General features: G+C 41.0%; 5 protein-coding genes across 9 annotated transcripts; 3 read left to right on the forward strand and 2 right to left on the reverse strand.

Annotated features, from left to right (window-relative positions):
* Positions 1-1622: 1622 nt before the first annotated feature.
* On the forward strand, positions 1623-6429 carry tmprss5 (transmembrane serine protease 5). Its single transcript, XM_030067196.1, is given in 12 exon segments — positions 1623-1794; positions 2265-2345; positions 2977-3090; positions 3471-3606; positions 3847-3960; positions 4068-4111; positions 4294-4456; positions 4611-4795; positions 5453-5551; positions 5700-5842; positions 5991-6143; positions 6302-6429. Coding segments are annotated over 12 exon segments (1413 nt in total). The 3' UTR covers positions 6311-6429.
* A 379-nt stretch (positions 6430-6808) lies between these two features.
* Positions 6809-8473, forward strand: pih1d2 (PIH1 domain containing 2). Its single transcript, XM_030067568.1, has 5 exons — positions 6809-6994; positions 7238-7364; positions 7520-7759; positions 7909-8186; positions 8339-8473. Exons 1-5 carry the CDS (start codon positions 6809-6811, stop codon positions 8471-8473), a joined length of 966 nt encoding a protein of 321 aa, XP_029923428.1.
* A 540-nt stretch (positions 8474-9013) lies between these two features.
* dixdc1a (DIX domain containing 1a) lies at positions 9014-16530 on the reverse strand. Its single transcript, XM_030066207.1, has 15 exons — positions 15912-16530; positions 13603-13760; positions 13230-13375; positions 12522-12611; positions 12213-12266; positions 12062-12112; positions 11687-11791; positions 11507-11560; positions 11310-11402; positions 11126-11203; positions 10827-10988; positions 10600-10666; positions 10283-10391; positions 9874-9982; positions 9014-9621 (listed from the first exon to the last, which is right to left on the reverse strand). Exons 1-15 carry the CDS (start codon positions 15932-15934, stop codon positions 9538-9540), a joined length of 1383 nt encoding a protein of 460 aa, XP_029922067.1. The 5' UTR covers positions 15935-16530; the 3' UTR covers positions 9014-9537.
* A 5911-nt stretch (positions 16531-22441) lies between these two features.
* On the forward strand, positions 22442-27686 carry nkapd1 (NKAP domain containing 1). The gene is made up of 6 exons (XM_030066866.1): positions 22442-22569; positions 23002-23075; positions 25221-25309; positions 25450-25590; positions 25696-25749; positions 26459-27686. The coding sequence occupies exons 2-6, from the start codon at positions 23010-23012 to the stop codon at positions 26898-26900; spliced, it is 792 nt and encodes a 263-aa protein (XP_029922726.1). The 5' UTR covers positions 22442-22569; positions 23002-23009; the 3' UTR covers positions 26901-27686.
* A 2739-nt stretch (positions 27687-30425) lies between these two features.
* Positions 30426-61290, reverse strand: lrfn1 (leucine rich repeat and fibronectin type III domain containing 1). 5 transcript variants are annotated; one of them, XM_030066865.1, is made up of 5 exons: positions 60828-61290; positions 52678-52794; positions 33985-35380; positions 32257-32410; positions 30426-32136 (listed from the first exon to the last, which is right to left on the reverse strand). In XM_030066865.1, the coding sequence occupies exons 3-5, from the start codon at positions 35358-35360 to the stop codon at positions 31510-31512; spliced, it is 2157 nt and encodes a 718-aa protein (XP_029922725.1). In that variant the 5' UTR covers positions 35361-35380; positions 52678-52794; positions 60828-61290; the 3' UTR covers positions 30426-31509. The 5 variants fall into 5 exon arrangements, with proteins under 5 accessions (XP_029922725.1, XP_029922722.1, XP_029922721.1 ...); XM_030066862.1 differs by having other exon boundaries at positions 30426-32410; positions 60895-61290; XM_030066861.1 differs by having other exon boundaries at positions 30426-32410.
* Between the last annotated feature and the right edge of the window lie 82889 nt (positions 61291-144179).

Raw genomic sequence — 144179 nt, forward strand, 5'->3', positions numbered from 1 at the left:
CACCTGTTATCTTACTATTTCTGGGAAAGAAATATTTAAAAAGTATGTTTTCCTTCTAGAAATGACCCAATTAGACTTATCTCTCCTCTGGAAAAAAAAAAACAAAAAAAGCAGAAAGACAGCGAGAAAAGAAGAGGCTATTTGAACTGAAGAAAATCGCTGACAAAAAATACCGTGAAAGTGTGTTACTTAAAAGAAGGAAAGAGGATAAAAGAGAAAGTCTCATCTGTCAGCGGGCAGACAGAACAGAGTTCATTTTGTTCTTGAGTGCCACGTTGAGAGATGATACCTTTGGATTCCAGATGACTGGGATTGACATGATATGAGACTTTTCAACAATCTGCAATTATGACCTTTGCTCAGAAGCTACAAAGTGTCAGGTAATAAAGTTCTTGGGCGAAATGGACAATCTTTTGGCACAGGTGAAGGTGTTACCTAGCAACCCTCTGTCCTATCAGTGGTCAGCTTGGAGGTATCTCTGGAGATGCTCCCCCCCCTACAAAGACCTGGTTCAGCTTGCCTCCATAGGCCCCATGACCCCCCTTGGACAAACAACAGCCTCATTCTCTGCACCACTGCTGACCTCATTGTCTCTTTGTGAAGGGAAAATCCAGAGTTGCATTCTGTTAAATGGCAAATGGTCCACCAACCGCGAGCGGACCAGACCTCTACCTCTAGCACAGGCCTACAGATGAACACCAAACAACCGCCTTTTCCTCAGGCCTACACACAAGGAAAACATGGTAAGAGACCAGGCGCAGGCTACCTGAATGCAATTACTCGCTACAACTTTCTCCATCTGTCTGATTTATGCAATAACGACAACAATACTGCTCTCTCATTGTGAAAGTCAGTGGCATCCTCTGAATCTATGGTAACAGATGTTGTTTACACATAGCATATATGGTAAGCTCCGAAGTTATATGTCATGCTTTTTTGTTAGTTTTTTTTCCCCCAACAGCAATAACTTATAATTAGATGGTTTTATTCATTTCATGTACATTTTATGACCTGCTGCTGTACAGTTGAGCCGAATGTGTAGCCATAAATGTTTACATATTCTCCAGAGATCAAAATTACATGCTTAGGTACCCTTAAGTGCCACAGTATTAAGACATGCGGCCAGATGGTATTTAGAAGGAATTTGTAATTGTGTAATACCATGTCTGTATGCACATGCATAAATAGCTTTATTATAATTACTGTAGTGCACGCTGTGCTGCTTATGGAAACAGCCGCTCCAAGGGGAGTTAATCCTGCAAACAACTAGGCTGAGTGACAAAACATTATCTGAAAATTAGTTAACGTTATATCTAAATAATATATTGGACTTTACTGTTGCCCTTATATGAGAATTAATTACCGCAAATAGTGCAACATTGAACTTTAGCTCACTCATTATGTTTCAGGAATAAATGACACATGCCTGTAAATACCCCAGGTTTTGTCTCCACTGTCCGTCATGTAGCTAATATCCAGGTTTTCAAGCCACCTAATTAAATCTGAAAGAGCTTGACATGTGCTGTGGTTGAGGAGCAGGTGCTGAGAAGACTGTTTTACTGTCCACAGTATGCAAACCTGCCAGAGGATAATCAATAGGAATGCAGGGAAAATGGCATGTGATGTACGGATTATAATCATTACAGAGTCTTGATGGAGACACATTATCGGTGATTGAGAACCCTGCAGCTGTCAGTCATCCCTTTCACTCGGAGAAAGCAGCAGGAGTGGCAGAGGCCAAGGGAGTCCAGGGCTGCCATGCTTGGCTGAAAGGGATTCATTCTACAACCCACGGTAAGCCCCAGGGGTGAACCGCCTGATAGGTTTCAAACCACAGAAAATAACAGGAATCTAACCTTATTAGTGTGTTCGCCAGGTTGAGCCACACTGTCTTGCTAGTTAAGGCACACATCAGTGCATGGCAAAACAAACAACACAATCCAAGGTTCAATATGACTTTGTAGTTAGTTGAACCATTACCTCCGTGTTGCGTTGATCAAAAGGCTTGACGGTGCCGTCTTACAAACATGCCATTGTGCACAGTTGCTTTTGAACTGGCTTGCAAACTGTATTGCATCCATCTCTGTCACTTGTCTTGTTAGTGAGCTCACGTCCTTTGCTCGGTGCATAAATGAAGTGTGGCTTATCAACTATTGCTCTGTGTCAGTGTACTGACACAGAGCAATAGGACTGACATTTAACATTCTTTTCGGCTCATATCTGGGATTAGATAGCATTAAATCCTGACTTTACTATTGCCTTAGCTCACAGGCTGGTGAGAGCGCTGGCAGCAGTGTGTGCAGTTGGACTCCTGGGAGGCTTAGCTGTGGGTGTCTGGTTTCTAGGTGAGTTATTGTGCTCATGAAAGAATCACTAAATGGGCTTAACAGTAAAGTAACCAGAGACTGGAAACTAAATTGCAGGATAACAAGAAACCGCTACTTTGGCTACTGTATAACTTTAGGCCAATGCTGCCGTTCACAGCATTTTTTAAACTTTTACTTCAGTATTTTTAGCATAAACTTGCACTCATTGTAATCTTTTATTAATTAAACATTCATCATTCCTACTTTTGCTCAAGTGCGATTTGTGAGAGCTGTTAGGTCTCACATTAACCTCCCATATACCTCTGTAACTGATAGTATAGCTTTGTTGATATGAGTCAAAAAACAGCTGCATCCCCAAAATTTGGGTTGGTTTTTGCACATCAAAATTTTTTGGAGACTATGCCAACATCATACAGTAATTCTTTAATTTGTGGAGGGAAGAATTTGGAGTGTGCAAAATCTCTAACCTCTGCTTGATAACACTTCACCACCACACAAGGTGAATCTGTTCTTTACACAAATCCTGTCGGAGATACTCGGGTATTTTCTAGCATCAGATATGCCCAGTTTTCTGGGGTGGAGAGAGAACGTGTTAACCTGTCTAACTGGCTTACTGACAGCCTAATTAATTCATCTCTCCCACCTGTAGTTAGACTTCTGCTGAGGCCTTCCTCCTCCCAGACTCCAGCAGGGCTCGGGGACACCAAGGAGACATCCTTCTGCAATGTCACCGAGGACATTTCCATCTCTGACCCCAGGAAAGGTCTGTGCTTCCTCGCCTCTTTGGTATTCACTGGAAGCATGCACTTGTGTCTCTGTCATATGGGTAAACAGGCAGGTCACAACTCTGGCTGCATATGCTATGCACTTTATTACACTGAGTTATAGTTCACATCTGAAGAGATTTTAAATTGAGCAGGGGCAAAATTGTTATTCATCGGCCGCTTCTCCTCGCCCTTTGGTGACTCTTGAGATATGCCGATTGACTGACATCAAAACATCAGACATAATGATCTGTTTGCATTGACTACATTAGCATAGATACCAGTGTTTTTTCTCTTCATTTCCCACTCAAACAAGAGGCTAGTTCATTACTGATGGCTAAGCTTGTCTCTGGAGGGATTTTCAATCAATCAGGTTCAGTGTTTTATAGAATCAGCCCAGAGAACTCCCTCCTGGAGATCCAGCTGGAGAAGCTCCCCACCTGGCTGCCCGTGTGCTACGAGAGGTGGAACTCGTCCCTGGGAACGCTGGTGTGCCGCCAGCTGGGCTATCTGAGGTTGGTCTTCTCTGCTGACGGGATCACACACCATCATCCTATAGCCCTCAGCCCCTGACACTGACTGAGAACCGAGCACCCACTCTCAGACTTATAGTTTAATCTTTAGCATGGCCAAGACTGATGGCTTGGCTTATTTATGGAGTGTTAATACCTCATTTAAACGCTTGCTTCATGCCCCATGGGGCTGAATTATCTTAATATTGACGCCCACCCATTTCGTATACTTTCTCTTGCCAGACTGACCAAGCATAAAGGAGTGAATCTAACTGATATTGGGCCAAACTACACTGATGGCTTTATACAAATTACCTCAGAACACAAGAGCAATCTGGAAAATATGTGGCAATTCAGGTAAGGCAATTTGTGTAAGGACATAGCACTCATAATGATGCAGAGAAAATTATGGCTTCCAACACATTAATCATGCATCATTAGTTAACTCATTTATTTTCATTTAGGGGGAGCTGTATCACGGGGAAAGTTATAGCTTTGAAATGTTTTGGTAAGTTCAACACAACTTTTTGTTTGACCTTGTGCCTTAGCTACTGTAATGCCAGGCTGCAGCCTTGTAAATAAATCTCAGGAAAGTTCTTCTTGTGGCAGAGTGGATGATCACAAAGGCTTGTGCCACTACCTCACGCGTCTCATCCTCAATTCCTCTTTGATGCATGCGTCTTTGTGTAGAGTGTGGGACGCGAGCGAAGTTGCCCAGGATAATTGGGGGAGTGGAGGCCACGTTGGGGCGGTGGCCCTGGCAGGTTAGCCTCTACTACAGCAACCGCCACACCTGTGGAGGATCCATCATCACCAGCCAATGGGTGGTCACAGCTGCCCATTGTGTGCACAAGTAAGACTCCACTGACCTTACCAGGACTGAAGGTGAAAGGTTACAGTCTCCATGACAGGGAGAAATCAGTTATCTGAGCATCTGAGCCACAAAAAGGGAATGTTTTTTCTCTCATTGGCAATTGCTATCTCTTCCCCTGCTCCTCAAATGTCAGCTACAGGCTACCTCAGGTATCCAGCTGGGTGGTCTATGCCGGTATTGTGACGCGCAGCTCGGCTAAAATGGCTCAGCACACTGGATACGCTGTGGAGAAGATCATCTACAACAAGAACTACAACCACAGGAGCCATGACAGCGACATAGCCCTCATGAAGCTGCGTACCCCGCTGAATTTCTCAGGTCGGTCTCGAGGACTCGGTGCATATGAAGCCTCGCACACGCTCTCGAATCTGAGTGACACAATCAGCCGCATGATTACAGTGATTACAGTGCCACAGTGATGTCTCCGCCTGTCATACCAATACAGCTCTGGGCAAGTTACACCCACAAGGTTTAAGGTGAGGGTTACAGTTCGGTGGAGGGTTTCCTGGCCGTCCTCTCAGGAGCGTTTCAGTGAACACAACAGGCAATAGATGCAATGAGTTTCTGAGCAATAACAGTGCTTGTGGGTGTATCTTCCTCACCAAATATGTCTTTTTGGCCTTGGTCTGTCCTTTTATTTTCTGGGTTGTTTTCCTTTTAATACCTACCCTTTTTATTTTCTGGTTTTGCCCACGTCTATACATGGCATTTAATTACTTACTTTATTACTACTTTTATTTTGCTAATTTGAGTTTTATTTATTTCTTATTGTCTTAATCCTTCCTCTGTTGTTTCCTCAGTGCATATTCATGAGATTTATGATAGCAGTTCTTCAGTTCTTGTTTTTTTTTTTTTTTTTTTTTTTTTTGGTGGGGGGTTATATTGTAGTTTTATTGAGGGAAGGACTTTGTATTTGTTTTAAAAGTGCTACATAAATTCAGTCTGACTGATTAAATGATTTTTTCATTGTTCTAGATACCATTAGGCCTGTGTGCTTACCTCAGTACGACAATGATCTTCCAGGAGGGACACAGTGCTGGATCTCTGGATGGGGCTACACACAGCCGGATGATGGTACAATTCTCTTGCACTGCTATAAAAAAAAAAAAAAAAAAAAAAAACTCAGTGTACATCAAAGCCACACCTGCTAAATCCACACATTGCAACCTGACAGTATGCCGTGTGTGGTGACACTGCAGCATTATGTGTATTTCTTCCCCAGTTCACATACCAGACACTCTGAAAGAGGCTCCGGTTCCGCTAATAAGCACAAAGAAGTGCAACAGCTCCTGCATGTACAATGGAGAGATCACTCCACGGATGCTTTGTGCCGGATACACTGAGGGAAAAGTGGATGCATGTCAGGTCAGCCGAACGCACGATCAGCTCCTTGCAGATGAATTTTAAAGCCTTATCTTCCTCCTCATGATTTGTCTCTGCTGGAACCTTGACACAATGAAGGCCTGTCAGTCTGTAATGTCTGTGTGTGCATGTGTGTGTTCTCTCTCTCCAGGGGGACAGCGGGGGTCCTCTGGTCTGCCAGGAGGACAATGTATGGAGGTTGGTGGGTGTGGTCAGCTGGGGGACAGGGTGTGCTGAGCCCAACCATCCTGGGGTTTACACCAAAGTGGCTGAATTCCTGGGCTGGATCTATGACATGATTGAGGTGAGCAGGCATGATCCAGTGATACAGATATGCATACTTCAATGGAAAACAAATTAATCACATGCAAAACTATCATTCTGTAGTTATCACCTCAGTTTTGAAATGCCAAATAACTGAAGGCTGTTGCATGAATAACAGTGATTCATATCTATTTGCAGAATTACTGAGGAGGGCTCATGAAGATCAAGAACAAACAAGCAGAGGATGCTCCTGATATTTTGACATGTTTGAAAATCATAGTCTCTATAAATGTCTGTCATATAATGTATTGATACTCAACAGGTGGAAAGATTTTTTTTAAAAAGCATTTTAATGTTATATTTGTAATGTACTGAAAATAAATTATGCCTCTTCAACAGACCGTGTCAGTTGTTATTCCCCCGTTCGCCGCCAGGTGGCGGTTGTGCACCGTCACCGCTCACCTAGTTTCCATAGCAACAAGGAAAAACGACAACAGAAGTTGATTTTGTCAGTTGCTGCTAACGAGGGAGCCACTTCTGTGATGTTATGTGATTATCGTGCCACTATCTTTGATGTAGAGTTTGTTTTAATAGTTATTAGCGTTCGGTGTGCTCACAAGATAGTGCTCTGAAACTTCAGCGTTGGTTTGTTGTTGGCTAACGTTACCCAGGTTAACATCAGCTGATCAGGCCGAGTATCTTACAATGGGCTCCAGCGGCTGTCCGGAGGATGTTTTGCAGCACGTCAGTCAGTTTTGGTCCATGCTGGATGATCTGTCAGAGAGTGACCCCGCAGCCTACCAGGAGCTCATTGGGAAACAGATGGAGAGAGGAGCGGACATGCTTAGTGCGCCGCCTGAACCCGTCTGCTGTTTGCAAACAGAAATACTGGTAGGTCACAGCAGCTTTACCTGGACTCCCTCATTAGAAAAGCTCTCTGCACGTCTGCATCTGGCTGAGTGTCTCTGTCTCTGTCTCTCTGTCTGACACACTTCACAGCTGCACACACACAACAATTAACTGTGATGTCAGTCATACATATCCTGATAAAGCTGTCCCACCTGCGCGAGATTTAACAAGCGATGACTGAGGGTTTACAGCTTGACAGACAAAATGAATCTGTGCGTGCAATAGGAGCCGAATCAAGGATTGCTGTACATCAACATATGTGGCTGGAAGCGAGTGCCTGCACCCCAGGATCCCAGCAAACCAATACCTCTATGTGGTGGGAGACTGGAAACACACACAGATCAAGATGGAGGTAAATAAACAAAAGCAGTGCTCCAACACAAACTCATTTATAGCCCCCCTGTGTGAGGATAAGGCTTAAATTGCCTCGCCCTTGTTGCCTATGTGTTGCATAACGTAAACAATGAAAGTGATGTGTTGTTCTTATGTTTCTTTCCCCATGCATAGAGTTGTATAATGTGCTGGATGTGGCTTTAAGCCCTGTAGTGCTACAGGAATCTAAGAAGGACGAGAGAAAGAAGAACCATGTCTACACGGTGGCCCTGAGCTTTGCCCAGCAGCAGCACAGACTGAGTTTATCTCACCAGTACGCTGTTATTAGCTGTAGCCTGAAGGGTAGCCTGCACGACTTGCACCGACGCCTCGGGTTTCGCCAGCAGCCCTGCAGTGCCGAGCAGCCTAACACAGGTAGAGCCTGCAGACCTGATAAGCTACTGTAAGGTTTCGGTGCTTTAGCTATTTTAGCCTGATAGATACTTTAACACCTTTCTCGTAGTACTGCAGCTAGTTTGTAAAAATCTGTAGCTGAAATAAATGCCTATATTTTCTTTCTACAGTCACTCAGACCCCAGCTTCCCTGCTACAGCAGCTCTCCTCTCTTCATACGAAAGAAAGAGACGAAGATCTGGCAGCCCAGCTCATCTCTAGGCCTGCAGAGAATAATAAAAAGACTTTGATCCAGGTCATCTCCAGCACAGTCACAGCACAGCCACTGAAGCCAGAGTACCAACTCCAGGTGAATACTGATGCTGCAGGCAGCCCTTGCAGCCTGGAGCTGACAGTGGAGCTGCCAAGGGTTTCCTCCATATCAGAGTGTCAGCTTAGCATCTCCAAGGTCAGTGGTCAACGCCCTCACACCCCCAACAGTGTTAAATGAACCACTGACATACCCCATGTGTGTGTCAGCATGTGCATGCTCTTCATAACAAGGTTACAAATGTGTTTTAAAGGTGAGTCTTACAATGGACTCAATGTATTTCTCTGCAGGATGACATCTTATTACAAGTGGAAGATGTCTACTATCTCCTCTTGGAGCTCCCACAAAATGTAAATGAAGAAAGTGCTGCCGCCACCTTCAACAAGAAGAAACGGAGGCTCACTTTGAAAGTGCCTGTTCTGTGACACATCAAATGATTGGTGAAAAATCTGTCAATCTGAAACTGTTTGCCCTATTGCAGAAACACACCCCGACACCCAGGAGGTGATTAGTCTCCCTGCTGGGGATAGACAGATGAAACTGTGAGGCTTGGAGAGAATTCTGTTACCTCAAAGTAAATGGACCGAGAAAACCCGAATTCCTGCCATACACAATCTGAAATGCCTTTTAAAAGCGTTTTGTCATGGAGAGACACAAGCTGTGCCTGTGAACTGTAGCTAACAAACAACAAACACTGTCCCTGTAAAACAATGCTTTTCCAAAATCAAAATGATGTTTTACTAAAGTTTGCTAAAAACAAATATGCCAAATGTCATGCTGCGTATCTGTGTGGGCTGATAAGCCGGAGCAAATTTAATTCTTCACCCAAAACATTAACTGACTGCAGTGAAAAAACTGTGGGATTTCTTTATGAATATGTGGGTGTCTGAGTGGAGGTGTAATGGCGAGGAGCTGGTGTACAGTCTCATTACTGTATGCTTGGGGAATAATTGACAAAAAAATTATTCATGCAACAATACATGTTTATTAAAACATCAAAATTGGTGCAGAACAGCAAAATCACTATTTGGCAATTTAGAACTTCTGCAAAAATGCCAGTAACACTGTATTTTAAGATTTGCATACTATGCACTAATTACAGCTTATAATTGCACAACCCATCAGGTATTATTAAGTATTGTAAATCAAGCAGCTGGTTTTATTCATTATATTTCTCTTTTCACATTACTGACCATTAATTGCTGGTTCTCCCACAATGAGTTCATCATTTACCATTTAAGCACATGTATAAGCTGCAAAATAGTGTCTAATATGTGTTCTCTCAAATAAAGTGCTACCAAAATGTCAAATTGTTGATATGAAACATTCACTTTGAAAACATGGTGTTGTATTGAAATGGTGTCAGATCGGTTGGTCCCAGTTCATTGGATGTAACTACTCTCTACTAGGGAATCACATGAATTTTCAATGGAGTCTTTTTTCCAGTGGTCAGCTGAGGTTTGAAGTGGTGCTCTCCGCTTTGCCAGCTCTACCTCCTCTCTCCATGATCCTCCTCGACCCACGCCACAATCTTCCCCTCCCAGCCCGGCACAACCGCTCCATCCTGGAAGACCTAAAGAGCGAGACCAGACGGGACCCTTCAGCCTCTACATATCCCAAAGCAGACACTGAAAATTAATCTACACCGTCTTCGCTTGTTCTGCGTAATGAAAATCAGGCAGCTCCCCCGCGGTGTTGTAAAGTAAAGAGAGGGAACAGTTGAAATTATTATTAGCACTCCATAGTTTGTAATTGGCATTTGGTCTTTTCTTGGTGAAGTTGGGCTGAAAAGAAGCAGGGGCTATAATTTTACTCCCACGCCTACCTCCTCCTTCACTGTGCCAAACTCCGGGTCAAGGGCTTTAAAGTGGTATCTGAAACTGCCTTGTCGGTCCACAGCAGCCTTGAAGTCTCGCAGCGTCACTTCGCCCAACCTATAAGTACACACTGTCAGTCACATGGCAAATGATCTGCACAGACGCTCACAGTGCCACCACCATACTAATTTATCCTCTCCACCCCGGGCAGGCATACAGCTTTATATGGAAAGCATATTCAGCTGGTATAGCATCTAGCTATCCATAAAGCTCTGATTACATATGCAGTCATGAGTGCAACTAAAGAAAAACATGCAGATCCAAACAACAATTTGCAATTTAAACTCATGCATGCTACACTGAGGGGAAAAATACTAACACTATCATGTAAATTCAACACAATATTGTCGTTGGCACCTTTTTGGGATGTTAATCAGGAACGGTGTGAGAGAGCGATCAGTGAAGTAGAGCACTTTAGTGGAGACGGCTGTGTCCAACCCTGGGCTGCTGTGCGAGTGGGCCATTTCTGGAAACAAACAAAACAGAGAACAAGATTTTTCACAACCAGAGTCTAAAATGGCTCTAGCTTTAAAGCCATTAATGCCCCTCGTATATACCGGGGTAATTGAATTCCACAATTAGATTTAACAGCCAGAGTTGAGAATTAGAAATGTTATAGCCTAGAGGATAGAGAATGCCAAATTGTAAACAAAAGAGGATTTTGTTTGTCTCACTTGAGCTTGGTGGCCAGGAATCTCGGTCTGTTGGATTGGCTCGGCGCCCTGGTGATTTGAATTCCTCCTAGGAGAAGGCGAAGCGATTATTCATCATAATAATCAGCCAAATGTCTTTAATTGTTGAGTCATCAATCATCAGGTGCCTGATTAGCTGATACAGTGTGTAGATGTAGAGAGAAGGTGTGTGTGTGTGTGTGTGTGTGTGTGTGTGTAAGGATGCGTACCCCTCTGTCCTGCCTGCGCTGGGTGTCCAACGTGTGCAGGCGGTCCATGAGACTGGCCACGCCCTGCTCCAGAGTGTCCAGCGTGTGATGCTGGGGGTCGTGGCCGGAGAAGCTGTCTCTCAAACTGCGCAGGGCCTCCCTCACCAGCTGCAGCTCCTCCCCCTGATGACACAAACACACAAACATGCAAACTGCGATATGCTGCTGCCAATCATCATACAATTGCTGTCAATGTCATTTCTTTATCATATTATGGAATAAGCGATCAACATTTCGGTGTCTCTGTGTGTTGGACGCACCGGTGCATTGTGCTGGAACGCTGGAGGAGAGGTTGAAGCCACAGAGTTACTGTAACCACCGTTTTCACTTCTAAATGGCTGCCAAATGGAAAACAATACACACATTCTTTTTGTGCTGTGCTAAAACGGGGCTTTTTGAAATGCATACTTGAAAGTGTTCAGCACTTCATTTCTTGATCCATACCCTTCCAAGACCGGCTTCATGTGTTTTATGCTGAGCTTCATCGAGCTTTTGCTGCTGTTGCTGCAGGAGTCTGTCCTTCTTCCCAAGCTGCTGCTGTTGTGACACAGAGGATGAATTAATGCATTGATTAACTCATTGTGGACACTTGTGAGTATCCATGTAATGCATTGACATCTTAAAAAAATGTATGAGATTACCTCATATTCACTGAGTAATTTGTTCCGTTCACTCAACTTGCGTTTGAGCTCTGCCTGAAAACACAGATTAGACAGTCCACATGACATATGAGTGCTGCGTCGCTTCGACAAAAAATGGGAGCCATAGGTCAAGCAGGTCAAATATTTATTGTGTCAAACGGAAGGCATCGCATGTCTCACATTTTCCCCTTCCAGCTGATCTCTGGCCATGTTGCACCTCAACAGTTCCTGCTTTAGCTGCAGCACAGCGTCCTCCTGCACTGCCATGCGCTGCTGCAGTGCATCCTAATGAGAAAGAGGGGAAGATCAAAGAAACTTCCAGAGAAGACATGCATACAGATGCATTGTGCCCACCTGCGTTATTGATGGAGTACATTCACCGGGTAATTTTCTTATAATATGCAATAGAACCCCCCAAAAGCATTGTGTATTATAGAAACAGCAGGATCATCAGTCTGGGATGGTACAAGAATGGAATAGCAGGGAAAATGTGCTTTAATGTAGATAAAAGACCAAGTCAGAATAAGAGGGCTAGGATGGCAGGGCAGGGTTTACCTTGATGGCCTGAATGTGGCGCGCCTCCTGCTTGTGTCTGAGGAGTTCCCTCTGAGCACCAGACAAATGAGGACAGACATTAGAGAGGGGGAACCCTTTGCTCATATGGCAGCTCATCTATATTAAACCTAATTATGTTTACTTACTGTACCTTGAGATCAAGGGCCTCCTCCATGCTTTGGTCCAGACGACTGCGGATTACAACCTTCAAAGGGAGAGGGGATGAGCAGCATAATTAGAGAATGGAGAAATGTCAGAGCTTACTGTATGAAGAGGCAGTGGGCCTGCATGACAGCAGGCAATAAGCAGATCAGAAAGATTCATCCATGCTTTACTGTAGCCACTCTCGAGCGGAGTGATGGTGGAAAAACCATCACAGCAGAGGGGTTGACTCAGACTCTTCATACAGAGTGGCAAGTGAGAGTTGTTTTCTCAAGTTAGCAGAGAGAGGGCACTGTACCAGCTGCTGCTCAGCATTAGCCCGGTTATCGCCGTAGCTCACAGACCCATCCTGGTCCTCCTCCGGGAGCGAGCCATGGAGCAGCAAAGCCTAAGTAGAAACACACACACACACACCCAAGGCCTATAAAAAGACACTCATAATTGAACACACAAAGCAGAAAAGCCTGTAGGCGTACACAGACTCCTCCATCGCCCGTCACCTTTTCTCACCCGTGTATGCATGCTTGTACAACCACACATGCACACATAGAGTCAGAGTCACAACACAAACACTAAGAATTGATACTAGCCCGGAGCACTGCGCTTACTTCAGACGTGTGGTGCACAAGTCGAATGATTGGAGGGCAGCAAAGTGTATTTGGATGGAAGCAGCATCTATTAATTGTCTTTTCAGGTCTTTAGGCTTCACGCAGTTTGGATGTTGTTTTAATGAGCTGCACCATCATTTCTTCCACTGACTTGATCACCACTATCACAGAGCGGCCTTCAGATAAAACATATGTTAAAATTGCTGCAGTTGTATATTGATTTTTTTTGTTTTTCTTTTCTTTTTTATCTCTAAAACATTTGGAGAATTCAGGGACTTCTCACTGTATGCTATGAGTCATCTGTCCCTGCTGCATCTGTGGCATGTATGCCTTCTTTGAATGCAATAATGCCACGTGAGGAGTTCCTTTCGGAGTGTGTTTTTGTCAGCAGGCGATACCTGTAGGCGGAACACCATCCTCCTGGCCTCCTGCATCTCTTTCTCCAGCTGCTCCTGGTGGGCGTCCAGTTGTTCTTCCCATGATTTCTCCTCCTCTGGCCCGTCATGCCCCAGGGTAGGACACAGTCCACATAGAGATACCTCCTCTGGGGGGGAACAACAGAAAGAGATGGTGAGACAGACAGAGATACAAGAGCGAGAGAGAGAGAGAGAGAGAGAGAGAGAGAGAGAGAGAGAGAGAGAGAGAGAGAGAGAGAGAGAGAGAGAGAGAGAGAGGGGGGAGACAAGGCATGGCAACATTTTCTTTGTATCTGCACAAAGCAGGGATACATGGGATAGTATCTTGCTACAGAGCAGTTGATGTGCAGCCAACCTGTGACAGATTTCTTCTCTGTCAGGTCTGATTTGTCATCCTTTGGTTCCCCCTGGTCCTCAGACGGATCGTTGACTATTGCCTCTTTAGGGGTGTCAGTGGACTGGGCGATAACATATTCTTCTTTGGGGGAGTGAGCAGGGCTGGCTGAGCTGAGGCTGGAACAGATGGTGGGCAAAGACAGGATTGAATGTTTACATCTCCTGTGCCAAATTATTTGCAATAAATAGAGCTAGTTACATAAAAGAAAGCAAGACTTGATTTATTTCCCAAATAACATCCAGCATATATCAGCTCTTCCTGGATTCAGTATTTAAGATGAATACACAAGGCATAAAAGCCTGGTAGACTCAGCGTATACAAACAGTATTGCCACAGGAACACTGCAACGTTGACTGACTACATGCCAGCACATTATTTAACCGATAATAAAACATCACAAGAAGACAACAGTAGAAAACAATGGAAATTTGAGAAACCACTCAGTCAGGGCAGGAATTCGAGCAACTCTGTCATTTTTCCGTCTGCAAATTCTTGACATAGTTTGCTTCCCCTTGGGCCATAATTTCAAAACATAACGTTTTCATAGTTTCTGAATGGCTGGTTCTCTTCCAGCTCATGCTGAGTACATGTTTTGTGACCTTTGTTTGCGCTGAGTGCATATCCAGCACCCTGAGGTTCAGGCCTGTTGTCATGTTCACTCTGGTGTGTTTTTAGAAATGGGATACAGCTATTTGTGCCCTCTGACCTGTGGCATTATACATGCTTCTCAAGCAGGGGATTCCTCCTCTTCCCTTTGTGTATGTGCAAAACAATCCCGCGTCTGTGGAGTCAGAGCTTAGCTCTGTGCCAGACAAGGGATAGAGAAGCATCACTATTCATCATTCTGCTCCTCAGGCAACCAAACTCAGAGGAGAGAAACAAAAACAACAACAACTGTGGATTCTATGAAAAAAAAAATGTCTTGAGGAACCAAAGAAAGTCTTGAAGGACAGCATTTGCATGGGTAATATTTTCTCAGCATACATATGAATTTAGATTGTAGCTGATGTGATTTTCTGCTAATCTACTGGCATTTTTCATCACTAAATCACAACAGTAAGACTCAGTAAACAGTAACACTGGGCTTATCTGTCATGACTGAGCTCACAGTGCCACAATATAGAATAGCTGTTTTCTGTTGTTCATGTAACATCATGCTGCAGTTTCTTATAGTCATGTGAACCTGGTTAGTGATGCTCTGAATACACGGTACATTGGCAACGTTCACCACACTGAACAACTTCAGTCAGATAGTTCCTCCCAGCTTCTGACAGACAGTAATTGCACTGGGTCACATAAAAAACATGGAAGGACCATCTTATCAGATTCTGCTGTGATTATCCCTAAGTGTTTCTCCAAAGGGAGCAAAGCAGCTGGTTCCAACTAATCTTGTCATTGCAGATGATGACATTATCAAGATACCCTCTATCATTGTCTCAGGGTCTAGTTCAATAAACTCTGACAAATTTCTTTCAGATGGTTGCTCTTGATCTGTTGCACCAACAGAGGCAGCATACAAACAGATATTGACTAATATGAGATAAGCCAAAGATTAAGCACTAGGATTTGCAAGAGATGAGCTCTTGCTAATTGCTACAGACTGTCTTTTTTAATATTTGGGAATTTTACATGTCACCTTATATAATTCAGTATAATAGGGAATGTGTGCCTTTCCTGGTTATCATCAAAAGCATGGAAAAAGGTGGTGTTTTAAAATGTATTCACAGCAAGCTGTACTCACATCTAAGACATTCAATATTATATAACAAATTAACATCTTGTACGTGATATTCTTATATAATGTAGAGTCTATGCTCTTCATCACGACCAGCAAATAGCTGATCAGCTTATTTAAGTTGGATGGATGTTGCTAGGCAATAGCAGGCTCTCGGCTCGCACAGACAAACACAGTCAGAGCCGAATAGTGTAGGGACACACCCACACCTACTGTATACACTGGAACAAAAGACTGCAGAAATAGCGCATGAAATGCACATATTTTGTTCTGTAAGTAGCAATATCTTTGTAACAGTGAGACTTTTTGTGAAGATGAAAGATGCTACAGTGTAGTATAGCTGGCTGCCTGGCTGACTGACTGCAGGCCTACTGTTATGTCTGCCACTAATTCACAGATACCATTTTTACTGCCAGGGCACATGCATTGAAGGCAAAAAGAACAGTCTTGTAGCTCAATCAGAATAACACAGTGTTCAAATAATAACAAATAAATAACAATAAAAAAATACATATGTCAAAAACCAACTTACCATTTCATCTGTTTGGCTCCCATTCTGGTGGGTTCACTCTTAACCTCCCATACAGTCTGTGCCCTGCATCTGGGTGATGCCCTGCTTCTCAGTCAGGACCATAGCCCAAGCAGAGCCAGAGGCAGCAGGGAAGGGAGCAGCCCTGAAAACAGCAGAGCTGAGGAGTCTCCACGTTGCACACTGTGTTCTGTGTGGGGAAAAAAACCCTGCACATTCAAATCCTCTCCAGCAGCATATTTTCTAAAACATAAAGCTCCAAATCCTAATCAACAGCCCTGAATCCTCTGCTAAATCACTCCCAGGCTCAATCCAAACCTGCAGTGGCAGAGATAGGATTGGTAATCAGCAACAGCAGCGACTGAATTCTGCCTGGTTTCTCACTGCGCTCGCCTTGTGGTTTGAGCTCACCAGCTCCCATTCACGAACACAATGTTTTTTCTTCCTTGTGGACAATAACTGATGCAGCTCTCCTGCATCTTTTCGCCTCTTTTTTTCCTCCTGCCTCTCTTTTGCATCTACAATATCTAGCCTCCCTCTATTTCTTCTGCTCTGTCGCTCTGTTTTTGTGTCAATCCTTCCCTCTTTTAGTGAGCGAGGATGTCAGACATGGCTCTGTCTGGGTGTGTTTACCCTCCCCCTCCCTCATCCCTCCTCCCTCCTTTCCCTAGTGGTCTCCCCTTTCACAAGGAGGAGGAGGAGGAGGTGGTGGGGGTGTCCTTCTCATTCTCTCTTTCCCTCTGTTTTTTTTTTTTTCTTACTATACCAGAAAACATGCACAAGCCTGCACATATGGACAAAAAAGGCACAGGGAAACAGTTTCAGTCATTCAAGCTCTGTGCGGTGGAGTAATTTTGTTTTTTAATAACATCACAGACTTGCTGGAAGATGAGGCACCAAACAAGCTGAAACATGTGGGAGACGTTAATGATATATTCACACGATGAGGGTAGTGTGGAATGACTCGAAGAACCAGAGAAGGCTATTTATGAAATGCACAGGTCAACATGCAGTCACAGTTCTTTCAAATTTATTCACTGTCGGGTAGACAATGAACAACCATTTTCTGTAAACCATAAAAACACATGAATGCTTCTCATTTCCTATAGAAATAGCAGTTTGCTGGTGTGCAAAGCAGGAAGCAGAAGCAAAAGGAAGAGTTGTCTTAGCTATGCAGATAATCATAATTTTTGCTCTTAAAAATGTTACTGGCGTTATAAACAAGATTGTGTACCCTATCAGTAAACAATAACTACCTCATTCTCTATATGGCAGCTTGCAGTTGTGCTATAACAAGATGACAGTCTTTTAAATAGTGTATGAGCACCTTCAGCTCGAGCTTGAATAGGCTATACTGTAGAGCAACAACACAGAGCCGCGCAAATATATGGTCCCACCAGGTTAATGCAACATTTAAATGCAAAGGCTTAATTATGATCCACTATAGCCCCATCTGGAGACAACAAGGCTCCTCAACTATAACTCTGAAACGGCAAATGTTTGCTATCTTCATAAACGGTTATCTATGTGTTTCAATAGTCTAGGTCAATACTCATAGATGACATCACTGTTAGATTAGGATTTTTTTTTTTTTTTTTCAAATCTGATGAAAATAATTTCTAAAACTTGACACTTTTCTTCAAAATATGATCAATCTACAGAGCATATAGATTGGATTATGAGACATATGCAGAGATGGGTTACCTATCAGTCCGACCGGGTCATCATTAAATGTATTTAATTTATAATCATTATGTTATATTAAAAACAACGTTTTTTGTGGAACATCTGATTCCACTATGTCTCCCAGAATATGATTTAAAGTATGATAAGTGTGACAATTAGAAGTCAATGTTTTTCCTAACATTAACTTTGATCAGTGTTCATGTACAATCATTGTCAAAGAAACTAATACACCTTGTCACATGAGGGTCAGTGGTGCCAAACTAGTTGGAGTAATTGATTTTGTCTCTATTCTGTGGACAAATGACATCACAGGTGTCATATTAATTAGGCATTTAAAAGGTGTCATCTGAAACGCCTGACACCAAGTAGCCTTTTCTGAATAATGATTTTGCTTTAAATGCTGAAGGCTTATCAAGAGCTATCCTGTTTGTTCCTCAGCACAAATCAGCGGTGCTTGTCAACAAGCCCTGACCTGTGCCATAGCACGGTCTGCTGGAGGAAAATTTCACAGGTCGGCAGCATGTAAAAAAAACCACTGATTCTAAATCTGCAATCATTCTTAGATAAATAGATAGATAGATAGATAGATAGATAGATAGATAGATAGATAGATATACTTTATTGATCCCAACCAGGGAAATTCTCATTCTTGTTTGCAGTGTGATGTGAAGAGACGATCATGACAGTTTAAGCAAAGACTATGGTCTAGACATCGCAACATCAATTCCATCAAAAAAAAAACTAAAAATTAAAAACTAAAAACCAACAAACAGGCTAAATTGGGCTGAATAACAGGACCAGTTAAATGATGCTTACTGCAAACTGTACATGTTAAAGGGCGAGTGTGGAGAATTACATCCATCTGTAAAAGCTGTGTACCCATGTGTGACTAAAGCACACATAAGATGGCTGCTGAGTGTTCGTGCTTTAGCTAACTCCATATGCAAGGATAATCTGGAAAAAAACAGAAGCACAGCACACGTCTGTTTATTGATTCAACACTGAGGAATGTTGTTGAGGGCGCTGAGAGACACAGTGTCGTGGTCACGAGGAGCTCAGTCAGCTCCCTGTGTAATTTCTGGAGACAGCTCAGGGCCCCGAGCTGCATCCCCCGGACTAAAACTCCAGACTCGGCCTGAAAGCGTATACTTACTTACAAATGTTTTTTTTTTTTTTTTTTTTTTTTTTGACACTTTGATGTCAAACTGCTCAGATTTTGAAACCGGACTGAAACTTTGGCTGAAATCTGTGAAACTGCAAACACATCGAACTTTCTCAAAAATATGATAAAGTGACTCTGTAAAATTTTCCCTCCCAGGCAGATTCTGAATGGGGACTACTGGTGGCATGCATACATAACCATATATTTAATTTCAGTGTTAGGTTGGTTTTTACAAACCCTTTTTTCATCCTACCTCTGCATTCATTATGTTATTGTACATTTCTTTGTTTATTTTCATCATATGTCTAATAAAGAACTAAAGAACCTGGATTAAACAGCCAATTAGCACAATCAGAGTAGTGGCCAAAACTCAGAGGCTCAATCAATCAATCAGAAAATCAGTGTGTGGAGGTGAGTCTGAGCTGCAGATGTGTAGACACAGATGTGGGAATTGGAGGAAAGCATAGAGGGAGCCAGACTCACCTCCTTTGCATAGGGCCCATAATTCCCAGCGAACCTTTGAACCCACATTCATTCGTCTTCCACTTTGTGGGCTGTAGCATCACACCTCACTTCTGTGAGCTGAGAATGAGACAGCAGGGTTTAATGACACTGAGTAAATCAGGCCGATACATCCATCCACCTCTTTCACTGGTGCTGGTGCAAAGATTGATGCCCAGATAATGGGCAAGTTGGCACCTGGCATGGAAGGCTCCGCCATCAGTGTACGAATGTGTCTGAATGGGTGAATATCAGGCACACTATGTAAAAGGGCTTCCAGTAGTCAGTCGATTTGTAAAGTGCTATATAAAGCACATTTACCATTTATCAAAGAATAAATTGCAAAATTCAAAGTCAATAGGCCATTCTTGCTCACAGTTTTAAGCACAATTTGCCCAAGTATATATATATATATATATATAAAATAGAGCAAGAATAGTGAGTAGAGCTACGACAATCGGTAGAGCTATTAGACTGGTTTAGCAAATTTAGCAGCTACTTTAAAAACAACCTCAATGGAAAGCAATCTAACTTGTTCTTTTGAGCCTAATTGCTCCTGTGCTTTGCTTTTTATGTTTTTGCACCACTGAGAAAAAAAGACAAGGGCAAACTCAGGTTGAGTGAAAGTGGAGAACCGGCAGAGCGGGGCATGATTATTGAGAGGCGACAGGAAGGTGGGGAGACTTGAGAAGTATGGCATTTCTTTAAGAGTGGGGTTTCAATTGATGATCAATCAGGGTGACAGGGAGTGACTCTGCAGCTCAAAGTGTGTGTGTGCGTGTGTGTGTGTGTGTGTGTGTGTGTGTGTGTGTGTGTGTGTGCGGGGGGTGGGGCTTTCCTCCAGCAGGGAGCCAAGAGCTGGACAAAGTCGTGGCTGAGTGGAACAATGGCCTGGTTACCACAGCAACAGCAACATTTTTGTAAATCAAATGAGGTGCTCGATACCACATCATCAACAACAACAACAACAATTTGTTTGCTTGTTTGTCATCTCTATTTGCATGAGACTTTGGATACTGGCTGTAACCTATCATTGGGCATGCTATAAAACATGGGTTTCCAATCAAAGTGCCTCAAATAAATATGCAGGAAACATCACTCACTGCCATTTGAGCAGATTTTCTCCCGGGGAGAAAGTCTCATCATATTTGCTGTCTGATATGATTTAAAAAAACAAGCACATAACCGTTTTTTTTTTTTTTTTACCAAAGGCTGGGAGAGAAACCTGTAATCAAAACTCATTCGTAGTCATTTTCAGCCAGTAATTATCATGTTGCAACAAGTGATAGTGAATTAAATGATGGAAACTGTGAAATAAGAGAAGTTGCACTTTGCTGAGAATGGCATGGGAGCCCTCTGGGATAGGGGGCTTTGCACAGCGCTCTGGGAGCCAGTGGCACCGGATGCAAATCTGCAAATCTGACACATGCACATTTTATAGGCAGAGACACACTGCGAGTGTTTTACATGTTTTCAAATATTTCCATTTGTTTTCAGTGCTCTGGTGCTAACTCAGAACAGCAGGTTGTGTAACAAACCACTCTGACTCATTTGTTCGGTTCAGCTGAGACCAAAAAGAAATGAGATGAGATGTTTTGGCGAGGAGCGACCACAACTAAAGATGCATTTTGAGGAAAGGGAGGTATCTTTAATTATGATTATTGCCATCATCATAATGGCTCCATATTAACTTGCATGTTTCAATGAGGAGGTCATCTACAGGCCACGGTGAATAAGACAATATTTGCTCAAATGGCCTCTCATATTCAAAAATAATTTTGACAATCAATCAAAGCTCATTCATTCTTTCATTCCCTTAACCTATAACTTCAATCATTTGGCACTATTTAGTGCTATTCACTATTTATGTGAGGTATATGATTTTATGTTTCATAAGTAATAAAAAAGATGAAAAAAGCCCGCACACTCACATTTTGCTCCAAAAAATGTTTTAATTTACCCTATAAAGCCATTTGTATCATATAAGATACACATTATCAAATAACACATTCCGTTTCAGTTTAATCAATACTTGACCAAAATACTGTTGTATACCTTTGGACACTTCCCCTGTTCACCCGGGACCATACCATTGGCACTTCAAATACTGAGATATATGATACAACATATTTTTTAAAAAAGTCTTTTTTTTTTTTTTTTTTTTTTTACATTTTGTTGTAGGACTAAATAAAGGGTTCAATTTCAAAAAATTGGAATTTTCTGCCAATTCTTTCATAGTTCAGGCTTTATAGGGTTAAACAACGTTTCGAGCGTGTCTGCTCTTCATCAGGTCAAATGATAATGACCTAATGAAGAGCAGACACGCTCGAAGGGTGTTTAATTAAAACATTTTTTGGAGCAAAATGTGAGTGTGTGGGCTTTTTTCATCTTTTTTGATACGTTCCACTGAGCCCAGCACCTTAAGTATGTGATGTGCGTATATATCTACAACCCTGTTTCATAAGTAAGCCTGGAAAAATCCTGCAACTAAGCAATAGGTCCTGGTGAGTTTAGGTGGTCGCAGCCTGGTGCATGTCAATATGAAACCAAGGTGTTGGTGAATGGCAGGCGCTTGACGTGTGTTTGCTCCACTGTGTGTACACTGGCACAGCTTCTCACTCCAGCTTCAGATGCAGCCGGTTAAACGAGGCTCGATGGAGATGAAACTTTAATGATCCCCACAGCGTAATTGGGCAATCGGGCCATGGTAATAGACAGAGGCAAAATCAACTTCCCTGGAACTGCTGTTATGAAGCGGCTTCGTATGAACTGGAGTAGGCTGTCGCGCCATTAATAAGCAAGCAGCACCTTATCGCACTGTGCTTTTTAACACGCCGGCTAATTACCAAACAAATCGTAAAATGAGAGAGAAATATCTTCACTCCAGAAATAAATAACCGGGCAGCGGGGTAATTACACAGAATCAATTTGGAGTTGGCTCGCACAAAGTAGAGCTCCACCTTTCGACTTGTGTAGGAACACAAATTAATTGTTTTACACCGCAATCTCCCCGCTGTGTTTGATTGCTGCGGGGAATTACGTGTGTTAATTTATTGTTACTGGCCGTTCACCACACTTACCCCGCAGCACCGTACACACGGACACTAGGACCCACCGCGGCCCTGTCTCTGTTTGTTTGTTTTGTTTTGTTTTTTTTTTAACTTACGTATCCACCTTCGGACCAATGGTGAAGAGTTCCACGGCTACGTAACGTGCGTAAAACGGAAGTAAAGGTGGAAGCCGTTAGCCATACTTTGTTCTTCTTGAATGCCACTCTCTTTTTTTAGATAAATTCAGACTTCCGACGAGGCGGTAAGGACGTATTATAACTGTGTCTTTTACGTTTTTCTTTTTTTTCGCAAGTTGCTAGTAATTGAATGAAAACGTTGCTTGCGTTTTCGTTTTCTATCTAAACGACCGGCTGGCAGTTCAGCTTAACGTTAGCCAGAGAGCTAGCCAGCTAACCAGAGTCGTGTTGGCCAAGGAGGTGGTAGTAACTTTGCTAGCAGCTGGGCAAGTCACTGATCCAAACTCAGATCATAAAAATTGAAATTATAATGTAGTCTTTGTTCCGGCGCTAGACCCGTCAACGCTGCTAAAGTCAGTCAGTTTGAATGAGTAGCGTTTATGTATGCACCTCTGTTTTGACTACGCTCTCTGTGTGTGTTTCCTTCAGACCAAGTGTCTACCTTTATTTAAAATATATATATATATATATATAATAAAATACATCTTACCTTACAGGTGCCACCATGTCCAAGGTAACAGGCAAGGTCTTGTTGAGGAATGTTATGCGCCAGACTGATGCCCACAACAAGGTCTGTTTGTGTGTGTGTGTGTGTGTGTGTGTGTGTGTGAGTGAGAGAGAGAGAGAGAGAGACAGAGATAACTAGTTATATTTATGGAGAGAAAGTCAGAGACTAACTGCCTTACTGACTGATACAAACACAGTCATGTGAGGTGGGATCTTGAGCTCTTTGGCAAAAAATACTCATTTTAATGGTTTAGGTTAACAAAGAACCTGTTGGCGCTCAATGGGGCAGAAACGATATGTGTTTGATACTATCACGATACTTGCCTGTCGATTTGATATGTATTGCGATTCAGTATCACGGTTTATTGTGTTTTTTGAATTATCTTCTAGTTTGTGGATGTAAAGTTTCATGAGGCTGTGATTATCCTAGAGGTCACTATAGGATTATTCAGTGATGTCAAGTTTCAAAAAATGGTCTGACTACAGTGAAATGGCTGCTATGGGGGCTAACATCATCACACATGAATCAAATGCGGCTCCTTGAATCCACAAGAGTCTGAGCTTTCCAGTCAAACCCAGTTGATGCAACTACAAGACTGTTTAGGCCCCAGTCTGCACAAATACACCATTTTACAACAGGCCAGAAGAACACATTTAAACTGCATGGGATTAGCACAAGGTGGGCCTGTCTGCAAAGGGGACACCCTATGAGTACCTATAGACCCCATTTTCATCCAAATATCTGGAGGTCAGAGGTCAAGAGACCCCTTTGAAAATGGCCATGCCAGTTTTTCCCTTGCCAAAATTTATCCTGATGTTGGAGTGATATTTAGCCACCCTGCCAACAACCTAACATGACATACTGGGTAAGAACGGGTTCATTAGGCCGTCTAGTTTCATATGATTCCAAATATCTTCACTTTTAACTGATTCAGTAAAAAAAAAAAATACTTAAAATTGTTTAAAAAAAGATTTTTTCCCATCCTTAATATACAGTAACCCAAATTAATATAAGTGTTAGCCTTGTTAAAGTTTGTCTGACACCCCTTGGGAAAAACTCTCCGGTTGTCAGCAGAATCAGACAGATTTACAATTCCAATTTAATTGCTAGTGTAAATAATGTTATACAGTACAACCAAATTTTAATGAATGCTGTCAGTGATTTGGTGATGTGCAGCTTAACTTTTTTTTTTAATTTCTTATTTTTGCTGTCAGAACAAAGCCACAATCACGATTATTTTCAGTATTTTTCTGTAGGTTAATTTTACCCAGTCAGCCCACTGTCCTGTGGTTATTTATTTAAATAAGCTTTTGTTTGCGGTGGTGTGTTTATGGACTGCTTTTGTAGTTACATTATACACACAATGTGCCAATCTGACATATGCATGAATTAATGACGCGTGAATCTGTGCAGAGCTTTTCAGTCTCAGCACTCCAAGCACGCACAGTGTCTTGGTTTCTTAGTGTTCCTTTGCTATTCTATTGTATCCTGCTATTTTGCCAGAAAAGCTCACAACATGTTGGCTGTATGGTGGAGAGAACAACAGAATGTTACACAAATGCAGAACAGTGTCTGAGATTATGATTTGTTTTTAATTAGCACGATGTAGATGCTGGTTACATGTGCAGCATTGTGGCAAGCTGCCCACAGTTTTAGCCACGTGAAGCAGCATGTTATCACACCACATTCAAAAAGACTGTACATACACATACAAGGAGCATTAGCAGAACAACTTTAATGAGGGTGGCATTATTTTGGGGTACTGTGAGGGGCAATTAACCAAGGCAGAGGCAGCCTGACAGTGGAGGTCTTTAGCCAGCCATGTGCCAAATCAGCCACATCTCCGTGCCACGGTACTCGGTGTTGATCTTCCAAAATTGGATATTTGCTCCTGAAAGACAAGATTATTAGGATGCAGTGGATTGCACAAATATAGGGAAGGTTATGCTCTCACCCCAGTGATTTTTGTACCATCCAGCCATCCAAAAACTGAAGAAAAGAAATTAAGCTCCTTGTTAGAAATCGATATCAAACTTTCCCAGAGTTAAAATCATTGCTCTGGATCTTTAAATTTCACACCAATAAAGCAACTTCAATTGAACCGAGAGACTGCGTTAGAGGGTTAGATGCTGTGTGTGTGTGTGTGTGTGTGTGTGTGTTTTGCTGGAGCAGTCGTTTATGTACTTACTTTTGTTTGGCTCCTTGCAGATCCAGGAGGAGTCGGAGATGTGGAAATTGAGACAGTGGGAGAAACAAATGTCCCAAGACAAACATTTGCCAGCCACAGAATGTATGAGGTCTGGACGATGAATATCCTCAGCTCTATTTGTGCCACCTGGACAGTGTCACCAAAGCTTATTTAGGATTATGTGTCTAGGCTTAGAGGTGTTATGGTGGCTTGTTGATTTACTGATAGCTCTTTTTTTTTCTTTCTCAGGGGTCGGATGCACTGCGATCGAGCGACAGATTATTCCAGGGACCAAGTTCGAAGCAAGGAGCGAGCCTCGGGCCATGATGACAGAGACGCGCGATACTGGACCCGTAAACTGTACGAATTTGAGGCCAATGATCCTGACAGGTACACGGCTAAATCGTTTATAAATTCATCTCTTCAGTTTTCTTGCACTTGTCGAGGAAATGCAGTACTTACTGCTGAGGTTAATTTGATATGCTCACCCCACAGATGGGGACATAGTGGTTTCAAGGAGCTTTATCCCGAGGAATTTGCAAGTGACAGGTAAGCAAAATGTGTTCAGTACGAGGTTGTTGTAACAATAATTTGGGCCCATGAACATAGTATCTCATTTGACTGCAGAACCACACCCATACTAAGAGATCACAACTAAAGCACACATTTGCATCAGATTTTAAAGGAATACACAAGTGTTTTGGTTAAAATACCCCCTTTCTGACTTACTCTGAGACAAGATGTTAGATACCATTTTCACCTCTGTATGTCCAGAGGTTCAGTTCCTTTGGGTAACGTTTAGTGTTAGCTTAGCATAAAGACTTGAAGTCTATGGGAGTCATTAGCCTGGCTCTGTCAAAGTGAAAAAATAAACCTTACAGAAACTCTGAAGCTGTCTTATTTACACAATGTGTCATGGATTTGAGGGGTGAAGAAACAAGTTGTTTCAGGAGAAGTTAGATGGTGGAGCTGTGACTGCTGAACTCATTTATCCTTTCATCTATCACAGTGATCCACACATCACTTGAGCCAATAGATCCACCGCAAATGAATTTCTCCTAAAATTATTTTTTTGAGGGGCGGTGGAGGGGGGATGTTGCAAGTCATGTATTTCAAATCCACGATACACTGTAAATAAGACAGTTTCTGTGTTGCTGTTTGTTTTATTTTACTTTGATGGAGCCAGGCTACTGACTAAGACATGGCTTTCGACCCTATTTTTTGACTTGTTTACCATGCATTCATATTGTTGTTTTAGTGAGGAGGCCAGCAGCACCAAGAATGGCCATCACAAAAAGAAAAAGTCCAGCACCGATGCGGCCAAACCCAAACGCTCAAAAAAATCATCTCGGAAGAAGAAGAAGAAGAAGAAGAAAAAGAACGAGGAGGAAAAGCGAAAAAGAGTGGAGAGTTCGAGCAGCAGCGACGAGAGCAGTGCCATCAGATGCAAGGAGGGGAGAAAAAGGACTAAAAGCAAGCACAAAAACAAGAAGAGGGAGAGAAACCGAGAGCGAGAAAAGGACAGCAGCTCAGAGGAAAGTGATGATGAGGGAGAGCGGGAGAGACGGACACGCTCTCGCAAAAAACGAAAGCAGGACTCCCACAAAGGCTCAGACTCAGGGGTGGACTCGCAAAAGAGGAGGCGTAAAAATTGGAAAGCAGCAAACGAGGAGAATACAGATGATAGTTCTGGAGACTGAAACGGGCACACACACAGACACACACGCACACCCACAGAGCTCAGGTAATGACTAGGAAAACTACAGAAGGCTCCTTTGTTTTTGTTGTCTGCACAGAAGCTTTTTCTCCGCTGTTGCTGTTCTGTGTTGTTCTCCGTTTGACACCGACAAACCCGTGTTGTCAGTCCTCTCCATGGGCGTTCTTCAGAGCAAAATCGCATCGCCTCTGCAGAGGCCTGAAGCACACCGGAGTGAGAGGGAGCTGCATTGTGCAGGAGGGATTGTGGGGGATCCTCCTCCTGCCTCATAAAGGATGCTGTTGGCTGCGGGCTCACTGATCGATTATTGACTCCCGCCTCAGACTGTCTGTCTCGTATGGCGTCTTTATGTCCTGAAATGACCACAGCACTATGTGATGTTTAAAACAAAAAAAAAAAAAATGAAAAAAGCTAAATCAAAGGCAGATTATGCAACTTTCCTCAACAGTTATGACAGATTTTACATTACATTTTAATCAGTATTGTTTTTTTTTTTTTGTAAATTATCTTATCGTGTGCAACACACTGATAATGGAAAAAATAAACCTATTTTGATGGTTTTTGTAAATGTTTTTTTGTAACTGAACAATCAGGAAGCCATTTTGTTACATGGGTCATACACACTTTGATGATGATGATGTAAGTGATCCTTGAAAAGTGGTCTTGCCTCAAGGGTCAAATATGTTTTAATGTTTTTTTTTTTTTTTTTAATGTATTGTCATACATCAGATATTTTCATTTGGTATCTAAATACAGAAAAATGTAAGCTCTTCTCATTTCACCCATTTGTTGCGATAACCAAATATATCACTTAAGAGCCAAAAAGAAAGTAATAAAATGTGACGAGCTGGCAGTATAATTCCAGATAAGAGTTAATAATTCATATTTTTAATACTTGGAGATAATCTCAGGCATAAGCAAAAATTACATTTCATATTTGAAGCCATGTGATTTGTTTGTCAAGCGGTTTGTGAGGAAAGAGATGCCGACGGCTTCTTCTCCGCAGGCCATCATGGATCAAAGGGCTCGCTGCAGTCCTGTCCCAGTTTGAACGTGCCGTCTTTCTGTGTGGCAAAACATAATAAGCTGCTATTCATGATGAAAGCCAAAGAATCAAATGACTGATTTGCAGAAGCCCTCATCTGTTTGACACCACTATAATTGAGTGTCAGATTGTGATCCCTGGTATGGCCTTCCTGTGTAGATAATGAAGTGCTTGGGGTGGATGATATGCTAACAGCGCTAAACATAGCAGCTGTGCAGCAAACTGTAGCCTAAATATAAATAGCACCGCTCAACCCAAACAGGTCCAACTGGGGAGGCTTATCGAGCATCCCATCCTCTGCTGCTGATCATTTTTTTTGCCATCACACTCATCAGATTATGCTGTATTTAGTTGCTATTATCAAGATGGCAGTCTCTAAACAAACCTGTGCAGAAAGTAGGCTGACTGGGCATTTTAATGTACTGATGTTGGATGTTTTAGTAAACCTTTACTAAAACAGCCAGAAGCAGAATGCTGCATTGTCTTGTCCATCCTTTGTTGTTGAGATCAAGCTGTATTGAGCTTGGCCGCAACTGCATGGGCCTACACATGTACATTTTACCAATTACAAGTACAGTTTAAGATACTTGGACACACCACTTTGTCAAAAGACAGAAAGCACTATTCAAAGTGAAACGTGTTTTTCTTCTGTGCTAAAAATGGGACTAATTTTCCCCCCTAACGTTGTTAATGTCTATGTCTGGTGATGAGGTTAAAATGACATTAATTCACTGTAACGGTTTCCACAAATCTAATCGACTCATCTACCATTAGAGGACATTGCTAGACCCAGGTTGAAGAGGACCCGTAAAAAACTGAAGCGTGAAAAACAAACAGTTCAATCCACAACAGAGTGCAGCATTACAAACAAATCCACTGCACGAGAGCCACCTAACCACTCAGCTGATGAATTAATGAATATACTCAGCGGTTTGTTTGTTTTAAACAGTCTATGTAGACTTTTGTCTTTACAAGAATATTTGTTGATTTCATATTGTTATCCCAAATCTCTGAATGAAAAGTTCTTTTTGCAAATAAGATAAAAATACAGAAAATGTTAGAATTTTTTTTTTCTCCCTGATGTACCAAACAAACCAAGCTGAAACCTAAATTGTGACCTTAACACTGCAATACAAACCGAACCGTGGGTTTATTGGATCGATCGATTATAGATCAATAGATCGGTAGATAGATAAGCAATTTCAGGACAGATTTGTGTCAGCATTTGGGCGTCAGTGTAGTCTGAATCCAGGTTGGTTGATGGCTGATGTTTTCCACACACTTCATGCCAGAGTATGTGGAATGGTTGTCAGGGATATAACTCACTACTACTACTAGTTTTTGGATACAGATTGTGCTTTTCAAGGACAGTTATCCATGAAATATGTGCTGGAATCTTCCTTGGATTACTCACCTTTCCCTGGCCAAGGCACAATTTTACAGTCCCTCAGAGCTGCTGATGAGACACCACACACATTGTTTCACCCCAGTGTTGGCTACTTTGGCTGTCCTGGCCAATTTTCATGACTGGTCGCAGTCTGAGTGTCCTACCTAAGCAGATTCTGTGTTGGTCAGAGTGGATAATGGTTGCAGATACAAGCTCACAGATATGATGGCTCTCCTGTCAGAGGAAATGGTCAGCAGCTGCAGTATTTTTCAAGAATGAGGACTTAATGAGGGGTTTAGCAGTGGGAAAAAAACTGCACAACAAATTGACAACTTCACTGCGGACAGACTGAGATGCTGCACACTGGGAAAAAAAGCTGGAAAAAAAAAAACAGTGCTATAATGGCAGATACATATTCTGGTCCAGTTGTCAAAACTATAGTCTGCCAAAAGGGGAAATAAGTTGGGAAAAATGTCATGAGAAAATAAAAGGCTGAGAAAACATGTGGTTGACCCTGTTGTTGGACAGACTCAGTCTACTTTGTCATTAAGAAAATCACCTTGATTTGTCTCTCTGGTAAGCAAAGTCGGTAGGGAGGCGTCTTTCTGTAGCACAAATCAACATCCCTCACTCATCCCAATCTCATCTCCTTGCATTTTTGTGGCTTTTTAAATATTTAAGCTATTTAGTGTGCCAGTGACAACAAACACAAAAGCTATACAGGATCAAAGCTATTTATCATTATTAAAACATCCTTACTGCAGCCTGCAGCTAATTAGGGACTTTGTCTCCACCTAGTGGGACACAACCCATTGTACACCCTTGTTAATCACTAATGGCTAGCTTCTTTTGAATTCAGCATATCATTCAGTTATCATCTCCCTCATCATCCCACACCTCGCTCCACCCCTGGTAGTTGTCCCGCTCCACCGAAGTGCAAGCCTTATAAATAGTCTTCACGAATAAAATATTAATGAGTTCAATTCGCACATGCCCAGCCAGAGCAGGGGCGCGCTGTGATGGTAATACACTGCTCCTGAAGCACAGGAAGAAAATGGCACCGGTAACACACATGATACAGTTAACCCACACAAAAAATTTAATACCCTCTGTAGGGGATAAATGGTCCAAACTTTGACATACTAAATAGGGAGAGGTGTGATGACACAGGTTTTTAATGTAAAAACTTGCAGCCAACACCCAAATGCTTCGTAAAAAGTCATTTGACATATGACTTACTTACTTACATAGTTAGTACACATACACCAATGCTTTAATATACTTATATATGTCTTTTTTGTTGTTGTCTTTTTATCTAGACCAGCCAGATACAGTACCGATTAATATACAGTCACATCTGGAACAATACCTATTAATATCATACAGTCCAACCATCAAAGAGGAATCCACGGTTTGCAGGTCCATCCTCTCTATGCTAACATTAGAAATCGGCATGTGTATAATTCTAGTATTTTTTTTTATTATTGTATAGACTGGTGGTGATACTTGTCCTTGTATCTCGTGTCTTCTGTGCAAAAGTTTTTTTTTTGTTTTGTTTTTTTGTTTTTTTTGAAAGAACCCAAAATATGATTGACATACAGGATACCTGGCTGTTCACTTTACAGTGTGATGTAATTGGGTTTTCTTGTTTTGTTTTTCAACAATTAAAAGATACAGTAAACAGTCACATCCAAACGCCACACCCCTTGGCATGTCACAGAAAAGGGAAATCAAAAATCAAAAGTAACGCTCCCCATTACAAGGGGGAGGAGGGGAGGCAATGATCGAGAGGAAGTTTGATGACTACAGTGAGCAGCATCCTCCATTCGTACAACTTTCAGAATAAGGCACTGCTGCATAAAGAAATGACATGGCCAACAAACCTCTGTGGGAGAACGATGGGGAGGCAGGATGAGAGGAGACTGTGTTCTTCTCCAGCAACTCACAGAGAGTTTGCACGTGTAAATATGCTCATGTAGAGTATGCTGTGTACAGTAAAATGTGTGCTTGCGTATTACAGTGTAACACGTGTGAAATTCACATTGTGTGTGTCTGTCTATGTGTAGGGGTGTGTGTGTGTGTGTGTGTGTGTGTTTGTACGTGTGTCTGTGTGTGTGTGTGTGGCTGAGCGACAGAGCCATACAGGCTGTACAGCTTCCCTCAGACTGTGCTCTCAAGCATCCACTCAGTGCTGCTGAATGTAACTCTCCTGTTGGCGAGTGGCGAGGACTCCACGTTGAGCTGGTTAGTGGACTTGTGCCACCTCGTCCTCGCTCTGCGTGGGTAACTATGACTCTGAAATATGGAGTAATCTCCTCCGTCAAAAGAGAACCTGTGCCTAGTTCGTGCCAGCTCGTTAGGGAGCAACCCCATGTTGGCCAGGGCACTTTTCTTGTCCTTGAGCCTTGGAGCCTCCTTGGTGCCAGCATTAGGGCCAATGAGACACAGGGACATGGTTGAGCCCGTCAGGCTACTGTCTGTCTGCGTGTCCTCAGATGGAGGGCCAGAGCGCTGGGCATCCAAACTGGTTCTTCTTTTCATCTTGTCCATATTTACAGGAGGCAGCTCCACCTCCAGGATGGCAGTAGTGGCTGCTGGATCCTCCTTCTTCTCATTGTCCACCCTCAGCACCAGTGCCATGCACTCTTTTGGCGCCTGGGTGTCGCGGTGGCCCTCCTCTGAGGGCTGCTTGGAGGAGGAGTGCTGGAGCCTTTGTTGGCTGCCGTTGGTCTGAGAGTGCATGCTGGAGCTGACCTTCGCTTTGCTGTCCTCTGGGCTGCTGTAGGCCTTGTACCGGATCATAAGGATAATGATGAACACCAGCACTGAAGCAACAATTATACCACCGATAATGATGATCATGGTGCCCCCTAGGAACTGGCTGTGCATGAAGCGACACTGGCTAACCTCGCTCGCCGTGTGGAACTGCACACAGCCGACCACACGTGTGGCCGTTAATGATGTGATGCCATCATCGTAAACCGCCAGCACACAAAGGTCATACTCCCGCCCCGCGGCCAGATCATTGATTAAGAAGGTCTTGCTGGTAGATGGGATCATTCTGTAGAGAAAAGAAACAGAGGAGTGGTGAAGATGAGGCGGATTAATCACCTAAATTGCAACACCTCCACACACTGCTTTGCATAAGGTGTGTTAAATCACACAAGGGTGTCAATACGACACAGCAAATAAAGATAACAGGGCTGTTTCAGTTCTTCACTGCTCAAGCATTAAATATCACACGTACTGGTGACAAGCATAAGAAGCACAACGCTTCATTTCAGCTCACTTATGAGACACTATGTGACGGTTTAAGGCAGCAATGAGAAATGGCTCTACAGAGTTTTTCTATAGAAAAATAGGAAGGTAAACAGTAAGGTGATAAGCAAAACAGAGGAAACTCTGGCAGAAAGGGCTCATGGTGTGAGGACAATTTTGACATTGTGTGAATACTGAAGGTAAAATGGCTGGGGCATTTGTAAGATTGCATGGCTTGACTAGAAAAGACAAAGGCATTTTTCACAGATGGTTATTTTGATGGTTATCACTTGTAGGTACCAACTAAAGACAAAACAACATGCTGGAGAGAAACTCATAACTGGTTAGATAAAACCAGTAAAACAAACCACTAATATCAACTCACTCTTTGCATTTAGAAGTCCTAAAATACCTGCTAGTGTACTAGATTCCATTCATGAGTGCCACATATTGAATAAGCAATACATCAAAATTCCTCTCATTCAAAAGGGTATTTTAATGATGTCTGCAAATGGTGCTGTTAGAGCATCATTTAAAAAAAAAAAAAAAGAGAGAGAGAGGGGGAGAATTAATCATTCAACTCAATTTTGAGCTCATTTTGGATTGGATTACCACATAAAATAAAATCTTCAGTTACACAATGTATAATTGTAACCAAGACTGATTATTAAGTTTGCCATTCTCCCTATACCTGTGTGTGTGTATATATTTCCCCCTGCGGACTGTCTACTTTGCCTTTTGCCCGCTTCAACCTTGTTATCATCTAGTTCACGCAATGAAACCTGTCATTGGCTTTCGATATCTAATGGTGTGTGTTTAAGCCAATTAATGCAGCCACTTACTCATAATAAAAACAGGAGCAACTCTCAAAGTGGAATCAGTTCTATGTTGTAAAATAGATGACTCTCCTACTGTTGATGTTTTAATGATGCAGAAAAAGGCCCTCTAGTACCACAGGGTGTTGGAATTCATATATTCAGTGGGTACTCGGGTTTTATTAGGACACAAGGGTGAGGATAGGGGAAGGGAGGTTGCTGGCTGCAACAAAGAACTAGAACAGAGAGATTCATAACTTTTAAAATGACACTGGAATTCAAAATGTAGTTATCTTAAACTTGTGTTTTATTACTATTAGAATGCAGTTGAACTTATGGAAAAAATCTTTATTGCTCAGCTCATCCCCAAATCCCTGCTAGATAGATCCTGCTTATTTTTGGACATACTTAATCATCCTGCATCTGCGGGACCTGTCAATCCACTATAATGGATCCTCATGCCATTCAGCAGATGGTCATTCCAGATGTCTCACCTTTCCTCTAGTCCCTCTTCTACCACGTTCCCCTCCCTTCTTTCATCCACCGCTCCACCACGGCTTACCTGTACACCAGTGTGTCATCCGCAGTGCTGTTGTACTGAATCTGGTACATCCTGATACCGGGGATATGCCGTTCAGATGGCCAGCGAATTACAGCGGAGGATGAGGTCAGCTCAGTGACCATAACCCGCTTGTCCTGCTTGTCATAGCCCTTGGTGTCATTACCAGATTTGGAGGAGGTGGTAATGTCTGAAAGGCCTGGGTCCTCGCGCATGTGGCCTGTGTTGTTGACAAACAGGGGTAGAGGGATCATGTTGATCTCAACAGCAGCTGTAGCGATGCCTGCGGCGTTAGATGCCACACAATTAAATGCCCCGCTGTCCTTCAGAGTGGTGATGAGAATATCAAGGGTGCCATTATCATACAAGATGGTGCGAGAGTTGTTATGCACCAGCTTGCCATCTGGTGAACGCCAGTGAATGTCCGGGTCTGGGTCTCCCATGGCTTTGCATTTGAGAGTCACGCCCTGACCTTCCATTACATAGGGCTTGGTGGCATGATGCTTGGTGATCAGAGGAGGCTCACAGATAAATTCTTCCTCTTGGATGGACCAGAAGTATTTGTCCATGAGATGCTCGGGAGAGGCGCAAGTCTCCAGGTCGTCCTCTCTTGTCAGCCTGCGGAGCCACAGCAACTCGCAGTTACAGTGGAGAGGATTCCCCCCGAAGCTCACTGCCAGAGTGGAGGGATTGGAGCCCTTGGCGTCTGAGAGCACCTGGGCATGCTGGAACAGGCTGTCCGGTGGCAGCTTCTGCAGTCTGTTGGAGGTCATGTCCAGACGGACCAGCTTGGTGAGGAGAGTAAACGTTCCAGCTCCAATGTGGTCAATCAGGTTGTGGTCCAGCGTGAGCGTGTTAATGTTAGTCATTCTGGCTATGGCGTCCCAGGGCAGGCTTCGCAGGTTGTTATTGGATAGATCCAAGTCCTCTATGGTGGAAACAAATTCATCAAAGGAGGTGGGAGCCACGTGGTGGATCTGGTTGTTTCCAAGAATGAGGTGGCGCAGATTGACTAGGCCTCTGAAGTGGTCAGTTTTTATTACGCTGAGGCGGTTGCCGTCCATATGGAGGGCCCGCAGGGCTCGCAGGCCAACAAAGGCATGGGGCATAATCTGGCTGATGGTGTTGCGGGACAAGGTGAGGTGGACTAGACTTGTCATGTTGAAAAAGTCTTTCCTGCGGATGATGGTGATGAAGTTGTCGGTGAGGCGCAGCTCAACGGTTTTGCGATCAATTGTGGGGGGTACGAACAACAGGCCAGTCTTAGCGCAGAGCAGGGTCAGAGTAGGCGAGAGGTGTTGGCAGATGCAGCGGCCGGGGCAGCTGTATCCCTTCACCAAAGCTGCACACAGCAGGACACACAGAACCAGCCGGTCCATTGTCGATCAGTGTCCAGATCCTACATGTGAGACAGACAAAGGGAAATAAGAAAGATTTAGTCAAAAAAATTGAAATATTTGATTTAATAAACAGCATCATAGCTTTTATGAGCACATGCTGCAAAAATGAAGCATCTGACCAGCATTATTGAGACTGCCAGCAAGGTATCAATCACACAATGAAATGGAGCTTTTCTGAAATAATGGCACATGGGATGATGAAAGGCAGTGCCAACACTGTCAGAAGCCCCGGTTTCTGTACCCTTCTGATGGAAATGGAAAATGTTTTTGCAGCATGGGTAATATGCCACCAGGCTGCATCATCGCTGAACCATGTAATTTATTGAATGATCACAACATAGTTTTTCTATATTAAGCATCTGTGCCATGTACATTTCCATCACATAATAAGACTTGTGTGTTTTTCTTGCTCTGAACTCCACATCAGGGTGGAGAATTAAAGGTAGAAAAGGGCGCTTGTCAGCACTGCTCAAGGATTTTTATGACCTTTTCATGCTTTCTGCTCCCCTTATGCTTCTGAAATGTACTGCAAAATTAGACAGGAACCTGTCATGTAAATCACAGTAACAAAAAGTGAAGGTGAGAAAGGGAAAAGAAGCCTTGGTTTTAAATCCATCCGATAGAGGCATTACTGGATGAATTTCAGGTGTTGAGGATGTTCTGATTCTCTGATCCCCATTTAGAAGTATTGATTTCAGTCTCAGAGAGCACACGCCTGTGGTGACAGCAGTAAAAAGAGATCCTTGCGTGTAATAACCATAAGAACCCCAACAGAATACAATCGTGGATGTGCCGCTGCCATTTTGCTGGCGGTTTTGCCCTCACTGGCATCAATCTTAATTGCTAATGCCTTAAGCCTCACTATTTATTAGAGAGCCTATTAAGCTGATAAAGACAGTCGATGACAACTGACTTCCTGCGTAAGAGTCCGATATTTTCAAGGTTTAGAGAAATGACAAAAGACCAGCTAAGTGGTTAGAGTCCACCGAGTGAGTGCAGCGAGACCACTTTGATCCAAACTACATCCAATATGTCCATCATGTGTCCTCTTTAAGATCTAGTGCAGTGGCTTCAGTTCAACGAGGACTGTCTAGTCCTTCATTTTGGATGGTTCATCTAATTTTTTAATTAACTTATCAAGTTTTTCTTTTTCTACATGCTTAGCAAGCAAAAGAAAATCTCAGTAGGTTGACTTTGTGTTGCCTTGTTTATGCTTCACACAACTAATTTTTGTTGTCCATTATGTCCAAAACAACAGCATCTGATGTTCACAGTACCATCACCCCTAAAGTAAGTAATAACAACAACAAGAAACTTCTACGAACTTCATTGAAAATTTTAAATGCCATATGTCACACTGCATGGCAAATACAAAATACGTGCTGAGGGTTATCAACATGGAGGTCTCTCTCTTTTCCTCCTCTCCATCGCTGCCTTTCTGACACACCCTTCCAAACAGACTGAGTACCTCTGTTTTTGCCCATCTTGACCATTTAACTTCAGTTTTCTGATGACAGATAATATGCATGTTCAAGATAAGGAGAGAAGAGAGAAATTGCAAATGCATTACTGTCATTTTACACCAGCCTACGTTGCCCTTGCCAGCCACCAAGGCAATTCCTTAGTTGTTTTCCCCTCCCTCTCTTTCACACTATCCCTGATGCACAACACATAATCACACTGCAAGCTGGCTACTGTCAGACAGACTATGGGGCATCTTGTTAACTAGGAATACTTTTGACCAGGGGTGTAACGATACACAAAAAACGATACACGTACCTCAGTTTTGAGGTCTCGGTTCGGTGCATTTTCGGTACAGTATGGGAACAAAATGCAAAATATAAAATTGGTTTAAACAAGCAATTTTACATTTGTTAGGAACTTTATTGTAACATTGTACAAAATATAGAAAAAAATAGAATACTGCTGCCAAGTGCTGGTAATAAGTTTTCCAATAAATATTCTCATTACAAACAAAATACATATAAAATAAGTTTTCCAACAGGTAAAACTGTCTCCAATAAACAAAAATATATATAAGTTTTCCAATAAATAAAATATTCTCAAATAAACAAAATATATATTTATAAAAACTCCAATAGCAGTTGTTATAGCTTTGGCCCGATCTGAACTGCTAGGGAGAGGCTGCTTGAATGCCGTCATCAGCTGTGTTTGCACTAGGGGCGTTTTTGTTTTTGTTTTTTTTCCTTGTACCAGAGATATTCACACTTGGATGACGCCGTTTCAAATGAAATAGCATGTCTGTCGTGTTGCCATGAACGTAATCAATCTCAGCTGAGCAATGTCGGCACACTGCCTTCGTTTTATCCACGTGTTTTTGTCTGTTGCAATATTTGACCAGGCAGCCAAAGTCTTCCCAAACAGGAGATTTTAATGACAATGGACGGTCTTCAGGCTCGTTTCTCACTGGTGCCAGTTTCAGTAGCATTAGCCGTAGCCATGACATCAGTGCTCAGGCTTCAGGTCATGCATCAGGTGTAGCTTATTATGCTTCTTCTTCGAGAGACTAGACGCGTCCATGGTGTACTGCTGCCCTCTACTGTTTCGCACGTGTAGCTGCAGGTGGATATGGATAAATGAAAACGAAACTTATGTTCCACCACCTATTATGAGTAAGCCCTGACTGCAGTCTGCAGATCGAGAAGTGGCTCAACGTGGGTGGAGCTAAACGTTTGACTCCGCCCACTTGCTCAATAGCAAGCAACCGGAAGAGGTTAAACCTTAACCCTTCACCTAACCCTAACCTTAACCCTAACCAGATGGCGCCCGGGCGGAGTCATTTCAAACATTTAGCTCCGCCCACATTGAGCCCAACTCCGACCTGCTAACTGTAGTCACCACACAGAGTCAAACGTTTAGCTCCGCCCACATTTAGCCCAACCCCGATCTGCCGACTGCAGTCAGGTGCAATTGCCTATTATACTCATGTGGTGACTCACCCGTGCTGCACACCTCTGTACCGAACCCAACCCTGTACCGAAAATTTTCAATACAAATACATGTATTTTCAATACAAATACATGTACCGTTACACCCCTACTTTTGACCAGAGTATTCATTAAAATCTGTGTTTATGTGATATAACTTCTCTGGAAAGCAGCACAATTTGCAGTGTGCAACCAGACAGGTAATTTCTCAAAAGGCTTTATCAGTTTACACAACACTAAAAGTTAAGATGGCTGTAAAATGTTGGTTAACATAAACATGCCCTTTGTTAAACAATACAACAAGAATGGGAAATGCAAATGTCATTGCATTGAATCTTTAAACGGTGTTTAATAAAACACTGAGCCCAAACCAGCTTTTTGGTTTGTGTTTGTGTTTCCATCCTTCCCTGTTTTCAATTTGTGATCTATAACCTCCATCTTCACAGTATAATCATCATATGTATTTCAAACATTTCTACTGGGTAATTTATTCACTGTAATTCACAACAGTTGCGGAGAGAGCGATATGAATATAGTTTATTTTCAGCGTTCAGTCAAATTTATATTGAGGTTAAGCCATTCCTTTGTACAAAAAATTTCACACCAGGAGGTATGCTGTGTGAGGAAATTTCAGAACCCCAGAGAAAATTTATTTATTTAGTAAAGCTCCTTTATTGTTGGCAGCTCAGTATGCCTGGCTTGTCTAAATTAATTCTCCTAATTTTCCTTTTTATGAAGCTGGGAAGAGTTACAACAATAAAGTAGGCTACAGCAGTGCTGATCATATGTCCTATAAAACACAGGGACAACAAAATGGGTGCTTAAGGGCTGTGGGGAAGGATTTTTAGTCAATACTAATAGCTTTGATGCACCATTGACATGATATTGTTATCCAGGTTTGTTAAATTTCAATTCAGCATTGACCTCCCTTAATTGTGTTAGCATTCAAATGGTAACTAGGCCACAAAGCTCATGGTTTCTCAGAGGACCATCTGTGCCAGAGCATTTCCTGCCACACCGTCGAGGATACTCTATTGATCTCTCCGCATCTCAGGGAGGGGGAAAACTTAGTTGCCAAGGCAACTCTGGTGTAGAATGTAGGTCTTTGAATTGCATTAGGATGATGTTGAGCTGCCCAAAAAGCAAGGCTTCAGACTTAATGCATATAAAGACAGTGAGGAGGGATGTGCATGGATGTTTAAATGACTGACTCTATTCCAAGAAAAGGGCAGCTCTGCCTCACATTTCTATTTCTGTTTTACTGCTTGATGCTGATGATGGCCAGTGAACAATCAAGCAGACACCAGGGGAGTGAAACGTGAGTGTGTGTGTGTGTGTGTGTGTGTGTGTGTGTGTGTGTACGCGCAAGTGTGTGTGTGTTTGCACTCAGTAAAACATTGTAACAAAAAGCCCGAATTTTAAGATGTCAGAAGATGAGCGAGATCTGGCTGGTTCACATGAAGATGCACGTGGTTCACAAACTCACATTTAAATTAGGATAAAAAAAATAAAAAAATAAAAATAATTACCACTATGATGAAACTCTGCTTGAAGAGGACACCAAGGCAGGTGCTTGTGTAAGAGGTTGAACAATCAGCAAGCCACTTAAAAATGAGTGCGTGGGACCATAAGTAAGTGCTCGAATAGCATCAAAAACAATCTAGTAGAGATAAAATGAAACCTGGGCGCAAAAGACACCAGAATTTGTTTGATAGAAGATCCAGTCTTTTACACACACAATCTATAGTCTCACATGCTTACACACTATGGTGCTAGCGTGTGTGAAAGGACGAGAATACACTCCTCTGTTAGTTGGAGATTTCTTTAAGAAAAAAAAAAGTTTGGCTCTTTACCTGCTCAATTACACCCGTACATCAAACGCTGGATGAAAATTTAACTAGGGCATCAATTAATTCTCCAGGACATTCTCAAATTAAATAACCACTGAAATGGAGGGGTGGTATGTAATTAAAAATTAAAAACAACTCAGAATACCTTATCTGTCCAATCTGAATCACTAGATTGTCGCATCAGGTAAAGAAACCACCACTTTCATCCAAATTTAATCAACCAAGCAAACCGAGGCCGTCAATTAATTCTCCTCTGTGAGAATTACTTACGAGAGTGTTTACTTTGATTACTAATGCGGTATGTGCTATTATTTAAAAAGAAACTCACATTCATCCAAAGTAAAATGTTCCTCATGACTGATGAGATCACCACCTCTACAGAGCGACTACAGCCTCCTGTTGCTAGGCAGGTAAAACCATCATGCACATACTGTATATGTGACAGAAATGATTTGTGTCCAATTACAGATTTTTCTCCTCTGTTGGTCTTTGTGGCTTCTGGTTACAAGAAGTCATTTCCCTTTTCAGTCTTTTGTTATTTGAGATTGTTTTGGAGGCTGTGCTGTCAGTTTACGGAGGCCAAGGTTTTCTGATGCCTTCACATGTCATCGGCGAGGCTCACTTTTGAATGTGACATTGTCAGCGGTCAGTCATCATCTACAAGCAGCACTACAGTCTGGCCTTATTTCAGAAAAGGCTGCTTCTGCATACAGTACACACCCCGGGTTAGACCAATGTACGGGTGTTTTCATAACATGACTCTGTCAGGAGGTAGTAAATGCCAATTAGACGGTGGAGGCAGTGAACTGCTGGCTGCTCCGGTGCGACTCTTGTCAGGAAACAGGCATAATTATTGACAGCCCGAGTTCACTGGAGTCAGCTCTGATTCCACCAGTGGATTCCTAAACCTTAAGCTCCGCAGCCCCAGGGACATCTGGGCACATCTCATCAAGGGGACGGCGAGTGGGTGTCTTGGTAAATAGAGGATCATTTGCATATTATAATTATGTCGGCATGGGAAGAGTGTTTTCTCAATTACAGCCTGTCGTTTAAAGCTTTCAATGGAGAGGAGCTGAGAAGTGAAAAACTGCTGCGGCTCCGTAAACTTTAATTGTAAATTGTAAATTTCTGAAGCAGAGTCCCTAAACGAAACAGAGAAAATGAGGTTGGCCTTTACGTTAGATAAGTTATTTGGCCTCATCTGTTTTGTTTTCAGTGTATGCTTTGTGTTGTTGGTAGTTGTTGCTGATGTTAATTGTTGTTGTTTACTGGGATGTTATTTGTCCATGTCTGTGCTTTATATGAAACCCTGGCAGAAGAGATGTTGTATCTCAATGCGACTTTCCTGGTTAAATAAAGGCCAAATAAAATAAGTATAGTCAGATATGTCATTAGTTGACTTAACTTAATTGACTGATTTTACTCATTAATACAGTACAGTCATACTTAGGGTATGATATTTACATGAAAAGTGGCTTATATACCTGTAATATAGTGTATTTCTTTTTTTTCTAGACATAACTACCTTTCTCAATAGCTGTTATCGCCACTGTACAATTAAAATTAGTGTTAAAATAATTGACATTTAACCTAATTAAACACATTTGATTATCCTTATTTTTGATAATTTTATAAAGGTGGACCCCTGAGTATTACCTGGGAAATGATAATTAACAATTACTTAACCAAAGTCCTACACAATTGATTAGAGGAAATACTTCACTCTTGTTTTGGCTTTCTTTTAGTCAGCCTGGAACATCTACAGCAGCGACTGGCCCACAATCTTAGGCAATTAAAGCTTGCGTCTGGCCAGACTTAAACAGAGCGCAGACACAACCATACTTCGCAACCAATCATTTACAGTGGAAGTTATATTTCCTGTGATCATCGGCACAATTGATTTTTGTTCAACATACCTCAAGCAAAATCATGCATTATGTAATTCCCCCCCGAGTACGTCAGAGCTCTCTGATCACCTCTCTATTCAGTCTTGCTTTACATTAAAAGAGCTTTTCCATGTGAAGTAAATTGCTATTCCCTACAAAAAAACCTTTTTTTCTACACATAGCCCTACTTAAATCGATGAAATTGTATCACCAATCACAAGGGCCGTATGATGCATAGCGTATCTATTCAATATGGTGGGGTTACAGCCAATTCGCTCGATGCACAAATTGTTTGAACAACTGAGCCGAAAAGAAAAAAAAAAAAACCCTTGGACTAACATTCCATCTGCTAGCTGCCATGATTAATAGAATAAACAGGAAAATGCACTATCCTCTTATTTAGTATGGCCACTTGCTTATTTCCGACATGTTGTGAGAGGTTTTGTGGAGGAAAGAAGTTGCCCTTTTTCAATTTCACACTTTGCGGCTCAGCGAGGAAATTGCAGCCGTTATGATAAACATGAACCATATTGTTTCACCTTTATTGTTAAGTACAGCCATGGGTAAACTGCCCATATGAGAGAAAATATATCCCAATAAAGTGGAAAATGTACCTATACACTTTTTTTTTTTTGCACTATATAGAATGCATCTCTATCTTTTGAAATATGAGAATCAATGTTCCCCGTGGTGGTAAAGATTTAGTTTAAATTCATTCTTTTTGGGGAGCTTTTCGGAGGTGAAACAAATGCCTCAGTGCATAGTCTCGCTGATTTTCTTTTCTCTCGGTAGTACTTTCACAGATGCTTTTTAAAAGATTATTGCAGTGGAAAAATATGCAAAAAAAAAAAAAAAAAAAAAAAAAAAAAAAAAGAGCAGCTGGCTGACAGTATAGGGAAGACGGTGATTCTGAATGACATCGCCCGTTTCCCAGCTTAGTTGTTTTGAACTCCAAAAAGTGTCAGTGCTGAGATTTATTTAGGGCTGTTTACATGTTAGTGCATAGCCTGTTCTCTATGTGGCTCCCACTGTACAAACTGTACGCATAATGCTCTTTTTTTGGTGATAGTAATGCCAGATCGTTCTGCGTTTGGTTCTGATGGCCTAATACGCAGCCTTTTTTTTGCATATTTTGTATAGTGAATTGGTGTTTTATGTGTGATTTGTCTTGCCTGTTAGCAGCGTGGCATCATGTGCACACGCTGAAGGCGACTAGACTCTTGAATTTAGTCAGATTTGATGCCTTATGCTGCCCCTTTCTTGAACCACTGTGTTTTTGTGATGCAGTTTCTTTGACATTTAGTTCCAAATCCTCCTCCCAAGCGTCCCGCTGCATTGACTCTGCTCAGTATGTTCCCCTGCACGGTATTACTTATGCCTGTTACGTTCCCACTCCTGTCGCAGAGCCTGGCAAAGAGTTATACTGTCAAAAGAAAATATATATGAAATAGCTAAACTTGAGACGTGGGTTTGCACAACAGCAGAATCACAACCACACAGCATCAGTCATCATTAATAGCCTATAAGCTGCAGATTTTCTCAAACAGCAGCGTTTACTGCATTGTGTAACGTGAAAGGAGCAATCTCCAAAACAAACACTGCATCTGCACATTTCAGTAATTCAAGTATAATTGCATTCATTTTAAGCAAATTTAACAATCACAACAACACAAACTGCACAGTAGTGTACTTTTTTCCAAACAAAAGTCCACATGCAAGTACACATGCACAATGCAAAGAATAGCAGTGTTCAGTGTCATTAATGATAAAGCTACTGAAAAACTGAAATGTACCTTGAAATTGTAAATTAAAGAATTGTGTGTTCCTAGCCAGACGCTACTAGATATTGATGAGCCTATTTATAATTTCGATCAATACAAAGTGAATATTCCATGAGTTCCTTCATATGCATTTCTATGTTATTATTTGATTGCAAAATCAATTTAGATTAACTGGATTCAAATAAATCTACTGTAAAAAAAAATGGATGCAAGAATGAAAAATTCACACTGTTCTAAGTCTTGTGGAAGACTCTGGCCCTGATTCATTCATGGCTGTAAAAATTATGTTTGTGTGGAACAATGTTAACAAGAGACAAAAAACAAAGACTACATACACTATGGATTTATCTACCTACACAGCTGGCACTGTACCACAAAAGTGAAGCGAATGTTGCAGGATTAAGCTGGTAAATGTATCAGAAAAGGTTGAACCGATTACTCACTGCGAACTACATTAAATTAGGCCTATAATAGGAATTCAAAATTAAATAGAGAGGGGGTGAGGGATGTTTCATAATCACAAGATCAAACACTTTTTTGCATTTTAGTGGTTGGATTGAATGTAATTTAATTTATGGACTTGAATGATCTTTAGATATCAGTATCTGTAAACATCACTATGTACCAGCAAATCACTTACTGTCTCAAGGCTACAATATGATGCACTATCACCACTCTTGATACTGCGCTGCACTGAAAGAAGCAGGTTAAAGATGAAGTCACCCTTTCATAAACAACAGCAAACATGTCATCCAATAAAATACCCTTTTAACTAAACTAAATGTCTGTAAAACATAATGAAGTGCATTATTCTTATAGGGTCATGGGATATTTGAAAATCCATTCATGAAAAGTTAAATAATTGTCCTTAAAAATGGTAGTTATCTTATTGCTGTCGGAGGAAGAGCACTTTACTTGAAATGCAGACAGCAGCCAGTCCAGGTTATTACTGCAACACTGTATAATACTGTGAGGGAGACAATAAATAACTTTTCTGCATCACCTTTATGTGTCGACTTCTCTGCATCATTGGAGACTCATTGGGAACTTTATATGGATATGTCCTTGAAATATCAGAACTTGTCATTTTAAAATACCATCACAGGGACTGTAAACTATAATCTGTAAATTTTCACTGAAATGGTTTTCACTGTCATTTTCGAGTGTAGAAAAGATGAAACTGTTAGAATCTAAGTTCCTTCTCAGCAGCGAGAGGCCTGTTTCTCAATTTCTGCAGAGTCAAACAATCGGTTTTGCTGGGTATCAAAAGCTGCTTTCACATGTAAGAGTGGGGGCGATCCAATCAGAGCACGACCTCAGCTCTTAGTCCTCCTGCCTCCATTACATTGACTCTTCAGCTGCACCTGTAATCCTCCACTGGAGCCTCTAATGGTGGCAACATGGACTGCTGGCTCATTAGCACGGCATGCCACAGGTTACTTTAACAAGGAAACGCTTTATCATGGAGCATCGCAATATGGAGCTTTAGCGGGCGATGGTGTCAGATGTTGACTTTCAGCTCCCAAGTTTTTACCCAATGAGCTCTACAGCAAAATTATCTATGAAAACATTTGCTATCATATTGTTTCAGCAGCAGAAAGACTCCTCCTAATTTCCGTTCTCACAACGATGTTGTCACCCTAGAAGGGGAACGCCCATCCAGCCCTGCTGGACTATATTAATATAGAAATAATACACAAATAATACAGCCTCTAAAGCACCATTTTATTACAGTTACTGACTTTTAAGAACCGTCAAATCTTGGTGCATTAGCTTTGTTTACTATATCTTTTAAGTTTCTTGTGTTGCAAGATCCCTGAAAGCATTTGTTTTCTAATTTTGCCATAATAAACTGCAGAAATGAATGGGATAGTGTAGTTTACATTAGTTTGCTTGGTGACAGTTAATTATTTACATTTTCAGTGTTTTGAAAAGTCAAATTAAACTATGACCTAAGTCTGTGTCACTCTTGCTTGTGATGTAAACTCCATTATGCCGCAAGGCTTACATAAAGGTCAAGACTGCAACAAAGTCTAATACGTATACATTTCTATGTGAATCAGATCCTTATTCACCATTTCTGCCTTCTGTTACAGTTTTTGTGAAATGGGGTCTGTGTACTTCATCTGTATCAGCATAATTAGTTAATTATCTGACTGAAATATTTAGAGTGACTGTAGACAAGCACACAGCACACTCTGTAGGTCCCTAATCAAAAACCTGTCAGGCCTGGTATTTGAAACTGAAAGGCACATTTAGCTCTCCCTTATCTGTCAAGTAATTATTTTTTATCTGTATTTTTTCATAGCCGTGCCGATATTTAATATAGCTGACTCCAAGTGAAACACGGTCAATAGATTAGCAAGAGACATTACAATCCATTTTACTTTCTGTATAATGAAAATTTTGTGATACGAAAAAAAAACTTTAAGATTAGCCGCTGTGTAAAAAGTGTTGCCATCGTACAGCCAAGCCGCAGGGCAACAGACATAATTAAAATTGTTCCAACAATCGACCCCATGCCCCAGTCTTCACAGCACTATTCTCTGAATGTTACAAAGGCTGATATTAAATAGATGAACAATTATGTGAGGGTTTAGATAGTGTTGCTCAATCTTTTGTTGCTCGCCCCCTAGAGGAAGTACAGCAGGGCGTGCTGGGTGCAGTGTGAAAATCAAGTGGAACCAGTTTTATAAAAAAAATAAAACTGTCTTATATCCACTGCACTAAACACTGACAATTTAAATACAATACAAACAGCAGCAGGCTACACACAGACAAATAAAACTTGATTTTTACCTGTGAGACATTTGTAGGTGCAATCTAAAAAAAAAAAAAAAAGTGAAAACTACTGCTTGAAGAGATTAAGTCTACCGTTAATAATGCTTGTGACAGATTATGAAAGGAGTGGTGAGAGCGAACACTGACAACATATGGCGACTCTACCACCCTGGAGGAGGAGTGGGGGAGATGAGGGTGGAACCTCTGGGTTCATTGTGGTACAATGCGCCTGCAGCTACACCACAAATCATTAGCTCAAAATCTATTTGAGGGGGTGGCATTATCTCAAAGTGCTCTTATTTTCTGTCTCTGCTTAATTAGCAAATTTGATGAATTAGCAGCCGAACAAAATTGCAATCCAAAACCTATCATTGGTAGTGATAAGTTAAGCACAAATTAAGCTTGAATAATTTGGACATCAGACAATGTTCACTGAGACTGAACCAAACATGTAATTAAGCTTTGTTCCCTTTAGGAGGAAAAAGTCTGCAAATTTGATTGAGGAATCTGGGATGACGCAGATTTTATAGGTTCAACACTCCCAACAGATGCTGCTGCTATAGTTTTCAATCCAAAATGTGGTCTGTAAATAAAGCCTTTGCTGTGGATTTAACTGGCGTCTCACAAAAGATTTGAGGATCACTTCTCCGTTTTGATGGATGATCTGAGACACCGAGGGCGGCAGCGACGGCGGCTCAGTGGCTTTTGTCTGTTGGATTTATTCCTAGCCTTTCTATATGGAGTTTGCATGTTCGCCCTGTGTTCATCTTGGTTTACTTTGGGCGATTTTCCTCCCACAATCCAAACAAGGCGAATGGGAGACTCCAAATTGCCAATAGGTGTGAAAGCAAGTGACTGTTTGTCTGTGTTAGCCCTGTGATGGAGTGCTGACCAGTCAAGGGAGCCTCCCCGTCTCCAGCCCACTGCATGCTGGGACAGCCTCCAGCCAGTGGGTAAAGACAATGAATAACCTGAGATCACTATTAATTTGGATTGGCCTGTGCTGATCCCTACCCATTATCCACTGACTAATGTGAGCTCTGACGAGTATCAGGTGATACAAGAGTGTGAAAATTAATCTATAGATATTCCGCGTCTGGATGAGAGTTAATCTTAGGGTTGGGGTTAGGTTTAAAATGGGGTTACGGTAAAGTTAATGTGAAGATTAGTGATATACAGTCAACAGACATGCAGCAAATAGACAAATGACACCTTCTTGACTATATACTTTCTGTCCCCTGATAGTTACTTGAGTATTCAGCTTTGGATTAGCCAAATTTAAGTGTTCATTGAGTCTGAAGCAGCATTTTCAAAAACAGCATAATTTCAGTGTTAACTGTCAACTCTGCCTCTGTATGCTTAGCGTTTTTGATTAGTTCATCAATTACTTCAGTTTTCCCCTCCTCCGCTCTCTCCCTCTTCTGCTAAGCATATTTTGTGTATCTACTTTGATCTGTGTCTCTTGTGGTCATGTTTTTGCTATGCTGACGTGATGTTTCCCTGCCCCAACATTTGTAGCGTGCCCTTGGGTTTCTGAAAAGGCACATAAAATCGAATGTATTATCACTATTTTTTATCGTTATTAATTAAGTTAACTGTCATTGTTACCTTGTCCCCTTGGGTTCATTTTAATTATACTGGTAAGGGGACAATGCAAATATTTCCATCCAATTGACTTGCAAGGAGACAAACATTCTGAGCGCTAATTAGTGGAATATATAAAAACAAAGGCAGTCTGTTGCACTAGCTGAACGTATGGCTTGCATCAGAAACAGGTGAGGAGAACCTCCTCAGAAAATTATACGGCCATTAGGTACACAAGGCCAATCCTGAATGTGACTGGGATAGTTAAGTTTCATACACCATATTTCTATAATTTACCTCATGCACTAACACAGGCCCTAATCTTGAACAGCAGAGCAACCTGCTCGATGCCATTATTACACTTTAATATAGCTCCGGCCATGCTACTTGTCCATAAAACTAAATCCAGGCAAGCTCATTGTGCTGCCAGGACCACTTATATCATCCCTGCCTCATGTGCAGCTCCTCCTCCTCCTCACTCCCCTCTGCCTATGAGCCAATGCAAATTACAGTAACAGCTTGGACGTGAGTATAATCTCAAGTGGTGCGAGCTGGGCTCCATGGTGAGGCATGCAGGCAGATGGAGGCAAAGACTCTGCCAAGGCTCTTTGGGGGCTCCCACTCTTTCTCCAGCATGCTAGACAATGGAGGAGCGGTGGCTCATAACCAGCCACTCGTCTACCACTATCATGTGGCCTCCTCCCATACTCTGCATGTGGTAAGTGATATGAAAGCAGAGGCCTCCTATCGTGGTTGTCTTTATTCCAGAGCACAGATGGACACTGATACTGCTCACATTACTGTATATACTGAGCCACTCACTGAGCAGGATACCAAACTGCAGATGAGACATTCAGACATTCTCAATTGTAATGAGAGAGGCGTGAGGGAAGCAGGTAGTTTTGTATAATTCTGTGCACAGCGGGTAGCAGAAACTATTCCCTTGAGCTAAAGTACTTATTTCATCCTGTTTCCAAGGGAAAAAAAAAAAAAAAAAAAACTCAGTGGGCATGAATTAAATGATCGTTTCAGTGGTTATCACCATAATCTAATAGAAATCCTGTGATTCACTTAAAACACCATATTGGATGTTTTTTTTTTTTTTTTTTTCAAAATATTCATACATGCAGGGCACAAAATTACTTGGAAAGTCGCAGTTATTTCCATACAAATGTGCACATATGTTTGAACATATGTCATTCAAACACTAATCATGAGCTATACATTACTGTGCATAATTTAGTTGGGCCTAAAGAGCCAGAAAATGTTTAGATACGGTGCGCTTGGGTTTGGGTTGCCTGGAGGGGAACTATCTAATTCAGTGTTCAAATATGTTATCCCCATGCCCGAGGATGGCTCTGCCTGCATTACTGAACTTTATCTACTGTTTCTAAGGTCAGTAACCACTGTCTATCATAGCCAGGACCAAGACAGGAGAGTTGGTCCCTGCTCTGTAATTTGCAATGCCTACTGGTTTATAGCACAAATACAGACTGTAAAAGAGGACTGTGAGTGAGATGATTTTCTGGGGCTAAGGGCATCTTTTCAGCTGAAAAACTAGTGCACCGCTATAGTTTAAAGCTCCTTTAACTGTTAAAGTTCAGACACTCTACTGTATGAATTCCCAGATTCACTGTATCGTTTATTGTCAGTGAAGCAGCTCCAGGCTGCACATTGCCGTGAAAATGCAGATCAGAGGTTTTCTGACTTCTCTTGGTCCTCTGATTTCTAGCTTTAGGAGAAAGTTGGTCACGCTCAGAAATACTGATAGAACTATTCATGACCATAGCGGCGATATAAATGAGTTCTTGAATTCCATAGCATTCCCTTTAAGTCAGAAGAAGGATGCTTATGCCATGAGGTTACACCTCTACGTGTCATTAAACATGTCTCTGGAATTCGTGTCATATGTTGTTGGAAATGAGGGAGGTACGAGACATATGGGTCTCCGAGGAGTAGAAACAACCATTCCATCGCCCTGTATACATAAAAACAAACAGTGTGACTACGTGTATGAAGAAATCAATCGGCTGTGAGTCAGCTGTGTCAGATAAGGCTGTTTAAATGACTCAGTCTTCTGTGTGCCTGCCAACCTTGAGTTTATCTGTGCTAACAAAAAGATTTTCAGCATTTGTAACTGCGCGCGAGAGAGAAAACACCAAAGCACAAAACACAACTCCCCTACAGCTATGTACCTATTGTGTCTGACTTATGTACGGATAAGAAAGCAGGTATGATTGATTTAGCTGTACTTTAATGCAGGAGTGTTGTTTCAAATGACACATTTCTCAATGATAAAATCCTTGTTATTCAGAGCTATAATTTTGTGGATGATAGGCACTGAGCCCTGAGATAATAACTTGACACGGCAGCGTGTAAACCCCCATGTTGAGCCCAGAGAAGCTATTCTACTCTGCCTCTCGCTGCCTTCAATGCATGGCATTCCAGGAAACAGAATGAGAGTCTCAGATTACTTTGACAAGAGGAGCAGACCACAGATCACAAGATAAGGGAGGACAGCGATATCTACACAACGCTATCACTGGAATTTTTAATATTTGCAGGGCAACAACTTGATCTCTCCCTCTATTCAGCCTTGATTCCTGATTAAACACATGTATTTACCGCCTACTTGTGGAGCACTATTTTGGTTTTATCACCATAATTGTGTGCGGAGAGATGAACTGGTAGGGAATCCTGTTGTTGTGCATCTTATCGCCCTCACACTTGACAACTTGGATTAAACTGCACTCAAAAGAACAGCTGGGCAAAAGCTGTCAAAAGAATACAAATGGACCAAAGTCGCTCTACTTTCACAACATAAATTGCTTTTATTTGACAGGAGAGGTTGGATCCAATTCCTTTGAAAGGATTAATTAAAATGTGGGTATTATTTTTAGGACAGAGACAGATCAGAATGTTTCATAGAGCAAAATAGAGAAATGCAGAGTTATTCAGGGTGTAAGACGATTGTAGATGTTGCTTGTTAGGCATAAGGTGGAGGGGAGGGGGAACACTAGAGGGAACAGCAGTTACGTTGAATTCAGTAACACAAGCTGGCTAATTAGCATTGCCCTGCCATTCCCTTTGAACCAGCAGAGGACAAGTGGGAGCCATCATATTTCTCTGTTCTCAGCATTGTGAGATTCCCCCCTGACCGCAGAAACCACAGGGGTTCAGACCGCAGAGGGTCAGAGGTAGGCAGAGTCATCAACATCCGCCTCCCTCCGACACACACACACCCGCCCCTGTCGAGGGAATTACTCAGACCTTTCGCCTAAAACTACACCCTCAGCACAGTGCAGCTCCTGGCAGCACACTGGATCAGATATAGCGCCTGGACGTAGTGCAATGGCATTTTGAGGATGCAGGCCTACTCCAAGCACAGCAGACAGATGTTAAGGGGATACAGGTAGCACCGACTGCACTTCAGATGCACACAATTATTCTCAGCTGACTGCTTTCTGAAGACACAGCACAGATCATTAAGTCTATCTTCCCATGTAGCGGCTTTTAATTGGTTTCATATTATATAATGTATGATTGAAACATGAAACTGCTGTTACATGTTGCTGCAGTATTTTGAAGAGACTTTATGACCCATTTTGGTTTAGTCAGCAGTGCAGCCAATTGCGGTCATACATTGTGAGTAATGATAGAATATCTCCATACCTGTTCATTAATTACTGTCTTTTTGTTATGATGACCAAGCTCTCTCTAATCTACCAATTATGTATATTAGATATGTTACTGATGCCTCTTTCATGCATTGATACATTACCAATTTTGCCCAAAGATAGTCAACTTCCTTGTGTTCCTACTTAAGAACTACAGTTGTCCCTCGCTATAACGCGGTTCACCTTTTGCGGCCCCGCAGTTTCGCGGATTTTTTTTTTGTGCAATTTTGCATGCTTTTTTTTTTTTTCTTATTTTTCTATGAAGGTTTGAACTTTGAGAGTGTTTAAACAAGAGAGAAAAGTGAGAAAATGTTAATGCCTGTCTGAGAGAAGTGTATTAAGTGTGTAGTAAGGGGTTTTACAGCCTTAACACATCTATAATAATTGTAAAAAATAAAGCTGACTACTTCGTGGATTTCGCTTATTGCGGGTTATTTTTAGAACATAACTCCCGCGATTAACAAGGGACCACTGTACTTAAAAAAGAAATGTTTACATTTTGTCAACTTATTGACCACCGCTATTTTGTAAGGGAGTGCAGAGAAAAATAAATGAATAGTGTAAAGCAATTAAGTTTTATTGCAATTTTAACGCCTCGAAAAATTCTTGATATACTAAAATGTCAATCAATATTCAATATATATTGGTATTTTACGGCATGCCTATAGAATCTAATGCTGCATGCTCAGTCTGCCAATGCATCGGTGCCAACATCTTCAGCCCGGGGTTAAGTGTCAATATGCAGTGATTTGGAAAACATGGCAGGGGAGAGCTGCAGAGCGCACTCACCAGATATCAAGCCCTGGTCTCCATCGCAGATATCACATCGACATCCTGTTCAGCTGGTACGCAGAGCTCTGGCAGGCCAACTCCCCCCGGCAACAGAGGAAAACACCACCTAGAGGGCTGGAGACACGTTTTCCTGTTAGCATGAGGACACATCCGAGGCTAGTTAGATAGCCTCACTCACCTAAACCTTCCAGAAGCGGGGTTGTTTAAATAAGCAGTGGGAAGTTTGCCATCTATCCCGAGACAATATCCTCCTAGCGAGAGAGGGGTGGGGGCAACATTCCTCTACACACAAGAGAAGCAGTGATACATTCATAATCTCATTGACTGAGCTTGCTCCTTTTTCCACTTGGCAGCTTTGGGTGTGATATGAACGCTGATCTGATTACGAAACAACAGGAAAGAAGCATAAGCAGCGGGAGAGACATGAGAGAAAACAGATTTGAAGATACCATGACTAGGAATGTGTGTCCTTTCATTAATATTTCACTGCATCACTGTAGCTAAAGAAGAACAAAGTGTAAAAGGGGCATTATGAAAAATTAATCATATTTTGACATAGCTTTGGATTTTATGTAAAATAGAATACGGGAAAAATCTTCCGCTCATGATGAAATTTTGTGACTGGAAATGTAAGTTGATTAATATGTTCAAATCATTAGCACATATTTTAACAGAAGATTATTACCATTACACACACATATTTGGGCTTGATGAGGATGCATGAGGAAGCATTGATGTGACTCACTTGAGACTATCTTTACTTTATGTTTTGCTTTTATTTCTGTTTTCATAAACCCGGGGAGTGTTGACTGCCAAGGTCACGAGCCTGCAGTTTCTCGCTTGTCCCTAAAATTCAAAACAAGCTACATGACATGTCACAACTCTGCCAGCAGGACGGTAGCACGCAATCCAAGAGAGATTACCATATCGCTCTCATTTGTCTGCACAGAGCCTTCGTGCATGAAAACAGAATTCTCCACTCAGGTTCTCCCAGTCCTGCATCAATTTGTATTCAGGAAAGGACTTTAGGGTTGTCACCTTCAGCTATTCATCCAGCCAATGAAGTATTTATGATGCAAGCTTTTCCTTTGTGATACGTCATTCCTGTCCTCTTCAGTTCCTCTGCAGCTACAGTCGCGGCTGTCATGAAAGACTTAAAGAAATGAGGGAGGGAAACAATGTAAGACTGTAGGTGTCAAACATTTCACAGGCTATCATTTCACAGTTTATCATACCACGCATATTAACGGTCCTAATTGTGTGTGTCGAAGTCCCGGGGCCTGCTTCAGCTGCCAAGCCTGCCTTTAATGTCTGACACCGAGCAGCTACTGGGAGGTGCATAAAGTTGTAAATTTGTTTCTAACAAGATGTCCTTCAATTGTCCACAATGACTTAACAACTGATTTTTCAGTTTTATCGGAGTCTCTGAGCATCAAATCATCACCTGGCCCAGTGTGATAAGTCCAAGGTCAGCTCAGGACGAGCCTGTCTCACTTAATCTCCAGCACAGCTTTCCTTCACTGTATCAAACACTCCACTTCCCTGTTCCATTTTCCTCTCACAGCCACAAGATTTTACCTCTCTTATTTTCTCCCCAGGTCCTTATATGAAATGAAAAGATAAAAAAAAGGAAAAAGTCTTCGGCGCTAGGCAACTTTGGCCAAAGGACACACTCTGTCAAGTCATTATCCATCACTGATTCCGTCATATCTGTGCAAGACAAAGACAGTTGTTAGGGAGACAGTTATCCTCCTGCGCTGCCAGCCTCAATACTCAGACTGCTCTGCTATGTCAACAGAGGAGAATATGACTTCTCTATTTACCCCACAATTTTCTTTCTGTCAGTCCCTGAAAGGAGCCCTGATATGAGTGGTATAAACAGTGAGGTCAGGCAGGTTCAAAGAAAAATGAAAAACATTCGTACTTCTTTATGCGCAAAATAATCCAAACTCCAGTCTGACATATGGATCAACATTTGGCTCGATAATGGGCAATAAGCAACGCTTCAAATGACAAGCACATCCGAATACCAATAGGATGAGTGCGGCATCCAAAAATTGCAAAAAGTTGAACAGATAGATCCACACACCAAATAGCTCCCATAAAGGATTTTTATTATCTTTTGTTGTGACGTTTCGAGCACAAGGCTAATGAGAAAAACACAGAATATATCCCCAGGAGGTCAGAGACAGAAATACAATTTTGTAAGTGTGTTTTTTTTTTCTGTATTTAAAAGTGTACCCCGATTGTAAACAGTCATAGATGTATCCACAAATTTGTACTCCTCTACAGTGAAAGCATTTTCCACCCTTCAACAACAATTGGCTCCTGTCTCTATCTCAACTAAAACAAAACTGTAGGAGAGCGGCAGATTTTCTTCCATTTCAACATTACCTGCAGTGAAGGAGCAAAGGAAAACCAGTGAAAAGCCCTTGAGGCATCTCATTACATCAGACACGCTGATCATCTAGGGAGACAAAAACAAGCCTTGGAGCTATAATCAATTATAGATTTTAAGGAATGCATTTATATTGGAGGTAGTCTTCATTGTCAGTGCTACTGTATCCAAGTATCGACTGAGCAGCGGCAACCCCTTGGCCTTCTATCAGGTGAGTTAGCATCAAAGCATTTTAATATCCTACAGCAATATGGAAATCAGTCTGACGATAGCCACATGAGGAGTTTTTTATGTATTAGTCACAGAATTTAATTATTTTTTAATTTTCCTGTGGCAAAGGTTTTGGTTGGAGTGTCATTTTTCAGCAAGTACCTCCCCTCCCTAACTGCACTAATGATAAGCTTGAAATGAAGACGAGCAGTAAAGCAGCGCGAGCTGTAACACACTAACGAAATGACATTCTCAAAGTCATCATGACTCAGCAGTGGACAGACAGAGCCATTCGTTCAGGAAACAGTGAGGCTGTTCAGAGGTGTAGAATGGCCCGACGGCTGTCATAACTCGGAGGTCAAACCCATCTCCAGCATATCAACGCCGCCCTCTTCCAACAGAACATTACTCTCTCTTAGAGGGGTTACAGTAATTTGCTGTTTATGTCAGCAATGTGATTAATGACTTGATTTGCGCACAAGATCGCATACTGTACAATATATGGCAAGGTATCAATCACAATATGAATCATGCATTCTCAGAAGCAGCGTTGCCCCAGTCAAACTGTAATTACATCTAACAGCAGAGCTCGAGCAGCAACGCCCCAGATCTATAACTATATTGAAAAGATGTCGCTAAAATTTGACCTAATGTGCTGGGATGCATCAGATGTAAGCCTCCCATTTGCAGGTGCATGTTATTCTTGGAGTCATTTCGGGCCACAAACAACTATAAAAGTGAGGCGATTATATGGGACAAGCATCTGTTTTTGTCTGAGCAGTTTCCGCTAATCTAAAACACCATCAGACTCTAATGAACGGCACCACGCCACCGGCATGGCTCGAACTTCACTGAGCTCTTTATTTGAAATGAGAGGAGAGAGTTTCAAGGAAAATTGCTTGTAGGAGCAGTTTGATTGAATAATTAGCTTCTACAAACCTTTGGCATTAGAGGTCAAGTCAAAGAAGAACAGCGTGTGTGTGTATCCATGTGTGTGCACCTCCACTCTAGCCAATCAATGCTCATGAATCCGGCGCTGGAGGGCAAGGTTATGAGGAAAGGGCCTGTGACTAAGGAAGCAGGTTGAAATCCTGAAACGCTTGTGATGATTAAGGTGGAGTCCAGCAGATGAATATGTTAAATCACACATTGAGACCCTGCTAAGTTGTTAAATGAAGGTGCGTCAGCTGTTTCAATGCTGGTTTCATAGAGTAATGCACACACATTAAACAACAGATCTGAAAGCACTGAATTCAACTGCATTTTACTCACATTTCTACTGAATCCTTAGAACCAGGTATGGAAGAGGTTCACATCAGGTTGTAATCAGGGGTTCCCAAACTGCGTCATGCTAGGACCAACATGTGGAGGTAATATTACCAAATATTTTATGCGGTGAAATAATTCATTCATTCATTTATTCATTTTCCAAGCTGCTTATCCTAATTATGCTTGCAGAGGTACTGAATCTTATCCCGGTTCATTGGCAGAAGGTGGAGAAACAATAAGTTGTCAAAAAAGACAAAAAAAAAAACAAAAAAAACAAACAAAAAAAACAAAACAAAAAAAAAGTTAATCTTTCAATGCACTTACATCCATCATTGTGGTGAATTCCATATTTGCTATTTAACTGTAAAATATTGTCTTACTTTCAATAAGAGCAGACCAAGACACTGCTTTTAAATGTATAGGGAATTCTGGGTCAATACAATACTCTAACTTTTCCTGGCTAAGAGCACAACATCAGGTCCCTGACAGGCTACAAAACCACAATCAATATGATTCATCTTGTCTTTTTTTTTGTTTGTTTGTTTTGGGAGAGTGATCCATATCATTGTTTTCTGACAGCGCATCAACTCGTCTCGGTTTTGAAAACATGTTCATGTTGTCAAATAGCTAAGAAGGCTGCTACTTTCCTCGAGTCATTGTTGCTTTTGCAGGGCAACATGATCAGCGGATGTTTTTCTATCCTTTATTATTTAGAAAACATTGCATTTATGCAGCTTTCCTTTGACCCACCTGCCCCCAAGATGGGACCCCTTGGTGGGCCGGGACCCATAGTTTGAAAATCACTGGTCTAGATGGTCTGGATGCTATGCAGGCACATTTGAATCAGTACAACCACATGAGATGCATAACAGGCATTTTCAGGCCAAGTCTGGACACACAGCGATGTGATCTCACTCAATCCATAAATCATGTCAAAATGACGACTGTAATCGCAGCCCTCAGCATTCTGTTGCATATGTTATGCTCTGAAAGTGCAAGTTTCTTTCAAATGATTTGGCTCCAGTTCCACTAAAATACTTCAGGGAGAGACTGGGGAATGTTTTAGAGATATTATCAGCCAAAATCTTGTAAAGCATTCACAGTAGGTCATAGCTTACTAAACATCAAACATCCAAATGCAGCGTTAATCCAAAGCGACTGGCAAGTGATGAATCATTAAGTCGCAGTGAGCTGCTATTAAGATAAAGTTATTTGCCTTTGAAGATATTAATGTATTTATACAATGAAATGAGCAACATCACTCTTTCTTGAATAAATATGAAACTGTTCTAAAAAAAAAATGACCATCATTATTAGTAGCAATATTAGCAGTAGCAGTGGTAGTGGTGTAAGTAGTAGTGTTAGTGGCAGTATCAGTCATTTGTATTAGTATTAATAGTATTTTATTACTTTTTAAGGCAGACTTAAGGTTCATCAGAAAGTAGAAAGTTAATTTAATGTCTGAAAGAAGCCATTTTCTTCTTTGGCTCAGGACTTGGCACCTAATGTAAAACACATGTTTTGTTTGTTTGTATTTTATTTCTCCACTTTATTTTATGCCACGGCTAACTTTCACATGCTCAAAATCCCTGTTTTGATGATAAATGCTCTGAACGTTTTAAATCAAAATCAAGCGACATTTTTTCACGTAAGACCACGTTGCTTGAGAGGATTATATTTCACATTTCCCTAATTCCCAGAGGATGGTTGTACAATGTGCTTCCCCCGATTATGTGTGTAATCTTTCCACAGGCAGGTCTATAAATCTTAAGGACACATTGTGTACAGGTTTTGGCACCATCACCAGACTGAATGATATGGATATTTTCTGGGAGACATTCATACCATATCTGTAGGATAAAGCATAAAAAACTCCTGAGGCCTTAAGTAGTTGTTTTTTTGTTTTTTTTTTTACCCCTCAGTGAACAGAACCTGCATGCAGCTGTGAGCAGACATCATGAACACTACGTATTGAATGCATTCAGTTCTACTGCCCGACCAACGCTTTGATAAATAACTTCAGTGATTTGTCTGACAGTGAACAAAGCCATTTCGCCCTGCCGTGCTCCTCTTTTAGCTGCGAAAATCAGGACTTGCTTGGGTTAATATTCCAATCACATTTTGCTAACTTACCAAAATATTGCAAACATCATGAACACAAACTGCCGCAGGTCACGATGAGGGATGATGTGATTGTTTAAAAACACTGCGAAGGGGTACTGTTGTCAGCATGTGTCTCATTTCATTAGCATGCATAGTTATTTCAGTAACTGTAGCACTTTTCATCATTTTGTCCATCCATAATAAGACAGGACAGCTCTGATATGCTAAATGAAGGTTTTACAACTACTTCACTTGCCCCATTGAGCTTTAACCTGAGGATGCAAATCTGCTCCATGAAAACCAAGTGATTTCATGGTTCACTGGTTCCTACATAAGCATATGGTCTGCGGTGTCTCTCTAGGAAAACGTATTTATTACAGTGGAGGGTGCTCACACATGAATCATCCTTTACACTGTATAGGTTTATGCTTCTAATGTACTGTGGGTTTCGCCGTGCATCTTATAGTGGCACACCTGCGCAGCTGCAGCATCACGGTTCACTGCATTAAACTCGGTGCGATCAAGTAAAACTCATAGGAATTCAAGCGACTTTCTTCATGGTGCTATATTGTACCATCAGTATTTATGTGCAAAAGGCATGGCCCTCTGTTCACAAATTCATGCATGGAGATTACAAGGGCTTAGTAAGACAAGTATTAGCATATCCTGTTACATACAAGCCTTTAAGCAGGGTTATGAGAGAGTAATGGATACGCCTTTGGCTGGTTGAAATTTTGTTCAATTAATTGAATACTTTAAAAACTGCAATAAAATATTGACACCTTTGCAGCATAATCCCTTTACAAGGATCAATGAAAAGAGGAATTCTGGGTCCACAGATTCAGTGGCTGGGAAGAAAAAAAAATACTTTTATGATTTTTATTATCCCCCCGCCCCCAGTAAAGTGGGAACACAAAACCATTTTACTCTGCCCCAAGCATGGGCATAATTTGCTAAATGAATGTGACAACTTGTCTGTAAACAAGAGCTGGGACTAACTATGAATCATACTGGCAAGCCAGATATTTTTCCTTATTTACCATCTGTAAATAATGTCAGAGTTGTGCCTGTGCTCTGCCAGAGCTGTCACTTTGACAGGCTGTGGAGGTGGTGGCGCACACAGTCACCAACAAAACAGGTTAAAAACCAAGAGCTTCTCACTTCCTACCGGCATGAAAACACTGAACTTCTTTTAGATCCTATAATATTTACAGCTCCTGTAATACGTGTTCCATTATTGCATTTATTGCTGTCTGTCACCGTGTCTGCCTGTCAAGACGAAGAATCAGGAGGAGACACACGAGCTCTGATCTGATGATGTTAAAGAGGGAACACAGATGTAACCCTATTATTGACAGGTAGACTCTCTGACCAGCAAAGTCGAGCACAACAGTACCGACGAGGTGCCTGAAATCAGTCTGGGCTGACATTTCAGTTTTCGTAAACAGGAACAGGAGTTCTTAGTTTGTGTTGTTGAGCTGGCTAAACTTCCCTTTGCCATTTGATTTAAACAGTACAGGCTTGAAGGCAAAGAAGAAGAAAGAATATAGACATAAAGTAATGACCAACAGTGCAGTGCCGCCACCCAGGAACTACTATACTCACAAGCTATGAGTTACTTGTATTGCCCCGAACCAATATTAGTATATGAAGCATAGACCTTATGATGATAAAATGTCAAGGACTCTGACGTAAGAATAATAACAGAGATAAATTTATTTCCTTGTACTCTTACATCTCTCTCTTTAGTTGTAGACTGTTTCCTTCTCTTATAGTATTCCTTCAAAATGTTCTACTTAAGTTCCAACAAATGTTTCCTTTTACCTTACAACAGTGAATAAACACAAAATAAAACCCAATACAACAACAACCTGGGAACAAAGAGATAAATCAGAGTACTAAAATCACAACTATAACCTTCAAAATAACTTTTCCCCTTTTTGCCGCGAGAGGAAAAAGAGAAATAAACAATGCATGTGTGTAGGCTAGACTACTAACCTTCACAGTGATCAATAACCAGATTAGTTATCACATAACAAATAAAAGGACAGTTGATGATTCAGCTCCTGATAAAGGTTCAAGATGTTAACAAGCGCTTGGGTTTACAAAGTTGGTGCACACACTGTTGGCACGGCTCAGAGTCTGGTAGAAAAGTCCAGTTACTGACCTCAGGAGGTGCAGCGGCAGGCGGAGGAGGCCGGAGGTGGAGCTGCATGAGGAGGTGCGACTGTTACCTGTCCGGTTGGTGATGCAGCTCCGCACAGGTGATGCTAATTATCCCATCAGCTTCGGCTAATCCTCCTCCTCCTCTCCAGTCCTTTCGGTAAAAACAATGCCTGGCGTTTATAGCTGACTGTCTCTCACCGTCCACGTTTGATAGTCCAAGCACTTTGCACTTATTTACTTCATCTAAAGCTAATAAAAAAAAAAAAAACAGGGCGGACCTGGCTCCTGGCTGCTCTTTCACCTCAAGCTAAGGCAAACGAGTTACTAAACCACACCACGCACGATGATTAACTGCACGATACTACTTGTGCCGGTAGAGGTATTTTAGTCTACAAATGTTATTTTCCTCAAAGTTTAACTTAGTTTTGACCGTGCAAGTAGACACACAGCTCTCACGTGGCTCCCTCCGCTTCTCTTCCGTCCTGTCTCTTACCTCCCGCCCTTAAGGAGGTCGCTGATTGGCTTAGACCGCCTCACTCAAACAAACTGGCAGCACATTGGCTCAATTAACATGACATAGAAATTCACACGAAAACAAATTATGATGAATGTAGTTTTTTTTTTTGTCATAGAAATCATCCACTCTTTTCATTTCCCCCATATCTTTTGCATGCTCTTTATTTCTTTATTTCTTTCCTCAGTCAGCTCGCTGTCCTCCAACACTCAAGCTTCACTGTATTTCATTTGTCTTTTTTATTTTTTGGTTTGCACATCAGACGGATGAATTAATCTGACAGCACCATATGAATGAAGTCCACTCTGTGAGCTGCCCAGTAAAAGACTTGGAATAAAAACCTCCTGAGCAAAAATATATTAGAAGGAACCATGAAGTCCCACTGAATGTCTTGGGTGGTGAAAAATGGCTCCTTAAAACAAATACTTAGCTCCAGTACCCCCAAAACATCAACTATTAATCACATTTGAAACTATGCACTTAAAAGTGGAATACCCATAACACCTCAGTGCCCGGCGCGGTCTTGCACCGTACGATCAAAGGCCGCTTTCAACGTAGCGTGCCACATTGACTTTAATTGGGGGACAGCTTTCATCCACTCCACAGTAATCTCTGATTCTATTTCACCCAATGCATCAATAATATTTTCCTCAGTGAAATATAGTTGGCTTGAAGGACCTTAAAAAATCCAACTAGTTTGGTAGACAGAGAAGTGAACATTTATTCTTTATCTTCAAAAAGATGACAGAAGACTGTCTGCAATCTCACTATCTAGACAATCATTTTATTACAGTTTTCCCCTGGCGGATTAATTCATTATCAGTTCAATCACTTTGGAAAATGGATTTTCTTAGAAATACAAAAAATTTCAAAAGCATTTGCAATAACAAGGCTTTCATATCCAAACTATAATGAAATAATTAACAGCAAATGTTCTCTCGATGGGGAATGAAAGCTGATTCCAAATGTTCAGTGTGTTTGTTTGGAACTGAAAAAAACAATCTATTTAACTACTTATGTGGAAATTCAGGAGTTGAGCCTCTCCTGACAATAAAGCATGTTGCTGAGGCTACACTGGTTGCACTGTTTTTTTTTTTTTTTTTTTTTTGTTTTTTCTATGCACTCGGGCAAACTTATCTCAGTATGTATTATTGATATACTTGGAAGATAAGACTGCACCAAGGACTTTGAGATCCATCCAGCTGAGATGGAAAGGTGTTTTTTCAGCACTCCCTACGAGTCCTCCTGGTACATTTGACAGTTGTAAACATATGTACTGCTGGCGTACCCGGGCTCGCAATCTAGTTGTGTGAGATGGAACAAGTCAACTCAAGTGAAGTACAGGGGACTTTATATAATGTTGAAATAGGTTTATTTCAGTCTGCTCTGAATTGCCTTGCATTGCACAATGGAGAAAATGTCAATCGCTCTCTGCAGAGACTTCAGAGATTTTACACTGCAATGAGGAAATATGCCTTTTTTGTGCATGTAAAAATGTGCAGGTTTCATTCACAATGGTGTGCAACAATCAACAGCATTTTGTACCTAGGCTAAATGTTCTTTGAATGGAAAGTACCACATTTCAAGCTCTTTCCCACTAATTTGCAGTATGCCGATGATTATCATCAGCTGCATTTTTACATATTCTACACAAACTATTTATTCCTCCAACGTTCAAGGGAAAGCAGCCACTTCTACCTGATACTTTCTATGAATAATAACAACCTGAATCGTTTAAATCGGGTTTTAGAGAATTCCACAGCACAGAGGCTAGCTCTCCTCCTCGCTGTTCATGCTGATGGCTGCTCTGTTTTAATCCTTTTTGATCTCAACCCAACATTTAACACTGGCTGTCCACCATGTGAATTTTTGCTTGATTGCCTCAACCAATGGGCTGGTGTGACAGTCGATGCCCTCGGAGAGTTCAGACCATAACTTGCAAGATCATTTTCTGTTGCTAGAGGTGGTGCATCATCACTGCTGGATCACTGATGTGGGGTTTTACCAGGCATTATTTTTAGGCTCCAGTATATATGCAGTTTTTCCATTACATATGCTGCCACTATTTGCAAATAGGATATATATTTCTACTGTATACGCAGAAAATGCCCAGTAGTTTCCACCCTTAGAAACCACTGGTACCAAATTTCAGCATTTTGGAATAAGGTTTTCATCTGCACAACTGTAATGAAATAATAAAAATGTCTGTCAAATGATAGTCACAGCTTAACCCGGTTTAATGATTGGCTTGCAGCCATAATGCAGGTTCTCGAAAGTTTAACGATAAGTTAATGATATTAAATCTGAGATTGTTTAATTTGGTCAGCTCAGGCCTGCTACTTGAAATTAGGGGTCGATTTTTTGGCTAAGATCTCCTTTTTTAATTTTTTTTCCTGACCTTGAGTTATACACGTTTTTATTTCATCTGAATTAGATTTTCATAACTCTTTCCTCCTGTCCAAATTAGAAATCACCCTCTCATCAGTCCTGTAGCCACTGCAAAGAGGCAAAGCTTTTAAAGAAATAAGAGATGGGACCACATAGCCATTAATTTAGCATTTTTATGCTGGTTTCTTGTTAGATTTACTACTTATATCAATATTTTACTTTTCCCTTCCCTGGACTGCAGAACACACGATCTGAAGAGCCTAGGCTGGCAAAATTACTGACATCTTTTAAATTCCCTCTAAAAACCTATTTTTTTCGCTCTAAAAACCTATTTTTTTTTCCCAGACAGGTTTGTATATAGTTAGCCTCTACTAGTATTATAAAGTCATCCTGGCCTTTTTATATTTTTTATTTATTTATTTATTTATTTATTTATTTATTTTGCCTTACTGACTTGTATCGACTTAATTATCCTTGTTTATTATCAGTTATGCTTTATTTAGGGTATGGTTTGGTTTTGAGAGTTGTTTTGAAAATCATAAACATATTTTCTTTGTCCTATTACTTTGAATCTCATTTTATATTACTGCTAAGATTATTGTAATTATTGGATATTATTATTATTAATTATCTTGAACTAATGAACTGCTTTGCATTCTCCAAACTAGTATTTCATTGACAAATGCCACAAACTGGTGTTTACACATTTGTCTCTAATGACTGAACGCCACAAGAAATGTAAACGCTTCATGCTACTTTTGTCTCACTGCCTTACTTTAGAGCAGAGGATGCACGTCAAGGTCTCAGTTTAGTTTGCTCAAAATATCTCACATACCCGGCCCCTTCAGAAATTCCCCGCAACCTCAATCTGCTTTGCAATGCCAGGATTTTATCAGAAGTCAAAACCAAAGTCCTCGAGTGGATCCGGTACGCTGCAGACCGGGCTCTGTCTGGGAGAAGGAGGTCAGAGATCAGCGAGGTCCGCGGGGAAAAGTCAAACAGAAGTGCCTTGGAGTGATGCTGAGCAAAATATAAAGCTGGTGCACTGAACCATCTAGTACCTGTCACTTGCAGTAATGGTATTAATGCGATTACGTAATTGAAGTTAGCATGTCTGTTTCTTCAAGCTTAAACACCCAGGCTTGCCGTGCATATCTGATGAAAGGTCAGCTCACTCCAATTTATTTGCCAAAAGGAGACGGCACAGGGGAGCATGCACAGGCTGGGAATTTCATCAAAGTGCCACCCAGGTGCTAAAACCTGCTTCTGCTCCGCAAGCAGCCTGCTGCGGGACGACATGCATGTTTGAAAATAGCTACAGGAGCGTGACTAATGGCAAATGACAATGGCCAAGAGATCCAGCACAGCAACAAGTTTTCACTGATAAACATTCAGGTAGAGGAATTTCGAAGAACAGGATGTCGGGGAATACAGCTGATCAATAGCACGGCTGGTAACAATTTCAGTTCCAACATATTTTAAAGGCGTGTTTCTATTTTAACAGAGAGACAGTGTTTACTGATTATATTGCACACAACTTGCTCTGAGGTGTTTTTGAAAAAAAAAAAAAAAAAAAATACTAGCCATATCTCACCTTGTTTTCTGGGAATACAATTTAAGCAGTCAGATAGAGTCATAGTGGCAAAGTGATTAGAGGAATTATTGATCTATTTCTTTGGGCAACTTCTCTGATAAAAGTGAGCGGACTTGACCTCAATTTGTGTCTAAAAACTCCCATGATGACTGCTGGCTCTCAGACAACTCTTAAATCTGAAACAGAAATTATTCCCCAGCCTGAGGACACTTTACACGGTATATTTACAGGCAGTAAGTCACCGGTGTACCTGTAGAGTGTGTGTCTTTATGAACTCGATGAATTTATATTGTGACACACTTGAGCTTTTATTTCATAAGAGATATTATTGTCGAATCTCCAGTTAACATTTACTTCAAGTAAAATCCTCCCTGCTGGACATCCTGCGAGAATTTACTACAGCTTTACATAGCCAGGAACATTCGTCTGCAGTGTTTGATTGAACCAAGTGACAATTTAACCAGCTAGTCGTGGAGATGTGAACTTTACATCCCCCCAAAAAAGCTTCACAGAGAGCGTATTCAACTGTCTTCCCACTGCTGGCACTCTCTGCAGCACACCTCATAATCATCATGGGTGAAGGAGCAGCAGTGAGGAGAAATAGCACGCTAGCGCTGTCTGGAGAGACACGTCCTTCATGGGCTATAGTACAGCAAATGCAGTTTTAATCTATGACCATTGCATTCTGTAATTCCTCTCTCACCTCGCCTTATTGTGCTTGTGGAGTGGCGAATGAGGGGCCATACTTCATCCTGTTATTTACATATAGCCATAATAATAATCTGTATTCCTTCCTCCTTCACATTCATTTTCACATTCTATTTACTATTAGGGGCTTTGTGGCGCATACCCAATATATGAAGAGGGTAATGAATAAATTAAGCATTAGAGTGAAGGCAGCGTCCTACTCAGAGGTCACATGTATTTTGCTGCCATTTTAAAACAGATCACCGAGGAATAAGGCAGAAGAATACGTCCAGCCAGATGCAAGCAAGCGGCTGTAAATGGGCGGCCATCAGGGAGCACCTGAATAATTTATCGCTGCTCGTGTTGCGCTGCACAATGAGGGGGAGCTTTATTTCAAACAAAGGGAACACGCAGTCTATTATGAACGCCTGTTATGCTTGTCTCACCCTGTCATGTTTATCCTCTGTATTTTCACATGCGTTCGTTTTAATGTATTTGATCGACCATAATGCTGGCATGTGTCTGTAACCCGGGCAGTTCTGGGCGTTGGGATCCGGGGAGTGTGCGTTTAATCTGGAAATTCTTCTTCTCCCTTGTCTTCCCGCAGCCTGGGACGTCCCACCACATCTGTCTCCAGAGATGCCAGGTCTCACCGGCACAATACTCCAGACTCACAGCTTGCGCCGTTAAAAATAACGCTTTGTGGTGAGACGTCACACTGACAAGTTTTATCACTTCATGTACTGAGCCTCCTCCTGCACTGTAACACATGAGATCGATTTTGCAGCAGTTTCAGCTTGTTACTTGCTCAGCATATGTAATGAGTATAAATTAACACTTTTTCAAGCACCTGCTACCTGAAAATCACCAAGTAATGGTTGAAATCACAAATGATTTTGTCAAAAAACAAGTGATTTTACAAACTAATGTTTCTGCACAATGCTAACCCATAATTCCTGCAGCCAATGTGGTAAAGCAGAATATAAGATACTGTATCTTATTTTCTTCACCTAGAAACTTCTCACTTCAGGTTTATATTGCAGTTTCAACTCTCTTTCCTCTGCCATGCTGGATAAACCACTAAATTTCTCTGTGGGTTTGAACTTAACTGTAAAAACCCGATCACTGGCTGCACTCTAATTATTTCAGACATCCCTGTTGAACAGTGAAGACAAAGAGAGAAACAAAGACAGCGAAAGAGAGGGCGAGAGCACTGACTGTCCAGATGCGATTAGTGCACATAATCTTAACCTCTTTGATATTCCAGCCAGTGGAATGTGAATAAATGGGCATCAGCGTTCAGCTGATTTCTGCCGAAACCCAGATCAGCTCTGAGTGATCTTCAGTATCAGAGGACAGTTTAACAATTTTAACAAATATACAGAGGGATTAAATCCTATTTGCCTCACTGTACACGAGGATGTCATTATGAAGCCGCAGTCAAGCAGCTACTCTGTGGGATCAGACAGCAACTCGCTGCTGTGCGAGATGTTAAGCTTCATGATTGGCTGCACTGAGGGGGCCAGTGGATGAGGGGAATGTTTGCTCACCTCTCCATCATCAACTGTTGTTCATCAAAGAGATCTATTTTCTGTCCCGTTTTATACCTTTTTCACTGGCCTGCAAAGTCTGACAGAGTGGCTCAGTCCACGCTCTTAAATGATGACAAATGAGACTTATCCTGAGGATGCTGTCAGATCAAGGAATGTGCTGCGGGTGAAGAATTAGGCAGTGACACGTGGAGAGTAAGTGAAAAAATATCATTTTTTAAAAACATTATTCCATATAATTATTTATCTTGTGATGGAGTGTCACTTTCAAAGTAGCAGCAAACACTTGAAAGATGCTCAAAGTGCACATACTCTGTTCAATTGACCTTAACATTGACTATTAACTTCCAGTTCCTCCCACTTTGCCATTAACTGGGTATAAAAATAAAAAACAGCAGGGGTGCCATGGCTTAAGCCAAGGCAGGCGGAAAGAAATGTTTCAAAGTATGTGTCTTATTTTATTTATAGCTATCTTGTGTAAACAAGTAATGTGCTTAAACATGTTTTAAATTGCAGCTGTGGTAGATGATATTTGTCTGTAATAAACTGGAATTACGGTTACGATGCTGCTTATCACGATGCTGCAAATTCCTCCACAAACTGGTTCTCACTGTGATTCAGACCTCTGTGTCATTGTGGTAATGAGGATTAATTCATGAATCTATAGATACACACGCTCCTGAAAATTGTTTCCATTGTAATCTAGCTGTTGTTGGACTTGCCTTGCTTTGACACAGCATGCTCTGCAGCAGCCATTTCTCAAGCTGACACAGAATACAAAAAAAAAAAAAAAAAGGGTTGCACCCTCCCGATGTTTAATTATAACACCCTAAGAAAAGCAGCAGCTGCCAACAAAAGGACATGAAAACAGTTATTTTCATGAAGACAGTCTCATTTTAAAATGAATTGAAAATCTATATTTTGCTCTACTGATTAGACACATGACTGAATTTGCTCTAATTGAATAGAACGGTTAATCTAAGAGCTCTGCAGTTGAACCAGATATTAGCCTCATGTCGCCTGGCTCTGCTTTTTTTGTCAGATGTTAATGGTTGGGGGGATAGATAGATAAATAAATAAGTAAGTAAGTAAGTAAGTAAGTAAGTAAGTATGTATTTTGGACCAGGCAAGTAGGCACAATGGCCTGTGGGGATTCAAGTCCTATACAGTTTAGTAAAGGGCAGCATTAAACATTCACAGTGGTGGCCATTCACAGACACAGTCTCTCTGTCTCTCTCTCTCACACACAAATGCACACACACACACACACACACACATACACACACACACACACACACACACACACACACATAGACACACACAAACACAAACACAGACATATAGACTATATTTTCATTTCATCCAATAGTCCAAATTCTCTCGGAAATGTTTGCTAAAAAAAAAACAAAAAAACAAACAAAAAAAAAAAAAAAACAACTCTTTTAAAGAGAACTGATAACAACAGCATTGCTGGCAGTAATCAATAATTTATGGAATAATTTGCTTAGGGTTGTTTGATTATTATTAAGCATTATGCAAATGATTTAGTTCTATTAAAAAAAAGTGTTTGTAGAAATCATACCCTGGAGGAACCGGCAGTGTTACCTTTTTCAAATGTAAGGTAAGCGGCACTGTTACCTGCAGTAATAAGCATTTTAAATTTGTGCCATTCATTAGAGACAAGGAGTATGCTCAAGAGTCTGCAGTATCACAATTTAAGTTTAAACTTTTTTTCATTGAAAGTTTGCAGTGGACAACACATTTCATTATGATGTGTTGTTATCAAAATATGGGAGACAAAAAGTCATTTACAGTAAGGCTGCAACTGTGAGGAATGGCTAGACAGGCAAATTTTACTTGACTTGGATATTGAATAAAGACGCCCCAAATCTTGAATAAAAATGACAAAAGATAAATTTTCTAATCTTGGTAGTTTTCACAAGAGAAAAGGTCAGAATCAACTAATCAGTCAATTGATGTACAGCTGATCAGTTTTAAGACTTGTATTTTTTCTGTTCTGTTGCACTTTTATCTCAAACAAACAGAAAAACACTCACATTTAAATACCAAATCACATCTAGATACCTTCAGAAAACCAAGTTGTCTCACAGTGCAACTGGGCTGCATCACAATCCATGCATTTAATCATGGCACATAACGGCCTCCAACTCCAGCTCAACTAAAAACATTTCCAACATTCATCTTTCAGATATCCCTTAAGTGTACCTTTTACACTATCAGTGCAGAATTATGTTTAAAATGGAAAAAGATGAAAAGATGAAATATCTGCTCTGATAAGGACACATGAGGACAACGTTTGCTGTATGAAAACCAGAATAATGGAAATAATGATTAAGAGAGGAATTTCCATTTGTCCTGCCTTGAACTCTGGTCTATCTAATGTTGGCACTTAAACAATACAGCTTTTAGAGGGGAAGTAAATGAAAATGTCAACACTGGCTTCTGAAACACCACTAAGATGTAATACGGTGTCAAATGAGCCAGACTCATTTCCTACCTCCGACTCATCACCAGAAGAGGCCATAATCGCTTTCTCATTAAAAGTGTGGATAATCAATGATCCACCTTTGTGCTGCTCACCGTAAAATCACAGGCTGACACCTATAGCTTTCCACAAACTGATGGGGAATCCAAAGAGAAAATACCTGCATGCACCTCCGCTTCAAAGAGCCTTGAGAACCAGGCATTTGCCCCAGTTTCCCTCACTGATATGACAATTTGCTGCTCATTAAAAACCCACGAAGGGCTTGTATGACTGTAGTCATGGCTGGTACACTGTTTGTTTCACACCTTCAGGTTTGAAAGTTTTTCTACCGCTCACACTGTGGATTATTAACTTTCTATTTTAACCCAATTGGCAAACGGGCTGACACAGTCAATTTCGCCTTTCCTATGCAAAATCAGACACTCCGCGTGTGCAGAAAAGCATTCAGCCAAGACTGCATGTTCAAACTCGGAAAAATCAATGCCGTCTCACAGTGCCAATTTATTTAAACTCCAGCCACCTGAAAACGATCAGGCTCAGAATCTGCATTTAGAAACATTTAGAGGGCATGTCCAGCTTGCACCACTGTCAACCACATACACTGTGATATATTGTTTCACTTATTCATTTCCCTAATCCTGTCACAGAGGCCAGTAATCTAGTTTAGGCATGTTCATTGTTCTGAGTCTGTCAATACATGACATGTTTTGTGGTGCAGGACAAAAAATGCCTTGTTCATTTGTTCAATGTTATCACTGGAAACTGATTAATTTGACTAAACAGTACTGAGCTGCACAGGCCTGTTCTCCTGTTTGGGTATTTTCTCTGATTAAAAATGACATCCGTATAACATTTTTTTTTTTTTTTTTTTTTTTTATTGAGGAGGATGCTTAAAGAGAGTGCACATTTTTTGTAAAGTGCAGCTTTGCTTATCAGCATAATTTTTTGCTCTTGTTTTTGGAAGTTTGAAAAGTCAAACAAGAAGAGAAGGTCTTGAAAGTTTAATGATTTTAATAAATTACTCTTGACAGGTTAGGCCTCCTTAGACACAGAAAAGATATTGCTACTGACATGCAGCAACTAGCGGCTTACTAAATCACTGCAAAATACAAGATTTCTGATCATGCCATCTTGCCAACTGCTGCTCAGCGGAAAACTAATTTAGCCAGGGTATATCAGGTTATGTAACTACTTTAAACTCACATAATTACTTTTGTTTTAGGGCCTAGGAAAGTTGACACAGTGTTTTTTCCTAGTTTTTCACGACACTGATGAAGCTATCACCAAAGCGACAAAAAACCTGCAAAAAGTTAAATGCTCTGGGTCCATTAGAGACTCCGACTTCTTACTGAAAGGAGAATTTAAAAAGCAAAAAAAAAAAAAAAAAAAAAAAAAAAAAAATAGAAATTGTCACAAGAAAGGGAATGACAGAGCAAGAGAGACAAATGCAAATCCCAATGTAGCCCCACAGTACAAAGCTTGGATATTTTGTTCCACCAAGGCATTTATGAGTACATGCTCTTCAGGCTATCCAGCAGCTCTGTTTTCTAAAAGGTTGCGGTGCGTTCAACAAAACAAACTCGTGACATGTGAGAGTGCAGCGGCTGAAGAGCTGCCTAATCCCTTTGATGCTACTGTCTGTCTCCTCTGTATTTCTGCAATCAATAACATCAAGCCCACTTGGCTCTTCCTAGCACACAGCAGCAGCACATTAATGATGTTCATCTACGTGGGATCCTGTTTGGCGCTTCGATATGTCACAGACGGCCATTCCAAAAATAATCGCTTTAAGCTACTTCAGTCCTGCGTTAATGGCGGAATAAGTTTCCCATCTCGGAATCATTATTTATAAAGCAAATTCCCCAGAATATCCATTACCAACCGCAAATTCCTACGAGGAATATCAGTGCCATCCGTGCTCATAAGTTTATCAGACCATCTATTGTATGCATTCTGGATCCATGTTCACAGCTGCCCAGGGTGTTTTCTACTGTTCATCAGAGGGGCTGTTTTCCCTATTGAGATAAGAAATTAAATCTGCAGGAGCAGAGGATGCTGGGCTTGCTGCAGGGTGGCGAAGCAGTAGCTCTGATAATAGAGCCGACTCCCATTGCGCAGGCTGTGAGGCAAACAGCCGTGGCGCCAGCCCAGCCCTGCCTATGTGAGAGGATAGCTAACGGTGTTGAATAGTTGCAGAGGAAAAAATAATGTCACTCTCTGGAAGCTCTCTCCTCCTGTCTCTGAGCATGTGAATGTGTGTATAGATCTGTGTGTGATAGAGGGGGGAGTAAAAAGAACGGCGTAGCATGTTTTGCATTCATCTGAGCCTCTGTTTGAACTGATATATGGTGAGGGAAAGGAAAACAGGGAACACTGTGCTGCTTGTTTTTATGTTTTCCAGCATTATTATTACCTAAGACGTTTTCCCTACCACTCTCTCTTCATTACCATAGTCAGGCTGCTATGTGTAGCACTATATTATGTAAATGTGCGTAGAGTATTAATTTCAAAATGGCAGAGACTCACCAGAGTAGTGCGTCCTTTTGGATGCTTCTCACAGTGTTCACTTCAAAGCAGTCTGCAGAGAAAAATAAACGGTCACACCTTAATTTGCAAGCTCAAATAATATTGGGGACACATGCCACCAGTTGTAATAGTGTAATAGAATCATAAAAAAGGTTCAATTTATGGTTCAATCTTTGCTTCCAAACCCAGACTCAATACAAATGATTTGACATTTGTTTGGCAGTGGAACAATCATTTTTACACTGCAGCCTCTCCCCATGATCAAAGTGAAAATGGCACAAGTTCAAATAAACAACATTATTTTACTTGCCCACTTCTTGAAATGCATTTTTTTTCTCACCTCTTTACATGCATATTTAATATTTCTCTTTGTTTGACGTAGGACATTAACCTTGAATTACACACTGAACAAGGCAAATGCAGGCAAATACAATGTTTTGCACAATCCTGCATAACCTCCAGCCAAAGACTTTCATGTACAGCATCTCATTCTTTATTTGTTACAGCTATTAACATCAGCATAATTGAATATTGATTACTGAATGTACATAGGTAGAAGCATATGCACAGACTTTTTGGCTTGCACTGTCTCTGTGCTGCATGTAACACCCTGTTGTCCTTGCGTTATGTTGTGTCAGTATAATGCAAACGCCTGCAAGTTATCAGTTTCTCCCTGCACCAATGTCACCAAGACAAATTCCTGTGCATTTACCTAATTGATGTGATTCTACTCCGATTTGCATAAGGAAATAATTAATGTGGCTGAGTGAGACGAGGTGGGGAGCACTTTTTAACAGGCAGAGGGCTTCGTTTTTGGAGAATCTGAGCACACTGTCGTACTCAACAACATGCTTGTCTCACCAAAAACACCTTTCTATCGCAATACAGTGCAACAGAATTCAACACAGCCACAGTTTTTTTTTTTCTTTTCTGTCTCCTGTGCTCGACTCAGAGGCATACACAGAGCTATCGCAGCTAATTGAAGGTTTGTAGATGAAGAAAAAGGGACTACTTTCCATTTTTATTTTTATTTTATTTTATTTTTTTTTAGGAATAATGACAACGGAGGAAAGCTCTGATTCTCCTTTGTCAAATTTAATTGCCAAAGCAGCAATCTTGATTAGGATCTCAGCAGTTCTTTTTTTTTTCCACAGCAATACAGGATGTGTGTCCAATCAAGACATATTTACCAACCCAAAGTCTCCCTTCAAAGTGTAAACAAGGTGGGTCGGGACCAAAGGCACTGACATTGAGATGAGCCCTCCAAGGTTGTCCAGCAGGCGTCTGCTGCATCCAAAATGGCCGGGTTTCTTCTTCTTCTTTTTTTAGTCTCATGTGTTCACACCACTGCTGATAGGTGAGATTTCCCGCAAACATTTATTTTCATCTAAAATTTGGGTCTAGTATTTTTAAGGAATCAGCGTGCTGACCTAAAATAGGCAGACTGGCCCTTCAGAGACTTAATCCAACTTAATTTCTGTATTTTCAAAATGTCGTTACATAACGTCCAACGGGCTTCATTCTGACTGACCTAAGACAGTGATGTGAGAAGTACAATTTCACGCATGTGTGCCGCACATCAGTGAAATGTCCATCCTGTGCTCATGTTCCCTGAAGCATCCAACACTTAAGGGGCTGATTGATATTCTTCACACTGCAAGCATCACCAGAATAATTCATGCCACCTTAGCTGTGATTGTACATAGACTGCATGCTAGCTGCCTCCACCCACCCACCCACTGAACCATAGTCAGACACATGAAAGCACACACACACATTCATGCACACACACTCATTATTATGGTTGGGTTTGTGAAACAATCTGCCATTCTGCAGCCTTTTTTCCTCTTTAATGTTATTTCCTTTTTTAATTTAAGAGATCACGGTGTGACGGTGTTGCAGTCCAGCAGAATAACTGCATCTTTTATTTGCAATCAGCGTAAGGTTACATCCTTGACAACAAAAGTAGTTTTGTTTCGAAACTTCCTTTTAGCATCAAATATCATTAAGCTCACGTTTGCCTCAAGCCTTGTTTTCATTTGTGCTAATGCGATTGGATTATTTAAACAGAGGACTTCAAAAGCATAAAAAATATCAGACATTTTCTGACTCACACGTACCCTCCAACGACATGGATACTCCAGTGCTATCATATAAGATTGATGATTCATTAGACTCTAAAACTGCTGCTGTCAGGGTGGTTTGGTTTTGCCTTTTCTTATGATGCAACCCGTTGTGCCTGCTGCGGCTTCTGTGCCATCATTTACAACCATCGTCAAGGACAAACAGCCATTTGTTCAGTGGTTCAGGCCCTCGGAGCCTCTCAACAGGGGACTAGGTAGGTGTTTGTGTAGCTTCTTGGCTATTATCTCTCCATGTAATTAAAAAAATGATGTTTCACTGGGCATTTTGTATTGTTTCTGCACGGTTTTTCTGCAGATGCACAGATAAATCCGCAGCAGAGGGGAAAAATGCCTTTCAAAGGAAACGCCTCGCCTGGAATTTGTGGTGACTATCAGTTTTTAAAACATGTGGCTAGAAACCAGTGCAGCCCATCGCAACATTATCACCTCTCTGTCAAAACACTCTCTAGAATCACTGATGAAGAGGGAAACTTGTTACAGGGCCTTTCGATGTGGATGTTGAAACCAAGTGTGAAAACCCTGGGTGCACATCCCATTTCTCAATTACTCTGTCTCTCTTGCCACCAGGCTAAAAATAACATTATGAGGCCAGGACCCACAGTACTATCTCAAAGTCTTCAAAAAAAAAAAAAAAAAAAAAGAAGCATTTGGTCCTAGGCCATTGTCAACATGCTGCTTGGTAACCAGTAAGATAAATTTGGAATAGTGTCAAGAGCCTGGACAAGCCTGTTGAGCCTAACTAATGCTTTGTGATTCTGCTCCGCTCATCCTCCTCTGTTGAGTCAATCATTGTGGATTACAAAACATGAATTCACATGATGAGAGAGCAAACGATGTGAGAAACATCTGTATGGATGCACTGCATGCTAAATTAATGGCTCCACTGGCAGTATTACTTCTGTCAGTCCTTACTTCCCTCACAAGGGCTGGTTTTAAAAAAAAAAAGAGAAAGAAAAGAAAATACAAAGACAGTCAAGCGCCTTGTGGTGTTCATTAGACACCAGCCGGCCCTGTTACGCTGCCGCCTCTGCTCACTGTGACTTAACAGACAGCATATGCTTCTCTTAGATGCCTGCGCAGTTGGCACACTGACCATTACCAGTACCTCCAGGGTGGCCAATGTGACCTCCAGAGACGGGAGAGCTCCAGAGAAAAGCAACACCCCAAGGCAGTGTGGAGGCCTTGGCTGTGAGCTACCACTGCAGAGAGCTTGAATGCATGAGAAATAACAGCGAGGTGTAAAATGATGGGAAGACACTGCACTGTTACTATATATTTACCATGGCTGTTACGGCTCCTTTGTTTGGGAAGAATCTCGCCTTGGTTCAGAGAGTGACCATGGTGACACTGAGCAACAGTACAAGTTGCCTGAGAGAATCACATCACATAATGTATGCTCTAATAATTGCTCTGGTTATGCAGCTATTTATAATAAAGATGTATTTACAAGTCTGGGTTAAACCTAAACCGTGTCCCGCGTATATAAGCCAGTGAACCAAGGGCTACATGGGAATTGAACAATGCACTCAGACACATCATATGAATAATTATGCAATGAGCATCAACTCAAAGTTGTGCACCGGTGGCCACAGAGGTCATGGGCCTCCTGCATGCAGACTGCGAGCATGTGAGAGATCCGAGTTTCCCCGGCTTCTTGATGAGTCAGGGAGGATACGCTCTCTTGCTCATGATCTGATGCTCTGGTAATAAGCTCGTTCCCCTCCCCCACCCCTTCCCCCCGCTCCCCATACGAGCTGAAGGTTCTGATGATGACCAAACTCCTATTTATATACTTATCCCTGCTCAGCACATTTAGGACCACATAAATAATCAGTAGGTATGAGAGATGGCATGCAAGAGGGATGGGATTGCTCTAACACAGCAAGTTCTGGCTACCCACTTCCACGGCGCGCTGTACAACATTTGTAGCAGCACATCTCTCACTCTCCCTCTGACCGTCTCTCTCTCCCTCTCTCAGTAATGTGCTGATGTACTCATCCCCATGTCAGAACAGACTTATTAATGCAGAGGTAAACAAGTGAGTGATGGCATTAATGGGTACTTTGACTGCAAGGTCTTGAATGCTTGTATTGATTGCGCTGAAGAGCCTTGATAAGGTCTTATAAACCATGGACCCCATATCAGTGCCATTTCCAATTTCTCACTTATAGTTTGGCTGTACTATAGCTTCTCTGACTCACTCCTTAACCTTTATTTCTACTTGTAAAACTTTGTTGCAAATGGAAATGACACGTTAATATTTTATGCAAGTGACAGGAGTTTCAGTACATACAGTATTAACAGCTGGAGCCACTCTTTTTTTAGCCCCCACTACAGGTAGCAAGTCATTCAAATGATCAAACAAGCCATTTACAGTTGGTCTGCAGCCATTCAACAAATAACCACCGCGCAGATATGAGAAATATGTTATCAATAGCACTGTCAGGGAAATGGAAAGTGAAAAGAGTCCTTTTTAGGGCTGCAAGACAGGATAAATAGAAGGCATTTCAAGGCTAATTTTTAACCTAACTGGGTCATTTATGAACCCTCAACTTTTCACTGCCTTTGTAATGATGTGCAAGACGATACAATACTCTTACTGACAAATATACAATCCATGTCAACATAGCAAAATTATGTCAGATGGTTAAAACTGGTTCATACCTCAGAACCGCCGGTATTCAAGCATTAAGATATAAAAAGCAGCTTGAAAGTTCCTCTCGTGCAGCATGAGAAGCAAGTCACCGCACTATTGCCCGGTATAAAAGCTAAACACACTTTTTATCTCATTTCATGTTCACAATTTCCCGTACTTTTGCATGTTTAACATCCATTTTATGGCACAGCAAAGTTGTAATGTCTCCTTTGTTTGAACGGGCAATTAACTTAACCAAATATCCTGGGGGAACATCCAATTGCAATGCGTGCCATGCACAGACCAGTCAACAAAAAGCACAAGGGTGCTCATACACCCTCATAAAAGCAGCACTCTAACGTGTCCTCATGCCGGGGGAAAATGCTGGGGAAAACTTTTCTTTTTTTTTTTTTTTTTTGGTTTTGTTTTGTTGTTTTTGCTGTTTTGTTTTTGATTTCAGACCATTTTTTCCTCTACTGTTCACATGCAATGGTTAGAGGCAAATTTTAAAGTGGGAACACAGTAAAATGATATGATATATTAGACACATTGCTTCTCAGTGTATATTACTCCACAGATCCTTGGGAACCTTACGCTGATTAGCAAAATCTTCATAATGTCAACACAGTTTCCCCCTTTATTAAGATACATTAAGATAAGATAAGATGAAACGTTAATGATCTCCATGAGGAAATTGGTCTGCTGTTGCAACATCTATTAACATGATATCAATCAACCAAGAACTGCATCCACTGTCTAAAAGTGTCGTGTAAAGCACAGGAAGTTTTTCCACTATCTCAACTGCATTCTGTGAAATTTCAAACATACTACAAAAACTGTGAGTTGGTTATTACTAACAGGGCAGCTGAAAAGATACACTGACCTTGCTGATTTGAATCACCGTTTTCCTCAGATTTTTTCAATTATATTATTTCCTGGTCTTTTACATTCTGAGATATGTGGCATTCAGCATCGCTGCCATTTTCATTACATGGCTGCAGAATTTAAAATGCTGGGCAGTATGATTAAGAAACAAAACAAAGCATTTTTTGTCATACAGTGTGCGTAATGTCAATGCTTGTGCAAACCCACTTATTTTGGAAAGCGGGTGTTTTCGCAGCTCTTTCAAACAGTCATGGTTAGCTGGACTTGGACAGCGTTGCTTAGTCATGCTGATAGAACAAGGCTTCCGCATGTCTGTGAAAAGAAACACTCCAGCAAACCCCAGTTAGAGATCCACAGTTACAGTCTAATGTGAGCTCAGGCCCAAAAGCTCAGAGGGCACTATCGTTTGTTTAGCCTCTGAGATGGTCTCAGTCTGAGCTTTGTGTGTTCAATTATTTGCCTCAATATCTGCAGGCTCTGGGCAAATAACGGCACAATGCTGGGGAAATAGAAAACAAAAATGGAGGCTGGAATCCTCTTTACAATGTGTCATTACACAGCGCAACATTTCAGCGACAATTTCAGTGGTTCAATTGAATATGTTTTGTCTAGCATTTACATCAGTGCTGTGGCTAATAATAGTAACCTGCCAAAAACCACTGCAAACTACTGTTATCCGAAACAACAGTAAGTCTGCAAAAAGCATCGTATCCCATCCATTCATGTCAGCGAATTGACATTCTCACTGATATTGAAAGGGATTATGTGACTTAAGTCTGCATGTTTTGCATGCCTGAAGAAGTGTTCTACTTGGATGGAAGCTGATCTTGCTGTGCCAGTCAGCTCCGTCTGAATACTCACTTCCTCCCTCGCAGATAATCCCATGAAAAAGACAACTCTTTAATGCCTAACATCCTTAACACAGCTCTCTCAATTCCTTGAATTAGAATTAGCCACCATGGACGCCCAATCCATTTTGTGCTTCCCCATAGACCTTTTCCACATATCACATGTGCAGTGGAGATGGCTCCATTTCAAAGCGATTTGAGGAAAATGCGTCACTGATAAGAACTGTTCTGGTTAACATGTTGGCCATATCAGGGGCTCGTATGATGTCATGAGCGTGTCCCATTGTATGTTGCTTGAATGATATTAAATGCACCGTAAACTATTTTTAGTCGATTTTGTAGATCATCTGCTGCTAATCATCCCATGTTAGATTCAATACAGATGCAATCTCAATGGTGTCATGTCAAAAAAAAAAAAAAAAAGATTAAAATAGATTGCAAACAGGAAACATACCTTTCAGATAGGCCACAGAAACTCTCTTTACTGCAGTAGTTTCAGGCGCTTTGATGCACTTTTTTAATTATAAAATTTGTTACTGACTTTAACTGTAGGTCTAATTAATCTTTTTGCATTGCCATAAAATTCTGTGACCAATACTGCTTTTCTCCCTTTCAGCTGCTTCCAAATTATACACACATTTATTTTTCAGTACAGTGTATGGAAAATGCAAGGGACTAAATAGGCCTACCCAGAAATTTGAGAGGACAGGATTACATCATGTGTTTTAACAGAATCTGGGTTCAATTTATGACATGTTTGTCTGATAAAAAAAGGATGTGTATGTGCATGTTTTAGCAACACTACTGTCCAATGCTCAACAGCAGCCCCTAGTATCTGAGGAGGAGGTAAGAAAAAAATAAAGAAACACCAGACAGACTGATTGATAAAATGTCAAAAGTTAGCCAGTCAGAGTCAGCCAGAGTTTTTACAGTCAAAATGAAGAAAAATTATTTGGACTTATGAGCACACTACATATGTTTTGGCCGATATCATAACCATGAACAGTTATGTACTGAGACATATAATAACTTAAAACAACAAATGTGTTTTCTGCTTTAAATCTATTCTAATGTGTATCTAACTGACGTCTGACCTGCATCTGTATTGGATCTAACATGAGATGATTAGCAATGACAGCTTCTATGATAAGGAATATATGGTGGATTATGATTGCACCTAATTAATTGTTCTATATGCATAAGCCGGCCATGCCCACATCTCAAACAGAGGCATGTAATTCACTTTAATGGTGGCTGTCTATATGGCACTGTACTTTACTGTCTCCATGTAAAATGACGGCACTTTCTTGCAACATTGCTACGCCCTACTCATGTTAAATCTGTCTTACACTTTCGCACTTTTCCTTGTTGTTGTTGTTTTTTTTTTTTCACTGTCTCAAGCTGTAAAATGAGATTGACGTAACCTTGCAATGGATTTAGCTTTCAATTCATCTACAGTGCTGACATCTTAATGCCTGGCTCCTTCAGCATTTTTTTCCCCCCTATTTTGATGCAAATTACATGTGAGCATAAGGGACGAGGCTGCAGAAATGAAAATGATACATGCAATTGCTTATATATCTGTGAAATTAAGGCCAGTGAGATTTTGGAATCCGTGGTAATCTGGACATATTGCATTTTTCGCCAGCAAGGCAGCGTGGTGCAGATTGTTCAAAGCGCTAAATGTACAGGGATCTGTTTGTAAAGAGTAATTATAAATCATAGGTCCTTAAGAAAAAAAAAATCTATTTAAGTCTACTGAAAAACCTTTAGGCATATTCATAAATGAGGTCAAAAGTGGTTAGTAACAGTCCATTGCATCCTCACAAGTAATTAACACCAACAACCATATGGCTTTCTGCAGATATTAGTTATATAACTCTAAACTTGAAGGGCTGTATTATGCTGCCTCCGACCACAGAGAGCCAGAGACCAGGGTGTTGAGGAAAAAAAAAACGGATTGCTGGTTGTTAATGGCCCTGGGAGCCATGCGAGAGACTGCAATGAAACAGCTTTCTAATGTCCTGTTGCACCATGAGAATGAGCCGGAGAGGACTGAAAGGATTTCTGCTCTGTCAAGGTCAATTGTTCCGTGTTGATTTGATTACGAGGTGGAAAAGAACTTGATGATAAGCTTGCTTAATTGCTGTTTATCAAAAATTATAGGTGTACATAACAGCACTATCTGGGGGCCTGTTTGATATCTTAAGTAAATACGCCGCATTTCATATTCACTGGCAAAACGAAACATTATTTGCTGCGCACACACAGATTCAGTGAGGCAGCACTGCGTTCCTATGAATTTGAGCCACGCTCTTGGCAGCATCTATTATTTATTACGATGTACAGGCGCAATAATTAACATGGTTTGTAAGTTACATTTCAGATTATTGGAGACATCTTAACCAGGCCTGGAGAAAACAACACAGTGTGTACACTGGGTTATTTATCGTTACTTGGTCATCATTTATGTTTTGGGCTGCAGAGAGTATTCTAATTATGTAACCTAAGTCAGGTTTTATCCCTCATGGGAACAGCTATTGAAATGAGACTCGGCCCACTGAGTTTAAAGCTAGATTTCAGATTGGAGTCATTGCAGTTAATCCCATTACAGGAGCAAATAAGAGCCAGGGTGGAAGGAGGGATATGTATACAGAGAAAATAGGATCAGGATTCAGCCAACCAAGCTGCGTGTGGGGAAAATTCAAGGGTTAATGAATTAAACTGAGCCAAGCGATGATCATTAACCTGACCCTCACATGTTGGGGAGCTGCCGCGTACACCTCCCAGCTCATACACTGCGGGGCCGCTCTCAGTCCTGACCACGGGAAGCTTGAGTCATGACCTTCCGGCAACCAGGCCACCAGACAAACCCTTGGAGACCCCGCGGATCCATCTGTGGAAGGCAGATGATGGGGGAGTCTGACTCGCTGAACACACCACACCATGAGTCACAGATGGGAGCCAGATCAGGCTGGATTTGTCACCATAACGGAAATGGTGCCTGCGCGTGTGTCTATGTGTGTGTATCGAAGTGCATGTACGCTGGCATGTACATGTAAATGTGTGGTGAGATTGTGATGTTGACTTTCAGCGGAGTGGGGGTGGGTGGAGGAGAGGCGCTTTGACAAGTGTGTGATGCATGCTACTGTGACGGCAGCAACCATCACAGAGCAGTGGGCTGTCAGAGACTGATAACCCAGGCGGGAGGAGTCTACCACAGCCTCTGTCACCAAGCCCGATGCACAGTTCAACAAGGCCCCTCTTTACATGACATCTCAGATGTAAACTGGAGTCTGACACTGGCTCGGGAGGAATTCTTTTTTTCTTTTTTTTTCCATCAGAAGCAGATTCTAGATCTTAATTTCGCCTGCATCACTATCTCTGCACTGTGGCTTGTTCAGTGATTTCCTCTGATGTCTTACTTTCAACACACTACAAATAAAAGCTTTTTCTTTAAACCATCTCTATTTAAATGAATGCTGGCAATATAGCACTGAATGTACTGACTTATTCTCTGTTGTGCTTTACAAGCACAAGGCAACCTTGTGCTTGTAATGCATCCATTTGCCGAATTTGCGAAAGAGCTGAAGGAAATAGATAGGGGCCTAGTCAATTTGTGAAGTTATACAGGTTACAACCTATAGTGATGGAAAATCTGGCGCATTTCTTTCTTATTTTGTTCTGCAGTCCTATCTTTTTTCACTAGCTGGTCCCCATTATGCTGCACATGCGCTGCAGGGGATCAAGGGAAAAAAAAAGGTGACAAACGATGCAGCTGACACTCCTCATCAAACTGAGGCGCTAATAATGATACATTAATTTCACTTCCAACTTACTGGTAACGAGGTACGATGAACTCTAAACAGATGGATGTCGATTTCAATGAGTTGTGCTCTCGCGCTAACAGTCCCAGTGTCACAGTGGCCAGTGAAGCAAAAACCCTATTCGCACGGGACTAGTATTACCTGGGGACCTCTGGTAATTGGTACTAATTCAGGATGTCTTCTGAAATCTTAATCCCATGCAAAATCAGCCATGTCTGTAATTTCTAAAGTTAAAATTCCAGCACAAATTACCTTTCACGTTTCGGCAAACACAAAGGTCATTTTATAATATTAGTCCTGTGCGAAGCGGTATCTCAGTAATTAAAGGTTGTATTTTTTAGCAAGGTTTTCTCTGCGCCTTTTTCTGCCTCTGGAAATTATAAATGAATGTTTTGACTGTATTTTAGGTGCAAATTTAGGAGGCTAATCGCGCTACATGGCAAGGAGACCCATTCGCAGAAAGAGCAAGCTCATATCCATCAGAAGAGCGAAATCTCCAAAGATGATGAGAGGAGTGACATGCACGGCAGCATGCAGAGCGGGACATTTTGAGATCTGTCGACAGGCAGGTTGCATGAGGTCTCCAGATAATAACTGTCCAATATGAACACGGCCTGAAAACAGACTCATCTTGCATGGCAATCTCCTGCTTCAAAAACAGACAGGTGCTTGTTTTTTTTTTGCCAGTGTCATAAAGTGCCAGTATTCCACTTGTGCAATGCACTTGGCTAATTCCTTCATATGTAAAACCTGATTAATATATAAGATGAATTGAAATGAAAATTAGCCCAGTGCTGGTTACATGCTTGTCAGCTGTCAGCTGTGATCTTAAAGCAACACCTTTTGAGATGACATAAGGTTTTCATTAAACATATGTTCCATCTCATTATTCAACAGCTATGCAAAGCTGACCAGAAATGTATTTTGTGATCAAAAAAGGTCTGTAGCATAAATTGCCAACACTGAATCAGATGTCTGACATATTTGTGTCAAAGTGATGGCCAGCTAATATCAACATCTGCATAAAAATGTACAGAAAAGTTCAATAAAAATATCCTATATCTCAAATCTAAAATCTGCACAGAACTACCTGCAGTAGCTTAAGATAATGGTATCAAGGCATTTCATCTTTAATGTCTTGATATCACGATATCATAACTTTTACTGTTACAAAAACACTGTAAAAAACCTTTTTTCTATGCCGTCACAGCCTCTCCAGAGCGACCAGCAGGTTTAAAAAACCCGGATCCATGTTGGCACAGCCGGCTAGTCTGGCGACTCTGTGGTTCAAGTGATTTTCCCAGCCTTTGCCACTCTCCAACTTAATTCTGTCGTTGAGTCAAACTGGATCAAGAGGGCTCATTATCTTCTACACTGACAAGTAAGGCATCATTATGTGATTGCTGTCATCAGTGAAAGTTTCAGCCAAAGTGGTCAGCTTTTTTATTGTCAGACAATACCTGTTTTCACGACAGCTACTTCACTACTTATTAGTCTCACCGACTCCGAACCGAACACATGATTAGAACAAGGATCACGCCTTTAAGCTCGCTCTACTCAGTGCTGATTTGACAAGGTAGCTAGTTCTGTGCTCTGAAACAGCCCTAGTACCATAATACCCTGCACGGCTGTTAGAAATAAATTTCATCTGAGCGTATCATTCTGATCCACTGTTCTTTTAAGCATCAGTTCTTAGGGAATCTGTCAAATGCTGTGTAATTGGTTACAATCCACCTCAAAGAAATTTTTACCATGGAGCGCTGATCGAAAATTGAGCTATGGTGCAAAGCCCGTCACACCCTCATGTCAACAGCCTTCTACTTTTTTTTCCTGCTGTTTCTCAAACATGAACAAGCAAATGAAAATTCAGTCATCCATTACTCTTGGCTCATAAAAGGACTGAATGAGTCAACCACATGACCCAAGATCCTCTGAAATCAGTATAATACCTGATCTCACAGGAATACGTGAAATGACCACAACTTGATGAACAACAAATTACATGGTGGTACGATGTAATGGGTTAAAATTGCGTGCCTGCACCACAGAATCAATGCCTGTACAGATCAACAGACAAAAAACTTCACTATATACTGTAGGTCTATACAGCAAAATACGGTGCTATCTCACTGACAGCACCCTCATGGTACATAATGCATTTATAATTGAGTGTGGACTCATCAGCAGACACAAATGTGAAGGCAACTTGTCAATGTCCACTGGAAAATGAGAGGGAGGAAAAAAAGTACATACGGAAAACTGGCAAATGGAAAAGGGAGGAATCTGTGGATACAACATACAACAAAAATGACAGAGAAGTTAATTGAATTGTGACATTGACAAGTGCCGTTGTAACATGACTTCCAAGCGCTATCATAACAGCGCAGACAAAGAAAAAAGCTCGGCTGTAATTGCCAAAGCCTGGAACCGACCCACATCTTGCGCTGTACGGTGAGAGCTCGTGTTTGATATGCGAGTTTGGTGCCTTTAGTTGCACGTCATTAAGTGTGTGAGCCCTTTTTAGTGCAGTCATTAGGCGTATGATCCCCAGTTTTTCAGTACTGACAGTACAAAAACTGTCTTTTCATGATCTGTTATTGATTTTAAACTTGCGTGGTGTATCCCCAGTGTTACCTGACATCCATACCCACATATAAATGCTAGCCAGCACTGCTGCAAAGCATGAAAACAGACTCATTATATTTCACATTATGCTCAGGCAAATCCACAGAAAGCATGACTGGCCACTTTCTTTCTTTCTATGAGAGAACAGATTCTAAAGATGAAATAAATTGGGGTTACAATGGTCACTTACTACTGCACTTTTACCAACTGATGATTATACTCAAAGCCCCTACAAGGAGCTTTCATTTTGCATTGATTTTGGCGACCCCTGTGGACAAAAGCGGTAGTGTTTCCTGGAATGAAGACAGCATTTCCCGTGAGCGCCACCGTCTTGCGTCGTAAAGACCTCGATCTAGCAAAAAAAAAAAAAAGATACTGACACAGCTGCATCTGCAAGGATTTTTTGTGCGAAAGGAAGAACTGGGAAAAAAATACAGTAACATTTTTGGATCGAGGGCTGGCTAGCTCTTGCTGACCAGCTGGCGGGGCGACAGCTTGGTCTGGACGGCGGGCAGAGGAGCCAAACATGGCCGAAGGAAGCAACAGCAACAGCGGGGAGGATGAGGCATCAAGCCGAAGGCAGAGCAAAGATAAATCCAGAGAGGCCCGGGTTAACTGTGAATTAGGATCTGACAGTTAACCCGGGCCGCTGGGGAGCTGCAGAGCCAGCACACATACATACAGCATACATGTCAGTATGTTAACGTGACGCTTACCCACTGGTTTACTAATTACCTTAATTAACATTAAATTAGATATACATAATTAATACAGAGCCTGTAGAGTCAGATGTCAGCCCCGTATGTCTCAACATGGACAGATATAGCCTGGGAAAATGAAAACCTAGACAACAAATCATTTCGTCTAATTCTGCAGCGGCACCGACCTCCTGATGGGCATTTTGAATATCTATAAAGAAATAGCCAATCTTATCACTGCTGGCCCTGCTTGCTTAGGTAGCTCATGTAGAGGCATCAGCGTTAAACCGAGACTGTAACCAGTTAAAAACTATTTGTAGCTGCTTAAATAGCAAGACGCCTTACGTGACATGTTTGATTGCACAAACAGAGCACGGCTATTGTATCCTCATCCATGAAGGTGGTCAAGCTTGCACAATAAAATTGCACTGTGACTAAAATTACAAAATATGGCTACACTGTGTGGGCTAAATGGGCAAAATGTGCACACAAATGAAAGCTCAGAGAAAAGAAATGCAGACAAATTTAAACAAACGCAGCCACTAGGGATGTATAACAGCCATTTCCATTTTATATGTATAGATATACAGCAACCGGGTCTCATAAAAAATGCCATAAATAACTAGATTCTCAATCAAATCTCACATATTCACTTTGCATGACAGGCGATGGGATATCAGAATCCAATACAAGCTAAATGAAAACAAGCAAATTGAGGTATTGATCAGAAAGAAACTATCATGCCTCTACAATATAGGCCTTTATTTCAACTCTGAATAGCTAGTATTAGATTTCAAGAATCTTTGATATTATTATTATTATTATTATTATTATTATTATTAGTGATAGTTGTAGTGATTTGAAGCTATTTGTCTCTCATAGAAGCCATAATTTATACATCATCAGGAACATGAATATGCACATTGCAGACGGTATTGTTTAATTCATGCTTGCATAATCCCAGTTCTGAATGTTTTCCCTTATCCTGCTTGAATTACGAACCCAGCTCACCTCAGCCTACTCAAGGAGAAAAAGAATTTCTTGTGCCAAAAAAGTTTTGCTCGCCCCTGTCTCATAACCTTATATTACAAAACCAGAGGTCTCATTAGGGTGACGGAAAGCTGCTGGGATGACATGCGGGATGACAGGTGAATACTACAGGCACTACCACCTGCGAGAAAGGACAGCGCTTGAATGAGATAAGAAAAAAACCTGAAGTGTGTTGCCAGGCAGCGATGCAAGCTCTTAAACCATATTGGTGTCTGACCTGTGAGTTGCCCTGGACAGCACACTGAGTAAATTCTGATGTTTTATTTACTCTGCAGCCGGGCTGTTGCTGCAAAAGGTTTTCATGCCTGATAAATTACTGTGTAGTTTGAATGGACTCAATACTTAATAAATCTTACCATTCCCCTGAAATGTGTGCAGTTTTCGCCAGGCCATAAACATCCTTCCCACACTGCCCTCTAAACTCCTGGAAAATGGTCAGCTTTGACAATATTGTGTGTTTTGTTTGATGATTTTAATGCTCAACCTGAGGGCACACATCCCCACCCACAACTGTGCTGCACCTACATAGGCAGGGAGAAGGCTTAACGCTCTCAATACAGCTTTTTGTGCACAGTAGCACAATCGGTTTTCTTTTCTTTTCTTTTTTTTTCGTTATGGAAATCGGGAAAACAAGAAAATCCTCATGTATTAAAGTCAATAATTAAAAAATGATATCTTCAACTTTCCACTTTTTATGAAATCATGTGTCAGGCCTCATTACATCTGAGAAACTGTCAATTCTAATCCGATCCGTTAGATTTGATCAAACGCTGCATCTGTGCCTTGGATATTCTACTTGTCAAAACCCCGCGAGATGAACTTTTCAGTCTCTCTTTGAATTTATGTTCTCAGCCAACATTCCCTCACTGAAAGAAAATAAGAAAGAGATGTAAGTTGGCACCGTCTGCCATGGAATCAAGATTCTCTGCCATTTTTAGACAGCAATGTTGAGAGCAGCCGGGACTACCTGAAGTGTTGGAACGAAATGATCAACATCTCTGACAATTTGAGCTTAATTTCACTGCGGATTCCTGTGCACCAAATGCAAACAATGGCAGCATCCATACAGCAAATGATACACCTTTTTGTTTGTCTTATAAAAGAGGCGTGTAGGTGTAGCACTAATGGAGCATCCAGCTAACGTCAATGCTTTCAGTTGTCGTATGAAAGCAACCTGCGTCTTTATTGCGAGGAGAAAGACGTAGGCATGCCTGCACACATATATAAAAAGCTTAAAGATTTTCTCAATGCTCTTGGTTTGATTTCAGATTTCATGCATGCCGTGTTTCCTGGCTCCATGGAAATGTTCTTGTTTACCTCATACGAGAGAGGGAGTGTTGGAATAATCCACATAGCTCAGTTATAGCCATCAAACGTCTGATTTTCTTCTGCCTGTGTCATTTTGAAAACAACACTCTGCCCTCCCTTGTCTAACACTACACGCTGTCATAGTCAGTTACTGCTCATCTGAGCATAGTAAGTCACACATCCCATAAGCTTAGTGGCTGCAGCCCCAATGATGACAATGCGTGTTGAATGCAGCAGTTAAACAGAGGTTGTAATAAGGCAAGTTAGTCCCTCAACCAGCACTAAATACACTCATTTTTTTCCCCCAGCAGTAGTCACGTCGTCCGGAGTCAAACTGAAGTAGCAGGACTGTGGCATGTTGGCCGGTGTCAGAAAAGGAGAGAGACAGTTTCCTAAAACAAGCCAGCTGAAAACAGCCCAATGGGGAAATTAGTCTGCCCGTTTTAAGAGAGCTGAGAGTCAAATTCGCTACATGCTTTTAATTAATGACAAGGAGGAAGCGGACGGGAGAGGTAGGGGAAGAGCGACTACAGACAATCAACATAAATATCCTAGAACAGAGTCTGAAGGGAATGTAGCAGCAGGCATTGGACTGTCAGCCCAGGGTCTGATTAATGGCAGCTCTGTAGTCTGGAGGTGGTTTTATTCGCAGTCATACAGCTCTCCCCTCAGCCCCCAGCTCCTCAAAAGTAGATTACTCCTCTACAAATTCACTCATTATAAATCAAACAGGAGGCATTATCTCCAGGAATATCTTGGCTTAGTCTAGGGGCCAGATGTACAAACGTTTCAGGCATGCAAAAGATTCGGTACAGAATAATTTTGACATAAAAAAGACAAACTTGATGTGAGAACCTGCTTTTCCACTCAAAAGCTGCACAGCGCTGGTGAAAACAATGACATATGGGACAGGGAATCACTGTGGTGGGATAAAGGTTATGACCATACTGTAGTAATGCAGAAGACAGAATCCATGTACTGTACAAGCAAACATTCATCACTGTCTCCCAAAGCCAAAAATGAGAAAGGACAGTTTGTTCCGCATCCTAAAATGTGATGTTAAAACTGACGTGTATGTCCACAGAGGATAAATTGCACAAGATGGAACGGGTGCTGGTGACAGGATCTTGGATTGCCGGGTCCGTTTTGTGTGTTGGAACTGTTGGCCCTGGTATCATATCAATCTCATTTGGTTGTAAAGATTTTGACCATCAGAGGGTCAGCACGACAACCGCCTCTCAGTGGAGTCTCTACAGGCCATACATATTTATGACGATACATAACAAAACATAACAAATCATCCCTTTTGGATCTGGGAGGTGCCTTACGTCTGTCTGTGTTGATGTATGTGCGTCCAACCCCACCACATGAGATCAGATTTATGAGGATATGCTAGAATTATGTTAGGATGCCATAAAAAAATGAATATAGATTTTGAAAGTGTTAGTTCAGTATCGGTTTGAGTTGTTTCCACATTTTTTGTTGCTTTTTCAATGTTTTGTCCTTTGACTGTTGTCAGCGTCTCCAAACAACATAAATTTTTAAAAAATGATCAATTTGGGGTTTTCTCATAGAGAAATCTGGGTTCGATTCTACAAGGAGGATTTGAAGAAGACAGATCAGTATAAACTGCATTTGAGTCATGTTCCTTGGGTTTCACAGAGAAATTAAATGAAATTAAAATGCAGAAGTTTAATTTTCTCTTGAATATGGTCGAAAGTGAATTTTATGATGGCAAATAAATCAGTCTAATCAAAATGGTGAGAAGCACAGAATTGGAGCCCTAGTGAAAGTAAAACATTATTCAAAAGGTCTTGCAACATTAAGAAGTAAGAGTGCGCATTTCACATGAAATGCTGAAAATTCAAGAATTTCCTTTGCACTTTGGTAAAATAGTTCTTTCCCTAGATCTCTGTCAAAAAAAAAAGAGTCCCAAACGGGGGTATTTTGAAAGCCTTTTGAAGCGCAAAATAAAGCGCAAAGAGTCAAGGGGGTGAATATATTTTTGTACATGCAAGACATGCTGTGTGCATGGCCCCGACTCTTAAACAGCTCTCCAGGGTGCAACCAGCTCTCTGTTACGTTCCTCATCTCTCTACAGTCAGAAAAGTTTTGGCTCATGTTTACTGTCTGTGAGCTAAATTCAAGCTCTCTAAAGTGCTTGCATCTTTTTAAGCAAACTGAGCCTGTTGGTAATATTCAAACGAGACAGCGAGTGTTGGAATAATCCACATAGCTCAGTAATAGCCATCAAACCTGAGTCTCTTGTGCCTGTGTCATTTTGAAAACAACACTCTGCCCTCCCTTGTCTAACACTACAGGCTGTCATAGTCAGTGGCTGCTCAGCTGAGTATAGTAAGTCACACATCCCATAAGCTTAGTGGCTGCAGCCCCTATGACAGCAATGCGTGTTGAATGCAGCAGTTAAACAGAAGCCATAACAAGGCAAGTTAGTCCCTCAACCAGCACAAAATATACTCTTTTTTTTTTCACAGCACACACATTTTTTCAACCCCCCACCCCACGGACTTACATTAGACGAAAACACTTGAATTCATTTTTGGCTCATTTCCCTCCTCACACCTCCATCCCATTCCATTATTCATAGGACATCTCTTCTCATGTTTATGTTTGTGCATTTTTTGGGGGGGCAGAATGCTTAAGTCACCCCTTAATGCACATGATTCATTTTTTCTGCAGACGTTTGGGCACTTAAAAAGTAAAATGTGTCATGGTTCACAACTGCTATATGTGAAAGCGTATAGCTATCGCTGCATTTTATTACATTATACACATTATCACACATATTGACTGTATTTCTCCTGCTGGTGCAATAGAGGCAACTGCCTTTCAGAAAACAAAAGCTATTAATGCCAATATTATTAATACCAATGACATTATTTCTTTTACAATGGTGAACAATGGCCTCACACTGATGAGGAGGTCTGTCAACAATGTATTTGATGAAGTTCCAATGCCATGAGCAGCACCAATTATTAAAATTATTATTTATATTCAACAGCTCTGTGTATTAGATGACAGTCTAATAGGCTTTGAGATTATGGACAGACACAGAAAACTCAGTGGGTATTTTACAAGATAAATGTGGGAATTAACTCTTGCAGGCTAAAAAACAAACAAACAACAAAAAAAAAACAGTTTAAATGTGTTATAGGCTCTTAGCCCATTAATTGTCTATTTCAGGCAATCACGCCTATGGTTTCTATAGTCGGGGAATGATTTAGGAGGTAATGTGTAAGAAGTGGACTTCTGACCATTTAGAGTCATACAGCTTGCACTTAATTTAATTGCTGATTAAACCTCCGTGTGATTTGTAAGCGTCTTGGAGCCGTGCAGGTGCAGACCCGTGCTGGTAGGAACAGTTAGCGACCTGCAAGAGCGAGCTTTAGGCCAGAGCTGCTGCTGCTGCACTCACTCCAGCACTACAGTCCTCTGGTAGCCCTGCCCGGAGTTTTCTCTTTTTATTATTTCAGTTGTCACTTGGCCATGATGCGTGTCCTCCACAGTGTTATGACAGGAATGAATTTTGAACCGAGTCACATGGTCATTATGAGCAGAAGGCTTATACAATATTGAGCGGGAAATGTTGTCCCTATGCCAATGGTCTGGGCGAGGAATACATGTGGCATAACCACCCAGATGTTCTACACATTATTGATTAATGTCGAAATAAATTATTTTGTAACAGAGTGACCCTCTGTTGCCTGCCCATATTTCTTTTTTTGTGCTTAATGTGATATTAGGACTGGGGTTGGTGACTTTGAAAAAAGTAGTTCTCCATAATCCAATATCCCTATGTCCAGACCTTAATGGGATTCTTTACTAGGAGGAACCTTTTCGTATGTTTTCTTTTAACATACCTACAAAAATCTGCTAAATGAAGCCAGATCTAATGAAATGATAAATCAGATTTACCAGATTTAGTTGGTGACTTTTTAAAATAACTAATCAGAGTGGTTCAATGAATAGGCGACTCTTTGCAACCTATACATTTTATACAGCTACAGTAATACATGACCATGAATAAAAATGAGTATTTCACAGAGTGCATGCAATCAAATCACATGATTACACAATTGAGGGTGGATATAACAATCACATACAAGTTTATAGAAATATTTACAAAACAATTTTATGAGGCCAACAATGTGATTTCACATGAAGCAATAACTCCCCATCAATTTCAGATTTATCAGTTATGACCAAGCAACTAATTTATCACCTTAAAAGTAGTTGTTAAGAATTATGAGCTTAATATGCTGTGACCATAATGCAATAATCAAAGACAGCATATTAATCCACCAGGTGGATTAAATATTGTATTTGATGGGCTGACAGCAAAAACAGAAAAGTTGCACGGACTCAAACTTTGCTTTAAACTCTCAAAAAAAAAAAAAGACAAGGCCCTGCTTGTGACAAGGTATTATGAAACTTCTGAACATATAACTTATTAAACAGCACTTAAACCAGTTTGTTTTCACGTAATGCTCTTCCAAGGTAAGTGCCTTTATATGCTTGCCAGCTTCGCCTTTCCTTTGTGTCCACTTACATCATTAAAAGGCACTCCTGTCAGCGTAGGAGACCCCTTTTGCTGTAAATCACCACCGATGAAAAAACATTTGCTGCACATGCTATAAGTATTTGATTTGTACACCAAGCCTGGAAGGAAAGACACTGACTTGAAGGGTCAAAAGTTTGTATTTATGTCAACAGATAAGTGACAAGATGTCTGTTGCATTTTTGATCACGAGTGTGGGTTGCCTGTTGTCTGCACCCACTCCTCTCTACACAAGGTAAGGAATTCATGACATGATCTCTTTTCAAGCTGAAAGATTTCGTTTGATGCACGGTGATGGGATATGTTGCCCCACTTTCTATTTAGCCCCATGGGAACGGTCTTCACTCTTCTCTTCTCTATTCGCCTGGTTGAAAACAGAGAGCCAGGCACAGCGAAACAACTGCACTAAATACAGCCTTGCAGTTACCATAGAAACCAGTGCGGGTGCATCCCTGACTAGTCCTACTGTATTTCATTTTGCACTTGACCCAGAAAAACACTGGGAGGTTGACGTTCAGTTTTTTTCCAGTCAAAATCTTGGGAGTATAGGTGATATAACAGAGCAGCATGGCGAATGAGGAATAAGCAAAACCTCACACTTTTTGAGGAGACAAAAGGGAGAGATGCAGGGGTGTGAAAAGGATGGAGAGGTAAAAAGGTGCGAGCAAGTGGTGATGCCAGAGACGCTTCGGGCAGAGTGAATTTACTGTGACAACAAAATCGAGTACTGCTGTAGGGTTGACCGTTGCTAAACTGGACTGGACAGCACATGATCACGTTTGAAATATATCAAGTGTTATCTGTGCTGACACCTTGCCTGAGATGAAAGATGCCGGTATGATGCGACACTGAAATCTTCTTTTTCGTTAGTTTAGCAATCTGTTATTGAGTTATATAATACAAGATTCTGCACTGCATCAAATAGCACTTTTAAAACAAAGTGCTGATGCGCTCCTTTAAAAAAAAAAAAAAAAAAAAAAAAACTCCGAAATATATCACACTAATTTCAGTAAAATTCTCAAGTTGCCGACTCTAATATATCATCTTCTTGAAAGGTACAGCGACGTGATGTGTGTATAGCCACAAGTGAATTATCACAGAAAGCAATGTTATACTTTGATACTATGCCTATAGTGTATAGGCCACCATGATGTCCAGGCATTTCAGCAAGTTAAATGATTTTTATCTTGAGCTCTCGGTTCCAGTGGGATGTTATTATAGTGTCCAAATAGGTCAGCAGCAGCCCATTATACTGCAGCAGGGCTTTATTCTCCTGAACACAAGGTAGCCTTGATATCATTTAACACTCTTTCTGAACAACTCTGGATTGTTCCCACAAGTATCCTGAAAGCAATATAATTTTGTGAAGTTATTTCTTAATTCCAGCGCATAATATTATAATGGCAGTAGCTATTTAATGGTGTCGGGATCAGATGTAATCCGATACCTCTGCGGGGTTAATTTAAGGAGAATCACAATGATGTGTGCTTTACAGGCAGTAAAGTTGGAGGGTTACAGTGAATGACATAACTATATTATCCACACAATAGGCAACAACATCTAAGCCAGGATGATGCACAGGCTCCAACATCTATCAGCCCAACAACTCACAACTGATCTCTACAGTCCTTGCACTGCACAGGAATTACCGCTGCTACAATCCAATTTTGCGGTCTCTGGTTGGACTATACACAGCGTTTATAGAAAAATGATATCACTGAGGGCTTACTATACAAAAAGTACTTTGGCAGTCAGCAGATAAAATAAAAACTACATTTCAATAAGGCAATCAGAGAAGACAAATGAGGTGCACTGACTACATTTTCTGTAACAAATTGTTCAAAAGCGAGAAGCACTTTTGATTTTTCAGAGAACACTCAACTGGGCGTATAGAATACATTTCATAATGACAATAAGTCATTAAGTCCTCCATTGCAAATGGACACTGACTGTGTGTGAGCAGTCATTTCAATATCTTTTTCAACATTCAGGACAAGGACAGTTTGGCCAGCATGCACGCTGTGGTCTTTTTCACAATGCCATGTTACATGCTCAGTGACACACACTGACATCTGGGACCCACTGAGTGAAACCACAGCTTTATTGTTCTGCTATAACAAGAACTACTACTACTATTCACTATTACTCCTCTTACCACCACCAACACCACTGCTACTCCTACTATTACTCCAGTATTATTCATTTATTTATTTTATTGATATTGTCATTTTTTACTTTCACAATTATGTAATACCTTATTGATCTCCAAAAGAATATTCTGTGTTTGCTTGCCCACTTATAGGAAGGTCAACATGATAACGATGCCCTTGGAGCTGGTGGGTATTCAATGTCAGTATGGAATGCAGGAAATAGGATGCACATATATGTGAGTTTGTGTGTGTGTGTGTGTCTGTGTGTGTGATATGACTGTGGCCTTAGCTAATCAAATATACTTGCCAATTTATTGCATATTTGTGGCCATTAAGTAACTTCCCCAGTGTGAGGCTGCCCCAGACTTAACCTTGTGAGGCAAAGATTCACACATTGGAATGGTGATAGTTGTGTCTCCAGAGTCATTTTCATTATCGCTGTCTAACAACAGCCATGTGAAGGCGACACACTGTTTGCTCCTTACCTGAACCAATGGTATAGAGGTTGACATACTTAGTGAAATAGACCCTGTATGTGTCACTCTTCTCCATGATGCATCATTAAACTAAATAAAACCAATCTGTGTGCTGCCGCACTCCAGCCTCCACTTCACATGCAACATCAGAGACTGAAAGAAGGAGCCTCCCCCACCCACCTCTGCACCCTGCTGCCCGCACCACTCTGCAGCACCTTGAGACGTTGTTGAGGCAGGGGAGAGGCTCTCTTACCCAGCTGCTCCCAGCCAGCGTTGGGATTTGAAACTGGTGACCTGCTGGTTCTTTAATGTTTATGTCACCTCCATCTTATGAGCCATTATTCGAAAAGGCTAATGGTTGCTTCTCTGACACTACGCAGCTTACATCATAGGTTGTCACATCATTAGTCCATTTCAGAGATTTTTTTTTTCACTTGTTCCAAATTGCCTGGTCCTCTATTATTATTGTGGTGAGCCAACCATCCAGCAGCATTATCAGGCCAACCGAGCAAACTACTGATTGAACAAATGCCGTGGTAAATTGGTCTAACTGGCAGATTATATTTTTTGCATTAATTTCAGTAGCTGAGCTCCATAATGACCGTCTGTCATTAGGTAAGCATAGGGTTGCACCTTATTTTGTCTGTTATGGTAATTTGACTAGCACTGGCATATATAAAGCCTAGATTGCTCTACAGGGCTGCAGCCAGTGAGGCTGCTGCAGTTCAGGCCTGGCAGGGTCATATTACACAGCTGGAAATCTTCTGTTAAGCAGGAAGAGCACAGCACAACGACAGCATTCTTTATAAGGAGTCTTTCTGAGCAGCATTAAAACGAAAACACAACATATGATTTTTCACAAGCCATTTTAGAAATCACCACCTGCCACCTAAACACAATAGAGGCTCTGAACCCAAAGCAGGTAATCTATAGTATGCCAACTGAGAAATAAAAACTTTGCTTTCAGATCCGGGGAATATTCAATTTCTTGCAAAGGGAGGAGAGGAAAACGACTATATATCAGACTGCATGTGTGGCTTTTTTTTTTTTTTTTACACAGAAGAATGGGAGAGACAAATATTAAAGCTGCACATAAAAAGTACCCTAATATTCATGCTAAATTATGTATAATTCAGCATGAACTCTGCTTTATATGCATGTAAAATTGGACAAGACCTATGTTAAAGTTAGGCGTGCTAATATGTCCCAAATATTCCCATAAAATGTCATGAATCCTTACAATTTTAGTTTTGATTCAGTGGAACTCCTTCCCGATCGCAGAAAAAGTGGGTAGACAAGGCAAAGATTCAATTAGGGTTGTTATAACCTCTGTAATGGCAGGCCTTCACACAAGACGAATGGCAATTGTACAGCTGGATCAGATATTCAGAGGGAATTTAAAATGAGTTTTTATGTGCAGATTCCAGCGGGCCGAGGAGACAATATGGAGTTTTCTTATTGTACAGAGATACCCTTTTAAATCCCCTGGAAACTGGTTTATAGTGAATCAATACAAAGCAAAGATTTCATATCCTTTGCATGTAAACGAACCTCATTATTTGGAATCGATAAACAATCTGTAACATGAAACTTATAGCACCTGTCCATTTCAGTAAAGTAGTAACTGTGTGGATATCTAAAAACTGTAAAAAAGAAAAAGTGGATTTATTGAATATATGGTGTATTTATAGCTAATCTCTATATATCTGATCTATAACATGATAAGTGTGGTATTTTCCTGGCTCTAAAGGCTGTATTACAGCAGAGGGATGCAATTTTCTGAGCCCATTAGATGGCTCTAGCTGTTCTTTTATTTGGCTCTACTTCCTTGGTCATCATATTCTTAGTACTAATAATTATTTATCAAAAATCTATTGTGTGTATCTTATGAAAGCACTGTTTGTCATCCCAAAAGCATTGTCATTATTGAGCACTGCAGGAAAAAAAATCTCAATCTTAACAAGTCATTTAGTCTCATATTCAGTGTTATTATTATAATAATTATTATTTATTTATATTTTACCAACAAAAAATCTTCCAATGGGATGAGATAATCTACTCAATTTCCAAAGCAGTTTCACTTGTTACTTTTTTTTTTTTTTTTTTTTTTTTCTGGGAACAAGTTGGAGTATCTCATGACCCTGGCAGCATTTTTCACTTGTTTGAAGAAAAATAAGACTTTCAAAGCTTAATATGAGACTACATGACGTGTTTATACGAAGATTTTTGCAGTGAGTGAAAGATAGTGATATTTGATTTCGTCCATATTGCCCTGTTCTACGATCTAGTACCTTAAGAAACCTTCAATGCTGTCGTACAATCTGTAAATATGAAGGAGTAGCCCGGTGTGCAGGTTACCCTCCTGTCAGTAGCTATGCACATGCAGCTCATCAGCTAACACTGGAATTCCTCAACATGCATGACACATATTTGTACATTAGATATGAATCTGTGGCTTGGGAAAAGCTGTTCATTGCTGGCCTCTGATGTACAGCATATGGACTCCCAGCAGACATCATTAGCATGGGTGATTAACTGGCCAGGTTGAATGTCTTGCACTTCAGGGCCTAATGACAGTATCTGCCTCTGCGGATCAAGTCCCCTGCACTGAAAATCCTTTTGAGGAGCAGCCTACCTCCAAAAAAAAAAAAAAAAAAAAAAAAAAAAATCAGTGAAGCAGCAGGGTGCCCGCTCCTGTTTTAGTGACACATAATATTACGTGACTGTATTTGTGGTTACACAGTGGGACGTGAGAAACAATGGTGACTTGAGCCAGCGTCGCTATGGAATGGGACAGGGAAATGTGTCACAACAGAGTGTCTGAGGGAAGCTGTGATCAGTTCATCTGGATTAAATCAGCCCATCTTGCATTCAAATGTAATGAGACTGAGAGGGGGTGGGGGGTGGAGGCATGGAGGGTGTGTGTGGGGGGGGTGAGGATGGGGGTGCTGCAGCACCACCCCATTAAAGCAACTTAAAGAAAATCAATTTCGAATCTCAAGTTCAAAGACATTCAATCAGTGGTTGATGGTGGGTCTAAATGAGCTGGCACTGGGGATATCTCTCTGTCTCTCGGCATGAAGCATTCTTCTTTTTATGGGTCTTTGAGGTGCAAAACGTGCAGTTCTGGTGACAGATGGTAGTTTCCTCAAGTTAGCATGAGTCATCCAGTGCTCATAAGGTTATCTTTAGACTAATAACTTTTAATGTGCTAGCATTATGACCCCACGGCAAAACATCTCCATTTTAGCAAGTCATTTACTCTCATATTCAGTGTTAAAATCTTGTTTTTCTTTAAACAAGTGGGAAAAAAATGTGCCGGTGGGATGAGTTAATCCCACTTGTTTCCAATGCTAATCAACTCGTTTCCATAAGTTTCTCGGAGCAAGAATCTGTCTCTTGACCTGGTGGGCTGATCTGCCCTGTTTCAACATATTTACGCTTGTTCCGAGAAAAAATCCTGGAAAAAGCCAAACTGCATTGGAAACAAGTGGAGTTTTTTTTTCCCCCAGTTCTTCTAAGACAAAAACAAGATTTTTAACACTGAATATGAGACTCCATGATTTCTTGCAGCGTGTCTTCCTCTGCTGGAATCCTCCCTCACATTATGTAGATGCTGAGTTACATGAATGTCAAGTATGTCCCCTTCGAAGAGCTCGATCTCGCCCCAAAATGGCTCGCGCCGCCAGAGACGATAGACTGCGCCGCGTTTACGGGTGAAAGACCGCGGTCCCGCCAGACCCCGCTCTGCTCCCTGAATGCACAGTAGGGGTCTGGCTCTTTCCAGGCAGATTAAAGGATGCTTTCACCATTAGATGTTGTTGTTCTTGTGCAATTCCTTGAGGGTCCATTGCTACCTTTAAGTGCCACAATAGGTTTAAAGGCAGGTGAGGCTCTACTGGAGAGGAACTCCAGACTAGTACTTTGACTTGCTTGAGCTCCCCAAATCCCTCTCTGCCTGCCGGTCAATTGATTCCACATATTCACTAAGAGAAGCTGCCATGTCGCGCGGCTGCTGATGGAAAAGTGCTACAGTTTTGAGCCTGATGCCTCTAAGCAGTTGCAAGTCTGGTCCTACTCAGAAACTGTTAGTGTTGTTCGCCCACTGATACACTGAAAATGTGTAGTTGGCAGAATGATGAATCCCTTCATATCCACATCCAACGTGTTCTCGAAACAGCAGGGTGATGAATATATTACAGCATGACGATTCATTAGCTGAATGTCATCCACTGACTGTGTACCGACAGGGCCGTGCCTTTTAAACCGCAGTTCACTACATGAAAGAAGACCTTTAGTCAGACTTGTGTCATCCACGCGATAATTTAATAACTTAGCATAATAGCTTGCAGTATTTTGATGGGGGATTTCCACTGAAACCTCGACTGTGCACCCTCTGCCCTCTGTAAAGTGATATTTTACTCTGATTGAAGATTTTCATTTTTCCCCATGATTATCGTATTATGACTTTGTGAGCGGCGATACTCTGACATTTGTCGGTCCTGGAATCCGCGGCCACCACAGGCATTCAAAAAAAAAAAAAAAAAATCTTTCTGTCTCTTGTTGTAGACTGAGCATAAATTGCAGAACAGAAAGAGAAATAAATACAACACACTACAGAATAGGTCCACCTTAACAAGTCTCATATTCAGTCTTAGCATACTGGTTTTTCTTAAATCAGCTGAAAATGAGGTAATCCCACTTGTTTCCGATGCAGTTTCACTTGTTTCAGTTTTTTTTTGTCTTTCTGGGAACAAGTCAAAATGAGGCAGATCAGCCTGCTAGTATCAAGAAAATGACACTTGCTTCAAGAAAAGTCTAGAAACAAGTTGATTAGCAACTGGAAACGAGGGATTAACTCATCCCTCAAACAGATATTTTTTTTAAACTTTGTTTAAAGCAACAACAACAACAGGCTTTTAACACTGAATACCAAACTAAATGACTTGTCAACATGACTATTTTTGCTGTGTAACATGCAAAATACACTGAAATATGCATTTAATTATCACATTAGCCTATTTTATTTATTTATTTTTGTTGTCAAGTCATTGCAAACTCAGGGGGTATTCGTGAAAGACATTTGATCTATGACCAATCACTAAAACAAAACTGCTTATTTAGCCCAACACCAAGAAGAGATTTGGCAAGGGATTCCAATAAATCCATTTCTCCCCCCTTTTTTTTTTTTTTTTTTTTTGCAATGGCTTAGTCAGAAATAAAGATAAGGAAATGAAGGTAAAAATAATGATGGTAATATCTTTATCTCTGATCCACAGAGTATTTACATGTGACTGCAAACACTGTAGAGCCTTGAATTTCCAACAAAGTCCCCGTGGCCATTTTGTGCACTACAAAGATACAGGCACAGTAGACTGTACACTGAAAAGAAAGCCTGAATTCTGTTTTTTAATGCTTAATTTTCGAGTCACTGCTGGTAAGCGATCTTAGCTCTCTCTGCATACTAATTCGCAGAGACTTCGTCCTTGAGAACCATGTGATTAATAATGGATGTGGTACGCCTGTATGCCAATAGCTGGGGCGAGCTGTACAACAGTGAACTGCAACACTGGATTTGCAAGCTCAAACATGCTTTCATTTCATCTCTCCATCTCCAATTTAGTCTGCATTCAACCTGGGCGAGAGATACAAGAGTTAAATTGTGCCATGTTAAATTTATCCTCTCTTCAGGCACTGCAACAGGATACAGGAAATCAGTGGAATCTGATCATGAAGCCAGAGTTTGCCCTATAGCCACGCACCTGCATCAAAACTATTTTGCAGCGTGCCATTCTCAAGCTGCTCTCGCCCCTGCGAATATGCAAGGCACTTTATAAGTAGTTTATGAAGATGTGAGGGGGGAAAAATCCTCTGTAAACGTGTGACATTCTCACGATTGTTTGGGGTATTATACACGGTGAAATCTCGGCGGGAACACAATGGACTAACACTGCAGTACGTTTCGAGATTGTCAAAGCTCACTACAAAGGATTTCTCACATTATTGTCAGTCTACTGTAATGGTATGAACAAAATGAAAAGGGAACCAAATTGGTGGCTGGGATGTGAAATTCAGTTAAAAACTGCTCCTTTCTCCGCGAGCTTATCTTTTATGCATGTTTATAAACTGAGATTATGTGGCAACGGTCCAAATTTAGATACATGCAGAGGCAACTCCGCTGACAGTGCCATCTGTGTCATTCTCCTTTTAGATACATCTTCATTAGCAGGTTATGGTGCCAGACTCTCTGCCATGGCATTTTCCTTTAGCCTGAGCGCCATCTGAGGAAAAACCAAGCCTGCAGGAGAGAAAGTTACTTGGCATGTAAATCTTGTATGTTGTGTACCCGACATGTGGAAACAGATAATCGAGCCTGCTGAAAACTTTTGGAGAGCGGCTATTCCTCCGCCTCATGTATGTAACAAACTTTAAAACAAATCATCTCAAACAGCTTTAATTAAACAAAAACTGACACAAATTCTCCTCCGAATCTCATCTGAGTCTGTCATTACAGCGGGCTTAGGAATTGTTTGTGCTCTGTGAACCGCTTTCAAGACTGACGGACAGATGGAGCTTTATTGTAATTCTAAAAAAGATTTCAAGGAGAAATGGTGGATAAAGGAATCTCTGCTTGAATTACAAACGGGTACATTTATTGGTTGCTATATACAGTACACTGTAGTGAAATGCACCATTGCCTCTAATGGCGATTAACTCTTAATTCTCTATTTCCTGGAACAAGAGAAGTTCATTATTCCTGCCCCGCTTAATGCAAAAAAATGCAAAATGCTGCTTAAAAGTGACAAACCGTTGGAGGGTATTTCACAGAGAGAAAGTGACTCTCTATTATCCTCCATGTCACTGGAAATAGCAGTTACCATTGGAAACAGTCTACTACGCAGAGGACGGAGGGAAACCTGAGGGATGGGATCTGCCAATGATCCCCCCTCGTGTGCAGCCAGACAGAGGCGCAGGCCATGTTGATTTACTGACAAAAACAAGGTCTCCTTCTGCGTGAGTCAATGCTGGTGTGAGACACGGCTCTAACAGGATATTTCGTTCTTGAATGGTACTCATCTCTCAAAGGTAATGGCTTGGAAAATCTAGATGTCTTTAAAAGGCAACAGGGACTACAGGGCCATTAGACAATTCTTATCCTACTGACATTTCCATCACGGCCAACACAGACACAGGGGTCAGCGCTTTAATGCTTTTTCATATGCGGCGTGGTCAAACCGAACAAAACACCTCATAAAGGCTTCATTTGATGATGGGGGCTGTTGTGTGGCGCGATTATTGGTTTGAGTCAAACTTGATACTAATCACTGCTCCCATAATTGATTTTGTGCAGTTATAGGATCTGGACTTGGCATTTTTACGACGCCGCTGTTATTTATGTGCCATTTTTAGTGGCAACTGTACGTCTGCGTGATTTAAGGCGCAAAAAACACCTTAATCCAGAAGGAGAGCAGGTGACAGCAAACCAGCGATTAAAGATACCGAGAATATATCCGTGCGCCACCAGAACATGTGGTCAATAGTTGGTCTACAAGACTTACCTCACTAAGCCGGCTTATACTTTAGCTCATAGCAGTTCTAAGCCTCTTAACGAGTAAGCTCAAACTGAGCTAATTATTCATGGACAGCCTCCATCCCCGGGAACACATCCAGGGGTGAGTACCTAAAATCCTACATTTTTGCAGTGTAACATATAGAAAATGTCAAATTAACTACTTCAAATGCTCCGCACAGACATCTTCCATTCTCTGCCCCACCAGCTGTGTGTATTTGCTGTGCGCCACAAGAGCGACCGTGCTCTCTCATGCTTTTTATTCTAAAAGACACTTTCATATCAAGGCTTTGTCATCCATTATCCTTTGCTTCTGTCTCGGCTTGTAGCTTAAAATGTGTAACAATAATGAGGTCTTGATTTTTTAAATGAAAACTGACCTGGTTCTGGTCCTTTTTTTTTTTTTTTTTTTTTTTTTTGTCCCCAAGCATTTAAAATGGGAGAGATTTAAGAGGAGGCGGTGGTGTGTGTATGTGTGAGTATGTGTGTGTTATACTAATAATGTGAATTAATCAATTCATAACCACTGCATAATGATGATGCTGGAATGTTGATAAACATTCTTGAGGGTAAACAGCAACTCATCAGAACAAACACCCTGTTACTGAGGTCCTGTGCTCCTCACACCAAGCTGTGCTTTGGATATGAATGTTTTCCACACGGCAGCCCTGCCATCAATACCAGTTTTGTGAAGCTCATGATGGACAACCTTAGCTGAGATGTTGAAATGAAGCCCAATCCGAAATGTTTTTTAATTAAAACTGACTAGCATCATGATATCTGTGTATGGTGAAACAGTACGATAAAACACATCCTGAAGAAGCCAGCTTACCTGCGGCTTACCGAAACGTTGGTGATGACTTGTTAAGCTACTGCAGTGAGTCCAGAGTCATGTGCAATCACTTTTGTCTCCTAAAAACTCAAAAACGGCCTCATTTACTGTGACTAGAGACCCTCTCCATACTCTGCTACTGAAAAATATCGAAAGCACTATCGGCTTGTCGGGCTGCATCTGTCCTGGATGACAGTGCAAATAAATTTCAAAAGTTCAAAACGGAGCTGGTTACACTTTAAACGAGGTTAATCAACAACAAACGCTCCGGTTTCAGTCTTAGATCCTGGCAGGTCAGCCAGCTCTCACTACACTGAAACTAACAGGGAAATACACAGTGATAGCTACACTTCAGCTGTTGTGAAGCTGCTGCCACATCAACATATTCACATCATCTTATGTTAGGTTACGTTCAAATCTCAATGCTTGAGTTAAAAGCTATATTTGTGTCGGTGTTACCTGGTCAGTCAATGACATATTCCCTCTGTGAGACATGAGACGCTCCATCTCTCCTGTAGTTCATCACCATGGACCAACAGCATACGGAAGACTACGGATTTTTAAAATCTGTGGTAATTTTAGACGCCACAGATTTGTGGTGTTTACAACAATCCTGTTAGGTGTCTGTCTATCCCTGTCACTCAGCTTGTGACCTCTGCACTTCTTTACCAACGCAGCTTGTGCATGATTGCTGTGGATATTTGAGACTGTTATCAACGCCCGACTGAATCCTCTGCAGCGCTTGTGAGCATTGCACTTGTAATTTGACTAATGACAATTTGTTCTCCCTCAGCAGTTGTACTTTGTTTGTCTCGCTAGTGTTGCTTTCAAAACTCACACGCAAAAAGGGTGACCTCTTTAAAAGCTGACAAATACTACTAATTGGTATTTATCTCAATATGGCCTTCCCATGTAGCTGCCTTTGCAGAAGAAATTTAATTAATTCAAAGTCCCTTTCATGTGGCCTTTGTGTTGTGTGCACTGCCCTGCATCAGCCACTAAAAATGTTAGAACACCTTTAATTTGTGCATGATAATAACCAGCAATTCACAATCAGCTGATATCCTTAAAATAGCTTTGTGGCGCTTGTGCTTGTAGGTACAGTTGATGCAATAATGTTGCATGTTGTAAAACCAGCATGGGCCTTTTTGGTTAGGATTAATATTTCCAGGTGGTTCAACTTCAAAACATGTTCTGGTGTGGGCTTGAATTTGCCTCTAATTTAAAAAAAACAAAAAACAAAAAAACTATAGCAGCGTGCATAGATGGAAATCCCAGGGGGACGGGGTGGATGAGGGGGTCATGTAGCCCCAAATCCTGGGAAAAGGGATATTTATCCCCCCAGAAAACTATTGGAAACAAAATTATATAATTGTAAATCATACAAGTTGATTTGGAAGCACTTGTGTTAATTTTAGATGGAGAACAATGTGTTTTTACGTTCAGAGAGATTGACACACCCCCCTGTCCAGCTTCCTGTTTTTTGACTCTGTTTTGTATAGAAGCAGTAATAACTTTATAATTTTTAAGAGTTACTTCATGTAAATGGGTAATAAGTATCTCAAACTGCCAGGTGCTTGTTTTGTCACAATGGACGTTTCAATAAAGTTATTCAATAAAAACTCTTTGGCCAACGCGTTGACATCAGTTGCATGTGCACTGCTGTTGCCATGGCAAGTGGCACCACCCGGAAATACCACGATTCAGCATGAAACACAGGCCCACGCCGGTTCTACCCAATTCAGTTTCTGTGGTTGTATCATGTTTGTCTGTTTGTTTGTTTGCTTGTTTGTTTGTTTTTAAATCTAAAACATACATTAGTGATGATGTCAAAGCTCTTAGTAAAATTTGAGCATGAGTAACAACAATTAGTCACATTGGCTGCGCACATGCCTTGCAGACATTTAGGGACGCCACAAAGCGAGTCGCTGAACGCAGGATGCTGGACTAACACATGCGCCTTATCTATAAACCATTTCCAGAGATCCAGTCGCACTCTAAATCCCACTCGATCCTCTTTTTCCCCGCCGCGTCCAGATCAATTCTCTCGCGTGTAAATTGCCCGTTTAGACACCTCATCGCCTGTCACACTAACACTTTTATAACTTCATTGCAGCGATCACCTTATTACCTAAAAACTCATTTATGAGAAACAATTGGATTACCCGAGGGGATCACTGTTGTGTAAAGTAAACATCATTGTCTACGTAAAGGTCTGCTCTAATCTGATCCAACATGATTAACGAGGAGGTTACAACAATGACACACTCCAACTCAAACATATTGCCACGCCATGCAAATAATGACTTATTTGTATGATAATCTGACGGCGTTTTTATCCGAAACCATATTGAACCTACATACGAATTCGGTCCTATTTGCGATCGCAAAACCTGTGCATGTAATTTACTTGCATAATTATGCAGGGAGGGGAGGAAAAATTAAAGAATAGTGGAAATAGCGATGCATTTAAGGGAGATGCTTCATATGAACCGAGACAGAAATAGCAACACGGTAATAGTGTGTGTGTGAATAAATGTAATGGATGATTATTATGCTGCCTATCAGCTGAATGAATTGCGTGAATAGGATTCCAAAAATACATTTCATCAAAACCCTTTAATGCTGCACACTTGTGTAGCATAAAAGGACATATTTAGTATGTAAATCTATTTTCAACCCCTGAATACACCTTATACTTTATAAAGGTAACAACAGAGGATGAATTAAAGTAGAAAAATAATAATAACATCATTTCATTACTAATACTAATATAATTACTGTTGTTGATAATAAATATGTTCAATATTAATAACTGCATGAATTTCAGTTTCCATCCTTGTAATTTGTCAATATTAACTCAATATTCACTAATCTTCTAAAATGAAGCATGACTGACAGAAATTACAGTAAAGAATTGGTTTGGAGTACAATAAAAAAAAAAAAAAAGGAATTGTCAGCGGTGCGAATGAAGCAGTCAAGCTTTCATCTTGCACAGATCCTAGACAAAGATGAAATGTCATCAAAGTTTCATTGGATGGTGATGAAAACCGAGCTGAGTGCAGCCTCGGTTGGAGTCTGAGAAGTCAGGCTGACCTTAAGAGTTCGTGTTTGTGTCAGATGGGCAGTGGTTACATCGGCCTCTCCTGTCACACATAAAAGTATTTCCATGCACCCAAATCATTCTGAGCGTATTAACGGCACTTAGAGCAAAGCGACAGCGCTGTAGGCTCATCAGCCATATGTTAGGCTACTGATTATGCTGCGGTCGTGCTGAGAGAGACTCGGTCCCTGCAGTCAAACACGCAGGTGCGTCTATTTTGGTTAAGGGTTATTTTACATCCTAACGTTCCTTTGTTGCCCATCTAATGGAAAGGGACAGTTGACTTAAACTGTCGCTGCCATTTCACTCCCCAGCACATAATCCGCTTTTCAAGGAAATCAAGTGACTTCTTAATAAACTTCTGTCAGCAAATTTTGATCAAGTGGTCATAATTTTCTGTCAGCTAAGTTATATGACTCTTGAAGAATCAGCAGAGCGTCTTCATCACTGTTTGCATGTTTTATGTGAGGGTCGACACGTTGAATCACCAGTCATAAACCTCCACAATGAACTCACAAGTGTTTTTTAGTTACTGAGCAGTATAATATGGCAATTAAATAAGACACATCCTTTTTAGGAAGGAATATATTGCAATAGGGAATGGAAAATATTGCATTTCTGGGGTTTCCAAGAGTCAATTCGTCGTATTGAAAGGCTGACTCAGAGTCAATTTGAGAAATCGTCAGGAAGAGTCAGGTACAGCCCTGTTTTATACCCACTTATTTATTTGTTTTTTAACAAACAAACAAACAAACCAGCTGAGCTCCAGGAATGGGAGAGATGGGGCAAACAGAGGAGAACTAGACGCAACCAAGATCAAACACAAGATCCACGCTTACAGAGCAGACGCCCGCTGCATGCCAGCTGAATCTCCAGGCCGCCATAAACGCCTGACAGATTTGAGGGAACGTTGTTATCATAGCAGTGCAGTAAATAAGGATGATGTGCCTTAGCCACAAGCTTTTAAAGGTGAGAAAACCAAACAGTTAGCGTTCGCCATAATGCAACAGGAATGTGCTGGAACAAATTGCACTGTCAACACACTCACAAGTCAGTGGAGAATCTCAGGAAGGATTGCTCAAACTCAGAACTGCGCTCAAAGCTAGATCGTTTTCCATTAAATAAGTAGGCCATAACACCCGTATTTTTACATCGCCAACAGCCTGGAGTGGCACTAACACAAAGTAAGAGAAATATTTATTTTTAAATATGCAATTTGCTCAGAGAAGGCCCAACAAATCCCCAGTGAATTTGGCCTTATTTATGCATAACCAGGGTCTATAGTAGACACACTTTCCATTATATGTCTCCTTTCAACAATGTATTTAAAAGGGGGGCTTTAAAATAGAACCATCTCATGGCTATGTATAATGTTCACAAGGGCATCTTTAAAGACCGTAAAACGCACAACGGATTTTGCTGTCTAATACGATGAAGTCTCTTCCCCAGAGCCACTTCACTGACAGCCAGCTGCCAAGTGTCTTCCTAGCTCAGCTGTCTAATCTAAAAATTACTGTCATGTCAAAATTCAAAGACCTGCACAACTGTAAACTTGCTTTTGGGACACTCGAGAGGAATTCTTTACTTTCATGGTATAATTAGACACTTGAAGCTATAGCACGTGCTCAGCAAAAGTAATCACACTCAGAATGAATGCAAACACCACATGTTCAGTTAATAGCTATTTACATATTTTCGCTCTTCAACGACGTTTTCAACCATACAGTGTCTTAAATCCCGTAATGAGGCCTTCAGTCTTCCTTTAAGATATATAATTCAATGTCAGTTACCTATCAAAACATACTAATGCCATTAAAATGTTGTCTAAATGTAGTTTGAAGCAAAGGAAGCTCTTAAACGCTGAGTTCAATCAACCTCCCCACCCCAACCGTGGATCAAAGCCATATCTATATGCTATTACTTTGCTCATGCCATGTGCTCTTTCAGTCAGTGGCTCTGCTATTATCTCCTTTTCATCTTGATCGGCAGCTTTTGTCCCCTGGAGGAGGCTTTCACAAAGCACGACCCAATCATCTAGCAAAATAAACAAAACGACACGAACAAGAAGAAAGAGCAGTTACCACAACTCTGACATTTCACAGTATGCAAAAATGAGCATCCATTATTTTATGTGCATATAAGTGCACCTGTTTTTAAATGCTCCATCATTTGGAAAGTGTTCAGTGAGTGGGGACAATGTGGTTTGCACGACGACGCTGTGAAATTCCTTGGTATGCTGTTGACATTGAAGTCTTACACTGACAAATCGAAGTTGCCCTTGGTTTTAAGTGTTTAACAATTACCAATGCCGGCAGCAAAATCCACCCCAAACAACAGCTTCACATAATTTCTGCCATATGATCTTGGACAGTTTTAGTTCGATTTGTGTACAAATGAATAGGATTTTCCTGAAGCTATAAAAGCCCGAGAGCCAGTTCTCTGATCTATGACGTGACACTTTCTGGAGTCGCTCCCATTGCAACTAATTTTGTGCACAACAGGACTCTGTGACACCGGCCCCGGTGGATCCAGGAATATGAATTTGTAAACACTGTGATGCTGATATCTGAAATCTTAAGCTGTCCGAAAAATCTCTATTACTTTGTTCTGCCATAATAGAACTAGAGTGGCCACTATTTAAGTGTCAGAATGGATTTATGAACAGACTCAAACAGACTTAACTGGAAATTTCGATGCCGTGTTGTACTGTCGGATTGGCCCGGAGTCCTCGCTGACCGTCCAGCCAAACATCCAGAAGGCCGACATGCTGTATGATCGTGGAACGTCACTAATCTTGGCCACATAAATGAAGCCCTTTGAGTCAATAAACACTCAGCCAACAATGAGTAGATGCAGTCATCATTTATCGAGTCTCTCAGTAGCGAGCGAGAGGATTGCTGAAGCCAGTCAAAGCGCATCATCAATAAATATAAGCATGGATGGCTCAGAAAGGCCAAAGTATGAATCAAAAATAGATCTCCTGCATGTTACAATATTATCATTCTTTAAGGAGATTAGCCTTTTACATTGTTAGCTTACTTTGTTTTATTCTTTACTTTGCTGCCTATTATATTGATATTGGTATCAAAACAGAGCTTCCATATCCTTTCACATGTGAGCATGATTCCTGGGAACATGATCTACAGCTGACCTTCTCCTGGGCAGTTTTTTCCTCTGACAGGAGTGACTGTTTGGTTGCCATGTCTCAATGCATCTTGACAGACAGGTACGCTGCGGGCTGAGACTGTTATGTCACTGCTGTTTCCCTTCCAACAGTGAAGTCTGAGTTGGTGGAGCTTTTGTTTTGCCAATTCACATCTCATGCAAGTCAATGTCACCCACCTGCCCTCAGTGGAGGTCCTTAAAGGGGGCTCTGCACATATTATGGATGATTCCCAACATCAGAACAGATTGAATCATGAAACATGGCATGCAAAGCCATCTCTCTACACCACTCGCCCCTTGGCTAACTAGTTTTATATAAGCATGTCAGTTTATAAATTAGACGATTTCGAAATAACTTTCTTAAAAGTCCTTCAGCAGTGCTGTGGGTTAATTGGGCCCTTGAGACATTTCCACTTTCCAGACTGCAATATTATAGGGGAGGAAATTAATATCCCAAGGGCCAGTCCTTACACATTCACCACAGGAAACCTCTTCTTTCCAGCTTTCTTTATTATCACAATTTCATTGAATAAATGGTAATAATGCATATTAACTAAACCTTTATAATGGGTTTATTGCTCTATAGTCAGTATGGGCGGCCCTCATCTTTATGGTGTAGTATACATTTGGCTGTAGCTGCATTTTAACTTGGCAGTAGCTGCATAGAGCATAGCGTGCACTTGATCCACTTCAGTCGGCTCTCTTCCAAAGGAAGTAAAGATGATTTTTGGATATTGTCAGTGTCCCACTTAAGGGCAGGAGCACCCTCAAAGAGGTTGTGACATAACGCCTCTCTGTTATTTCATCCACTTCTCACTTTCACCAATTGCACAGTCCAGATTTCTATGTGCGCTGTGTCAAGAGTGTTGCTGTAATGCCAGCATGCTGTAATGGTGAACATAATTACACACAAAACGCCGTCTAATGTGCAGACAAGTCTGGTCTTCGATAGATCTAGTCTTAGAAGATTAGAGAGTCTTCTACTACATGTTGTTTCTACCTCTCTAACTCTCTCCTTGACTCTCTTTGGCTGAAGCGGGCTCTGCTAATATGTACAAATTAGCCAATTAGCCTAGAAATTAACCTAACACAGAAAGTGGGAGACAGAGAAACAGATGGATGGATGGCTTGATAAAAAAAAAAAAAAAAACAGACAGAGACGCTGAAAGACAGACAGACCGACGGATAGAGAAAGAGACAGATATTTATTTGTTGTTGTAATTCCCCACAGGGGTCATTAAGGGGTTGTCTAATCCTCTCTTATCTAATCTTGACTGTAATTTATATAGAATAGAGTTGAATCTGTTGTTTAAAGTTGCTCCTGTGGTAGAGATCCTGCAAATTAAAGGCTGACTGGGGGTGATCCTCATCCTGTAATGTGATCATTTATCATCCTATGGAGGACTGAAGAGCATGAGAATGGATACACACCCATGCTGAGATGAAACTTTTTTTTTATTAGAATAACTAATACCCGAAACACATGTCAATTTCAATGTTTAGTGGGATTTAAAACAACCTACAATACAGCCAGTTAGCCTGTGGCCATGGGTATAGAGTGTGGGAATGAAGGGAGGTGCAAAACGCTATCCTCAGCAACAAGCCCAAGAACAAAATTAAGAGGCACTGAAAACTGGTTGATGAGGGTTAAAACCCTGTGTCAGCACACATCTACCCTGCTTAAGTGTCCTTGAGCAAGTCTCCAAATACACACCAGCTTCTGGGACGCGCTTCTGCAGCTGACTCTGCACTCCGACCTCCCAGGGGAGAGGCGGTGTGGCAAAAAGAGAACTTTGCTACAGAAATCAATACATCTTCCTATTATTATTATTAGATCAGAGACAAAAAAAAAAAAAAAAAAATACTGTACAGCAGGCTATATTCAAATTTCACATCAACTTAATTCTTTCAGACGAATCATCCCAATAACATGCCTGCTTTGCAATTATATCTGGCAGAATCATTTGCAATTTAATTGTCTCCTACCCCAGCATTTCAAAATGCCACCACACTTGACCAAAAACAGAGCTCTTCTTCATCTGTACATTTGCTGGCACAGCACTAAGATGAAGTTAAAATACATGGAGAGGCACAAAGCCATAATCAAGTCTGTGAATGGTTTCATAAAACCCTATGGAGAAAGTAATTATGTAGACCTGCCTGGTACACAGGTCTGTTTTCTAGGTTTTCCACAACATGAAGAAGAGTCTAAGCTAAAAATGAAAACAAAGATAAATCACGTGTGTCAGCACTGGGAAATATCAGTGCACAGGTGAAGGTAAAAATCCGCCAATTACCAGCGTGGCACACCAGCAAGTGTCCTATATTCTAACACTGTGCTATAACACCAACTTCTACACTATAGCTGGAGCCTAATTCCATTTGGAGTCATATAGTGTGTATGGTGTGCTTATAGATATGACATAAATGCATAGTTAATGACAGTCCTGGCCTAATAAACAGAACATAGCGCACCTCCTAAGGAGATTACCATGAGATGATCATTTCATGCTCAGTTTTGTCAGTCTTTCATCACAGCATGTAAACATGGTTAACGCTCTGCATTTTTTTTTTTTTTTTTTTTTTTTTAGAAAATCAAACATATTTTCAGATAATGCTGGTCATAATAACGCCCCCCAAAACAACAACGCAGGGAGGCTTATAATTTGCAGTAAGTATCAAGAAGTTTCTCCACTTCTGTGTCTCTGCACTCATCAATAATTGTTTTGCAAATTTTCTGCGAGGCACGTGTTTAGCTGTACGTGAAATCTGCGCTGAGGGAATGAGCTCTTTTGGAGTTATAATGCATCTTAAAGATTTCATCAGCGCTAATCTCTGGTTTGCACAAATACAGCACATCAAACCTTGAGATAAACCTGCAAGGTGGGATATTGTTTCAACAAGCCCATGGCGGTGCATTATCCGTTTGTGAATCTTGTATGCTTTTTAGATAAATATCAAGTAATGCATGTACAAGCAAGTCTTCTTTAAGTGGAACTTATTACATGGATTTGGGTCAGTTGCATATATTCTCTATTGCTGTTTCCCTCTCCAGCTCCAGTACTTTTCATCTCCCTTATAGTGTGCATTTTTTTGTGATTATCAAGCCTATTTAGATTAGTATTCATCCAGCAGCAGTCCTTTGTGAGTTACCAATGAGATGCTTATCAAATTCATTAAGGAATTGGGAAATATATAATTAAGGCTACTCAGTTTTTTTTCCTCTTGTTTATTGTTTGTCAGCTCCAACAACTCCAACAAGAGAATCATGGTAATGACGCTTGACTGAGAAAGACAATGAATATTTCTCAAAGTTTAGTTTTTCTCTTTGATTAAATATTTAGGTATCAGGACTGTGCAGGAAAATCAAAGCACACGGAAACTAATGATATCCTCTGATTCATTTTCCTCCACCTGCAAAAAAAAAAAAAAAAAAAAAAAAAAAAAAAGAACAACCTCTTGTGGCAACACCACATCTATTGTGCTGAAATGGCATATCTTGAAACGTATCCTACTTCCCACAGCTGCCGCAGATGAACATGGAAATATACTTTGAAATGCTAACTCGTTAAAAGTATGGCAAGCGTTAGATATTATTCACTGTCTTTTTGTCTTGCACTGGGATGCTAGATTGTGTGTGTGGCTTTATTAAAACCAGACATCCATCCACACAGAGAAAACACAATGTGAAGGGTGAGGCTCTTAACTCCTCTCTGCACTAGAATAGCTGATGCTTCTGTGGTCTTTCAGCCTTTAATAGGCAGTACAGCTCGACATCTTCCATGAGGTTAGTGCAGCCTGATGTAGAGTATGTCATATGACTTTCTGAGAAACAAATCAATATGTAAGAGTTGAATGATTCCTCCCCACAGTGGTATACCAGGCAGAACTAACATAAAGGGGCATTATCTTGTCCCTAATGCCTCAATCAAGAATGAATGTTGCATATCAATTGCGATACATTTCGTCGCACGTTTCTTGGTACAGAGAAGAAAGACTTAATAGGACTAGTAAGACCTGGGGTGGTAAGAGCTGCACAGTAATATATTGTTCTTATGCATTATTTAATGGGACAGTAGGATACTGTTTGCATGCATTTTGGTTGCGCATGAGAGCTTGTAGCCCTCTTAATTTGCTTTCTTAGGAGAGCCAAAGGGAAATGATGCTCTGGTAGAGGATCTTGATCGATACGATCAGATGCAGCTACTGAAAGCATCTAAATCAAAGTCACCTTCAGGTAAACAGTCTAAGTTGTAGTGTGGACCATCACTGGGTGCTGCTATACACAGCTATTGTTTCCTGTCTACATAATGATATCATATCTCTTTATTTAAATGCTCATATAGAGGCTGTGACACCCAACATCAAGAGCCACACTTTCAGGCTGTGCCAATGGCAGGATGACTGCACAACAGTGGTTCTTGAGGAAGACAGATGCCACCAATAATCTTGTTATCTGAGGACCATGGAGTACACAGGAAGAATGCGCGGCCGGCTGGTATACCTCATGGGTATAAAATGTTATGCTTTTCTGCAGCTCAACCACTGTATGCTCTACAGCGGGTGACATATTTCACCCAATTGAATTTTTGTGTCAAGACACTAGGAGCTCCAGATGAGTTGAGTATGTTGAGTTGGGGTTATGATGCCTGCTTACCACTGAAGTCGGCTGGGGGGTTCAATATCATACCATATCCTGCACACGCTTCATGAAAGTAAGAGCTCACTTGCCTCCATTTACAGTAAACCTCTATGCACTGACTATAGACTCTGAATCCCTCCACCAGATGGCTAATTACCTTACCTTTAAAGGCAGAGTGAGTAGGATTTTCCTGAAAAACAAAACAACGTATAGTCTCATACAAAAATAATCCCTCTCCATCATCACTTATGAGCCACTAGAAGTGTGTGTTGGCGTGTGTGTGTCTGCAGAGAACCCTGCCCTCTGCCTGGATTTACTTGTTTTGCTGAGCTCTGGACTCTTCTGGGTGTCGGCCTTTGGGCAGCGGGTGTGTAGCTCCCAGCCAATCACAGCGCAGCGCCAGATCAATAACACGACATCCAATAGGAAGCTACGAAAATCACGGTCTGTGGAAAAAAGTAAATACAGCAATGCAAAACATCAAGCGGACAAAGCTTGTTGCACATCGAGAGTGAATCTGTGGTTGGCTTTCACCTGCTGGCGATTACTAAGGATGAGGATGAGGACGGAGAACGACATGCTGTTGGCCTGGACGGGTAGGGGCTGCCTGGCTAAATTTTTTTCCTAGGATGGCAATGTCACATTTTGGGCGGGAATTTCATTCCATCACCATCCAATGAAACAAATTGGCATGTTGCATTTACAAACCACAACGACAAATCCTACTCATTCTGCCTTTACAGGAAATGCAGACGAAGCTGCTTCCCTTTTTTTTTTTTTTTTTGTGCAAGACAATTGATCTTTGGAAGTGCGCCCATAACATCGTCATATAAGCTAGTCAAGCTCATTAGTAGGGGAATAATCCAGCAGAAGTGCGGCACAAAAAAACATAAGTTCAACCAACTGTTTACGTCTGAATTCCATAATCAGGTGGATAGCTTTGCTCAAGCAACAGGATTCCCCATTGTGTCTTCCAGTGGCCTCTACCCCGGCTCTACCACCCTGTTTCCACACCACTGTTAAATCTTATAAGAGACACTCACCGGGTCAGCCTGGAAGCACTATCGCTCCTGGAGCTTGCCTATTTTATCACCCATTGTCAGAAGCGGCCGTGCCTGAGCCACGGGTGACAGGTGTGCTCCAGACCCTCATTCATGCCCTGGAAAGAATAGCAGTTTCCCCCATTCAGGTGCACTGCTATGATCTGAGCGGCTAAAAGCTGCCAAGAAAAAAGAATGAGGCAGCATACATTGATTGAAAGGCTCGTTCATGTGGAATATCAGTCTTTTCAAGAAACACAAATACATAGGCATAAGTATCTCGCAAAAAGAGGCATCAGTCCAAGAGCAAAATTATTTATTACATCAACTCTGGTTTCTGTGTTTGTTCTATATTTTGTGAGTTTTCATAAAGATTTTTGCATGGGTTTTGAAGAGTCTGCAGTTTTATTTCTTTGAAGGCCATCTGTTTGATCTCATTTTTGTTAACTGAACCACTGCAAACAAATGTTCGCTCTTACTTTCAATTAAGTATAACTTCTTTCAGTAACCACATGTTACCGTGAGAATCACTTCATATAAGTCATTTAGTGAAAAACGGTATTTTTGGCCTTGGCCACTATACAGTCCAACACATTTTCAGCGACTACAGAATGTGCAGGATTTCCATTCAGAAGCACCTCGAAACAGCCTTTTTTTTTTTTTTTTTCTGTAAACACCTTTTCTTAGGCAATTTCTTGGGCAAGTAAGCTGTGTTTGCCATATCCCAGTCAAACTATCCCTGCTTACTCTACCACTTGAATAAAATTTCACTAAACCAACAGATCTTTCAGTGACATGTTTTAGTGCTCTTCCTACCTCTGCTCCTCTCAGTATTCATGATGCAGAAAACTTGAAAAGTGAAAAGACTTTTATGTCTCTTGAGGCCTGAATGTTATTTACCTGTGTTTCTTCAAGTGTTCAGTGCTTTGAGTGCACGGGAAAACCACTGTTTGTTTCTGTAACTTTATAACTGGCTAACCTAAAAAAAAAAAAAAAAAAAAAAATCCACAAGTAGCTCCAGTTTAATTGCCTCACTACTTTGGTGGCTACTCCTTTGATCTTTTTTGGCTAGCTGTAACTATGCCATTTCTGCAGTTACTTTCATGCCTCTTGAACTCCAAATTTTATTTGCCTTGGGAGAAATGTGTATCTCGTTTGCTTCACTGATAACAACTTAATTGGCAATCCATTTCCATTTTCTTTTTATTGGTTCATTTCTGCATACAGGGGCCAAATTGAGAAAAAAAAAAGTAATAATAATAATTGGAACGGTTTTACCATTGGTATCACTTTTTAAATTCTACCTTGTTTTGTATCGTAATATTCTTTGATTAGGCCCTTTTTTGTTTCACGCTGTAAACTAACTGAAATTACTTTGCATGGGAAAGAACATCCTTAAACACAACAAAAACGGGACTTTTATTAATTCTCTGATCCGCCTCTCATCTCCTCCATCACCTGCCCTGGTCATTGCAGTACATGCTGTGCGGGTTTGTGGTGTAGTACTATGACACTATGCATTATTTATTGTTGGACAGCGATGACTGAAAAAACATATACGCTGGATTTCACATACAACACCAAGGGCTTCCACGCTACATTTTAAATATGCCTTATCTTATGTGGAGAGAGTACCTTGAGGAAAATCTTTGGGGCGTTTTGCAAATGTTATGCTCAGAGTGTGACATGTATATACCCCATACTGTAAATGGCTACCTCACTGAGCCTAACAGCGGACAGAACTGGGACTGGAAACTCGCCTATTTACTCTTTTATTTTCACTAACAAAGATCAATAGCTTTTGCTCTGACATCCCTGCAATAGCAGATAACCTCTATTGGTTGAGATTTCACAATGCTAACACATGACACCTGGACCATGAGCAGCTGCTGTAACACAATGCAACAGACTGGCAAGGGAGAAAGACCCCATTAATCTCACCCCACAGCCCGCACAGCAACCTAGAAAGCAGAAATCCTTGCACACGTTCCACTGCAAATTTCTTTTTATGTATTACCTGCTGAGATATGAAATTGTTCTGCAGTTGTTGCCTGACTGCACTGGCATTGCTAAACATGGAAGGGTTGGCAATAATGCATGATAATGGTAATGACTATCCCGGCTGATTTCATTAGGCAAACACATGACAGCAGCACTCTGAGCTTCTGCTGTAACATCCTGCAACGCATTGACAAGCCAAAGATGTGATCATTACCAGTCAATGCAACACAGATAGCTAGTAAAAAAAAAAAAAAAAAAAAAAAAAAATTATAATAAAAATAAAGACATCTAAATACTTGACAGACCTGCTGCACGCATTGCTAATTCAAATTACAAATCCAATAAGGCTTAAGGGTATCAACCATCCTCAGAATAAACCTCATTATCCCCTGTGTTGGTTGCGCCTTTTCAAGTCACTTATATTAAACCTGTACGATGCACAGCTTTTACAAAACATGTTTTCAATCTGTTCAGCCGGTCAGAGACACCAGTTTCAGTGCTGGTTGAGACAATTAACAAGAAAAGTGAGCCAGGCACCTGACCCAGCAGCTTGTGCTTTTGTGTCCTCCCATAAAAAGCTCTATATGGCATGCATGTTTTGATTGCTCTTTGACAAAGAAGGCATCTGTCAGATTGTGAGACCTGGTGACACCTTCCATTTCATCTCCCTGTACGGTTTCAGAGGCCAGCTGTGAAGAGGTGGTGCCACTGCTGTACAGGAACATGCAGTCCTATGGTTCAGTAAGGGTAAAGGAGGGCGTATACAGTAGGTGTAGTTGTTATTCAGTGTTTTCCAATAGCCCTGCAAGCTGCAGTAACACACACACACTGCACAGCCTGTACTAATGTAGCAACTCAGCTGGTCAATGCCTACACCTTCCCAAGGGTATGTCTTGGAAGGTATTATGCGGATAAAGCCGTGCAATACAAGGGACGCTCACTTCATGTCAGAGAGAGCTTTCTGGCATCTAACCCCACCTCGGTCTAATGGATTTACAACCTCACTACTTCCATGCCCGTACCTTGCACCTTTGCTTCCCCCATTTATTGTTGCCGGTGTCCTCTGAGTAAAGAACAAAAAAATTTCCAGAGACCAGACGCTGACCTCTCCGGCACTGTGCCGCCTTTTGACTGCTGAGATTAGAATAGCCACAAAATAGCTGCTTCAATACAGATGCTCAGTCGGGGCTAAGACACAGCTTATTGAATAACTGAGAAATGATGAGATAAAAATACCCGCTGCAAAACTAATTGCCAGCATTCACTGACAGTGCCCAGGAGACCATCGCCACGCTTGCATTGCTGATTTGAGTATCACTTCTTTCTGTATCCCTTTTTCATCTCTAAAGCTGCTATATTGATTGTCAGGAAAGAAGCTGATATGCATCCCTCTCGGTCACATTTTAACACATGCTGCAAAAGCCAAATCAGAGCATAAAAGAAAATATATGTTTATAGCTTTCTACCTCAAAACTAGTGGCAACCAAGTTCCCCTGATTGTTCAAGGTCTGCTGGTCATCAGTCACACCATAATAAACCTGGCTATACTTTCTTTTTTTTTCTCTCCAGCAATCAGCGTCCCTAAGTGGTCAGAAGGTTATTCTGCACTGATGGGGAGATTTCACTGCTGCTTATTTATGAAAAGTCTTGGTCTCTGCGTCGTGGTGATGCAGACACGCCCGGGCCATTTCCACTTGCGCTCTAGTCTATGGGAATTCAAGTCGAGCCTCGCTGTGCCACTGTTTTATATAGTTTAAACACACCACAGCTCCAGCAGGGTCTGACTCGGCTGTTTCTGGGGCCCAGCGGACTCGAACTGCCAGCGGATTCTGCTCCCTCTGGTCTTTTGGCAGGCGCTATAACAGCACTAATATTATCAATAACTGGCGTCTGCTCCTCGTGAGGATGCCCCGTTGTTCCATACGGAGCAGATGTTGGAGAAATCAGTAGCCTGCACAAATCTCCACACAGACATTATATTATCCAACCAAGCAGACTGCCCTAAACGCCAAGACGCACCACACACATTAAATTACACCAAGTCGAGACTGAGCCTTGAGATTGTGCAGATTGTGCACATTATGAAAGCGAGTAGATAGATAGATAGATAGATAGATAGATAGATAGATAGATAGATAGATAGATAGATAGATAGATATTGTTCAGGTGCGTTAGCCGATTCAATCATACGCAGCACACAGCTAGAATAAATTACAGGCCAATTAACATACAGATTTTACATTTAGTATATTTTACAGTTTATGCGGTGTATCATATGCCATCGGGTTTTAGACAGTCTGCTCAGTTGCTCTACAATAACCAAGAAGCAAATATAGGCTATATCCACACAAGTGTCACGGCTGGCAAAGTGCATTGCACATTTCTCACAGAGTCCATATGAGACCGACTTACCAAAGCCAATGAAAGTAGGGCTAATACAGCAGATGTTGAAGGGTAGAGCCTACTGGACATGATTTCCACCGTACCAACGATGTCTTACTGAAGACATTCACAATGATTTCTCAATAGTGCGGAGTTCGTTTATTCCAAATTCATAGGCAAAATCTTCCTGTCCGCCTCTCGAGGCTGTGACCAAAAATCCGGTGGACTTGAGCGACAATTTGCATTAAAGTGTCATCAATAAGAGCCAGTTGGCTATCTTCCAATTACCTGCATCGGGTCAAAACCCCACCTAAAATCCAAACACGATCCAGCTGAGGCTTTAGGTCAGACCACAAATGAAAAGCAAAATCCCATTTCCAAAGCTTTTAGAGCTTTAAGAATTGCGTCCGAGCCGGTTCTTAAGGGTTAATGCGTCAATACAGGAACCAAGTCGCCCGTGGGTATGGATTATAGAAATATGCTACATGAATATCTAATAAATCTCACGTTCGATCTGAATGGCATTACAGATGGTGTAATCTGAACGGAAAACTGCAGTCCGGGCTCCTGTAAAAAGCGGTCGCTTGTGCTCTTGAAGCCTGTGAGACGGACGCCTTGAAGGTTAGCGTCAAAATCAGGCTCCGGCTTCAAGTTAAAAGCCCAGAAAATCACGAAGGTCACTAAAAATTAGCAGTAAACGTCCGTTTCCCGATAATTAGACCACTACAGTGCAGTTAACATGCATCTTCTGTGGGCAGTTCTTTGGCGTTACAGTAGCCATTTGTTGTCATAACTTCCCGTCTGAAGCGCAATGAAGGAATCCCACCCATGCACAGATAGCGTGTTTTTTCCTCCTTTAATACTAAGCGTACCCATGCGAGCAATTAGTTTTCATACATGACTTAGTTTGTCCGCTCCTTCTACAAAGCAATGCGGTCGATTTCTCCGGGCGGGATGTGGCAGAAAATCTTGTTGTGTCCCAGAGAACAGGCAGCCTCAGAAATGCGCCTCTACTCAGCATCCATCCACCTGCGTAATAAGAGCACGATATAAATGAATACATGTTTTCACGCCATGATGTCTGGAGGAGAGCAAAGCCAAGTGGCCGATGGACAATTTCTTGGTATAACAAGAAACGACTGACACCTTTCACGGATAGCGCAGCATTGCAGCAATGTGATGTCATTTGGGCTGCATTAAAAACATACGCCAAAGTGGGGGTTTCTGAGGTAAACATCAAAAGAAATAATTATTTGTGTTGTGTTTTAATTGATGTGGAGTTTTTTAGTGACGCGGCGCCATGAGGCGTCTATGACAGCCTACTTTGGGATGGGCTGGCAGCTCAGTGGTCCAGCACCAGACAAGATACTGCAGCAGGGGGCTGTCATTGCTGCACTTTGAAAAAAAAAAAAAAAAAATGCATTCCCCCTTAAGCTAAGAAATAGGCTTTGTTTACTGCTTGGTGTTGCGATTGTAATGAATAGTCTATTATTTCCCCCCTCGTTTTAAATCTCGAATACTCCTTATAAAAAAAAAAAAAGCAGCAGTATAAATAACTTGACCACCCACATGATGGTGTCTGTAACACAGTTAACTGCTTTGCTTTGGGACAAGTGCTCAAGTCTTGGCCTAGATCAATGGAAATTCAGTGTATAAGGAGAAAACCACATGAGTATCCACCCACCCGAAGAAAACAGAGGATAATCCTCTGAGTTAGAAGAAAGCTAGAGACACATCATCCCTCATCATTATGTGCACATCTGCAATATTTCTGCAAGAGGAGGATAACATACATTGCATATTCATTGGGATGGGTATTTTCTGTATGCATGAAGACCACAGCTTGACTTGTCAAATCTACTTCATTTGGCTGTAGGAGAAAAAATATACATTAAAGCTCACTCGCATAGTATATAAAATGGTGGCTTGCTCCCTGTAGTCGTGGTAGTGCACAGTCATATAAGGACAGGCAGAGTGTATGAATTCAACTAATCTGCAGGCAGTAGGTCTGCAATAAACTTAATGAATCAGTAAAAAGAGCTGTTGTAATTCTATGACAAATTTTAGAAGGATAATATAACAATATCACACATGCAAAAGCCCCTTTTGTGATCATATATTAATGTTATAGTAATACAGTGATATGAATACTGTAGGAGTTGTGATTTTTTTCATGAGGAAATGTTTATTACATGTTGTAATTGATGGCATGTTCATAATGGGTGTGGCACCCTCAGGGCAGTTTAAATGGGCAGGCTAAGGTGCAACACAGGCTCATTTTGGGGGATTTGTGCATTAGCAAATGTATTTTCTCTTCTGGAGAACAATATTTTGACAAAAATCTACCCACTCAGCTCTGACTCAGCAGATTTAATTATTTAGTTATCTGTGGGAGAAAAAAAAATTGAAACCAGTGGATTTAGATTCATATGCACCTTCAAACTTGTTTTGTACTCTTTGAATAGCTGCTGATCCACAAAATTCACTGTGCCCAGGAACGTGCTGTGGAGTCTCAGTTTCAGAATGTGAATTCTCCAAGCCCATTCTGAATGAGCATGTTCATGAGGAGCTTGAACGCATAGAGCGCATGCACCGAATACTGATGGAAATTGAAAAAGAGCTATGAGGGAAGCCAATCTGCCATTTATGTCAGGCTACACTCTATGGGGTAACGCTCCCTCTCACAGTAATGCACTGTAAAAGTGATTGATTAGTGTGATATTGAGAGATTGTCCATCTTAACTGTCTTCTCTTGCCAAAGTGATGAAATTACTGCACACTGGTCTTTGAAAGCATAATAGCAGATTAGGTCAGTGCTATCCATCTGCTCTAATAAGGAAACTTGCCATTCCCTAAAGTGCAAAACATAAAAGAGGGGGGTCTGCACTCAGAACCAGCACACACCACCCAGCCGCTAATATCCTGTGAGGGTGTGCTTAATGACCTGGAACATATTAGACGATAAGGTTGCCCGATTTGGGTCCAGGTGCACATGATCTTTGTGTCGCTCCAGTTCAAAATGCCATGTATGACACAACATAGTTGCCCCACTGCTGTAACAAATTGTTCAGATCAATTTTCGTTAAGGACAGTGCAATCCCCAATTTCTTCTCCATGGCTGAGCCCAAAGGACCAGTAATGTGATGCTCCATCAGTTCAATATGTCAATGAATGGTCTCATGTGTCTGTACTTTGAATTGGGATTAGAATTAGTTCAGTGACAGCGACAATAAAACGCTGTCCTCAGGAACAAAAACATCATTACCGCACATAGTGGGTCCTGCAGTGGATTACAGCAGTCCTATTTTTATATTTGAGTGAGCACATCATTGAACCACCCGCACATTAACTAGCACTCTCATTGTGCAAAAAAAAAAAAAGAAAAAAATCCTCTTAATGTACTTTAAAACTCTCTATCTTACCATCGAATGCAACTGCAGCATAGATGTATTTTCCAGTATAAGAGTCTGTAATCGGCTTGTCAGCAGTGTTTTTTTTTTTTCCCATCCTGAAGAAACAGGTATCCAGAGAAAGTATATTTCACCTACAGACTATATGGAGCTGCCGATGCCTCTTTGATTTATTCTGCTAAGTTACTTCTCCAGTCTCTGTGGGATCAAAAGAAAATAAAACAAAATCTAGTGTTTTTCAAAAAGGGTTTCTAGAAGATGATTTATATGGAGCCTGTGTATAACCAGAGGGATCTCTTGCTGTTGCTGTTGCCTCAGCTTGCAAGATGGTTTATTTTCATGGCATCTGAATCGCTAATGATTGAATTACATCATACCAGCCTGTACCAGTTGTCTATCATGCATCTTATCTAACTCTATTGAGTACATGCATTTATAGTATCTGTATCCTGGCCTTGGCCTGCTCCGCACTAAATAAAATAAGGACTACTTAGCAACTTCACTCCACTCGGAATAATTTAGCTGCTCGTGGGATCAAAATACAAAGTTTTAACATGATGGCAAAGCTTTTCAGCTGAAACGGCCTTCATCAGGGTTATAGGGTTACACGCATCGTCAACAATAAGTATAGTCAGTAACATACAAAATAGCCGTGTCAAAATTTCAACTCCAATCAGTTCCCCGTGTTAAAAATAAACAATTACCATCATAGGCGATAATATTGCAGCATATTAAAACATTTAAAAGAAATCTTCGAAATTAATTTCCTTATTCATTCCATTTGGGAAAAGACTTGTAAAATGAAAGATCCACAGGGCCTCTTTTCATTTTCTAAGGGTATTTAATCACTTCCTCTTGGGCCAAGAGAGACCTTCTCAATGCCTATAAAAGGAAAGGCAGACATAGGATGTCTGGCTTCTTAAAGTGGTGGGCTACAGGTTTTTTGACATTGTCTCTCTTAATGGAGCTTCTGTGCTCAGTAATTCAGTCTTTTAAAGAGCACTTTGTTTCACTTTTCCACAGGGGCATGAAATCATCAATCACACTCTTTGTTTTACAGGTAATGAAACTCTGAATGCCTGCAGTCTTTCACAGTTAAAGGTATTCATTTTGGATGCCACTGAATATCTTTATTGTTGACTGTGCATGTAATCCTGTAACCCTGATGAAGGTTATTACAGAGGAAACACACTGGTTTTAATATTAAAGCTTTGTCAGACTGTCCCCCAAGAGTAGCTGAATTCTTTTCATTGTTTTCATGCTAATTGGTTCTTTTTGGCTCGATCGAACAGCGGGGCCAGCCCTACAAATGTGACTGTCCATCACTAAGTCACTCACTCATTGACTCAGTGATGAAGTTACACCAGCGGTCAGACAAGTGTTGGAGTTTCAGAACATGTACGTCATCGATACAAGCCTCGGGCCGCACCTAACAAAATATATCCTGGATTACTCAAAACAGACACTTGTAAATGTGGTTGTGCTATTACTGATTACTAAGTGATTGAGATTGGACATGTCTGCGATTACCTACAGCAACGTCCAGGCCTTATTCAAGTAGGGTTATATTCATGGTCGTAGCTATGACGACACAGATGTTCAGACCACAGTAATTATTTACAGAAAATAAACTGGTGCTATTTCACTGTGTAAGTAATCAAGGTCTGAAGACTGCTGTCCAGTACAGCCACTGTTCATGGAGCTGAGGTCAAAGCAGCTGCTTTATAAATGTAGTCACTGTCTAGCCATATAGGTTTTGGCCTAGTCTTGTTATTACATCCACCTTGGAGTAGCTGCAACACAATATTTTGCCCTTTGAACAAAGTTACTGATCAATTCAGTGACCGCTGACAAAATTGTGTTAAAGTCAATGAACCTAACATCACAGCCGGCCAAGAAAAATACAAAATAGATGCTTCTATTTGGTGTACCAACAATCTGAGTAGGGCTGCCAGGAATCCGTAAAGAAGGGATGAGTGCAGACCACCCTCCTCTGCTAATTCTGTAATGCTGCAACATAAAACCTTCACTTGAAGTCTTTGTTAAAAAAAAATCTCACAAGGAAACCAAAACAAAAGCTCCAAGTGTGAATAATGCAGTTGTTTTTACTCTGTGGGTCTCAAAACCCCTTTTTTTTAAAGACAAATTACAGTGACTTCAAACAACTCCATGTTCACGGCTGCTTTGCCCTATATATGAACTGCGTCTCTCAGCAACAGAGTAAGGGGGAATGAATGGAACCAGCTGATGCTGTTACGCATGACAGAGCAACCACAGTGATGTATTACAATAATTTATAAATTGTAGGTTTTGATAAACTGATGAATTTCCCTGTATTTGTTTTGCTGCACAACAACCTCGTCTCTATTATACAGTGGATGTCTCTGTTCAAGCAAACTGATTGGTCAGTGCAAATGTTCCTGTTCCTTAAGTTTGTGATTCGTCTCCTCAACACACTCTGGTCACAGAAGATGAGTTGAAGGACGTGGAGAAGGAAGAAGTGAGGTGCCCACCACAGGACAGACGCCGTGGACACCCATCGGCTCTAACAGCTGGCGACACTCTGTGACATTACAAGTAAGCTGCAAACAGTCGACCCCTCACGTTGCCTTATGTTGCTAAACAAGTTTCAGTTTGGGGAACTACTTTTTCGTGGAGCATACTTTAAAACATGGCAATCACAAATTGCTTTCCGTGTTTTATTTGAGATAAAAACAATATTGTTGCTGCTAAATTATAACTGTTTGTATAAAAGCAATAGAATACTGGAGGGCTGTGTGTTATAGTAAATAACATCATGGCAGGTGTGTGCAACCAAATCACAGCCAGGATGATAGCGAGGAGTAATCCAGGAGGAGGCAGTCTGTTATCGAAAAATAACGGCCAACACAGAGGTTTATGCTGCATTCAAGACGTCCCACCAGGGAGCTGGGAGATGAAAAATACAGTGTTACAAACACATCCATTGTATGAGAGCCATACAACACACACTCAGCCAATGAATTAATGAATACACAAAGTATTTTTAAGTTTGTTTTGAATAATCTAAGTGCTTTTGCTTTTCAAAGAATATTTGTTGATTTCATGTTGTTTATTGACCCATTAGGCCCCATATATATAAATGGCTGCCACTCTGACCATCCTGCTATGTGGCAGGCTGATTTGAATGGGAACGTCTGCTCTCCTCCCATTCAATCGCTGTGAATGCGGGATAACAAACGGTGGTCTTTTGCTTAACCAGACTACACTGTTTAACATCTGAACCACTTAAAAGTCCAACCCTGAATCCACGTATTAATAATGAACTAGCTGCGCCACAGTTGGCCCAAAACAAGGTGATGAAATCATTATTTGTTAAAACTGGTTTACAGCACTCTTCATAAAAGGTTCGGCCATGTGTTCAAAAAGACAAGCTTATTATGTGCTAATATCGGATGCAACTCTCATTCTTTTGAGAAGAGTCTATGAGAAATCAACTAGGCCTAAGTGAGGTGTGTTAAGTGAGCAGTTCCATTCAAATTCTGTAATAGATTTCGCACCCCAAGCTGCTTGCACATGCTGTGGTTGATGTGATCATGTTTCATTTCAGCTGCTGCAGCTGAAGTGGTGTCTGACAGTCCCGCTAATTTAAACCCCATATTTCTTAGTGTGTGCATCCATTCAAACATTAGCAATTCAACAAAAATCCAGCAGGACATGTATGGCATAATATTATTCATGAATAGTCTTTTGATCAGTGCAGTTTACACTTTTTTCCCCAAACAATGTATTTTTTCATTATGTACTAATTTTGCATCTCAAATTGATTCAAAGAGTTTTGTCTATGAAGTAAGCAGAGACGGAATAATCAGAATCGCTATCTCAGGAAAAAAATCTCAGCAGCACATTTTTCAAGGTACCATGGCAACAGAGCATTCAAAAGAATTTTGATGAGAACAGCAGGGAAAGAGAGGCTGATGACAAGGGAGACAATTTGTTACTCCAATTGCAAGAGCAACAGAGCCTGATTGCACACATAGGCATTGTGCCATGCTTCTCATCTGGACCACAGTTCCAAAACAATGTGCTTCTCCGTCCCAGCCCCTCAGTAAGAGGATGAGTGAGAGAAGTTGCAGCGTCTTGATGTGGAGATGAAGGACTCGCTCTGGGTTGCTGTTGAAACAAGGAGAGTGTGTCAGCGAAGCGTTGGCATAGTGATGGGAGGTGGACACAGCTTTGATTGGCATTGCAGTGGGATGAGCACCAGACATGCAGTGGGAGGAGACAGCTTTTTTTTTTTTTTTTTTTTTTTGAAAAACCCAATTTCAGATCACACAAGAGGAAGTGGCAATCAACATAGTGCTGCAGCTGTCTATCTTGGGTGGCCATTCTCACTTCCCAATCTCACTCTCCAGTGCTTGGCAAACAGACCACTGTCCCGACAAACATAATCACTCACAACTGAGATCCAATGAGCATCTGTCAGCAGAAAAGAGGCTGAAAAAGTGCTGCACACACACACTCACTCACACACACACACACACACCCACACACCCACACAAACACACACACACACACACAGAGCAGAACACCTTACACATCATACATAACTCACCGCTGCATATTATCAACTAATGATTGTTCTGTAAAGCCTCTTCATCAAAATTTTTGACACAACGCATAGCATATAATTTGTTAGCATTCACAGACGTGCTTTAGAAGTCATAAAATGGCCTTTTTTTTTTTTTTTTTTTTTTTCAAAGCAGCGAACTCAAAGAGAATCCATAATGCCATGTGGATTCTGATGTTTTACAGGAAAAGTGTGGGGGTGGTGTGAAGACCTCATATCACTTAAGTTATGACTGTTTAACCAGCCATTTGATCACATTCTGGCGCTCTTATTTCTCTTATCAATTTTTACAATGCCATCAGTTCACTAGATTGAGTTTTCTAGCTTTTCCGCCAACACTTATCCACATATATAGTCATAGAAGAATCCATTTCTCAGTTGTTTTTTTTAATAACTGTATCATTGCATCTTAATTCCAGCAGAATGGGATCAGGTCCTTATTGTAAAACACTTATTCCTATTGTTGTGCTTTAATTCAGAAAATAATGAATAACAAATTAGCTTGCAGCTTATCAGTGCACCATTGTCACTAGATTAATAACTGTTCTGTATGGTGGACCAGCAACTAAATGCATCTTTCAGACTGTTTCTGACACATGCTTATACATTTGCCTGAAATTTCAAATCCTAACTCTAAGTCTGCCTCTAAGTCTAGAAGTAATCTCATCAAAATAACAACATTCAATCATGCTGATGCCTCAGTCCACCCACAGATGTAGCACATTCAGCTGTAGAGTCAGTGAAAGCACATCTGACTACATGAATATGGAAGCTGACTTTGTATGAGCTGATGTATATGAGCACCAAGGTTTTTTCGCCATGGCTTTACAGTATGGTGCAGAGCAGATTGAATGGAGTGTTAGGGTTCAGTGGGCGTATGGAATAGAGGCTACCAAGGTTAAGGTTAAGCGAGGATGTTGGCTAACATGGGAGATTGGTGGCAGTGACTAAAGGCCCTACCCAAGCACAGCACAGCATCACAGAGCAGCCCTGATCTGCTCCTCTCAGGCTGACTCTGATGGAGTGTGTTATCAGCGCAGACAGGCAAGCTAAATCACTGGTTGAGTAAAGGTTAGAGCTACTGGTCTGTTACTCTCCCAGAGAGGGCAGGTAGGTGAGTGACAAAGCAGCCTGAATCACAGGGGACTCTGTCCCTCTGGGTAAACACTGCGATTTAAACATTACTGCTGTTCAATGGTGCAGTACAGCAGCGAATTGAGCAAGTCACCAATGAGCAAAATGTAATCTTCAGACGTCACCAACTATCTGTCTAATTGTGTTAATAGTGTGAAGACTTCTGAAATAGTTGAAGCCAAGCTTTTCAGGCTTGTCAGTCCCATGTGGACAACAAGCTGTAACTTACATTTCAGGTTTTCTGACTACATAAAAAAAAAAACAGCGTGATACCACTGAGCTGAAATAGCTCAGTGGCATCTTGCATTTTTCCCACCATCTGATAGTTCAGTTCTCAGCTGTGCATGTTCTGGACAAAGTAATTAACACAGTCTGCAAATGGACAGGCATAGGATTATGATTCGACTCTCATTTGATTTTACTTTGTAGTTTTCTAATACGGCGCTCTCCTATTGTGCATTATTGCTTTTAAGCTCTCTCCACTCATATCCTTGTCTGTGTCCTTTTGCTTGACCTCAGTCGAGAAATTAAATTGTAAATACATAGTGCCTTTATCCACCTGGCACTTAGAGTTGATCTGGGACTTGCTATAATTGAGACTATGCAGGAATCCATTAGTACAGCTGTCCAACAGGGAGGCAGCCTGTTCTCAGCTTCCCTGCTCCCTCCCTGTTATGGAAACTGTATTCTCCATTAAAGAATGCCTTTAACACAAGAATCTTTGTCTATGTATGTAGGCATGTAGGCAATAGGCATGGTTTCATAATCTGCCTTCTTTCTCAGAATGCTTTACTATTTTGTTGGATCTTGCGAGTTATGCAAAAGGTAAGTTTTAGCAGCTGTTTAGGTTCCATACTTGTCATTTTGCATTGGAGCTGCACATTCACTGCATTCTTAGATTGACTGCAGCACCCCCTCTCACTCTGCAACACTGACAGTCCTTTATCCATAAATCCCCAGTTGGACAATAGTGCTTCAGGTCAAACAGCTGTTGTTGCTCTTTTCACAGAGGCATCAAGTGTGTGCACAGGAAGAGTGAGAGGCGGAGTCAACCTCAGGGCACCTGCAGCTCGGCAACTTCAATAGGCAACAATAAAAATACGCTCAGCATTTTGGCCCGTGGCCCCGGTTTCTTTTCCGTCGCTGTCATTTTAACCAGAGTTGTGATAGAGCCCCTCTGCAGTGCTACCCCAGTAATTTCCCCAGGCGCCCATCATTCAATATGCAAGAGCTACTGTGATGCAGTACCAACTTTGGATCAAGCTATTCAGGTTGCCTTCCTTGACCGATATCGTCAGTGTTCAAAACAATCTGTGCATAGGGACTCAAGAGATTTGGGCTTAGACGTGAAAAATGATTTGAAAAAAAGTATTGATTCTTCTTTTTTTCAAGCTGTCGGGCCCGGCTGTATGATCTAGGCTTCATTACACCCAAAATAAGTTCAGCCTTTTTTAATATATATTTGGAGACGATCTTAAGCATTTCTGAGTAAAACATTGACAGGTTGCGATAAATTTTTAATTATGTTGAATTTTCTGTATCTTTAGCCAAAAGATATCTTAATGATGTACTAAATGTTCTTTTGAACTGATCAGCATGCCATTGGGGGATATGAGCAGGCATTAATATACTTATCACTTTTGTCTACATTGTGCAACCTCTAAAATTTAGCTGTCAAAATGTAAGAATTACAAGGAAAAGAGTTCATTTTGCTATTTCTTTTTTTTTGCCACACTGGCCAGGATAAGGATGGCTGTATCAGTCCCTCCGTATGTCAGTCTGTCTGTCCATCCATCTGTCCATCCGCATGTTCGTCCATTCAACACTTTACTCCAAGTCAGCATATTTCAAAATCTGCTGGCGTATTGTCATGAAAATTGGTGGTACACGTTCATGCTCGCCAGAAGATGAGCCCTGTCCGTTTGGGTGATTTCAGAACAATATCTCTAGCGCCACCATCAGGCAAAAATGTCACCTTTGAACACATTTATAAAAAAAAATAAATAAAAAATCTAATTTGTGGATTGGCATGATACTCGGAGAGTGCATTCATACTCCCCACAGGAAGATTCCTCTTGATTAATGTGACCTTATGACCTTTCGTCCAGCACCACCCTCAGGCCAAAATGGGTCACGGTGCTGTACTTTGGACTTTGGATTTGGACTTTAGTTGAACTTTATTTTGAGTTTCCCCTGGATTCTATGTTGGGACACCGTTTGTTTTCTGTTCTCCGTGTATTTTGGTGTATTTTCTTGTGCCCTGTCTTAGTTTTGGTTGCCCTTCCCGGCGTCCCACACCTGTCTTGCGTTCATGTAACCAGCCCTGATTGTTCTGTTCCTTCCCCAGTGTTTCAGCCAATCCTCTGTGTTTGTGCTCCAGCCCCTTCCCCTGGTGTGTCTTGTTGCCTTGTTAGTCTCTGGTATATTTAAGTCTGGTTTTCAGTTTGGTTCTTCGTCAATTGGTTGTCCGTGTTCATTGGTGTTGAAGCGCTATGTTCCTTGTGCTCCCCGTGTTTCCACCCTGCCAGTTTCCTGAGTCGGCTAATAAATAGTTTTTTGTTACTTCGGTTCCTGTGCCTGCCATCTGCCTGCATCACAACATGACAAAATGTCAAATTTGATATCTTACAATCTAGTGGGCAGATTGCCATGAAATTTGGAAAGCAAATCCATGCTCCCCAGAGGATGAATCTTGTTATATTTGAGGACCTTATGACCTTCCGCTTGTGCCACCCTCAGGCAAACATTTACAAACCCACTGCACTACCACTACTTGCATTCTACCCACATGTACCAAGCCAGCAGGAAACCAACGGCAGTGTGCCAAGGCTTGTTTTAAGATGCAGTAGAGTGTTTTTATTTTAGTAATTTGAATATCACTCACAGATTATTGTCTAACTGTGCTGGGGTCAGAAAACACACTGTGCAATGCTCTATAAGAGAGCAGGAGATGTGATGAGGACTCACCTCTGTTAATGCCTTTACAGTGTAAACACATTGGTAAGGATGCCAGTGGAAGGCATGTGGAGGAAGATCTATTTGTGTTTAATCCTGTTTGGTTGGAGGGTGACTGCACAGGGACTCTTTTTAGCAATTAAGTTTGACAATGATGGCTGAGACAGTGTGAAATCTCTTCACACACCGTGACTGTTGAAACTGGCGTCATATGGCTAGAAACACATTCATATTAAATAAAATGGAAATGATACGTGATCTGATAGCCCATACTATTCCAATGGCTTCTGAAGGCATGGAGGCATGTGGCAGAGTGCCGGGCTGGTGAGATAGAAGTGCAGTTTAAAGACGACGTTGTTTTTCTCTGGTGGCTCCAAACATATGTGTGACCCTGCAAAGTGGGCTCATTAGGATCCTCTCAATACTGTATATGCTCAATGGGCTTGAAAGTACCTAAGTACCATAAGGTTGCTTCCACCACATGTGCAGTGTTTCCTCTGTGTTCATTTAGCAGGGGTGCACCACAGCAAGGAAATTACCACCACTGCAGGAGAAAAACTGAAATCAAAATTAAAAAATCCAATGGTGTCTTTCTATTATCTAAAATTTTAAAAAAGTATAGTCCTCTGCTTCAGAAGTAATGATTATATTATTTTTAGCGCTAGAAATAACACTAGAATCTCAACTTGAAACATGACTTAGGCCAAAATAGCAGCAGATGTAAGACAAATGTAGAACCGTCTCAAAAGCACCACAGCTGCGCAAGAACTACAGAGGAAACACGGCAGTGTGTCTTTATTTTCGGTGATGAAATTAATTGAACAGAGTCAGGTTTACATCACAGCGCAGTCACATACTGTTGTGCTTTGTTCTCTTTAAGCTACGACTCAATTGATGTCTCTCCCAGTCGACAGATCTGCAGGAGAGACCTTCATATGCTGCAAAACTACTGGCTCAAGGTCTGGCTCATGCTGTGAGATCATCAATTCCACATCTTATCTTGAAGAACTAAAGGATTCTTTCTGAACTCTTACCTTAGGTGGAATATTGCAGGCACAAAAGGTGTTTGCTTCAAGCAACAAAAGAGGGCTCCTACTCAGAAATTGGAAAATCTGAGGGGGCACTGGAGGCACACAATGTCAAATATGCTAGTCGTGTGTTTGTGTGAGAGAAACAGGGATAGAGGTGAAGGGAAAAAGCATTTTCAAGCTCACAGCTGACCTCAAATACTCTATAATTAAGAGAAAGGGAACTTGGCACTATCTTGGCATTTTGAAATTAAGCCTAATTTTTGTGACAATGTCCTTGTCACATCACAGTGAAATACTGGCGAAGCAATGGTACATCAACTGAGAACAAAACAGCTTGTTATCATTATCAGCTTTCCTCAGTCAAACTAATGGACAGCGTTAACTGCTGGCTCATTCATTTTTAAGTGGACCTCAGTTTGCACACTCTATGAAGAAAGCTATAAACTAAAATACTGACATTTCATTGAGAATTCATGACTAGATGTTAAAAGAGTTATTTCCCTTTGAAGATGAGTGTAAAAACTACAAATTAATTTGTGTCTTCAGTCAGATGTTAGCAGCAACAACAGGATGCTTCCACGAAAACGAGATTGTTGGACTTTATTATCTCAAAATATCCCCGACACATACATATTTGTGCTTATTGCATAAATATTAGATGGCGATATTAATATTTTAAACCAACAAATTCCAATATTAAGCAAAAAGCGAGAGCTTAAAGATGCCATGAAATGTTAATCACAGCTCGCGATGTGTTGCTGTGGTGAAAGCAGAAGTAGCAGTGTATATTGGGGAGGTGAAAATGCAAGCCCACTGCACTGTGCAACTGTTTGCACAATGTTTGAGCAGGTGAGACTAAAAAGCTAAACAAGCAAATGGTGCAATATGACAAAGAAAATGCCACTTAATTGGACCTTAAGCTGGCACACTTTACCCATTTTGTGTCTCCGAGAGAGTGAAGACAAACTGGAAGCCGCTCTGAGAAAACGGCGGACAGTGACAACGCTGACGAAAGATCCGCGAAGATAAGAGAAACGCGGGTGTTAGGGTTAGTCTGACTCCAAACAACGCGATGCGAGAGTTGCTTGGTTGCTTTGTATGTTTTGACAGCTGATTGTTGGCTGAGGCAATTCACCGGGTATGGCCGGCTTGAGTGAAACAATGTTCGATCTGATTCTGCCGTAATTGCCACCTCATTCACTCCCTAACCAATTTGTTCAGACGGTCATAGAAACGCGGAAGTCTCCTGGCAGGCTGAAGTACTTTGTGTGCTCAGCGCTGAACAAGTCACAGAATTTCTGAGTTAGTGAGTGATTAGGACCAGTTGCTGGAGAGCAGCCAGGACTGGAGTCTGGCGAGGCAGGTAGAGGACAAACTGTCTTTGTCTGCATGTTCGATTTAGATCGCTCCCAACCCTCCTCGTTTAGTGATTTTTCGATTTGTTTAGTGCATGTGTTTCTGTACTTACGGACAGCTTAAAGAAACAATGCCAGATCCAATACAGCATTTTAGCTGCTGTCTCATTTACCCACTGAACGCTCTCTGTGTATGACAGCACATTTAAGCTCTTTGAGTATGCTGAGGGGAACATAAATGAGAACCTGACAGTGATAGGGAGATGCTGTGGGTGTGTAACATGCATGTTGTGTCTAACACTGTGTCTAACATCGTCATTCAAAATCAAGCAGAAGTTTTGTAAAGGCCAGATCGCAGCACAAATAAGTTAAAGCTTCAGTACAGAACTTTTACATACAAATCAATTCTCATTATGTCAAATCAAAAGCTGAATGAGTTTATACAATGATGATTAAGCCTGTCACTCACCCGTGGACGTCGGAAAGCTGGGGTCTGTGGCGACATTGCTGCCCTGGCGCACAGCTGACCTTTAATGACGCATTTTACATGAACCACACTTGATCATTTTTCTTTCAGTTGCATAATTAAAATTACAGCAGGGCCAATTACCTCGTCTGATGATTCAATGACTCTCTCAATGTTCTTTTTTTTTGTCCTGTTTTTCTTGACAAGTAAAGACTGAAAGGCATTCCCTGCATAACCTTGAAGTGTATTTTTTTTTTTTTTTTTTTTACTTTTCAAGCTGCAAGTAAAGAGGGAGACAAACGTCCAGAAAATAAAAAATGTTCTGTTTACAGTATAGCACATATAACTGAGGCTCACACAGCAACAGTTTGTAGAAAATCATCTCTCCAGTTTTGCAACTGCAATCTCATTTTTTGGTCACAAAAACTGCAACTTTTGGAAAACACTCACCAGAGTGGATTTTTTTTCATTGTGTTTTTCTGTTTCCAATGTGATACAATAACACTGATGTCACCGCCACAGCTTTCCTTCTTTGCATATGCTCACAGCAGAGACATTGACCTCACACAGCAGTGATTTTCCTCAATCTGTTATTTTCAAAAATTGGCATTCATTTGTAACTTTCAGTAGCAGCTCTACCTCATTGTCTGTCCAAGGAACTCACTCTTATTTTTTTTTTTAATTTTTTTATTTTTTTTTTTTTTATCAAAAGGCCCATTGTCCCCCAAAGTTTTGGACATTTTGAGGATTTAAGTCTTTAACTGTATTTATACTTGCATTTGTAACTTAGCCATGTTTTTTCCCCCTATAAAAACAGAAAAATAAAGTGAAATCCATATTTGTGGACATGGTGAGCAATGAGACTCTGAAAACAAAACAAAATCTAATGTACACTAGTAGCCTAGAGACAAAAGTTCTGATTAAGACCAGCAGAAAGGAGAACAGACAATCGTGCAAAGCGCATGTGAGACAGTAACGATTAAATGTTCCTCCCGCTGACTTTCAGCACTCCATCCAAATGTCCAAACTTCTTTACATTTATCTCAGAAACCACTGTGGTGTGTGGTTTCAGGATAAAATGAGTCAGAGGAGAGAGGATGCACAGCTAAGTCTCTCACTCGGTCAGAAACAGCAGTTATGGCTACTTGTCCTTGTAAACTGATGTTTTGCTGAAAAATGGATTTTTTAAAACTCTCTGTGAGGCCACTGGAGACGGGCTTGAGCGCAGTCAAATAAATCAAGAGAAAAAGTATGGAAATAAATACAAAAAAGACAGCTTAACATGACTCAGTGACTTAAAGGTGAGGGTAAAATGGTCAAATATTTATTCCCACTGAGTCATTGATATATAGGAGATGACAAGTTTTGAGCCACAGGGAATTTATTTCAAAAAAGGAAAATTCTGATTAATTCAGGCTTGTGACACGACTGAGTAGATATATACGGGGAAATGTGTAAGAGAAACAAATCAGTCAAGACAGCTGGAATTCCATGTGGCCACACTGAAACACACTGAGGCTTATGAACCTACAGGCAGCGGATATTAAGAGGTATGGCGCGTGTGCCTGCTGCTGCAAATTGAACATAAATCAAAATGCAAACAGTGTAAACGGTGTTAACATTTTTATGGGTTCAACTCAAATTTTCAGCACATGAAATGATATTAATTGCTGAGAAAAACAAGATAAGTGGGCTACTCGGGAATATTTTGACAAATGAATAAAAACAAATCTCCTGTAATCTAGGTTCATTTTATGGTTTGTTTTTTGTTGTTTATTTTTCCATAAATCAATAAATTCTGGTAAGGTAAGGGCTTGAATATCATATCATCCTTCAGATCACGCTCCTTAACTCAGAAAACAGATTCGAACCACAACATGGCAAAGCAAGGATACCTTGAAATGTCAAGTTTTCATGTTTCTTGACGGAATATAAAGCGAGGTGGTGGATGTCTCATGTCGGGGTCCCATGTCAAACAAGAGCCAGCTAATATTAACAGCATTAGCTAACATTTCCTCACCTTTAACCATGACGATGAACCTTTTCTCAACCTTAACCAAGTAGTTTTGGCGGCTAATGAAGCAAACAAAAATGTCTAAAGTAGACAATGTCCAAACGTTAAACACATTTGCAGTCATGTCACGTTGCCGCAGGCTCCACCACAGCATCTGTAAGTCCAAATATTGACATGCAACATGTTTTTTTGCTCAGAGCCACTGACATTTCAACATATTTGCTCATTTGCAGAGACGTAAAAATTGCAGCATTTCATTGTGGCGACTGGTTGTTTGTACAGTCGCCAAGTGATCTGGAGTTAATGAGCAACTTTGAACTTCCAAGTCAAACCTGTCTCAGCATCTAAGAGAATGTGTGATATCATTATTGTCTTTGATATCACCAATACCTCACAGTTTTCTGCCATGTGATATCACATCCACAGCTATGCAGTTCACTTTACAGGTGAACGGGAGATTGCTTTGGTCTTTTGCTGCTCATTGCATGAACTATAGATGTTGTCAGTCAAGGCTTTATTGTCCCATGAGAGGAGGTTTGGCTGTAGCCTGAGCCAAAAAATAAAACATAAAAACACAGCAGTTTGGAATTTAAGTGAAGAAGTATTCTGACATATGATAGATAGATAGATAGATAGATAGATAGATAGATAGATAGATAGATAGATAGATAGATAGATAGATAGATAGATACTTTATTCATCCCGAAGGAAATTCGCAGTTTTTCAGCAGTATCCACAGATTACAGATTAAATAAATAAAAAATAAAGAATAAGATCTAAGTACAGCACACTAGAGATCTAGGTACAACAGTGTGCAAAAAGCAATGTGCAAAAAACCGTCTGCATAGGTGTATAAAATGTGCATAGATATGACAATATTTGTTGGAAATTCTCAAATCATGACAAACATGCAGAAGCAATGAGCCGTTTATGTAATTTCATGAGAGTTAATAGCACCAAGTCTACCTATAGTATTGCTTTACACAGTATTGTATTATATTTCAGAACATCTATTATGCTTTACATAGAGCTGTGTTATATTTAAGAACCTGTGTTTGTTCCAGTCATCTCATCCTTGTGTCATTATAAAAGTTGAAAAACATCTGAGCAATTCAGATTCTGAGCAACGGCAGTTTAGTCAAGGTTATCAAATAAAATGGTGCATAATTTGCATTCTGCGGTAAACTAACAGTCTTTTCCTTCTTCTTTGGTCTTGCCAAGAACCTTTGAAATTTGGCTCCACATCACACCTAAAAGAAATCTCATTGAAAGCCAAAAAAAAAAAAAAAAAGGATTATTATTTTACACTCAGCTACTTTGCTGTTGGCTGTGCTGTCATCTAATCACTGCAGAAAGTGATCATGATGCATATAATATTATAATTTTATGAAAAGGTTCAAAAAAATTTTTGTCCCAAAATATGTATTGAACAGTGCTCAGCATTTAATAAGAAAATTATATGAAAAGAAATTACTTACTGTCTTATGATGCTATTGAAACATTTATCTTTTGAGTGGCTTCAGAGAGGTGATTCTGTGACAAGTGGAGCATAATTACTTCCAATTTGCAGCTTGCAGTTTTATGAACGGAGCGTGATTCAGATCAGCACACAGCGAGCTCACACACACACCGCTGCGTGCCTCACGCAGTTTTCATACCTTAGAGGAAAACACTCCCAACAAAACTCTTGATCGGCCTGTCAATATCACGGCAGCTCAGTGAGTAAAAATCATATGTCAGGTACCCATAATTATTTTGACCCCTGTGATTTTTGTTCAATTTGACCATATCTTTCCTCATCACAAAATAAATGTTTAATGCATCATTAATTTTCATGTAGCAATAATTTTAAACCATATGGAGAGAGAATGCATCTCATGGCATTCATTTGATAGTTTAAAGCTGGTTTGTGAGTCAAATTTAGAAAGTTTCTTCTCTCTGGAGCTAGTGATTATACATATGATTTTAATTGTCACTCTGCAGTGAAAATCTCTCCACAGCTCATTACCCAAATTACATTAGTTTTATGCAACAAAGAGGAAAAACTTCAAACTGCGTTGAAGCTGTCAGAGAGCAAACTGAGGACCCAGAGCAAGGATGGTTTGCTCTGTACCTCTGAACACGATTTCCACATGGACCCGTTCATCTACACCAGAGCATCAGACAGTGCTAACTTACTTTTTATGTATGAGAGTTTGTCCTAAGCTGCAGAAAATAGGAAAACTTAAACCTACTTTCACATGAAATTTGATCAGAAAGTCCTCATCACAGGGATAAAAATTTGTGCAATCCTTTTTTACCTAAAAAATAATTTGGCATGACCAGGAAATGATAGTTAGATGGACTTATTGATTGACTGATTGATTGATTTGCCTATATTGATCCCCTGAGAGGGAAATTCAAAGACACAGCAGCAGTAATCCCCAGTTTTTTGTCCCCATGGAAATAGCTTTTCCACATTAATTTTTCAGAAATAGCAGTACCAATAGGCAAAAAGGTAGAATAAGATAAAATAGGAGTAGGACAGTGCAGTGTGCAGTGTCCATGTGTGTACATTATGTTATGTATGAATGTATCATGTGCAAGGCTCATGTGTATATCATGTGCAATTTTCCATAGCATACTGAACCTTAGCATTTACCATAGAAAACTAAATATAAGATTTTATGCAGAATCCATTACATTCAAACTAATGATTCAGATACTTTAATTAAATTGCCCAGTCTTTCTTTCAGGGATCACAATAACATATTTCTCAGCCAGATGACATTTACTTGACCACTGGTAAAGGCTCAAGTTCCTACTTGAAAGAAGAGGCATTAAATTAGGTATGTTACATAAACCCGAAAAAAAAAAAAAAAATAAATTATATGTGCAACATTGAAACCTTTTCAGCGAAACCGCAGGGCAGGCGTGGAGCAAAAGAATGTGAAAACTCACTTTTTTAAATTTGATTGACCGTCAAGTTGAGAGGGTCATTGGAGAACAGTATGCTGACATTTGTGAGCTGTGTCCCTGTGAAACTGGCTCTATTTTGCAGATGACCTTCAAAGGACTATTTTTGTCAAGTAATGACTGTCATCACGACCGCCTTTGCTACGCCCTGTTTATTCCTTGCTGGTCACGTTTCGATACAGATCTGTGGACAACTGAGCGAGGCTGACCAGTATCCATGGAATTACTGCTGGAGAGTCAGGTTTCCCAGATTCTTGTTTTGTTCTGAGAGGAGGTGGAGGTACTGCCCTATCAGAGTGTGCTTCAGCGCCTCCAGCTCCCTCTTGATGGCCTGGCATTCTTTATCAACAGTCAAGTATTTCTGTTCCCTTGGCAACAGTTTCCTGCTGATACAAAGAATAAGGTATCACCTTGAAAGTTTAAGAGTGTGGCAGGCAGCCTCACTGTTTTCATTTGCGTGCACCTGCACCATTATTTTCAGGAGGAAACTGGGGTTCAGTTGTCAGCATTGAGCCTATATTTTAGTCCCTCTCCTGCACCGCCCTACATTCTGGTCATGGCATTCTTCTATTTATGCCTGTTTACTACCTTTGGTTGGTCATTGCAGTGCTGCAGATTGTCTGCACAGGTTTTCCTACACAAGTGTTTACATTTTTCAGCTGTTACTATGATAACAGATGCAGGTCTTTGCATGCATTATTCATGTGCGTGTACTTTGTGCCATTCCTGTGCATCTCAGTTACACTTGAAGAGCATGGGGATGACGTAATCCGACTGTAATTGAATTTATGTAGTGTATTAATTAAGATACTTGGAGAATTAGAGCCTCACAAATGTGTCTCCGTATAGGATTTTTTTCATCATTTATTTGTTCCCTTTATGAGAAGCCGGGAGTGTGTTTCGGGCGCTGCAAAATTGAATTTGAATTGTGCTATTAACTACCAGTCTGGCATTGACATGCATTATACCTGTAATTAAACAAAACAATGTTGCATTCACCTGCTGGCACAACAGCACAGTGTTTGTGTACTAACCTTTATGTGATGTTTCATTCAGCTACAGTGCAGGCTATATTTTCTCTGAAGCAGGAGAACATTGAGTTTCCTCAGGACAGACATACCTCATGTATGTTATCTGGTGAGAAAGGCCTTCATTCATACCAGAGGGATCATTATTCATAACCTGAAGAAAGGAGATTATCTTGCAACTGCATGTGGTATTTTCCTTTCAAAATCAATTCACTATTTCCAGGTTTTTTAAATTACATTTTCAATTAACTGATGTCTACGTTGCTTAAAAAGCTATCTCATGTCTTGATGTCAGCTCTGTGGGGAAATTCCACCTATGTTAAAAACTATCAGAGTTAAGTTAATGTGTTTTTTCATGCATAATGAAACCGCTTAAGCCTCACTTGTATCGGGTTCACTGTTGCTGTGCAGAGACAGTAAACAGTGAGGCTAAACATGCTTTTCGGATCATTATACTTGTCATCTGTTTAAAGTCACTCAATATCAGTTTCACCACATCAGCAGACATTCCACTTGATCCCACTTAAAAACACACACAGTATGAGAAACCTGCTGAGCTGAACTACTGTCTCAATAGCTTATGGAGTCGGGGAACTGAGTTAAACACTCTGGCAGAAATCACCAACTATTTCAAGACTGTGCTTTTGAATTAGCGTCACGGGCTGCATTTATGCAGGCGGGCACAGGGATGGAAAACTGAAATATCAAGTTTTTCATTAAAATGGTCTTTCTTGTCGTCATCGGTTGCAGAGGGTATCACGAGACAGTGAGAATCTTGAAGTCCTTTCTATGCAGAGAGAGAACAACCGGTTGATTTCTTCTGAGTCAGCCAGCAGTTTTGCTGGGGATTAAAAGCTGCTGGTGGGAGGGGGGTCTAATTAGAACACGACCTCAGTTTTTATTCTTCCTGCCTCCATTTGACTGAATTCGGCTGCACCTGTTATCCTCCACCACGCTCAGCAAGCACTAGTAACAGTAGCTGTTGGCTTGTTGGCACGGCTACTCCTGGACACAAATCCACCATTTAATAGAGGATTATTTTACTGATCTAACATGAGAAGAGGCGAGAACTAGCAGAACCCTTCAATCTAATATGGAGTTTTAACTTGCAAAGCTATCTGATCTGGACTTCCTCACATCAACTCCACTACGCCAAGGCTCCATGCCAGCCTTTGCTGACATATTGTTGCAGGACTAGTAAGACCCGTTTCTATTTCAGTTCCAACAAGCACAGTATTTTCACTTGCTCACCAGGGTCTTACCAGGGTCATGACAGTGTCATTACCCTACAAGAGGAACTACAGCCCAGCCGGCCCAGCTGGAATCTCTGTAAGAAAGTAGCAACTTGTAATGATAGCAATTATATGCAAGCACAGCAGCAGTTCCAGTGCAAACGTTAATTTTCTTGCAATGTAAATTCCTATACATAAATTCGAAAGAAAAGATAGAGAGGATTCTGGCATATGTTCTTCCGTTTTCCTTCCTGAAGATATATTTTTAGCTGAATGAAATGTCGGAGGATATACCGCTGTGTTGTATTTGACAGTGCTTGGGGAACAAGGGAGTTAGGTGAAGGAGTGCTTTTGCTCTCAAAGCAGCAGAGTTCCTCCATGTATCTGATGCTTCCAGCTGACATCTGAGTTATTCACATGTCAGAGGTTAGCATGTGTCAATATTATCTGGGAAGGTGAGCTCACCGGCGGCCAGAAAAGATTTGAACCTCCACGGTGGCTCACAGGGCTGGCTGTTCATCATGGGCCAGAAGATTTAGAGCATTCACGTAAATACCTCGCCGTTCATCCGCACTTCAGGTGCAGTTGTGCATCGACTCAGCAGTCAGACGAGCAATTAACATAAAACAAAATCTGGGATGAGCGTTTTGTGTCAAGCCTGCAATAACTGTCATAATTTGGGAAACGCGTGGAGGCACTCGGTCTAATTTTTTGTCATTGTTACACTTGCGAGATGGCTTTGGTTAAATGTGAATGTTTATGTTAATTTGTAAAAAAAAAAAAAAAAAAAGAAAAGAAATATATATATCCAAAAGAAACTGTGGAAAGTGAGGTTTCTGTTCTTTGTCCACTGGTATGCAAATAATTGCCCCCCAAAGGCAGGCACTTCCTCCTGACTAAACCTTAACTGTAGCTTACTCAACTGTAACTGTGGCCACAACAACTTGTACTATTGTTTTCCAGACGCACCTCGCCGGCATGCCTGTGCCTTCCTGACCAGTGTTAGTCCACAAATAAATGTTGATGTATACGTGTGAAATAATTTGGAGTGGAAAATGCTTAAAATATCATCAAATTCACATTCTAGCTTGGATGGATTATTGTCTATTCAAATTATCCAACCAGACCAGATTGTTTGCACATCCAGTGTTGTTGTTAAAAAAAAATAAATATGTTTTTCCATCCAAACACTTGTTAAGTCAAAGTTTGACTGAGAAGTTGTGAGGACTAATTATCAAATGTCCACGCTTGTCAGCGGTTCTCTGTTTTCATTATTTTTACAATTTCATTATGCGCCGCTTCTTTACATATTTACATTGTGGACCGAAAAGTCAGCCGCAGACAGAGTTCACACTGATTCCACTGCAATCTGTCATAATTTAATTGGTGAAAAACAAACATGCTCTATCTCATATCTGCGCTACCATGACGGAACATTT

This window comes from Myripristis murdjan, chromosome 13, assembly GCF_902150065.1.
Source record: "Myripristis murdjan chromosome 13, fMyrMur1.1, whole genome shotgun sequence".
NCBI classification, from domain to species: domain Eukaryota; kingdom Metazoa; phylum Chordata; class Actinopteri; order Holocentriformes; family Holocentridae; genus Myripristis; species Myripristis murdjan.

Coding starts and splice junctions, on each gene's coding strand:
- dixdc1a (XM_030066207.1), bottom strand. CDS start 15,934: ATGGGAGCCAAACAGATGAAATG. Junction 13,761..15,911: donor GGAGCCAAACAGATGAAATG/GTAAGTTGGTTT, acceptor CATCTGTTCCAG/CCTCAGCTCAGCCAGCCCTG. Junction 12,267..12,521: donor CTAATGCTGAGCAGCAGCTG/GTACAGTGCCCT, acceptor CTCCCTTTGAAG/GTTGTAATCCGCAGTCGTCT.
- nkapd1 (XM_030066866.1), top strand. CDS start 23,010: ATGTCCAAGGTAACAGGCAAGGTCTTGTTGAGGAATGTTATGCGCCAG. Junction 25,591..25,695: donor GAGGCCAATGATCCTGACAG/GTACACGGCTAA, acceptor CTCACCCCACAG/ATGGGGACATAGTGGTTTCA. Junction 25,750..26,458: donor GAGGAATTTGCAAGTGACAG/GTAAGCAAAATG, acceptor TTGTTGTTTTAG/TGAGGAGGCCAGCAGCACCA.
- lrfn1 (XM_030066862.1), bottom strand. CDS start 35,360: ATGGACCGGCTGGTTCTGTGTGTCCTGCTGTGTGCAGCTTTGGTGAAG. Junction 32,411..33,984: donor GATGACACACTGGTGTACAG/GTAAGCCGTGGT, acceptor TTTTCTCTACAG/AATGATCCCATCTACCAGCA.
- pih1d2 (XM_030067568.1), top strand. CDS start 6,809: ATGGGCTCCAGCGGCTGTCCGGAGGATGTTTTGCAGCACGTCAGTCAG. Junction 6,995..7,237: donor GTTTGCAAACAGAAATACTG/GTAGGTCACAGC, acceptor TGCGTGCAATAG/GAGCCGAATCAAGGATTGCT. Junction 8,187..8,338: donor GTCAGCTTAGCATCTCCAAG/GTCAGTGGTCAA, acceptor ATTTCTCTGCAG/GATGACATCTTATTACAAGT.